Here is a 126,350-nt window from a genome sequence, read left to right as displayed (position 1 = left end):
TCAATCAATTCTAGGACTATCCTTCGGTAACTAATTCAATTTGGGTCTCTTGTTTCCCATTCGCCTTTGAGCTGATAAATTACCAATGCCGAATCCCTATATACCTCAAGTACCTTGATTTTGCGTTCCATAGCCGCGCGGATTCCCATGATACATGCTTCATATTCTGCCATGTTATTTGTGCAATCAAAATCTAGTTTACTGGTGAAAGGATAATGATCACGTTTGGATACCAGATGCCTCAATCTCGTTGCCCATGCATTTGAGGCTCCGTCAAATTTAATTTCCAAGTATTGCCTTCTTGTGTGCCCGCTTCAGTAGTTGCCACATACATCAGATCCTCATTTGGGAAGTCAAAGTTCAAAGGCTCATAATCGTCCAGGCTCTACTTGCTAGAAAATCTGCTATCGCGCTCCCTTTTACAGCCTTTTGATTCACATAGGTTATGTCGAATTCAGATAGTAGAATTTGCCATCGGCCATCCTTCCGTTTAGAGCAGTTGACTCCATCATGTATTTCAGAGGGTCTAACTTTGAGATTAACCAAGTCGTATGGTCAACATGTATTGTCTCAATCTCCTAGTAGTCCAAACCAATGCGCAACATAATTTTTCAATGGCGAATATCTCGTTTCCCATCAGTGAACTTCTTACTGAGATAATAGATCGCTCTTTCTTTTCGTCCTGACTCATCATGTTGGCCGAGCACGCACCCCATGGAATTCTCAAATACTGCCAAGTATAGTATCAGTGGTTTGTCAGGCTAGGTGGCATCAGTACTGGGGCATTGGACAAGTATGTTTAACTCTTTCGAAAGTTTCCTGGCACTCCTCATCCCATACACCTGGATTGTGTTTCCTAAGAAGGCAAATATGGGGTCATATTTCTCAGTTAATTTGAAATGAATCGAGCGATGTAATTCAGTCTTCCTAGAAACCCCGAATTCTTTTTGAGTACTTGGGAGGTAATTCTTGTATGCCTTAACTTTGTCTGGGTCAATTTCAATTCCCTTTTCGCTGACTAAGAATCCTAGCAGTTTTCCTGATCTAGCCCCGAAAGTACACTTGGCTGGGTTAAGTTTTAGCTGGAACTTCCTCAACCTCAGAAACAGTCTTCTCAGAACTTGCACGTGTTCTTTTTCAGTTCTGGATTTTGCGATCATGTCATCGACATAAACTTCTATCTCTTTATGCATCATATCATGGAATAATGCTACCATGGCTCTCTGAACGTTGTCCCGCATTTTTCAATCAAAAGGCATCACTTTATAACAAAACGTCCACATCGTTATGAATGTGGTCTTTTCCTGTTTCAGAAAGCATCTTAATTTGGTTGTACCGGAGAAACATCCATGAAAGAGAACAGTGAGTATCCGCGTGTTGTCTACCAAGTATCGATATGAGGCAGTGGGAAATTATCTTTTGGGCTGGCTTTGTTCAAGTCTCTATAGTCCACACACATTCGCACCTTCCCATCTTTCTTAGGAACAGGACTATATTGGCTACCCATTCTGAGTACTTGACACCTGTAAGAAACCAGCGTCGAATTGCTTCTTGACTTCTTCCTTTATTTTTAGCAAGACATCAGGCTCATCCTTCGAAGCTTTTGTTGGACTGGTTTGCATTCTTCCTTTATAGGCAATCGGTGCACCACGATGTCAGTACTTAAACCTGGCATATCTTGGTAGACCATGCGAAGACATCTTTAAACTCTTGAAGCAACTCAACAAGGTCTCGCCTTGTTTCCTTGCAATGCAAGCGCCAACTTTTACCTCTCTGCCCTCTTCTAAGATCACACTTCTACTGACTCCTTATAGGGTAGAATTTGTTTTTCTTCTTCTCCATCATTCTTAACAAATCCGGAGATAAACGCTGTCTTGGTCACCTTCAAAATCTTGAGGATTATCTATACTCATGTCTTGCTCAAATAGAGACTCTGAATTAGTAACAGAGTCGCTCATCTCGTTGATATCTGAAGACCTGTTATTGGAACAAATGGAGGCCCAAATAAAAGAATCTAAGAATACTTGTATGCATACTATGATTATAAAGGGAATGAAAAGAATGAAAGAATATTTGCTCAAGATGAAACTGAATGATAAGTTTTCACTGAAATTAGATTTTGGACATGTGCCTTTTACAAAAGATTCTTATCACCCCCAGGCTTAGGGCAACAAGTGTTCTGAATATTACTCTGAATTAGTTCTAAATGTTACAGGGATCTCTTCTGCAGTCCAGTTATTCAAAACACTTCCAGGTTCGTAAGGACGAATGCCCGATAAATTCCTTTCCACCCTTTCCTCCGCGGATATGGCATTGATGTCCAACCTCTCAATCCTTCCTTCTGTAACCTCCTCCTTCTCTTCAGGGTGGACAATTCCCTTGAAACAAAAGTCTTAGATATATGGGGAAAGGTCATCGGTCCCACTTGACTTCTATCCCGCCCAAATGTGCTCTTCTCTTTTCCTGCTTTTTCTCCATCTCTTTCCTCCTTTCCCTCGCATTAGGTTTATATCCCAAACCATAACGGTCCTGTTTGTTAATTAGGATCGGTACTCCGACCCTTCCCTGGAGGTATTTTCCCAATCCTCTTCCAGGCAATGCTCCCTTTCCCATCGTTAGCTGTAAGCTCATTGACGTAGCTTTGGATATCTTAGGCTCTGGATTTTGCTCATCTCGATGACAAATGTGGCATTTACGAATTCCAATGATCGGAATGAACATTCTATCGCTTCACTATCGGCCTCTATGTATGGCATATCATCGGTGACTGATGCAATGATGTCTTCTTCTGCATCTATAGTCACTAATCGACCCTCCATCACCAATTTTAACTTTTGGTGAAGTGACGATGGTACAGCTCCTGCAGAATGGATCCAAGGCCTCCCCAATAGGCAATTGTAAGATGGTTTAATATCCATTACCAAAAAATCCACCTCGTATGTATTTGGACCAATCAATAGAGGTATCTCGATTCTTCCCATCACTTTCCTCTGAGTGCCATCAAATGCTCTCACTATATTTGGCATGATTTCATGTGAGAACTATCCACAGGTAGCCTGTTTAATGTGGACAGGGGCAGAACATTTAGGGCCGATCCATTGTCAACAAGTACCGCCGGTAGTATACACCCTTTGCAACGGGCAGTGATGTGCAAGGCCTTAGTGGATCCCATACCGCCTGGCGGGATCTCATCATCGTTGAAGAAGATGAAGTTATCGGTATTTATATTGTTAACCAGGCGATCCAATTTGTTCACTGAGATATCTTTAGCGACATAAGTCTCATTTAGCACTTTTACCAACGCATTACGATGTATCTCTGAACTTAGAAGTAACTCGAGCACTGAGATGCGAGCGGGTTGCTTATGCAATTGTTCCACCACGCTATACTCGCTATGCTTCAAGAATTTTAGGAATTCTCTAGCCTCATTTTCAGTCACCGGTGTGTTAATTTGCGGTTCAATTCCGGTCGTCTTCGTTTTATTTTGTTCAACCGCCAAGGCTTTTCCTTTTATAAGTTCCCTTTTGTATTTCCCAGGTCGTAACGTTTTCCACTACGCGTATAGAAACCTGCGTCATTAGCCTCTTCTGAAGCATTTATCGGGTTCTCCTCTCCCGTGATCATCACATTGCAGTCGTAATTCCAAGGAACCTTTTTGCTATCCTTGTAAGGAAAGGCTACAGGTTTTTGGATTACGACCCTTGGCACCAGTTGTATTCCAAATCCTGTACTCGTTGGCCTTGAAATAATCACCACTGGGTGATTTGGGGCCTTTCCCATAAACCCCTCCTCCGAGGCATAAACTTCTCCATTTTCAAGTCCTTTGATCTCTTCATAAAATTCTAGCTCTTTGTTGTCCATCAGATTTTGCACCAAGGCCCTGAATTTAGTGCAGTTTCGAATGTCATGGTCTTCTTCAGCATGAAACTCGCAGTACGTCTTCGTTCCTTCGGGCCTTTCTTTTGAATCTTGTTTGATGAGACCTCCTTCTATCATTTGTCTCCAGACCCAACTCAATGGGGTTCTTATCTCTGCAATGTCGGTTTTGACTCTCTTTTTCTCACCTTCGATTATTGTGTTTACCCCTTTATCAGCATGGTTGGGTAACGGATTCGCTGCTACGTTGGGTCCTAATGGGTCGTCAAACTTCACAATCCCCATCTTAATGAACCTTTCCACCGCCTTTTAAACCCAGTACAGTTCTCAATTGAGTGTCCTGGTATCCCTGCATGGTATTCACATTGGGCGTTCGTGTCATACCATTTGGGATATGGAGGTTGCATGGGCTCGAGATAAAATGGAGATACTATGTGTGCATCAAATAACTTCTGATACAGTTCCCTGTATGTTATTGGAATGGCGTGAACTGAAGTCTCTCTGTGTTAGTCCTTGTATTGGGCCTTGTGTTGGGTTCCTGCCTCGAGGGGGCTTGGTGACTAGTGGTTATCATTTTTGGAGGGCCAACAGTAATCGGTTTTGAATGGCTCTTGCTATATGTGCTTACGTTGTTTACTTCACCCTCTTTTTTCCTTGGGGCTGGTCTTTTGAAGTTTTCCCCCGTGTCAATTTTACCGCTCCTTACCGCGTTCTCAATCATTTCACCGGACATTACCATGTCCGAGAAGCTCTTGGTAGCACTCCCCAACATGTGGTTGATGAACGGAGCTTTCAAAGTGTTGATAAACAACATGGTGACCTCTTTTTCCAAAAGGGGTGGCTGGACTTGTGTTGCCACTTCTCTCCATCGTTGGGCGTACTGCCTGAAATTCTCGCTAGGCTTTTTCTCCATGTTTTGTAACGTAATTCGATCGGGTGTTATATCCGTTACATGACTGTATTGCTTCATAAAAGCTTGCGCCAAGTCTCTCCATGAACTAACTTTAGCACGACTCAGTTGGTTGTACCATTTGGCTGCAGATCCGATCAAACTGTCCTGGAAGCAGTGGATTAAAAGCTGATCGTTGTTGACGTATCCTGTCATTCTTCGACAGAACATAGTTATATGAGCTTCAGGACAACTAGTCCCATTATATTTTTCGAATTCCGGCATTTTGAACTTAGGTGGGAGTACTAAATCAGGGACCAAACTCAGATCCTTGGCGTCAACCCCGCGATGATAGTCGATGTTCTCCATGACTCTAAATTTTTCCTCTAACCATCTACATCGGTCCTCCAGCTGTTTTGGCAGGTTCATTCTTGTTTTTTCTGTTTCTACCACGTCATCGAGGTCTGGGACCACAGGATTAGTGGGATTATCCCCGGGATTAGAACCCGAGCCCATTTGAAAATGCACTGGTACCGAGGCACTAGCCAGACATTGAGGTCTAATGGTAACCGGTATCCTCTGTGGGTACACCTCTGGTTGTGCTTGGATGTTAGTTGGGGTAAAACCTGGAGGATAAACAGGGTCATCGTGACCCTCCCCAGCATCAACTACGGGGTCTTTTCCTTTGTTATTCCCTCCAGCCAATAACTGCTTTAATTGGTTCATCACAGTGTTCTGGGATTCTAACATGTCCTGCTGGATTTTTTCCAGTCGTTCATGCATCTGATCTTGCATCTCTCGTTGCAACTGTTCCAATCTTTCCATCCTTTGATCCATTACTTTTGTTTGGCGACGAGTACCGTAGTGATATTTGATTAGATTTTTGTTGGTTTCCAGGGTAACTGTCATAATTTAATTTTATTAGGGTCATTTTATGAAACTTACTGCATATGATGTAATGCAAATGTATGAAATGAATGCAAAAAGAGGCATTGATTCGAATTCAATTTCATTAGAAAACTCAACTAGAAAGCAAATTTCTTTACATAAAATAAATTACATATACGACTTCGCCTTTATACCCAAGGCCTTAACCTTCCTAAGAAGCCAAGCTAAATCTCGACCTCGGCTTGATTCTGACTCATATTTTAAACTCAATACATCGGCCTGAACTGCTAATGTTTGCAGATGATCAGCCACTTCCCGCACTTGAGTCACAGCTTCGCCCATAACGTAATCTCTGTCTCTAATCTGCCTTTGAGAATGATGGAATTGCTCTTGCCATTGATCATTACTCCTCTCAAGAAGCTCCATTCGTAACTCAGAATTGTGTAATGCGTCCTCAAGCTCCTCTACCTTTTCCTTCAGTTCTTCGATCTTATTTAAGCTTGCTCTTAATTCGATCATGGAGTTGCGACTACGGTACGAGTGAAGTGACTTTTCTAGCTCTGTCACCTTGGCCTTTAATCCTGCCTTCTCATTTCGGCACTCTAACAAACTCCTTTCCAAAGCGTTTTCTCGAGCTCGAGCATCTTGAAATTTCTTTTCCCACTGATCGGCCCTATTCTTTTCCTCATTGATCTCTTGTCGCCACTGCTCTGACGTTTTGCCCAGACCGACAGTTCTCATCGACAATCGCAGCTTCTTGTAATCTGTTTTTAGACTATCCAAATCCTCTTCAGCTTTGTTCTTTCCCTTCCTTAATTTCTCGGCTTCTAGCTTGTGGATATCGATGTCTAATCCCAAATGCACTCTTTCTTCTTCTAACTGTTCTATCCTCTTTCCCAACTCAGAATTTCTTTTCTCAAAGTCTCGTTTGATGATCTCTAATTCTGACGGAACTACTTGTAGATGCTCTTCTATAGACTGAACGCAATCTTCCCTCGGCTTAGGGATGTTGTCATTGACTCTTTTACTCCACCACCCATAATATTCTGAAGTTGCCATCGCTCCTATGGTAAATCTTTTCATTCGGTGAACCTGTTTCCAAGCGTTAGATATTTCTCGAGTTTTTCTCTTGTAGTTTTCATCCTTATAAGAAAACTCACATTGAGCCAACCCTTGTGTTGCTGGTATGAACTGTCTCGATCTATATTGTCTTAATACGAGTAAAGGGGCATAACCGATAGCTCCCCAAATTTCGAGTAAAGGGACCCAGTCGAAATCACCACATCGATACAGGATCTCGTCGGGTACCATCCAAGGAGCTTTCCATTCAACGTCATCCTCCTGAAGATTTTGGAGAATCATCATCCATTTCTCTTCCGTGATGTCGTCTCGTCTTGGTGTAGCAACTTGTTCCTTCAACGGGGAATAACCTTCTGAGAAGACTCGATAAGAGACATTTTCCACCTTCCAAAAGTGACTATGGAACCACACCAATAGTAGCTGTGCGCATCCGATGAACCTTCCCTCCCCTGCTCTTCGACATGCGCTTAGAGATCTGAAAGTTTCTGCCAAGATTGCCGGGATGGGCGTGACTCCCTTACTAAGCCGATCGAACAAATCAGAGACGGCCTCATCTACGTGCCCTAAAGCTCTAGGGAAAATTACCAAACCATAGATACCTAGAGCGAAGACATCCACTCTTTTCTTCACATCAGGGTGTGCCAATACTAAATCTCGCAAGCTTTTCCAAGGAACGCATTTACTGTCTCCTTTCTGTTGGATCCGGGCAGCGACCCACTGTTCGCTCATCCCTGTAATGCTCATCAATTTTTTTAATAATGTCGGGACACTAGCAGCTCTAGAATAGGCTTTGTCAATTTGAATCTTTGGACACCGAAGCAAGGTCGTATATTCTTCCACGGTGGGCACCAAGTCCACTTTTCCAAAAGTGAAACAACTGTAAGCAGGATTCCAAAACTGGGCTAGGGCTCGGAATAAATGCTTGTCCACTTTGACACCAAGTAAGTAAGGCAAGTCCCCGTAGTCACGGTAAAACATCTGCTTGGTCCCGTCGTCCCATTGATCCCATATTTCCTTCATTTCTCGAAGATCATTTTGGATTACGCTGATACGGGTGAAGTCCCATAACTCTGATACGTACCCTTCTGCAAGACTATCGCCTTTCTCTCTCCACATCGTCTCAGCCCATAATCGTACAGCTGCATTGTCTTCTACTTTATCAAGAAACCTCTTTTCCATGATAAGCTTTCTATCTATACTGAACGTGAATCGGCACCTCTTTTGAAATGAAAATGCCATGCAACCACAAACAAAGCAAATTAGATCTAGGATTTAAAGTAAACAATAACAAATACAGCATCTATTCGGTAAGCACTAGGGTCTGGAATAGCTCTATCTCGGTGGGTTCTTATGGCTTGCTATGTATGGTTTGGTTCTAAAGTAAGGGCACCTGAACCAGCAGATTCCTCGATCCTCACCCATTATAGGCTCATATGGACCGAGTTCAGTTCAGGGGAATACATTTCCCTATGGCCATGCGGAGATGAAAATCTCACGAAGACATAGGTACGGATGTATCCCGGAAGCGATTCACTATCCCATGCGGAGGTGAAAACCTCACGAAGGCGTAGTTTCTCACTCCCACTTAAAAGGTGTGACCAACGGTCATGCAATGGAATGTGCGGAAGTATAAAATAAAATACAGAACACGATAAAAATGTAACTTAAAACAAAAGATGAGAGGATCGTAAATTTAAATCGAATTTTCAACTTTCGACAAAAAGTCAAGAAATAATCAACACGTGTCTTGACTCTCTTATCTCCCCAGTGGAGTCGCCAAGCTGTTGACACCATTTTTGGATGAAAACGGGGTCGACTTGGATTTAAAAAAACGAAAACGGGAGTCGCCACCAATCTTTTTTGATGAGGTGTGATCGGGTCACCTCAAAAAGTGGTTGTTTTTTTATAAATGATCTAATTTTATAAAAACAACCATTTTGGTCTACGAAATTCAGAAAAAAAATGAGTTCGGGAGCCGGTTACGAACGAGGAAGGATTAGCACCCTCGATACGCCCAAAATTGGTACCTAGTTGATTAATTAGTGTTTTAGTGTCGAAAATTGAAAATTTGAAGAGTTTTAAAAGATGCGATCCTTAAAAGAAAATCTGATATCGTGAATTGAAACATAAGATTCTCTTGCTCCGAAGGAATATCACATCCAGCACGTTAGGACACGATACTCTAAACCATCGAAACCAAGATCACCTTATAGTTTAATGAAACCATACTTTGAAGCTTTAAGAGGATATTTGGCTATTTAGTCAAACGAGAAATCGAAACCCAGCACGTTAGGGCACGTTTCCTCGAGTTTCCAAACGCTAAATATTGCCTCCATCGAAAATGTTTTCCCCCTTTTTTTGAAATATGGCATTTATATGCATAATAGAATTATAAATATGATATTGGGCACAAAATAATATGCGTAAAGAATGAAATAAATAAGTAAATAATCAATCATCGATATACAAGTAAATAAAAAAAACTAAAACATTTTAAAGAATAAACATATGAATAAATAAATAAATGAACATTGAAATTAACAAATAATAACGAAAAGATTGATCCAAACTATAAAATATATATAAAATATTCATACGCCTATAAGGAAAACATTTCTATATATGTATAATAAAAAAATATGAAAACATATATATGTATAAGTATGATTTAAAGCAATTAAATGTAAAAGCTTGTATAGGTATATACATATATGTATGCATGCGTGTATAAAAAGGATAAAAGAAGATATATTAGTATATATGTATTCGTAAGAGAAATATATACGGGTCTATATGTATATATATATAAATTATAAAGTATAAAACATACATATAAATGGGTACAAGTATATAAATTAAAAAAGTGTATATAATAAAAATAGTAATAAAAGATAACAAATATAATAATAATAGTTAGTTTAATAATAAGAGTCTTAAAAAAATTAAATTAACCAATAAACAAAATATAGGATGAAATCGAGAGCAAAATGAAATTACAGGGTAAAACTACAATAAAACAAACAAGAAAGACCAAAATGGAAATGCGCGCAAATATCAGGGACCGATAGAGTAATAAAACCCTTATAGGGACACGTGTATGTTGCTCGGTGCACCAAAGGGTTGGGGACAAAATCGAAAGACAGGCGAAAGTTCAGGGCCGAATTAAAAAGACAATAATATTGAACAAAAGGAATTAATTTAAAATCGAATAAATACAGAAGGACCAAAGTTGCAAATAGCCCCTCAGGTATGGAAACACGCGGACCTTCCTCGGGTCGGGTCGGGTCGACCTGATCCATGCCAAAACGACGTCGTTTTATTTGTTTAAACTGGGGGTCCAAAACGGTGCGTTTTGACCCCCTATAAAAGTCAAAAAAATTTCAAAAAAATCATTTGTAAAGCTGAGGGAGAAAAAAAAAAAAGGGAGAGAGGAGAGGGAAGCCCGGAGCGATTTCCGGCGAAGGGGGAGGGGTCACCGGACGGCCGCCGGAGGCTCGCCGGCGCCGGCGCCGGCCACCGCACGCGGTGGCCGGAAAGGTAAAATTTTTTATTTTTTTTGCTATTTCCTTTTTATAAACCTATGCTATGTAAAAAAAAATATCTAATAGATGAGTTTTTGGAATAAAAAAGGACCTTAGATCTCTGCCTTTCTGTTTTTGGTCTTTCTTACTTCGATCTGCTTTTATTACTTGTATTCTTAAGTAATACTACAATTGAAAAATGAAAGGAAAAACTCCCGAAGAGAGAAAAAAAGAGAAAAAAAGGTCCCTCTGTTGTTCTTGATTTTGGCTTTTTAAAGCCGATTCATTTCTCTTGTTTTTCGTTTCTGTTTTGTTTATTCTTTGCCCCCATTCCTCGCATGCTGCTTTTGCTGTTGTCTCTGTCTCTGTTGCAGGTCGTGGGCGCGGTGGACGAGGGGGGTAAGGGGCCACCATAGTGGAGCAGGGTATGGGCAACGGCGCCAGAAACCTTAGGGTTTCTGGCTTTCCAAAAAAATTTGGAGACTTGGGCTTATCGGGCTAGGCTATTTCGGGCTGGTGTTGGTTTGCTGGTATGGGCCCGGGCAAAATGGGCTTGTACAGTAATATTAGTACAGTTCCGACGAAAACCCCACAACCTACTTCACTGCTACGGTCAGTAATACTATATATATATATGCTACAATACATTATTAACCAACCCTATATTATTGCAATTGTATATATTGTGTTGTAGCTGTTGAAGGAGACCACCTTTTTTGCGGAAAAACATAGAACTCAACAAAGCCATTGAAAGCGTAAGAGGTGTCATTCAGGTTATAATCATATTTTGGAGTGTTCTACAACTGTTCGATGGATAGTTACCAAAACATGCATTATGTTTTCAGCAAACGCTGATCTTCTTGGATTGCACCATCTCTGAAACAATCAATTTCATATTCGGAGATGCAACGATAGCCTCCCAGAGCTGCACATTCCTTGTCCGAAAGCCATAAAATGGACTGCAAAGCGTTGTCGTTACGGCTAAAAAAAGAAATAATTCGGATCAGTCGGTAGTGATTGTGATCATGGACAGCGAAATCATTCCAGGTCTCAAGCTTGAGTCGGTGGAAGACCAATTCCCAGCATATCGCGGTCGTCCATAGGTTGGACAAGTTGGGATTCTAGTGCAGGGATGAGTACTTGCCAAAACGCTAAGTTTGAAAACCATGGCCTTGGTGCTTCCACTTCTGGCTGTGTTAAATGACCTGGAGTTATGATCCTTACGAAATATGATGCTATCAAATAAACTCCAGCCAAGTTCTACGACATTGGCGACCCTTGGATTAAGCATCTTGAATTTTGTATCTTTTCGACGGTAAAGACTAAGAGAAAAAAGAGGAGAAGAAAGAGGGAACGCATCGTTTTTTTATTTAATACCAGAGTTAACAGCGCTTCAGGATCCACCATTACGAACTTAATGGTAAATGATCAACAAGAACAAATTCCACAGTGATAAAAAAGAAATCCATAATTGAGAATTTCTAGTATAGTTTATTCAATGAATTATATTATTCTAGAGTGTCTATGTTTTCTTTTAAATCTAATAAAAATTTACTAATGGTGAATTTAAATTTGTACTATTTCCATAAATAAAATATTAATTTTATAATTAAACTAAATATTTATTTTAATATAATATTTATATTTTAATTTTATTATGCATATTTTATTTTTTCATCAATTGCATATATATATTAATAATGTTGTTCATTGAGTTTGTATCATGTCAATTCGAAACTATTCAAGATTGATATAAAACTATAATAATTATTGTAGTGTATTTAGTAATCTTAATATGGTACATTTATGTGTTTAAATTCATTTTGCTCACAATTTAATCTATTTTTTATTTTAATATCATATATATTTCATATATTATTAATTAGTTTCAAATGACCTGCTTCATTGTTTATTATATGTTTTTTAAAATTAACATATGTGTTCTAAGTACATAACTTCTACATACATATGCATGTGATGAAAAATAATCTGCTTCATCATTTATCATATGTTATTTTAAAATTAAAACGTGTCTTAAATACATAATTTCTACGTACATACACATGTGATAAAATTTATAATATTTATCATCTAATTTTTAATTTATGTAAATTTAAGTTTTAAATTATTAATAAGTTCAATAACTTAATTTAATAACTATTAATGATGTTATTATATAAAGAAAATATGAAAATTCTATAGCAATCAATGCAAGTCGATATGCATTAATATAGATCAAAATAAGCCAAAATACATCGATGGAAACGCACCAAAATTTTGACCAAATCGAAACATTAGGTCCAAAACCGTACGTATGTACCCGTACCGACTGCCATTGCAATGCTGCTACTAATTGTGCGTTAGAGGAAAAATGCCCTTCAACCAAATGGAGCATTCATCCCGAGTCCTCGTTAACCTTTTATAACCCATTCCTCCTTTGGGAATGAAACGTCATATTTAGCCCAAAAACAAAAGTTCACTTTTTGCTTCAATTATTTGAAGCTTTTATCATTTACTATGAAACTTTAACTACATTTTTCATGGACAATCAAAATTTCTAGACGCTTAATAACAAACGATTGAACTCTTGCTGTGATTCTTCATACTCAAAATTATTCGATCTTGTTTCAGCCCCACGAAAGAAGGATAACAATCTATATTTAAGACCCTATTTGACCAAACAAAGAAAACCACCATAGCCAACAACTAAGACAAAATTGGAATAGGCAAATAATATTCCCTTCTAAGCTTTAAGGGGAAAAGAGGAAGGTTGCCAGCTCTTGAACTTGAATTCAGCTCTCCACCTGACTTGGCAACTTGTGTACCAATGGCATATCATCAAGCCAATCCCCATAAATCCTGTTGATTTTCCTAGGTCCTTTCCACTTGAACAAGCATTTTTTAGCCTGGGCTTTTTCATCCAAAGAAGGGGCACTTGATGTCACTGGAGGTGGATCATTAGCAGGAAGGTTGTGAATTTTTGTTGAAACGGAACCAATCCTTGTCAAACCAGAACCCGTACTCCCGTAGTCGCCATCAACGCGTCCGTTCATGCCCTGCAACTCTGATTACAGAAACAGGCAAGCATTACATAAAGATTTGCCATCAAATATCTTGTTTAAAAGGTGTTCCTCCCGTTTCATACAAGCAGAACTTGTCACGACTAATAACACATCAATTTGGGCAAAGGCAAATATGCGTAAAAATAAAAGCAGCATTCTGGTCATTTATGTATCTGCATCAAAACTTTCCAGTAAAGTGAAATATGAAACACCACAAACAATGAAATATCCTGGTCTGTTTCAAAAACTAACACCTAAAGCAACTGTCAGCATCATCACATTTTGATATATAGAAACCTCTTCTAAAATCAAATTTAGAAAACCAATAAAGGAATACTAAACTAGTAAGTTCACTCCTTAAGTTATAGCCTAAATAAGAAATCACTTACCAAATGCTAAATATTATTTTATCTTAGTCAAAACTTAAAAGTTGCATGGCACAAATGACATGATATCAAGCTAGAGCAAAAATATTACGATGACATATATACCTGCTTGTCCATGAGCAAAGTGACATTTCTCACCAAAGGGGCAATGGTCTGTTGTCTCCCACTTTGTACATAACTTTGTTTTCCAATACACAGGATAAACAGGCTTCGTATTTCCTCGAAAAGGATCTGAACTGCTGCTGTTTAAGGGCCTATTACCTTCTGATTGCTCGGATGCAGTTCCATGCCCTGCGGGAGGAGCTGTTGTTCCAATGCTAATAGCTGAACTCTCCCTAAACCTCCCCATATCATCCCTGAACTTCGACGGATCTTCATGAAGAAAATTACATCTGTCCCCATACGGACATTCCTCTCCGTTATAATACTTCTTACACAACTTCATCCGATGTATTATCTTCTGATCATCATCCCAATTCCCCGATGGGCGATCTTCCTCGCGTCCGCCAACAAGTTCTTGCCAATTTGGAGGAGGCTGACGCAGATCCTCGATGCCATGAGCAAAGTTGCAACCTTCACCATTCCTACAAGTACCCAATCTAAACTTTGCACACATACGAGTTTTGAAGAAAATATTAGTTGTCCCCTTATTGGTTGGAGGATTTGAGGGCATCCTGGGATTTGTAGGAGTGCATTGCACAATATTCGATTGGTTGTCCTCAGAATGTCTAGGTCTTTTGAAGGGAGGTGATTGTTGTTGTTGTTGTTGTTGTTCAAATTCTGAATGTGGGTCAAATTGCCAATCATTCATAGGAAATTCAGGCCAAATCCCAATAGCATCACTGCCAGCATAAGTTGATTGGGGCGTTCTCATAAAGGAAGAGCGAGATTCAGGGTAATTCATATTGACAATAATCAGTAAAGGTTTACAATCGAATCCAACTCTATCCCAAGACTATTAACTTTTAATTAATCTACCAAAAATCAACTGCCAAAGCGTATTGGATCAATGCTATCAAATAAACCTAACAAAGATGCAAGACAACAAAATCTCAAATGGATAACAATCAAATTATTAAAGAAATCCAAAAATTGTATCAAAATCGAAAACTTATTTTTCTTGACAAAAATAATAAAACCAGATTGAATTCAATGAATATAACAATCCGATTAAAAAAAGAAAAAAAAATGAGATCGGTATGTGTAATAAAAATACTAAACAACAAAAACTTACCAGTATAAAAAAGAATCCAAAACGAAAAACTTGAGAATGGAGATAATGAATGCTCAATGCTCAGCGAATAGTAAAAAGTACCCAGAAGATAATTTGGATGTAAAACGAGTTTAAAGAGAAAAAAACTATGAGAATTCTTAAAGTTGAAGTATGGAATTTAATAAAAGAAGTGAGAAAAAAATGCAAGAAATTGTTGGGAAGTTTGCTAGAGGTAAAGGAAGAGCAGTATGAAAAAATGAAGATGAAGGAATGCAGTATATTATAATAGATGACAGATGAAGGTCAAATAAAAACCCTAGCCGCCTTACACAAAAATCCTAATTCAGGAACAAAAGAAAAGAGAATTTGAAAACCCTAAATCTTAAAAGAACAAACAAGGCGTTTTTCAACCCAAAAAGGAAGTCTAAACCTCCAAAACCCTGCCGTTACGGAGTTTTCTAGTAACCAATCCCGGCCCCTTTTTATATATAAATTAGAGTTAATGCCCCACTTGCGCAATGGAGTTAATATATTACTAAAAAATAAAAGTTAATTATAAAGTAAAATTTACCAGTAACTAGTTATTTAAAGTTATCTTTAAAAAATTATTAAAAAAAGAAAAGAAAAAAGCTATTTAAAAAAAAAGAGTAATTATACAGCTGAAGTTATGGTGTATAATCCAGGGGTAGCTGGCCGGCAATTTTTATTTATATTTTTTAAAATTTTAAATTAATAAAAATAAAATTATACTTTAACCTTCTAAAAATAATAAAAATTTAATTATAAAATAGTGAAATTTTACTTTTATTATTATAAAATTTATAATTTATTTCATCTCCTAACAAAATTTTCTTACTTCACCCTAATATAAACGTAATGATGCTTGATTTTGTTAATATGGGGTATAAACTAAAAGAGATCGGTTGATTATATTTTGTCCTGGTTCATGTTTTCTTTCTTTTAGAATGGAGTAGTGAATGACTTCTTTTTGGGTAAATAAATACAAGAATTATCCATTTTACTAAATATATGATATAAATAAGTGACACTGACTTACTCAGCAAGTCGGTCGTTGTAGTATAGTGGTAAGTATTCCCGCCTGTCACGCGGGCGACCCGGGTTCGATCCCCGGCAACGGCGAATATTTTTTTGGGTTGTCTAAATTTTAACGACCGACTGAACTTCGGAAAATCCTCCAACTCTTATCCCTCGAAAGTAGAAAAATGGCGTTACCGTCAACTTCAGTCCCCGTATCTACTTTCCTCTCCATCTCCTCCCTGCTTCAGACCCTCCTTACAAGCTCCTCCAAAGCCACCCATCTCTCTCCCTCCTCTCCAAATGCAAAACCATCCAAACCCTCAAACAAGTGCACTCCCACATCATCAAAACTGGCCTTCACCACACCCAGTTTGCTCTCAGCAAACTCATTGAGTTCTGCGCCGTTTCTCCTTTCGGTGACTTGCCTTATGCCCTTTTGCTCTTTCACTCCATTGATGAACCAAATCAAGTTATTTGGAATACTATGATTAGAGGGCTTTCATTGAGTTCAACCCCCGAACTCGCCTTGGAATTCTATGTTAAAATGATTTGGTCTGGTATTCTCCCGAATTCTTATACTTTTCCTTTCGTTTTGAAATCATGCGCCAAAATGGATGGTACCCAGGTAGGGAAACAGGTTCACGGACAAGTTTTGAAGCTTGGACTTGACTCTGATGCGTTTGTTCACACTTCCCTTATTAACATGTACGCCCAAACTAGCCAACTGGGTAATGCGCGCTTGGTGTTTGATAAAAGTCCCCTAAGAGATGCAGTCTCTTATACAGCGTTGATAACGGGGTACATTTCCATTGGTTATATGGAAAGTGCTCGTGAACTTTTCGACGAAATTCCCGTGCGAGATGTAGTGTCCTGGAATGCGATTATTGCAGGGTATGTTCAAGCTGGTCGGTACGAAGACGCATTGGCCTTTTTCAAAGAGATGATTGAAGCAAATGTTGTTCCTAATGAAAGCACATTGGTGACGGTCCTTTCAGGTTGTTCTCAGTCGGGTTCTCTCGAAATGGGGAAATGGGTTAGGTCTTGGATTGATGATAATGGAGTTGGTTTTAATATTCATATTGTCAATGCACTTATTGATATGTATTCTAAGTGTGGTGATTTGGACACAGCTTCGGATTTGTTCGAGGGTTTAGAGCAAAGGGATGTGATTTCATGGAATGTGATGATTGGTGGTTATACACGTATGAGCTGCCATAAAGAAGCCTTAGGGCTTTTTCAGCGAATGCTACAATCAAATATAGAGCCGAGCGATGTCACTTTCTTAAGCATTCTTCCTGCTTGTGCTAGCCTTGGTGCTCTTGATCTTGGCAAATGGATTCATGCTTATATAGACAAGAATTTTCAGTATTCAGATAATATCTCTATTTGGACGAGTCTTATCGATATGTATGCCAAGTGTGGAAGTATAGAAGCAGCACAACAAGTCTTTAATAGTATGAAACACAGAAGTTTGGCTTCTTGGAATGCAATGATATCTGGACTAGCTATGCATGGGCTGGCAGAGAAGGCCCTTGAGCTTTTCTCACGAATGACCAACGAAGGATACAAACCTGATAATATCACATTCGTCGGCGTGTTATCTGCTTGTAGTCATGCTGGTTTGCTTGATCTTGGACGTCAGTATTTTAGTTCAATGGTCCAAGATTATGCAATTTCACCCGACTTGCAACATTATGGATGCATGGTGAATCTTCTGGGACGAGCTGGCTTGTTTGATGAAGCAGAATCTTTGATCCAGAATATGGAAATGAAACCAGATGGTGCAATCTGGGGTTCTTTGCTTGGTGCTTGTAGAGTCCATAAACACGTTGAGTTAGGTGAATCCGTGGCCAAGCATCTTTTTGAGTTGGAGCCTGAAAATCCTGGGGTTTATGTTCTCTTGTCGAATATCTATGCAGGAGCTGGTAGATGGGATGATGTAGCTCGAATAAGAACCTTGCTAAATAACAAGGGAATGAAGAAAGTTCCTGGTTGCAGCTCTATTGAGGTTGACAGAGTTGTTCATGAGTTCCTCGTCAGTGACAAAGTGCATCCTCGCTGCAAAGAAATTTATGACATGTTGAATGAAGTCGACACGCTTTTGGAGAAGGCTGGATTTGTACCTGATACATCCGAGGTGCTTCAGGACATGGATGAAGAATGGAAGGAAGGGGCCTTGAGTCATCATAGTGAGAAGTTAGCAATTGCTTTTGGATTGATCAGTACAAAGCCTGGGACAACAATAAGAATTGTAAAAAATCTTAGGGTATGTGGAAATTGTCATTCGGCTACAAAGCTGATATCAAAGATCTTCAACAGAGAAATTATTGCTAGAGACAGAAACCGCTTCCACCATTTCAAAGATGGTTCCTGCTCATGCAACGACCACTGGTGAAACATTATCAACTTGCAGTATTTGGGAAGAATTTATTTGGCACATCCAAATCCAAGTGTATAAATTTGTTAATGCCACTTGTAGAACACATTACATACACTCCAGATTGACTCACTCGGTTTTCTTGGCGACTAAGTCTCTTCTCCTTGTAAATGAAAACCAACATTTATTTATAAATATAGACAACATATTACATAAGAACCGGAACAATGGCTTCTTAGAATACAAATTTCACTCTCTCCCACCCCTTCTTTGGATCCTTTTTTCTTAGCTGAGTGAACAATAGTACTGCTTAAGGAGTACAAGGCTACAAGCCAGATCAATTCAAATTCATGTCTCAATGTTAGGGGCATGCTTGAAGTTGCTCTTCCATACCCTAGCCAAAACAGTCCTGTCTGCAACTATAAAATAAGCTACTCCAGCAGCCGCTGCGACCGAACAGAAACTTCATTAACAAAAGAAAATTAGTACTAAATGATGTTTGAGATACTGGTAAACTTTATTTGGTATTTCTTTCACAAATCAATTCTGTCAAGTAGCTTGTAGTTCTTAAACATAAAAGGTTGGGATGTAAACGTTGTTCTTTATTGTTAAGGCACTTCATTTACCCCTAGTTGGTCTGATCCAACCAGTAGAGAATGGTGCTGGTAAACTGATACCGACTCTAGTCCTGCCTTCTCGGAGATTGCTGAAGCTTTGCGTACCATGTCATCCAGTAACTCGGAGCAACGGAGCAATAGTTCGAATTTTCTCCTTGGAGTAAACAGGTTACCATTACCAGGAATAAAGCAGAGAGATGTGATTAGTTTGCCATCAAAAGATTTCTTTGAAGGCATGTGAAATTTATTTTTGGCTGTCATCAGAGTCTTTAAAATAATAGTGATAATTATAATTATAGTTCTCAATTTTTGTTCATTTGTCAAATTAAATAAAATATTTCCAGCAAAATTTCTTTGGACCCCTTGCCAAATCAAAACTAGAGAAACTCTCACTCAAGTATACTTCATCCTGAATGTGTCTCACGTTGTTTCCAGTAAGATCAGTGTAACAGTTGTAAATTTTTACACTTAATTGATGGTAGAAATATCCCTTTCAAATCAAATAAAGTATTTTGACTGATTCAAAATAATTAAGAAAGAAAATGACATTAGTGTGATTAACATGATTAGCAGCCCCCACATGGCAGCCATTTGACAAAAGATGTACATGTATTTTCTTTATAATACCAAAAAAAAAAAGGTTTCTAAGAGCTCTTGCCCTCAAACTCAAGGACCACTGACTAAAACCACATTAATGGTCTCTACGATTCATGTATTCATACCATATTTATATATTATTTTGAGTTTTTAAAGATCTTTTATATTTATATAAAATTTGATATATCAATAAATTGTATTATATAAGATCATAGATTTTATGCAGTAGTGTGGTGTTCATGTTACATATGGTGTTTTAGGGGTTTCATCTCTACATGGGGGGGCCTTTTTGATTCTTTTATATCTCAGATCTTAGAGGAGTGGACCATGGAAGAAAAATCATGTCCAGAATCAAGTTTGTCTCAAGCTCCAGGGAACACAACGAAACCCACAGTATTTGCAAAACAACCAGAATCAGCATCTGTCCACTAAAGATCTCATGGTCCCCAGCCAGGTCAACCTTCTTTAATGCGAAAGTGATGAACACACGAACCACCCGCAACCACCACCACGTTTGGTTCATCTCCTTTTGCTCACCGACACTTCCAACATTATTGAATCACATTCTCACACATGCCAAATATGAACAAATAGCAAAGACACATTGGGGGAAAAGGAATTATTTGTTATATATTAGATAGAACACAATGTACAAATATTGGATGTTTTTTACATTATCTCATAGTAAATTTGGACTCTGAGAGCCACAAAGGACATCAAGCAAGCTTTCCAAGCTTTTACAAATACAATATGGCTTGAATCTTCATTGCCAAACCACACAATCAAGAATCAGGGTGAAACATGAACACTGAAGTACAAAATCTACCTATAAGTCTAACAACAATAATAACAAATGGTTCAATCCCTAAGAATACAATGACCACTATCCAATGTGAAATATATATATATAAAAGGATATTAGAAGTAGATAGAAACTGTGAATACAGAAAGTAGTGTTACTGACGAATAAAAACCTTCAATTCGGCATTCAATGCTGACGTAGAGAATGAAACTTTGGTTATTGAGCACCAGGATGGTACCGTTAAACCATTTCCTGAGGAGAAAAACTTCGACTGCACAGCCAGAAACCAGCTTTTGTCGGTGGAAATGGAGAGAGTCTTAGCACATTTTGATTTCTTTCAAGCTTCCATGCAGCATTAGCTCATCTGCTCTCCTATTAAATCTAGACCGACTAGGAGAAAAGTCACCCCCTGGAAGAGGAGGAAGTAGAAATGTACTCCCTGTGCCGATAACAGGCTCCTAACCGAAGCTGTAAGCAGGAGGAATGCCAGAGTGAGCTCTTTCCTGTATATCTTATTGACCCTCTTAACAGGTACGGGAGCCGCCTCTTTCTGTTCCTTCAATCGGTTTAATTCAGAAAGTTCACTTTCCGAAGCTCCTCTCTGAATTTGCAGTTGGTTCATTATCTTCGATTCCCTCTCAGCGGAAGCCAGTAAGTCAGATTCTGATGACCTGCCAGCCTTTTTGGTCACAACCCACTCATAGGAGCTACCCAACTGGAATAATCCAGATACCATTGCATTGAATTTGGTCACAGACATGGTGTTTTCAAATAGAAGATAAGGGACAATGAAAGGGAAAGATTTGGGGGATGGAAGAATATTGAGGAATGACATAAAAACAGGTACATAACAAATAACCCAAACAGGAAGCTCGGCCTCTGGTACGAACATGGTTAGAGGAAGAATTATGCAAAACAATGTGAACGAGTAGAAAGGAAGGATAAGCTTCCTCAATAGAAAGAATAGCAGTATTAAATTTGCCTTTTTCCATATAGCTATCTGCAGAATTACAGCATTAAAGGTGCTTCATTATACAATGTATAAATCATAATTGCCAAAGATTGAAAGTTGTTTAACAATGTACCTTGGAAGTTATGATGGCTGGAAGGCATAAGCGGAAGAGGTGCATAGGTCCTGAATGCCAGCGGTGTTGCTGCTTCCTGTATGCTTCATACGACTCGGGGACTTCACAAAGGACCTAAAATGTTTTACACAGTAATGGACAGCTGTCAGAACATTCCCTGAACCTTCTATCAGAAAAATCTTTTATTACATGCCTTCTTTTTTCATCTCATTTTTCACCAAGGGTTTATGTGCTTAAATTTGATAATTTGTAGCTATTATTCATGAAATGAAAATTTTTATTGAAAAACAGACTGATCCAAGTCAACTAAAATTTAGTTTAAATGATGCAAGTATGACATGCCAGGGTGAAAATGAGAAAACAGAAATAAATGAAAGTCGATACAAGCAAAAAGAAATCAAATTAGCATAAAATGCGGTTGTACCTTTACGTCATTAAGGAAGATGAATTTCCAACCATTGAGATGTGCACGAACAGCTATGTCCATGTCCTCTACAGTTGTCCTTTCAAGCCAACCTCCAGATTCCTCAAGAGCTTTAATTCTCCAAACTCCAGCAGTTCCATTAAAACCAAAGAAATTTAAAAATACACCATTAACTTGCTGCTCAACTTCAAAGTGGAAACATAAGTTAATGTTCTGGAGACGAGTTAACAAATTCTCATCCTTGTTGACAAATGTCCATCTAGCCTGAACTAACCCTAAATCAGGATTGTCCTGCAAGACAAGTGAGATATACAAGGTAAAAGCGTTATAAGCTGATAATAGATGAGAACTTAAACCAAAAAAGGACTCTGGTTTGTTTGTGTTAACCTTGAAATGTGGCACAGTTTGCTTTAGAAAATCAGGGTTAGGTTGAAAATCAGCATCAAATATCGCTACAAACTCATAGGCCTGTACATACTCGCAGCTCATTGCAGACTTGAGATTCCCAGCCTTGTAACCAGTTCTTACCAAGCGGTGCCGATAAATTATGTTAACACCCTTTTGGTTCCACTTAGCAACCTCGGCTTTAATCAAATACTGGATGCTTTCGTCATCAGAATCATCAAGAACCTGAACCAATAATCGATCCTTTGGCCAATCAAGTTGGCCGACAGCAGAGATAGACTGCTCATAAACCTGTATGAAGTCAGTGAAAAAAGTTATCAACGCCAAGAAAAATCAACACAATACACCTAATATTACCTTATTCCATTCTTGGATGTCCTTGGTCCTATCTAAGTCTTTTCTATCACAAGTCACAGGGACTTGTTTGCTATTCCCATTTACATGTAAAATTAGTTACAAGACTTAATTACTGTTTCCTTACAAGAATTCTTTTACTATTATAACAACTCAATGAAGATGCAAGTCCTAAATCTCTCAGGAGCTATATAAATCAAAGTAAAATTGTAAAGTATACCAGAAAAAAAAAAGAAAAAAAAAACCTGGAAGAGGTAATTGAGTTTTGATTACCTCTCTCTCGTTACACATTGGGATTTGAACAAGAACCATGGGATACTCATAGGCTGATCCCTCAACATCATCTGACTTGAAAGGATCCCCCTCAATTCTGGGTTTAATCTTCTTGTATTTAATCCAAAAGCAGCCTAAACTAAGTATCATACGATCTACAGATTGGATAAGGAATAAAGCTACACAAAATTTAGACAAAGCTTGAATGGGTGGTGCAATGTAATCGGCCCGGACCGACAACCAAGTGACATAAACCAAGTGAAGCAAGCCCTGGATATCAGTGCTCCTCGGAATGTGCAAACTTGGATTTCGAAAATAATGCCATCCATTGAGATAAGCCACAACTTCGAAGGCCAGAATTGTGAGGGAAGTCACTAGGAAGGCTTTAATGACTGTGAAGAGCAGCTTTCCTTTCCCCAGTTTTTCACTGGCCATTGCAACATCTTGCCTAAAGATCAGCCTTTTCTTTATGGTTCCAAGCAATGCCCAGAAGAATGAAGCAATCCAAGCGAGACAACCGACGGCACGATGAGCCTTGAGAAGCAAAACCCAAGTCACTTGCTTTGCATTTTTGCCTCTGCTTTTTTCCACAGGCCTGAATGCAGCATCTGGGCCGTCGATTTCCACCACTGAGTAGTTAGGGTTCTCCATTTTTACTACCACGGGTGTCCCTTTCCTAGCATCCTTTGGCCACCAATTCGAGAAATCTAAGCTCGGAGCCATTTTCAGTTCAATGGGTCTTGCTCACACTACAACCAGCAAACAACAAATGTTGAAAACTAGATCTCAAAGGTCAGGTAATGAAGAAGACCAAAAGGAACCCAGACTCAAATGGTGAAAGAAGGAAGGTTGAGGGTATCCATTGTAGACAAAATGTAGAACAGAAGAAGAAGAAGTGTGGAGTAAGTAAGTAGTGAGAAGGGAAAGGAAAGGGTGAGAGTAAGAGTGAGAAGGTAGATGCTAGAAGACAGAGGCAACATGGGAAAACAAATTTATTTTATGGGGGAAAGGTATCTGCAGTGCAGTGTGGTAAGAACCCAAACACCACCTCACCATGTGGGTTTTCTTTGTCTAACAATCAATTCAAAGCAAGCTCTCACCCCTTCCATTTTTAACTTCACATCCACAATTTACTCTCTGTTCTTCGCTGCGTATGGCGTTAGCTTATACATTATGTATACCATCTGCTATCAAAAAGTAAAAGGAAACATTACTCAAAATGGCTTCGACTTCACTCCAAGATCGTACTCCATTCAGTGTATTCCAATTTCCCTTCATAATAATATTCATATTAATTAAATTAAAATTCAATAATTCCTAATAAATTTATGATTAAAATATATCTATGTCTTTTATTACTTTTTAAATATATATTATAACGAAATCCAATTATTTTTTATTATTTATCTAATAAATCAAATCAATTCAATTTTTTAAATTTATGTTTGTGAAGATAACATTAATCAGATTTCAAAATATAGAATTAATCTCAATACCGCATCTTAGATAATATGATTTTCTTTTTACAATTTAACTTTTATTTTTAATAATTTTAATTCATTTTACATAAAAAAAAACTAATTGAAACTAATGAATCAGTCTTTCTATTTTTTTATTACATTAAAATCGAAATATCGCTTTTATAACAATTTAACATTTCTTTGGTCAAATTTGACCACCATAAATAACTATTATCTTACAAAAATGCATTTTCTTTTTTTCTTTTTTTTCATTTCACTTTCACTAATGGAAAAGTTTTAACTAATTACTGTTATAGGTGTTTATGTGTTAGATTGAGATTCGGTTCCGAAAAAAGATTCAAGTCTCGAACTATTCAAAAAGCCCGTTTCATAGTTCAAAAATTAATATAATATTAAAATTTTTATTTTTAATTGACATTTTATATATTTTTATAATTAAATTTAAATTTATTAATTTTTTATTATTTAAATTAAATTCGAATTAGGTTAGGTTAGCTCGAGGTATAAAAATTCTTGTCCAAGCTCAACTCAAATCGAGTTTGAGTCTATCAAGTTGAATAGGTAACCTAATCTTTAGGCAGGTCTACTTATTGCTCATCTCCAATTCCATTTTATTTATTTGAAAAATGAGATATAAAATCATTTCACTAGAGAAGTGCATTTATTTATAGTAAAATAAAAATACTATAAGCTTTAACCTTTGTTTGAACAATAAAAAAAATTAAGGAAATTTTAGTAAAATATGCTTTTAAATATTCTTAACTTTCTTTAATTAAATAACAATATTTTTTCATTCCAGTAAAATAAACCAAATAAGGTAATATAAAATATCAAATAATATACTAAATAATCTTAAATTACAATAATCCTAATCCCATAATTAATTTTAGATTCCATTAGACACCCTAAAGATTTTATCGCTTGATTGATTATTACTTCAATATATGTGTATTAGAAATTTTTGTGGGTGAAAGAAAATATCACACTAATATTATCAAAAAAATAAAAAATAATATACATGCAATTAGTGACCTTTAGTTTTTATGCACTTAGTGCAAAAATAACATTGACAATGAGATTAAATATTGTAGCCTGACATAAAAAAAAAAACTAAATCCATTATACTAAAAGTAAAACGTTCATCCAAAGTGACCTTTAGTTTCTTTTTTGAGTGAGTATTGTTTTTATGGCAAGGGCAGTTATTTTCATTTATAGTAATTTTTTAAAATAAATGGATAAGTTTTTTTAAAAGATTTTTTATTAGAATATTGAATATCACATTTAAAATAATATTTATTGTTTTAAAAGTAATTTTTTTAACATTTTTTTAAATGAATTGGTGCCAATAAACTCATGACATTAACTTAGTAAAAAATTATATTACTAGTATATAAATTGAGGAGGAGGGATCTGCTTAAATTATTAATATTTTATCAATCCAACTATTAAATTTATTTATATAATTGTACGTATTATGCATGTAATTTTTTGAATCGGTTTGATAAATTTATAATTGTTAGGCTTAATGGTGAATTTGTGTTTTAAAATATAATAAAATATGACAAACAAAAAAGACATAAGAATTTATAGTGGTTTGACCCAATTGTCAATCTCCACTATCTTATCTTACCGCAATTAAAATTTTCTTAAAATCATTTATTTGTAACTTTTCAATGACAAAATTTAACCTTTACAATTATTATATTTTCAATAAGCAAGATAGAGACACTTCCCTTAAAGTTTTCTACTTAAAATCTTAAGCAAACACTCACAAAAATGATAAAAATAAAAAATAAAGATCAAAGACACCTCTTAAAGGTTGATATTACAATGATTAAGCTCACTTAATTATTATACCACACTTGAAAGATTGAAAGAAATTGCTACACAAGTGTGTGTATGAAGAACAATAAGAATAACAAAGAAAATATTGGATTTTTGTATAATTGAGTTTGCAAACTTGTTTTTTGCCTCCAATGTGAAGCCCTTGAATTGTATTTATGTCCTCTAACTACTTTGGAGATGTTTGGAGACGTTGGACTTAGATTAGAGTTATTGAAGTATCGACACAAGTCTCAAGGTTTCAAGAGAAGAGGACTTATAGCAATACACCTTAGCATTTGTATCAATAGAAGGTGCAGGGGAATTCTTGAAGGCTCACTATTGACCTTATTTCAGTAGAAATCTCCCTGGGCATTGTTAGAAGTCCAATTGTATTAGTACATTGGCTCTTTTGTATCGATAGAAGTATGTTGAAGACTTTGGAGTACTTATTGACTTGCTTATATCGAACTTGTATAGGTAGAAGTCTCCCAATCTTTGTAAAAATGGTTTTGAGAGAATATTTTCATAGTATTTTGAAAAATCGAACTCATGAAATATATTTTAAGACATGTTGAACCATTTTATGAGTTTGAGAGTACTTGAAAATAATTTTGTAAGACTTTATCAAAACACTTAAAAAATCAGAACTAACAATAATATTGATACAAAATATTATCTTTATTAATATATATTCACTGTTGAAAGTTGTTTACATAGAATAAATAGTTAAATATTTAAAATTTACTCAAAACTTAATATGCATAGTTTATATGAATGCAAGATGAAGTATGATGTTTGGATCGTTGAAATATTAATGATACAAAAATTATGAATATTTAAAATTATGTTAGTTTTGCGCTAGTGTAAGTAGTTATCTCCATTATCCAACAGCCATATTGGACTTGACTAAATTCATAAACAAGCTAGGTTGGACTCTAAATGAGGAGCTAAGTTCTCCCAAAGTTGTTTTTTCAGTCCACGAGACTTGAATCTAAAATCTTGCTTTACGTGTATCAAATTTCTTACCATTCGATTCAACATAAACGAATTAAGACACAATTAGTTAAAAATATAAGGCTAATCTCATTATACATCCCCAAATTATCACCAAATTCTAAATTTGTCCTAAACTTCAAAAATATTTTAACTGAGTCCTTAAAATATCAATACTGTATAAATTAGGTCATTTCATTATCCTAGCTATCGATTTTGACATTAATTGTCACTTTAGACCTAGCGTGGAGTATTTTTAAAACATGTGAATTAAATTGTAAAAAAGTGTGTACTTAGTGTATAGTCAAATTAGATATGATGTGTTAAAAAAATGCAAACTGTCATTAAAATTTAGGGAGATTATTTTCCTTCTTAACATGTCAAATCCAAACAATTCATGTGATAAGTACATATTTGTTTGCATTTAAACCAGTGTATTTTAAATATGCTCAACTTTAAATTTTAGCTAACAACATTTAAGGTAACAGACTCAATTTGATTATTTTAAAATTTGAGAACTAATTTGAAATTTAAATCATAGTTTTAAGATCATTGGATGAAATTAACTCATAATCATAATAATTATACTTATTGTTAATAAATTTTAAAATTGCATTAATTTATCAATAATATGGTTTATGACAATTATGAATTCATTAATTTATAAGAAAATAACTCAAATAAAAATTTACAGAAAAAAAAAATCCTTTTGAGGGGTAACGTGGAATGTCGGTTGTATCACGTATGCAATGCAGGAAGATAAGAATATCCTTTTCTTTTGTTCCTTTACCTTGTCTACTTGCTTTTCTTCTCTTCCCATTATTAATTTAGTAAAAATGTTTAATTAAAATAATAAAAAGACAGTGATTAGGCCTTTGGAATTGGGCCCTCAGCCCTCTCCCTAAATGTCAATATTACCCTCCGTCTGTGCATTAGAACTTTGTAATGGATGGAAACTTGACCGTCAAACAATTTCTTTTTCCATCTTTAGCATTTGTGTCCCAGTTTTTATATTTTAGGTAAAAAAAATTATACCATAATGACACAACTGTTATTGGTACATTTTAGTAAAAATTAAAATATTTTTTTTCTAATTTAAGTGTGATTTTTTAAAAAATTTAAGATTTTAAAAAGAGGCTATTATAGAAGTAATCACGTAAAAATAAAATTTGAAATGAAAAATAAACTTATTTATTTCTATTAAAATTCATAAAAAAAGGCATCATTGGATTCATTATGGCAATGAAGTTAATGATGATGGGTTCACTTTTAGAAATTATTAAAATAAAAATATAAGGTTAGTGAAGAAATTAGGTAGGTGTGGCCTAATAAATACTCTTTATTCTGGGCGTTAAAATATAACAACTTAGCTGTTCCTCTTTTGATTTGGATGACATTTAGTTATTGCTTTTTAGGGGCATTGCTTTATTGATTTATTGTTTGTGCTTGAAAGGCATCACTATATATCAACAACTGTTTGATTTTGATGGTTAAAAATTTCAACTTTCTTTACAACATCCATTCCCTTTTGACCTTTACTAAGAAAATCAAATGTATTTTATGTGCTCAAAAGAATGAGTGATGTAAGTCACTGCCCATTTTCCTTTCCTTTATATATTTATTTCATAATTTTTTTTTATTTCTAGATCTGTCTTCACCATTTCATGTGATACGAGATTCAGCAGCACTGAGCTGGAGAATTTTGTATTTGCTTCACAGGATATTAATTGTTGGGTGGTACTATAAACATCTTAGGCAAAATATCACATCAATATTATATCTCCATCAATAAACTATGGGTTTTAGTTAAAATTATTTAGAGTTTGAGTTTCATGTTTGTATTTTTCGAAATTTAAGTATTTTTGAATTTGAATATTTTTAGATTAAAAAATATTAAAAGAAAGTGAAATGGGTTTTAATTTTTTTTTTAAATATGAGAAAGGATAAAAAAAATATACACAAATAAATTTATAGTAGTCTAACCCTAATTATCTATTTCCACTATAACCTCACTAACCAATGGCTTTCCCAACTCACTAACTTGAATTAATTCCTTTCAAGGATAATGTATAAATATTTACAATTTATATCTTTTCAAGGCTTAGATATAAAACCTCTTCCCTATATTTTTCAAGGCTAAGACTAAAAGCTCTCTAATTATTGTGACTCGACTAGTAACTTTCCTAATTTACATTTGGTAAAATGATGTAAACAAATGAAACCTTTAAAAGGTCGGTGTTTACGATATTGAAGCTCACTAAAAGATAGAAAATAATTTATACAATGATTTTGCAACCAAGCATTAGAAACTATGTACATGAGAAAAATAACGAAAATAAAGTTTTAAAAAATCTTTGTCTAATGTGATGTCTAGATATCAATCTCTTTGATATAAATAAGCTTGGAGACCTTATTTATACCTTCTCTTTGATTTTTAGTTATCCAAGATTGTTGAAGGGAAAAAATTAGCCGTTTTTGAACAATAAATTCGAGCATTTAAGATACCTTATAAATAGTGGTATGGATACCTTAAGCAAAAATAGCCGTTGGAATAAGCCAAGTATCAATATCATGAAAATAGGTATAAATGTCTTAAGGTTGGGTATCAATGCTTCAAGAACATGTATAGATAATTTGCCTCCTAATTTGTGTGGTGGCTACTGGCTTGCCAATGTATTGTTACATTGCTAAAGGTATCAATTGGGGTCAAGTATCGATACCTTAAGTTTAGGTATCAATACTTAGTCTTTCTAGAAAGTGTTGTTTGAAACATTTTGAGGGAAATATCGATATTTAGTCTTAAAATACCTTGAAAAACACTTTTAAAATATTTTTAATGGATCTTGAGTTAACTCAAAAACACCTGTAGTAATTCAAACCATTTAGGAAACTTGTTTTTAAGTTTTTGTGACACTTGAAAATATTTTAAAGACTGATTCCTACCAATTTGATTAGGGGATTAAAAATCTAAATTAATTTGTAATAATTTATTATATCTAAATACTTTAAAAATTAAAGCTAACAATCTCCATTTTTTAATATAATAAAACCTTAAAAAATTATTTTTAAGAATTATTATAATCAAGTAATACTCCCCTTATTTAAAACCCTCTTTGAAAAATGATTTAAATCACTTTGGGATAATTTGTTTGAATTTCAATTAAATAGTAAGAATTTAAAATGAAATTTAATTTTTAAAAAATACATCTCCCCTTTTTGGTATATCAAAATTAAAGAGAAAAGATTAAAAATCAACTAATAGAATGAGAAAGAAATTTGCTAAAGTAACAAAAATAGCATAAAGAGATATAAAGATAAATCCTAAAATCATGTCATACCATTTTTTATTTTAAAAGAGAAGTCCAGAAGCATCCAAACTCAAAGTAATGTAGAACCCCGAAATATAAAGGCTCAAGCCAACCAAACATAGAACCCTAAATATAAAGTCTTAAGCATGTCGCTCGGCTAATAGTAGCGATGGAAGCAAAATGTGTGTCGATAATCATGTCGTGAACTCTTCCAAGGTCACCATTGGAGGGAAAATGTCGTCTAAGAAGGCTCTAAACTTGTTATTAGAAAGCACATTAATATTCTTGGAAATCCTACAAACATCGCCAAACAAATTAAGTGGCAATGTCGTTAAGGTCGACGAGGTGCTGAAAGAGTATAGCAGTGCTAACTCCAGTTGCTCATCCTAATCATCACCTTCTTCCTCTCTTTTATTTTGTTTACGAAGAGCTCGAATCAAGTTTTAATCCACTACCTGACATCATTTTTAGAGTATTCAAGTTGATGAACGAAAATAACTTTGAGAAATTTTGACATGAGTATACCAATATCTAAGAAAGTGTTAACATAAAGTTGCCAAAAGATGTGACTAAGGTACATTCCAAAATGAAAAGTTTCTTTCTTAGTAAAGGGCCAAAAAACGACCTCAACTATATCATGAAAAAATGTATTAGCTAGGTTGGGTTGACTCTATGTAAGGGCAAAAGGATGACAATATCTTCTAAAATTTGTATATAAGAAGGATAGGCACCATTTTTATTAATTTCTCCCTTATTTGGAAGTTGGGTGTAATGAGCAAGAGAATTAATCTCTTGATCAATAATATAGGATCGAATAGAAATAATCGGTTCACTAGATTCATTAGATAAAAATCTAGTGTAATGCGGGATTAATATGGTAATGCAACACAATTTGAGGAAGGGAATCTATCCTTATTCCTCAAGTGTAGGGACATGAGAAAACTCGAACTCTTACGAGAAAATTGTAATCTACAGGATGAGTAAGCTAATGGGTTGGGTGGCAAAGTGCGTTAGGAGCATCCTCATTTCTAAAGCGAGAGTCCATGAGGTTCTAAGGGTTGTCCGCATTATATGCAGCACCCTCCGTACATTTACGTTTCAAAATAGACTTATGTGCAACAAACATGTGCCTTAAATTTCGGTGCCATGGCTAAAAGTTTGATTAAAGGATAAGACAGGTGATCACTAGGTGCCTAGGGGAAATTTAAAGAATCTTAAGAAAATTGAGAAGTAACTTACAAAGAAACACAATAGCATCATGATCATCAATTTTCATCAATGCATAATTTTACAAAAAATTAATTAATTATAAAATTCATTTTCAAAATTAAGAAAATGAAATTTTGAGGAAAAAGGTTGGGTTTTATGAGGTTAGATATACAAGAAAAACATTTTTTTTTGTGAAGAAAAATATCATAGTATAAAAAAAATAGAGATTTTTTAAATATATAAAAATTTGAGTTTCAAAATTGAAGAAAAAACTTAATAAAAAGGTGTTAAAAAGATATTGAAATGATGAAAATTAATTAAATAACAAGTAAATAACTAATTAAATATTAGTTTAATTAGTATAGATATTGTTATCAATGTAGAAAGATATGAGTTTAATTATACTAAAATACATTATTCTCCTATTTATAGGTTAAAAAGAGATTATAAATAATTTTAGTTATTACTTTTAAAAGAACAGATATAATACGTTACTAATAATATAATTTACATAGTCAAATTCAAACTTTTTTTCATTTTGCAATAAAACATAGAAAAAGGGTTAGAAAGCAGCAATAAAATAAAATTGGTAGATCCAAACAAATGATGCGCTATAGCGTATATGTACTTGTGCTTTGAATGATAAAGGCGAAGGTGAAAGGGACGTGAAATCGAATCGTTTTTGAGTACTGGCTGTGACTGAGCTGACTGTGGGTTCCTTCACCACTGCACAACAAATGCATGTGCATTTCTTCTCTTTTAATTTATGGTTACTGCTACAATTATTGGATCCCCTTGGACCCATTTTTAAAATTTATTTTTATTAATTTTAAAAAATTAATATATCTCTTTTATCACTAGATTTGATTATTAATTTACTTTGGTAGCTTTTTTTATTTTATTATTTAAACTTAATAATTAAGTCCATTTCAATCTTTAAACTTCAAAATGTAAAAATTTAATAACCTGACATTTTAAAATTATAACTTTAAAATATCACTTCATTAAAATGACATATGGAGTTATGTCTCGTATTTTTCAATTTTTTCTCTCAATTAAACTTTACTTTTATTTTTTTACTTAAACTTTAATTAATGTACGTTATTTTAATATTAATTTCTCACTTAAATTTTGATTAGTGTAAGTTATTTTAATATTATTTAATCAACAAATTTAACCTGTAAATACAAAAAAATTTGTGTTTACGTTTTGAAGGTTTTTATTTCGAGTCTCAGGGTTTAATTTTATCTCCATATTTTGTACTATTCGTTTTTTTATTATTTTAGTGAAATTATTTTTACCGGTGATTTTTTATTCTCATCGGAGTAATTTTTCACATAAAATATTTGCATTCGATCTTTTTAATTTTTTCATTTTTTGACTTGTTCGTTGCTTAAACCGGGCTTATCCCCAACATGACCAAAATGAATTTAGTTACATAATGGCATACAAAAAATATAAGTACTAAAATAGACCTAATTACCATATTTAGAGAACAAAAATTATATTAATCTTTTAAAAATATAAAGATATTTTCATATTTTATAATCAATTTTAGGTAATGTATTTTTATTATAAAATAAAAATATATTATTTTGACTACACAAAATAATAATAATTTTTATTGCACAAACTCACTCTATTCAAAATTTAAGTTGAATGCATAACGGATAGCTCTAAGCTTTGTACGAAGTATACCCTTCATTTATATTAAAATTTTATTCGCAAAGTATCATTTTATTCGTGACCCATCTCTCTCTCATCTCATACACTAGTTTTTTTTTTACACCGTTGATATATAAATTAAAATGTATTAAATTATTTTATATCTTTATTAAATTTTATAAATAAAATGAAGAAAATTTTATGATGGTATGGATTAACAATATTGTTAATTATTTAAAATATTATTATTATGTTTTTAAAAAATTTAATAGTATTTTTATTGGTTTAAAAATTCGTTGTGTGAATGAATATTTTAATTTTAATTTTAAGTCGGTTAAAATATGTGTTTTAAACATACGTTGTTTAAAACTATTTTTAAATTTTAAGTTGTTTTCTATTTTTCTTTTTCATTTTCGAAAGTATTTTATATTAGTTTAAAATTTAATATGCTTATAAATTATGTTAATTTATAGATTTTAATAATATTTTATAATTTCTTTATGCTTTTTAGAACATATTTAAATACATCTAATAATATTAAAAATTAATTTTTTAAATTGATAATATTAATATTTTAATAATTACATAAATATTTTTAATTTTGTTGTAAAAATTTCAATAATACTTTTTGGGATTAAAAATAGGGTTAACATGTAACTTTAAATTTTTAGTTTTTTGGATTTTATGCTATTTTAATTATTTTCTTTTATATAATATGAGGGTAGAGAGTAAGAGTAACACGATTCAAATATATATCAAACAAGTATTTGACAAGAGTTTTAACCATCGCTCCATTCAAGTCAAAATATTTTAATTTCTTTTTTAATACATTGTTTGATTTGTTTTTAAATATATTTTAGAAGTGTTTTCTCTTTTTTTTCATATTATTTTTATTAATTATAAAATATTATTTCATTTGATATTTAAATATGTCTATAAATTAAGACTATTGTACATCTTTTTAAGTAGCTTCAGTGTTAGAGATATATATTGTACAACTTTTGGGGGCTAACGGCTAATATGAATAACCTCAAGAGAAATGGGTCTCACACTATGAAATTATTGCATTTCCTACCTCATCACTTGCATATGTTCTTCAAATAAAGTTAACTATCTTTAGGGTCTTGTTCTTGTGGTTGATATGGAGGATCTACGAGATTCACTCTAAGTTGTTGATTGAGTTGTTTGATATGAATAGACTGAACTGTCTCTTCCTGTTAAACATCAAATGGAAGGTCTTGTTGTTGAGAGTCTTTTCCTAACCATAACTTTTCTATATATTTTTTCATTTCTTTGATTAACCTCTTTTTATATTTTTGTTGTTGTTGGTACAATGTTTGTTGTGGAGAAAGTTGTTTCTCTAACATTCTTATCCTTTCTTGCATCTTAATGAATTGTTGTGAGCTAAAATAAAGAAAATAAAGATTTTGGGAGGTTTGGTCACCTAAGAGACACTAGTTTTTCCTTAATACAATGAGAGTTACACCTACTCATACTGAGCATAATATCTAGGTGAGGGTATTGGGGATTACCTTCATGGTAAGGATGATGAAGATCATAAGAATTATATGGAGGTGAGAGATAGTTTATAGAGGTGGGCCTAGTGGGACACATGGTTGCCTCTAGTTAGTCAACTAGTCATTTCCAAGACCCTTGTTAAGTGAGAATGTGATATCATCTAAGTTTTAGGGTATGTAGGTAACAAGTGATGGTTGTCTTGTTAGAATGGTCCAATTGTAGAGATAATTGTCTTGCATATTTCCTAGGTCCTTGTGGAACAATGTCGATGGCCGAACTAGACGAGTGGAGCTAGGTGGGAGGTGAAACTGAAAGGTTGGCAAAGGTAACCTTGTGGTGGTAGCGATCACTATATGTATCACAATATTTCATTTAAAAAATTCAATTTTATTGAAAACAAATATAATCCGCATAAAATTACAAAAATTCAATGCCATATTAATTTACAAATAGAACTAAACCTATTAGGTTTTCAACTTAAATCAACCAATTCTAAAAAGTAGTACTAATTGTTTAGCAAGAAAGATGAAAAATTTGAAAGAAATTTTTTTTATTGCTTGGTAGTATTAAAAATAAGAAGAAAATTAAAATTTGAAAAAATACATTTTTTTAAAAATTATATCTCTTATTTTTTTTTTCATCTTATGTCTCCAACTTGATTTATTTTTATGTATTAAAATAAAAATAATTTCTCTTATTATCTTTTCTTTCAAATATTTTTTTATTGAAAATACCCTAAAAGGTTTACAAAATTAATAATACAAAGTTGATATGGATAATTGGACCATTTATAAATGGCTTCACTCAATATATTATTGAGTTAATATATTAGAAGTACTTAAACTTGATAATTTATATCTCCTGGTACTTATAATTTTTTTAACGTAATTAGCACCTAAACTTAAAAATCGTAAGTCAACTTAGTACTTTTTTTAGCTACCTAACTAATATAGTTGTTAAATATGCTGATGTGATACTAACAACCAATAGCATGATAACACATGACAAATTAAAAATATTTATAAAATTATAATTTTTATTTTTTGGGATTGAAAATTTTAACTTATATTGACTAATATTGGAGTGGATGCAGAGAAGACAAAAATTTCGATTCCATGGACATTGCCTTAAACATTTAGAAGAATATATATTTTCTTTAGGTAAAAAGTTAGAAAAGTGAAATATCTGATGATATCATCCCAGGCAATAATTATAAGTACATATAGCATCATTAAAAATGTTCACTCTATACCCTTCTCTTGGGGCCTTCTTTACTTGTCCATACTTTCATAACCATCACCGACACATTGGAGTAACACTTGAAAATGAAAACAAAAAGAAACCAACAAGGCAATATTAACCATGCAAAATTGAGTTCAATTTATCTTCGATGAGCCTCCAAATCCATCACCACTTTGTGTGCTTTAATCTTCTTTTGCTGATATTTGGCGTAAGAATACCACACCCCACCGGTCGTGTTAATAACCAATCCGGTTACGTTCAAACCATGAACTTGCACACCTCCCAGTAACACAAATCCAAGCGTCTAATAATGAAAAGAAAGTATATATCAGGCATCACTTATGTATGTTTTGTGAAAATATTTATCAGTAAGACAAAATCCACACTTCCATCCCTTAAAAAGCTTTCCAGGCAGGTTATGGGGCAAACAGACTTACCGTGGATCCAACACCTTTGAGTACTCCAACAATGGTTGTGGTTAGAGCTGAGTTAACTATGGTACACAAAAACATGGTGTAGTTAAGAGCGATCCCCATCACCAATGAAAGTAGTAGGATGAACAAAAACGAGAAAGAATTGCTCTGCACACATAGATATTAAATCAAGTTAGAAATCAAATCTATGAAATCCTAATAACATCCAAGAAACAATTTAACAACTTAAGGAAGATTAAATATTTCAAATAGCAGGGAATCAACTACAGCCGAGATTTTATTTTATCTGGTTATATGGTCCTGATTAAAGGAATTCGGTCCTACTTCCTTTGCTTTAGATGGAAAACATCCCTATGTTCCTAATGGAAGCCTGAAGTAGTTCTTAATATAAACAGAAGTGAAAATGAAATGAAATCCAAGGTGAGACATATTTGGGGGAAAAGGAGCTCTCAGGACCAACGTTGTATAACAATTTATGCGCAATCTAAAATCTCATGCACTTTCTTGATTGGTTAAGCGTCTTAACAAACTAATCTAATCTAAACTGCAGCTATCAACAAGGTTCTGAGGCCACATGTTATTGGAAAAAAACAGTTTCACTTAATCTTGTGACATTTGCTCAGGCCTACCACAATCACAAATAAATTACAATTGAAAGAAAATGTGCAAAGTCCTGACCTTTGCTAATAATAATGCCAAAGAATTTGGGAACTCTCCTGTCGCTATAATGAGAAAAAGCAAAAATGGAAGAGAAAGAAAACTGTTATAGAACATTATCTCTATTGAAGAAAGCCCTTCCTCTGCACCAGACTTTTCCACCAACACAAGGTACATGGTCTGCATTTTGGATTAAACTTCAACATGAGGAAGCGATGCAGGGCATTAATAATGAACCTCAACATGCAATGCAAGTTCATAACCAACTATATCTATATGTATATATGTGCAAAAGGAAACCTGGAAAAACACAGAAGTTAGGGCCATGGTGTATCCGGGCAAGTCGAAAGAAAAATCTCCAATGGCAGCTACAATAACTCCCACAGCAGTCAAAACTACCGAAAGGGTCACCTGAAAATTGACACAAAGCACACAATGGATGAGAATTTTCAAGACCAAGTGCAAAATATTTTAAGCTTGTTACAAATGACAAAAACAAGCCCATTGAATTCATTGACAAGGAAAAAGATGATCACAAGGACATGTGTCTTTGACACCTTTACTTAAGCTCTGTTTTTATTAAGGGAAAGAGGACAGTTTGATGGTCTTAGATGCATAACATACAATGCAAACAGTTTAACTTTAAAATGGCACCAACATGATAAAGAGGAAGCCATTGACATTGACGTGGACATAAACATCAATCAAACCCCTTAACAATCATTTCAAGCTACACAAGCTGTCAACAATCAAGTACCAGACATCAAAATTATACATAAAAAGACGTAGAGAAATGACAGTACAAACCTGAGTTGTAGGCTTTCCCTTTCCAGAAAAGAATCCAGCAATGAGAACAGCAAGTGGTGTGAGCCTCTTTATAGCAATATACATAGGAATATTAACGCCTTTCAAGCTTGCAAGAGCAAATGCCACATTTGCGTTGTAAAATAAAGAAATAGGGAGAAGCCTTCTAGCTGTGGTAATATCAACCCCTTTTGCTCTTGTATAACCCATTTGCCGACCAAAGTGAATGAGCAAGGTAGTTGCCAATTGCTAAGACAATCAAGTAACCAAGTAAGTTTGTTTACAATAAACTCAAAGATCCAATGCCCCATTTTGTTTCTTTAAAAGAGAAAACACAAAAAGAAATACCTGCAAAGTAAGAAGGGTCATGGAGTGCGCATATTGCATAATAATTGCTTTATTGATAAAAACCATAGCCATGGATGCAATCCCATATGATAAAGCTGCAAACAAACTACATGGCAAACAAATCTTCAGCTTTACTGATTTAATAACAATGCTTTTTATTTCTGTTCTTTTTTTTTTCCTCTTAAAAGAAAAGAACAGTGTACTTGGTGGGTAAAGTAAATGATGTCTGACATGCAAAATATCTAAGTGTCAGAACAATTACAAGACAAAATTATAACCTTAAAAAGGAACTGCCATCTGCAACAGTGCTGGTATCCATGATTGATAGAGATCGAAGATTGGATTGCCGCTTTTGCAAATCAAAGACAATTTGAATAGCAGTAAATCCAAATCCAATTACATCGTCGAGTTAACAGAATCCAGATTCCACCTATAAAAATATATAAGAACTACAAAGAGATTCCTGCAAATCGAACAACCAGAAAATGGGGTCTTCAGATCGGGAAAAAAGGAAAAATGAAAACCAACCATCATCGGAAAACAAATCACCTGATAGCAGAAATGGTTGAATTACATAGAGACCCAAGGTAGCCTTTTTATGGAATGAAAATCTAGAAAATAAGAGAACTGTTGGATCGAGTGAAAAGGGGAGTTTGAAGGGTCGATGGAGAGGGTTAAGATTAAGAAGTCCAGCGGGAAGGAACGTGAAGATGGAATATCCAATAATAATAATAAATAATAAATAATAAATAATAAATAATAATAAAGTAATACAAGTAAAAAAATAAATAGACCGTAAAGAAAGGGGAAAAGGAAGGGAGATTTGGTATATAGAGAAACAGCTGGCGGTGAGATACTGAGAAAGAGAATGGGATTGGGAATTGGAACAAAGACATCGCCATCAGTATCACTTGGGATGCTCCCTTCCTTGCTTGGTTTCATTGCAACACTAATGGAGCTTTGGCTGTTTCGTTGTTGCATCTACCATTTTCCAAGTAGTAGTAATAATTATGTTTCGATGGCTCCATCTGCATCTCATCTACAATTCAGCTTCTTATCACTTTTTTCTTTTCTTTTCTTTTTTTTTTTTTTTGTTATACGTCTCACGTTTTAACATTCTTGAGCTACGCTAGTCTACCACCACAACACCATTAAAGACAGTAGATACCTTAGGTGACGTGAGCTTGCTCCCATCATGTGTATCATCAACTAACATTCGTCTTCAAGTTCCAAGGAGGCCAAGTTTTCGTCGGGCAATTTTAGTATGCAACCGATTTCAATGAAGCCATTCATCATTGGGCCATTTTCAAGGGCTAAGGATCCAATTCAAGCCACAATGAGATTGTCTACAAGTGGGCCCATTTCAATTGGGTTGACTCCAAGTTGACCTATAATTGGGCCAAAATCAAGAGGGCCATTTTCAAGCTCAAAAGAACCTTTACAAACACTAAGTGGGCCACTCGCAAGTACTAAGGTTAAACGACTTAAAAAGGCAGTCACGGGATGCCCCAAGAAGATTGGGTCGAATGTGAAAAGCCCAAGTTCAAAATTTAGATCCAACAAGATCAAGGAGAATGCAATATTCTAGAAGCAGCCCATTCAGATCCTAACACCAGCCACTTGGTTTTCAAGATTCAATCTCTTTACTTAATGCATTCATGAGTGTTTTAATGTCTTTATGTTTGTTATGTTTTTTTATTTATGTTTTAACATTTTATGTTTTAATAGGCTTTTAATATGTCTTAGGTACATCCTCATGGTTGGTTGCACAAGGAACATACACCAAAGATCATTCAGCTTCCATTGATACATTGTATCATGAGAATCCATGCGCCATCAACTCTTCACCTACCTTGGGTTTAATGTACAAACAACATACATGAAAGGCCACATATCTTCCTTTAAGATTCAATGCATGTTTAGCCAAGCCAAGGAACATACATGCATGTGTTACGGGGCTAGATCTTTCGTCTCGCGATTTGTTCGTCCTAACTCGCCTAAATCAGCATTTACTCAAGTGAGGGCTACTTTAGAACTCCTCATGAGATGTGTTTGAGTAAATACTCTCAATATTCTTTTATTCACAAAGAATAATGAAACAATGAATAGAGTGAGTACAAATGAGGGGAAGACTCTCTATTTATAGTTGAGCTCCCCCAGTCAAGATTACATTACATTAACAGACGAGATTAGTTTATCCATTGATTTTAGGGATTTACAAGATTACATTAAATAAAATCAAATCTAATCTTTACAAGATATGATTATCTATCAATCTTTAAAGATTAGTTCCCATATTTATCAAGATTGCCTAAGTTGCCATATCTTTATTATCGGGCCAACCAGGCTTCAATCTGACAAGCTTATTTAATAGCTTACTGAATCAGGCCAGTTCTTGCGGATCAAATGATCCCCATCTAAACAATAGACATTCAATGAATGCATTTGGTGCGATGGTCATGGGCTTTAAACTTTGACCTATGACACATCACGTCTAAAGGGGGATAAATGTGACTCTTCGTCAATTCATTGAATGTTAAAGTTCATGTAACAGCTAGATTCATGTATTGGTTTGGTACATGTATCTTATTAATGGTCGAATTGCCCATTCCCATTCTTGTGGGATTTGATCCAAGTATAAACATTAGGCCTTAGGCTTATGTAAAAGGCTAATAAACATTAATTAATTAAGGGTTGTTTGGATAGGCAGTATGTCTACCTGCAGTTAGTGTAAAAACAACGGTGGCAGTGAGATTAGATACTGTAGCGATATTGTAGCATGAGACAAAAAGTAAGATAAATGCACCACATTGCACCACCCCACCCTAAGAGTTATCTCTTTGGTTCTTTTGAGAACTTTATCCGAACTTATCAAGAATTATTTCTTGTGGCGTTCACCCCCTCCCTAATCTTATCATTCACCCTTTACCTATCTTGAGTGTGGCGACTACCTTATAATTTCGGTTCTTATCTTCCTAGATAACGGGTCAAGGTCCTGCTTATACCATTGATTCGTAACTTGTTATAGAAATTGAGTTAAAGTCCTTATACCTTTGTTAGTTTCTTAATATAGTTATTGGGTTTAAGTCTTTTTTTTTAATATATTTTAGACGATCGGGCAATAAACTGTGCTCCAATAATTCGAGTTTGAACCTCGTTGTTCTTTTCGAGGTTTAATGTGATTAGAGGATCACATCATTCTGTTCAATTTCATTAATTCTTTCAACTTACCAAGTTCACTAACCTCGCCTTTTTATGCATCCAAGTCATAGCACCTTAATCTAGATCTAAATATTGAAGAGTCAGATCTACTCCAAGATTAAGTGGACACAATGACATACAAACAACAAAAGAGATCAACTTCACTTTGCTAAATCACCATCTTAAACCTCCATCCTCAATAACTCTTTTCACCACATACGGTATAAACCACCATCATAGTCTACTTAAAATATTTTCTGTAACTTAATTGTTATGCCAATCGGTGCCATTTATGGGAATCTAGAGAAAAAAGCTATGGCTCAATCAACCCAAAACATTTTAAAAGTGCAAGAAAATGAGATCACTTACGAGCAAAATAATCAGCATTACTAGAATCAATATTATAATTAGTATGGATACCAATATGGTTATGATCACGAGCAATATATTTAGCAACAACTAAAGAGCAAAATATCAAGGTTATGCTACTTACAACTATTAGGGACCATTTGGTCAAGGACAATACTACTAACAACCTTAATTAGAGCAAGCACTTGGATATCATCAAAACTATCTGAATCAACTTGATTTCATTAAAGGTAACCAATAGTCGGAGACTTAAAGGGGTTGAGAACCCTACCATAGAAAATAATACTCCCACTGCACAACAATACACTAAACTACAATAGCAAATTAAGCTTTTAGAAAAGTATAATTAACAACAAGAAACCATATAACAGAATACCCAGATCATTCTTAAATTAAGAATCGAACAAGGAAATCCAAAAATGTGAACATAGCATTGGGTCATGATTTAGTGACTATTGAATAGTTTGGTGTCTTAAATGAAAACTTTTGAATAATTCAACGAAAAAATTATAACCTTTTTAGTTAAATGACCAAAATGAAAACTTCAGCCTAATTTAATGATTAATGATGTAATTTATAAAAAAAATTATTGCCAATAATTATTATTTTATAATAAATAAGACATTCAATGTGGTTAAGTGCGTAGGTCTAAGATGTGCCGTTGAGCATCCCAAGTTTCAACACAATGCCTGAAATAAATGCAAGCTTCGTCAGTTTCCCCAAGGAACTAGAACATCTCAACTCACTTTCAACGCAGCTATGTCCATTGCTTTATTTTCTCCCACTATTCCTCACTTCTTCCAACCCCTCTTACCAGGCTTCCACCTTGTAAGTATCTCTCTCTTCTCTCTGCATTCTGCTGTGTTGCTAAGTAGAGCTAAAGTAATGCATGCATTATTTGCAGTCAATCCCTCTTTCATTTTTCAAGGACTACTTAAAGGGTCAAATTAACTGTGAAAGTGCCGTCCTGAGAAGCTATGGAAGAACATGGTCAGTGAAGATTAGAGACCGGAGATTTGAAGATGGGTGGCAAGATTTTGCACGAGACCATGATTTACATGTGGGCGATTTCTTGGTGTTCAGATATGGAGGAAATATGGTTTTTGATGTTGTGGTGTTTGATACTAGTGCCTGTCAAAGACAATATCCACTATTAGCTACCCAAACCCAACAAACCGCAAAAGAGATTGGGAGTAAGCTCTTTCATTCTTTTTCCTTATATATGTCCATGTGTATATACATTGATACTGAGAAAGTATTGCTTAATAGTATGATTTGATGGTTTAGAACAACATGAGAAACGGACAAGCACTTCGGTCACCCTTGAAAGCCCTCATTTTGTGTCAAATTTGACCCTTGAATCCATGAAAAGCTTCAGACTGGTAAGTTTATTTATTTGGTACAAAAAATACGCCTGTAAAATCAATTCAATAGGCATCACAGTTATGTTTCATATATCGTACAGAATATTCCAAGAAAATTTGCAAGGTCCAATGATCTGGACAGATCTTGTGAGACGGTTCTTGTTGATGAACAAGGTCGGTCATGGATGGCAAGTATACGGCTCAAAGATTCAGACGGTCAAGTCTACATTGGACGCGGTTGGAGAAACATTTGCATTGGAAATAGCCTCGGTTTAAAGGATTGTGTCAAACTTGAGCTCATTGGAAATGGAATTACGCCTATATTTAAACTTTATAGTATGTTAAAGAAATCTTGTTTATCAATTCGGGATTTGTTTTCTCCCAGTATTACTGATCAAACAACTCTTTTTGTTTTTCAGAGGTTGCAAGCAACTCAGATGCCAAAAAGTTGCCTAATTGTTTTGGTTCCAACGCTGGTTGTTCAGGAGGATCAACCATAATTTTAGAATGAATAGCAATTAAATGATAAACAGTGAATCCTAAGCAGACAGGCCAAGTAAAATGTTGTTTTGTCTTATATATTTTGCACTGTGCTATGAAAGTGAAAAGGTGTGGAATTCGAAATTAATATGTAATTCTGTGCTGATGTGTTAATAAATAGCTTAAATATGTTGCAAAACTGAAATAATTCAAGCCCTGAGCTTAGATTTATTGACAATGGAATTCCTGTTATAATTCTAACCACATTCTTCGACTGTGTAACCCTAAAATGGTTAAGGGTCAACTTTAAAAAAATAGAATCTATTTAGTATTTTCAATGATGGGATAATCCAAACAATAACTATATGAACAAAGTAATTACCCCATAAACTGCAGCCAATTACATCAAGGGAAACTACCTTGCCATCGACAATTCGCATTTCAAAGCGGGGTTTGAGCTCGAGATGTCTCATCTTTCACAAACCATCCCCTTCAGTAGATGGACTAGATTTGGAACTGGCCATATCTACGTCTTGTGAATCTTTCATCACATAACTAGTTGATACTTGCGAATCTAGCTCACAGCTATTTATTTCTCTTGGAACAAATGAAAATTGCTTTGCATCAATTGTCTTCGCACTTTTGGCTTTTATATATCTTCGGAGTTGGTTGCATCAAATAGATCTTTGTCAGACCTGCAAATCCCCTTCATATCAGTTGAACATGGCAGAGTACTAATCCTATCCATATTCTCTGGATTTCCTCTCACAGCTATAGAATTAACCTTATCCATATCATCACCATTTATTCGGATAACTTCTGAATCAATCTGTAAACATGAATTGTTTTCACAGAAGGAAACTTCCTCAGAAAGAGAGGAGTTGGACTTTAAACTAACCACATCACCATCCTGATGAGCATCAGTATTCATTCCTGTAGATGACTCAACTTTAAGTCCAGGAATTTCTGAATGCAAACTACCATTCAATGACAAGGACGGAGAAAGACTAGAAGTGATGGACTCATTTTCAGGTAGGCACTGAATTTGCTGCTTTGGACAATGTTCAACTAAAGCTTTAATTGATTTCTCTTCATCATTCCCCTGAGTTCCTGAAGTTCTAAGACATGAGGGGCGTACAGAAACCCTGCACAAATAGTATCCCCGTAAGGTCACTGATATAAAGCACTTGCAAAGATGATTACACATACAATAAAAGCAACCTTTTTGACAACCAAAATCCATGTATCCCTCCTTTACCAATTTAAAAGGGGCCAGTGATGCAGGAGTATCTAAATCTTAAAATCTCAATAGTTGCAATTTTATCTCAACAGGCTAATTCAGATCAAACATTCAAGAATTATGGGGTTCTAATTAATACATGCTGCAAAGTAAATCAAAGCTTTGAACAGAAGAATGGGAGAGAAAAAAATGGCTTTAAATGCCAGAATTTACCAAGGAAAAAGGTACCTGCTATATAAAAGCATATATGCAACCTGAGAAAGGACCTCTGCCAATTCAACCCTCATAACCTGGAGAAAGTGGCAGATCACATCAAGTTCACAACAGAAAACTCAAGTAAACCTTTTTTTTTTTTTGTCTACCACTTTGTAACTATGACTGAAGGCGAATGACACAGTGATCTTGGCACAAATAAAACTCCGCAGAGAGATTCTTTTAATAGGTACAACACTCACAATCAGAAAAGGGAAATGGTGGTAATACACGTGTGTGCGTGTCAGAGAGAGAGGGAGTACCTTACAGTCGTCAATTCTATACCAGTTTCCATTGAAATCTTGGGTATAGCAGATATAATGACCAAAAAAGGATGCATTTAACATATCCAAATGGACAACAACTGCATAAAGTTTGTACACATTGGTATCATCTCCATCCCCACTCATGTAAGAGGTAAGATCTAATGTCTCAGGAAAGCTAACTCTTTTGTTGAGTTTCCCAAACCGGCCACTCTGCAAAGATTTTCAATAGAAATTTCAGCCATAAAAAAGAGTAAACTACACCTAAAGTCACTAAACTATTAGTAAGTGTACGTTTTGGTCAACTTTAAAAAGTTACAAAATGATCTCTAAACAATTCAAAAATTTTCATTTAAGTTACTAGGTTGTTAAAGTCGATATTATATGGCCTTCTCTATTCGCATTGTCTGCACTAAACGAAAGCTCTCATCCCCTTCTCTTCTACAATTAAGTTTTTTTTTCATGAAATATCTTTAAACATCACGAATCTACGAACTAGAATTCAAACAGCTTTTTTATCTAATCTTTGACATTGACTGTTAGATATCTAAGGTGTGTTCTTCCACTTGTCGAAGATCTAATGTCTCAGGAAAGCTAACTCTTTTGTTGAGTTTCCCAAACCGGCCACTCTGCAAAGATTTTCAATAGAAATTTCAGCCATAAAAAAGAGTAAACTACACCTAAAGTCACTAAACTATTAGTAAGTGTACGTTTTGGTCAACTTTAAAAAGTTACAAAATGATCTCTAAACAATTCAAAAATTTTCATTTAAGTTACTAGGTTGTTAAAGTCGATATTATATGGCCTTCTCTATTCGCATTGTCTGCACTAAATGAAAGCTCTCATCCCCTTCTCTTCTACAATTAAGTTTTTTTTTCATGAAATATCTTTAAACATCACGAATCTACGAACTAGAATTCAAACAGCTTTTTTATCTAATCTTTGACATTGACTGTTAGATATCTAAGGTGTGTTCTTCCACTTGTCGATGAATACTGATCCATTGTATCGATCGTTGAATCATTACTTGGAGCTAGCTAGACTTTCTTAAAAAAAAAAAAAAAGACTTAACAGCCCATTGACTTAAATAAAAACTTTCGAATAATTTAGTAATCATTTTATAACTTTTTAACATTGTGTGACCAAAATATAAATTTCCTAATGGTTTAGTGACTTTAGGTATGATTTACCCAAAGAAATCAATGATTCTATTAACCAGCAAACAAAAAGAAGACAGTAAGCATCAACAAAACAAACAAATAACATATGCAAGATGTAGGTAAGACCTCAAATCTTTTTAAGGCAATTGTAAGAATGTTAGGAGCCCATCGTATAGTAAGCCGCTTCCATGCCTTGACATAGTCATTGCAACTGAAAATAATAAACACCATAAATAAACCAAATAGGTACAAATCAATGTACAATAAAAGCATATAAAATGTAGCTAAAATTCCAGTCTCAATAATTTAAAACCATGCAAACTAAATTATATAGATCTTGAGAGAAAGTGAAGGGGAATGAATGATACCCATCACATTTGTACATATTTTCCCCATGAAGCCACTCTTTAACAGTGAATTGATCAAGGCATTCCTCCAACGATGAAGCATCTCCATTAATTTCAACAGTTAAATCCATCATATTTTCACATTGATTTGAAATCTTATTGCAATTTGTACAAATCACCTGCAAGGTTTTAACATGATGATAAAGCATATAAATCAGGGTACAAACTAAGCATTGAATAATACCAAGCAAGGTGATTTATATGAAGGATTATGGCAAAATCAACTGAACTATCCTTTAGGGTGTGCTTTGTTGGGTGGAAAAGTGGAAAGATGGGAGGAGGGAATGGAAAAGTGAAAAGAAAATAAATTTTAAGTGTGCTTGGTAGGGAAGAAAAGTGAGAGGAAAGAAAATGGAAGGGATGATCATTTTCCATCCAAATGCAAAAAAACCAATATTTCTAAATTGAAATGATGTGAGGGGAGATGTGTATGTTACCTCAAAATTATGCATTTTTGAAATGTTTTATTTCTTTTCCTTTCCTTTTTCAACTCTACCAAGCAATGGAGGTAAAAAAAATTACTTTTTCTTTCAATTTTTCCATCTCTCCTACCAAGCAGACCTATGGAAAGAAAAAAATAATATTTTCCATCATTCTATTTTTCTACCCCTTCAAATTTCCATCTTTAGAAGAATGGAAAACATTATTTTTCTTTCCATAGGAGTGCTTCCAGGAGAGATGAAAAAATGGATTCCATCCATTGCTTGCTAGAGTTGAAAAATGAAAGGAAAGAAAATAAAACATTTAAAAAATGCATAATTTTGAACTAACATACGCATCTCTCATTTTCTCTCCTCTTATCTTTCCAATTTGAAAGAATTAGTTTTCATGCATTAGGATGGAAAATGGTCATCCATCCTATTTTCTTTCGTCCCATTTTTCTTCTCAACCAAGCATACTCCAATTTTATTTTCCTTTCACTTTTCCACTCCCACCTCCCATCCCTTCACTTTTCCTCCCAACCAAACACACCCTTAATGTTAAGATGTTCACTCTGAACAAATGCTGGCCTAGTTAAGGAGCAACACTCTTATTCACATTGAGTTTCCAATTCATATGGCTACTCTAGTTTTTCTTCAAGGGGGGGGGGGAGATGGAGGAAAAAGCCTAAATTAAGGAGCAAATGGAAAAAACACAATGTTGCATAACATTGTTTGCTAAATCCAAAGATACAGTATCTCTATCAATGCCAAATAACAAAAGTTCAATAGCAAAAAGGGCGAAAATCAATTATTCTAATCAATAGGATACATCACCTGCGACTGTAGATGACCACCAAATATGTGCTGAATAAGTGTTGTCTCTTGAGAGCTATGATCAACTGCTTTTTCTCCACCAAATTCATCAAGGCAGACTGATTGCATTGTATCAATAGCAAACCTGAAAAAAAGGCAATGATAATTACAAATAAATCTAGAAGCCAACAACTTCCTCTTAATTTCAAGATGTTAAAAGAGAATGCAATCAAATATGAGATGCTAACCTCATGAATTCATGAGCATCCTCCTGTCTTCCATAACCAAGATTACCTCCAATATTAGGCAACCGTGAGAGAATATTAGTTGGTGAAAATGGATGATGACTTTGGCTTGATCTTTCAATGTGAGTTTGAAGTTCGCATAGAAAGCACCAATCATTACGTCTGCCTGGAAAGAAGAAATTACAATGAAGGTCAGATGCTGTTCAAGAACCTTGAGAGTAGCAGTTTCAGTTTCTAAATTTACACTCTTTCCGATGCCCTTTCTCCAACAGGTAAGCAACAAGAGGCCGAGTAGAAGCAAGGCACTGCAGAACAACATTGGCAAAGCAACTGTAGGCAAAGGACAAACATGGAAAAATAAATAAAGATTAGAATAAGAAAAATAAACTTATCCCGTCTAATAAAAAGTTGTAACAAATAACAATAATTATAAACAAAAGCTTGAACAAAAAGAAATATAAGCATGGTAAATATGAACCTATTTCCACAATTTAATAGTCCACATGGACGGAATCCTGGTTTCTCCCAGTTGAAAAGTTCTACAAACTCATTATATGGGAAAAGAACCTGAAAAAAGGGAAAAAAAAAAAAGAAGAAAAAGAAGAAGAAGAAGAAGAAAGAATGCGTTTTAAATTTACTTCTATTGGTTTTAAAGAGGTTCAAAGGATTAACCTCTGTTGGCTTCTTGCTGATTGTAGAGGTTCCGCGGGCAGGAACCAAAGCAACTCCTGAAAATGATTTTGTGTTAGCAGTCTGTGCTGAATTTACTTTGCACTTTGTCTTATGCCCGTCTTTCCAGTGCACCTTCTGGCAAGTTAAGGAGCTGAAAAAGAAAGTAAAAGTAATGAGATCAAACCATTCAAATGATGAATACATAAATTAAGAAATTAGTAAATCATCGTTCACTAGCATGCTAATAGAGAATTCTTGTTTTATTATATCGGACAACAAATGCAAATTTTAAAGTCAAGGATCATTGAGATTAAGAGGCTTTTCGATAACTCATGCAAATAGGACTAGAAATATGGCATCTTTCCGTAGAATTGACTGATAGGTGATCAAAGTATCGACATTGAACTTTCAAGGCTTCTAATTTATACACACCATTAGTGTTGAATAAGTCCAGATTCTATAAGCAAAAAAATCCAGGAAACCCCAATATGGCAGCAAAAATAATTCTTTCTATATTCTGACCTATAAATAAGAAAATACCAAATGATTATTTTATTTTAAGAAAAAGTGAAGTAAATTAAAAAGCATAAAACTTGCAACTTAATAGAAAAAAAAACACCAAAAATTCAATCATAAGAATTAACTTACCTCAATTTGGAAAAAAAAAAACTTTCCTATTTTAATTTTCGTTATCTCGAAAAGCAAAAGAAACTTCAGCTATAACAATAACGAAAAACAGCAGTAATCATCGCAAAAAAAAAAAGCAAAAACAAAAAAAAAAAACACTAAAATAAAATAAATTATTTGGGGGGAGGGGATGGGGGGGGGAAGCGTTGTGTACCAATAACGAACAGATTTACACCGCGAGCACTTCTTGGAGGCGGGATTGGAACAAACGGCGCAAGTAGAGACGTCGTTGTCGATGGGGATGGAAGGCATTATTTGTTGACGATCGAAATTGGCGTCCAATCCGAAGTATTTCGAGGCCGTATTTTTTATCAGGTGAAGAGCCCCAAAGCCAATATAAAAAGCGTGAATAAATTGCAGGATATCCAAATTTAATTTAACACATGCATCTACACGGTTACTAATTTTTCTTCATCGAATTTTTCAATACCAACATTAACTTCATTACTAATTTGTAATTCTTATATATTCAATCCAAAAAAAACCTTCTAATTCTTATATTGAATTTACTCTTACTCAACCCCAAAAGGGTTTAAGATGAATTTGAATAAAAAAATTTCCAAAATACAAAATTAGCAAATCTAACTTTTATAAAAACAACAATATCAGCAGCTGGGTTAATTTCTATAGTGCCAGCTCTTTTTTTTTTTCTTGTTTAGTTAGCTAAGGAAGGTATCTTATGAAACAAATATAATAAATCAATGCCAAGACCCAGACGCTGAAACCCTCTTCGCTCTATTTAAATTATGCCTAGTTTAATGCCGTTTTTGTGGTCTAAGGCAGTTAGCGCTTCACTTTCATTGGTATAGTTTCGGATCAAGTAAGTTTAAATAGTAAAAATGATTATTTATTTAGTTAACTAAATATTAAAATAGTTATTAATATTTCATAATTAATAAATTTAAATAAATAATTTTATCAATTAATTAATTAACAAATTAAAATTATTCGAATTAAAAATTTAGATCTAACTGATGGCTCAAACCATTCATATAATAAATAAACATTGAAGGAAAAAAAAATGGCTTTGATTTATATGTTAGATCTGGCTCATGGCTCCAACTAGGGATTTCTTTGTGTGATTTTATATATTTAGGGAATAGAATATATAAACATGGTTGAATCTCTAAAAAAAAGTTTAACTTAGCATTGGTTAAAATGCAGATTAAAGAATAGTAACATGTTGGATATAAGTCGCAGTGTTTGGAGTTGATAAATGTCCTATAAGATATGGTAAAATATAATAAATTGCTACAGAATTTAAAAGTTAATTAAGAAGCAATTAGTAAAACCAGAGTTTTAGGGATATTAGAAAAAACGTGAGTTTTGAGGATCAATGAAATGGGGCATTTTGTTGGGAGTTAAAAGGGTTTAGTGATACAGTGCATTCCATTCGACTGAGTAACAACCTTTGGTAACAGCCTAACAATCCGTTGTAATTGCCTTTTTGATTGGCTCTAAAAACCAATTGAAAATTGTTGTGCTTCTTGAAGAAATAACCCAGTTAAAATTTGGTTTCTTTTACTCTTCTCCCTTTCCTCTCATTTCCCCTCCTTCTTCCTATACATTTTTTTTGTTTTGTATCTATTGTTATAGAATTTAAAAGTTAGTTAAGAATCAATTAGTAACAAGTTAGTAAAATGGAAAGCTTTAGGGAAATTAATGAAACAAGTATTTTGTTAAGAGTCCCGACTAAGTAACAAATTGACAGTCCATCGTAATTACCATTTTTGATTGGCTCTTAAAACCAATTGAAAAAGGTCACGATTCTTCAAGTAGCAAACAAGTCAGAATCCAATTTATTTTTCTCTCTTCTCTCCTTCCACTTGTTTGCCCTTCTTCCTCTTGTACATTTTTTGTTCTACGGCAAGTCCATTTTGATCCAACGATTATAAATTATCTCAATGGATGGTCTAGATCAAATTCTAGAACATTCCCACCTTACCCTGTTAAATGCTATACGGTGGTGGAATATTTTAAAGCTCCCAAAACATTCTATTTGGTTCCACAAGGATTCAGCCTTTGCTTCAGACTTCTAGAGTATGAGCCACTCTAACAACCTCGTGGCTTAATTATCTTTTGTTTGCTCGATTTCGGACCTAATGAGGCCTTGCTCACCCGCGTATTAGGACATAAGAAAGGTGTAAACCACAAGTCTAGTTTCCACGAGGGTTTGAAAAATGCTTAAAATGACATACTAAAGGGTCCAATGGATATGATAGGGCCAAACAAGATCCAAAAAAAATCCAAAAGGCTAAAATTAACCCTTTAATTGCTATAAGCTCTACTAGCCAAGAGCATTGGGGTTGGACTTAGTCCTAGGATAAAAAAGCCTAATAGTATCAACAAGGAAAAGCTAAGGGAGCTTCACAATAACTCCAACGTATGAGTGAAACCTAAGGGTACGTTTGGTTCACTGTAATGGAATAGGGCTGTAATTGAATAGAGCTGTAATGGAATAGAGCTGTAATCAGTAATTCAACTGTTTGGTTGAATGAAATGGAATAAAACTGTAATAGTATTCTTGTGTTTGGTTGAATGGAATGATGTTGTAATAGCATAAGGAAAAAAACTAAAATGACCAGAATACCCTTAGCAGAAAATTTTTTTAAGGTAGATGATTATTGTTATTGTTATTAAATTTTAATAAGATTATTATTGAAAATAATTTTAAAAAAATAATAAATAGTTTAACCATATTTTAACATAATTATTATTAAATATAATTTAATAACATTCTTAATATAATTATTATTATATGAATTAAAAAATCAAAATATATAATATACTTTATTATTTTTAAACTGCACTACATATTTAATATGCTAAAATAAACAAATAAATTAATTTTTCTACAATAAAAAAATATATTAGAAGTAATAAATAACTTGAGAATTATATTTCATATCCAAACATAATATTCATATATTAACAAAAAGTTACGTGATTTCATTAGTTTATATGTCATAATCCATATGTTATAAAATTTTACAACCTCAAAAAGTTTGAGATTCAATTAATTAAACTGAATTGGTTTATAAGCTCATTGTTTGATTGTTATATAATTGTTATTGCTTGTGCTTTTTTTGTTTATTTATAATATAAGTATTGATATTTTTGTTTGATTATTTTATAAGTAAAAAAATGTTTCATTTTTCAAAAACATGCCCCAACAAATTCATTTAATTTAAATGAATATATTTTAATTTTTAATTTTTTTAACGAATATATATTAATAACTTGATAAATAAACAAACAAGCATGATCAGAAATTTACCTATTCTGTTCAATAATAATCCTCCTCCAATTTGCAACCGTTAATTAGTGGGGGTTACGTACCATATATTTATCCAATTTGATTGGATTCAAGTTGTTATTTAACCATCAAAAATTAATTTTATTTAATAATATGTTCACAATTCAGAATTAGCTTGCATAGAAATGGAAGGGTTTTCTAAAGGATTCGTTTACACCGATTTCTAGACTTAGCCAATCCTTCAACTGCAGATTCAGCAACTGAGTAAATAGGATAAACAACGATTTCGTACAAAATAATAGCAAACTCCAATACAACCATGACAAAACAAAAAAAAAAGAATAAAAATGATTTGCAAACGATTAGTTTGTTCAACTTTCCAGTTTTATAATCGGACCACAAATTTTGGGTTCCACCAATTGACGCATGTGGTTAGGCATAAGAGATTGGGCAATACAATAAAAATATCATGCCAAATACACTAAGATAAGCAAAGAACCTAAACCTCACATGGAATAAACAAAGAAAATTTTAAAATCACATAATCTGATTCACAACACATACCATCAAACATGTGTTTTGGAACAGTGAAGTTTCAGCATCAGCTGCAGAATTTATATAATAAAAAGGAATGATACCTCGGATTTTATTATGGCAAGTGCCAAGCAAAGATTATACTTTTCTAGAATGTAACTCACAAGATGTAGAAAAAATACTTCAAATAACAATACTCGAATAAAGAAGACTATAATTTGAAACAAGATGAAGGGCATCATAACCGAAACAAGCACATGATTAACTTCATCCACAAAAATATCCAATAATTAAGTGTCAAGCAACAATAGCCTAAGCAGCTACATGAAAATAGAAACTACAAATATTTAAAAGCATCCAATGTAATAAATGACATTTCTCATGTAATGTTCCCATAAAACTTTTACTAAAATAGATGGATTCATCAAAACAACCTCATAGCCAACTTAAGCCAAAGCTGTTGCAACCTTCTTCCTCAGTACTGCTTCAGTACCTAGTATCATGATCCAACACAAATATTTAACAAAATGAAAGGGGGAAAAGCCCTTAAACTAGAACAGAATATGTTTATATAATGAATTAGCAATTTCGTACCTTCTTTGAAACCAGTCTTGAACCTACGAGGAACGTGGCAAAGATACCTCATCCTACTAGTTCAAGTGGTCTTTATTCGGATTGCCTTAGTAGCAGAACAAGTTGCAATGACAGTTCAATAAAGGATCAACCACAAAATGAAGCTTCCTCTTCTCCGAATATATCATCAAATAGCAGGCCTACAATATCTAACTGCATTAATAACGCTTTATTCCTTCTTTCTTTCTTGGTAGGCAATGCATAGGCAAGTTAAAACATCTGAGCAATTAGTGACAATCAGAGGCAAGCAGCAAGTAAAATTGTTTCCAACATCATTCAGTAGAACAAGAGAAATATTACTCAAATCAGAGTAGGAAATTACCCTCATCATCAGAAGAACCAGATTGCTCAACCATCTTAGTATGTTTTCCAGCCTTTTTAAGCCGCTTAAACATTTTAGTTTCCTGAGTAAATTTTCATCCAACAAAGCCATCAGGGAAAATCATGGATATTGTAACCTCGACAGCTCATATCAAATGTCAAACATAGGAATTTTTCTTAAGAATGCTAGAACTATCTTACAATGATTAGTAATACAAATGATAGCAACGAATAAAATTGAGTATATGCTAAGAAAGACTAAAATTCAGAAAGACTAAAAATAGATTAATACCTTGATAAATATGTTTACAGTACCACTCTTATGAAGACTAGGATCTAGCTAAGAATACATGATGCGAATAGGCTTGTTATACAGTGGAGTGAAATGAAATAGATCCAATGCCCAAGAACAAAAGTGCACTGGTAATTAATTGAATAATTCAAAAGAATGAAATTATAATTATCTAAAACACCAACTTGTTCTTTCAAAAAAAAAATAACATGAACTTGAAAGAAATGAATCATAAAAAGCTAATTTCTAACATACAAGTTCGATCCACTCTTGGGGAGTTGCAAACATGCATTCTATATCTAAAGACTACATACATTATGAGAAGTTCCAAAGCAAAACTAACAATTAACCATTTTTACATTTCCAAGAAACATTAGCAATTAACCATCAGCAAGAAATACCTAGATACTATAATACACTAAAACTTTGCAATTAAATTAGATTACAAAGTAATTACCAATAATGTTATACAATTATAGTAATTGCAATAATATCTTTCAATAACTACATTCCCATTCCAAAAGAACTCACAGTCGAGATGACTATCAAACATCTTTCAATTGTTGATTATTTAATAAAGAATAAGTTTTTTAAAGTTAAGTAGAAGTCTAACCACCATGAGGATTGTTATAGTTGACATAACCGTAGCTGATAGAACGACCGGTAGCCAAGTCCCGACAAACTCTTTCTAAGGCGACTTGAGCCACCTGGCTAAACATTTGGAAGAGTTGTTCATCAGTAACGGAAGTATCAGAATCCTCGACATAGAGTGAAGTCAGCATAAATTGCGGTCTCCCAGGTCCGGGAGCAACGCCATTTGGCCCGAAAACTGGCGCCTGATACTGAACATGAATTTGCGCCATTAAAAGAACCCTAATCCAACTCTTTTAGATCATTGTTTTTTATTTTTCAGTTTTTACAAAAGTTCAAAAAAAAAGAGGTAAAATAAAACCAGTAATACAAACATAATTGAAATTATAAAAGAAGAAGAGGAAGAAAAAAGGGGAACTTACAGATGTTCTCACAAGGGAAATGAGGCAACTTTATGGAGGCGAGGAACGAGTCGGATATGAATCGATGGTTCCCAATGACAGAATCGACGGAGGCACTACTTTTACAACAACGATGAATTGACGAACAATGTGTGAACAAATACAAGGTAAAATTGTCTGGGGAGAAATTTTGCTATTACGTCCATTGTTGAATAGGCTATTCTTAGCCCCCTTCACCGAATGATGATTCAGTAAATCAGATGAATAGAAGAGGAATAGCCATTCGCCGAATGAAGAAAATGGTAAAGCAAACTATGGCTTAATTGTTTATCTAAGAATAAGGAGGGAATGGTTATTCCATTCCCTCCAACCAAACACGGCCTAAATCTTGGTGGCACATGGTGAATGTCAACAAAATGGTTCGAGTGGTTGGGGAGGACTCACTAGCAAACTAAAAGCCAATGGTCATTGATAAGAGAGACAAATGAGAGCATTGGTAGTTCAATTAAAGGAAAATGATGAGAAAGTCAATAGTATGGATGAGCTATTAGCCATTTGGGGTTATAGAGTTCGGTCTTCAGACATGGTTGATTTGACTCAAAAGTTGGAAATGTTGATTATGGAAACTGCTAAAGAAGACAGGATTAAAAATGGTTTAAGGAATTTGGAGTTTCTAACTTGGTTAAGGATTTTGAGGGATTTTTTTAGTTTAAAGATTGACAATAACCATAAGTATTTAACAAATTCACCTCGACTTTAATTTTTCATTCACATAAGTGTTTGAAATGCCAAATTGCCAACTTAGCAACAAAAATCAATAGAAGGTACCATCTTTCTATTTTTATAATGTAAGGGGTCATTTCACAATTTTTTCAAATAAATGGACTAAAATGCAATATAAGTAAGATACTTTTTATCTTGATAGCCTTTCTTTGGATAAACAAATACTTGTCGAAATTTTATACTATTCTTACCAACCCCAAACCTTTTTGTTTTGTGTACTTAGTATAATACCCTAAAGCCTCTTCCAATGATTGAAATTTCATTCTTATAAATGGTTGAAGACACTCTTAACTCGTATCTTAACTTCATCATGATTTCTATCATTCAAATTTTGAGAAACATAGTCTTGATTAATCCATTAAAATCCAATTCATTATCCGGAAATGTAACAACACTTTTTATCAATTAATAAATAAAACCTAAATCACACATCAAAATTTCATACTAAAAAAAACAAGCACATGATTTCATCGATCTTATACCTGGTTTTACCTGCGGGATAATTGAGTTATTGCTCAAAGTAGCAGAGCAAAATTTGGGAGCTGCGACGGTGGCAATATATGAAAGTAATAACATCAAATCATTGTGCACGACCAATTTTTTAAGTTGTATATGGTTTGAGGCAAGACAACCGATTGAAAATAATTTTCTTATATTTTTATCTAGTTTTAAGTAAAATGAGTCGAATAAAATAGCATATCCAATATTTTTTCCATAATCTTATATTCATGTAATTTTATTACTAAAATAATTTTACATTCCTTAAACCATATGCTAGTATAATTATCATTTATGCTTGGTAGATATTTTTCGATAGATTCTTTTTTGTGACTAAAATATTTTTAATATCCATTTTACAATCCACAAAGATAAATTTTTTAGGTGGGATTGAGGCTTTCTCTCTAACAATATCATTTTTAAAAGGGTAAATTATCAAAATAGTCACTTTTATTTGTCTTATGTTACATTTTAGTCATTTATGTTTGAAATGTTATGTTTTAGTCACTCATGTTAACGTGTTGCAACATTTTAGTCACTGAGCGTTAATTGTCGTTAACGATATAACGGTAAGCTGACGTGACACATTAGATCAATATTTCAAATGAAATTTTTTAGATCAAATTATACAATTAGTCTCTATATTTTTTTCGTTTTGAGCAATTTAAGTTTTTCTTTTATGTTCTTTAAACATTTTTTCTTTTCTTTTTTTTTTCCATTTTCTTCTCCTTCTCCCTCTGTTTTCCTCTATTCTCCATTTTTTAACGTAGTTTTTATATAATTTTTATTTGTTAAAATTAGTCATTATACTTTTTTTTGAACAATTTAAATTTTTTTCTTTATTTTCCTTTTCTTCTTCCTTTTTATTTTTCTATCTTCTCATATTATTCATTGCAGAAATATAATTTTTGCCCACCAAATAAACCAAGTCCTTGTTTCTTTCACATGATTCCTAAATTGAATTTTACTCAAAACCGAATACCAATCATTCTTAATCAAATCTTGATTTGAACATAACCTAATTTTGAAACTAAAATTGGATCTAACTAATCAATATAAAAAAAATCATATCCTTAATCAAATCTAAACATAAATTGAATTCTTTATATTCAAAACAATTTTTTTCCGTTTCTAAACTTTTACAAAATCGTGTAGATTATTCCTTTCATTTTCTTTTATTTTTTGACTAATAAAATTGAGCAAACGATAAAATTGATCTAAACCTTCTTGGATATTCCCAAGCAAGTTTGATTGAAACCCAAGCATGGATGAACCGAAGAGATAAAAGAAGCATGGAACCAAACTGGTTTAGGTAAAATTAAGGGTAAGTTTTGTATGGTAGTAGTTTTAGTCATTGAGAGTGTAGAGCTCAATTGAAGAATCCATGAAATAACTTAGTTTCGAAAGGGCGAGAATGTTGTAGGTAAGATAGATAAGGTGGTTGTAGGGGTTAGGAGGTTAAGGGAACGAGCTCGGGAAACTTTGTTGAGGGTGGACTGTCATAAGTCACGACTGGCGAGGTTTTCGAGTGAGGCGAGCTTGTGTACTAGGTCATTGAGAGATCCAAATTGGTTCTTTAAAGCGAGGATGGACAACAATAGTTTATAATTGTGGGGTGAGAATATGCGAAACAAGTATTATTTTGGTTTCAGTTTTCGTCTTTTCTTTTTTCATAAACATAAAAAAGTTTTAACAAATGAAAAATATAGAAAAACTACGTTAAAAGATATGAATAGTAGAGGAAAACAGAAGGAGAAGCAGAAAAGAATGAAAAAAAAGAAAAAAAAAGAGTTAAAAGAACATAAAAGAAAAAAAATTAAATTGCTCAAAATAAAAAAAATTAAAGACCAATTATATAATTTAACATAAAATTTTTGTTTCAAATAATGATTTAACGTATCACATCAGTTTACCGTTACACCGTCAACGACAATTAACGGCTCAGTAACTAAATGTTACAACACGTTAATATAAGTAACTAAAACGTAACATTTCAAACATAAATAACTAAAATTTAACTTAAAATAAAAAAATAACTATTTTTATAGTTTACGTTTTTTTTAAATTAAAAAATATATGTTGTATCCCGATTTTATCATTACCCCGTACACTTATCGGTTCCAATAAATTCATTCGTGTGTGTCATAATTTTGTTGATTCCATCATTATTATTTTCTTGGGAAACCAATGTTCCCATCCTTTTTAGCAGCAAATCAAAGTCATCATCGCTTTTCACCAAGCTAAGCCGTACAAATCTGCTTTCAGCACCGAACAAGCTACCATGACGTCCAGTTATATTGACCGAGTGGAGCACCGCGTTGCAATCTTTATCTTCTTCTCTTTCACACTTAAGCCATGCATAAGCTGCCATCAGAACCAGCTACTCTTTAAGTTCACTAGTTCAGGAATTTGTATATGATTGTGTGATGGGAAGAGAGTTAATAATTACCTGGAGTAGCTCCTCTGACTCTTTCGGAGAAAGAGCAGAATTGAGTCTCAAGGTCCTGGATTGAAAACCACTTAGACAATGACATAGTTTTGCTCAACTTTCTCCAGCGGTTCCTCATTGTTTGGTATCCGAAGTTAAACATTTCCTTTCCTTCATTTTCAACGGCAACTTTTAGCAGCTTCAGAACTCGTAGCTGAGTCTCCCGAGCGACCCCATAGGTACTTAGATTCATGTATGTTAGCATCCTCTGATGTACAGCCTCGTCTTTTATTTTCGCCCATCTAAGAAAAAAGAAAAAGCATGTTAAATTATTGCATATTCTCCAAAGAAAAAGCATCTTTTAAGTCCTTCAATATTCTTTGTTTTATATAAGTTACGATGTGTTATTTATTATTGACTAATAGTGTACAAGATCTATGAATATCCTCAATATGTATATATGCTTACCCAAATCTGCTTCCGCCATGTCCAGTAAGCTTTGAGAGAGTGAATATCATTAAATTTTCATCTGCTAGAGCTGGGATTGGTGTATAATGTGGCCAATAGTAAGCAAAATCATGGATTGTCTTTGCCGGTGGGCCTTGAAGTACTGCCTTCTTTAATTGGCCATCTGGATTGTTCGGTGAAGTCACAAGCTCGATGAAATTCCCTTTACAGCCATTATTATTGTTGCACAATGAAGTATCTCCTTCGAACTTGTAATCCTCAGAATTGAAAAACTCAGTTTGTTCCTTGTAAATCTGTAGCATGAACATAGTTTGTCAATTTAAAAGCTAAAAAGTAGATTACAATCCAGACTAGAGTAGGGCTTGGAGCTAACTGGATAGTATGGTGTTGAGGCAACGACTCTTGAAGGGGAAGATGGATGATTAGTAGTTGAGAGGGCTTGCACTGCTGCATGAAGAAGTTGGGTAGCACCAACACCAAATATGATGAATCTTCCATCAGTCACTGCATTTCCGATCACTGCATGAAGTTTCCGAATTTGAGCGTCGAGTTCCTTTGAGATGAGGGAATCATCATTGAATTCATAGCTCATCCGATGCCATCCTGGAACTACAATGGTGCTACTTGCTGCATGCTTCAACCAAAAGGGCTCCAAGAACATAGGATCTCCGCTGTAACAGATGAGATATTCACATTATTGATACGACCCAAGATTCTTAAAATAAATACCGGTCACTTTAGTTATATCTCGGTCATCAATTACCTATCGGCGTCAGCGATACATTCAGGTAAAAACACAGAGCAGTGAGAGCCTCCATAACATGCGTTGCACTCACAAACAGGTTTTCCATCAACGATTGATCCATCCAAGAAAGCTCTTCCATGTCCTGAGCATGAGATGGATGCCACAAATTCAGCTTCTGCAGTGGCACTTTTGGTCCAACTTTGCTCCCATTCGCCATGGAAGTACCAGCTATGAAATAGTAACAGATTAAGTACGATGGAACAAGTTAGAAAAATCGTATTCCTAGACATGTTTTACCTGTGTGTGTGTGATGGGCGTAAAATATTAGCGGTTTATATAGGAGCATTCATGCTGCAGATGACTAAGATCAGGTTTAAGATGAAAACCTAATTAACCATTTGGTTTAGTATTAATATAATCTACGTAACCTTTGGCGTTCACTTGCGGTTAATTGTTCAAATGAGGCCAAAAACAAAACAATAATCAAAGACTTCATGAGTCAAACTGACTTTGTCGTATAAAAAAGTCAGACAGAGTCGCTTATTTCCGGTTGTTGATAAACAAGGCGGCTAAACAAATACCAAATTGCTTTTAAACGTGATGGAATGCTTTTCACAAAACTAAAATTTCAAGTTTTTTAAATTTTAGAACTTTTTATTAAGCTAATCATTTATTATTATCGAAGGTAAGTTACTTCAAACTTCTTCTTTTTTTTAAATTTTATTTAAAATATATATGTAATTATATATTTGGATTTATAAAGTTTGTGAATTGTGATTCTACATACATTCAAATTAAAATTTACAAATAATTTCATATTATTAATAAATTTAAATATTATTTAAATAGGTTTTTTGTTTTCATTTTTTAAAACTCATGCATGCGGTAGAAATAGGGCAAAACACATGGCCACGTACGTGCTCCATAGGATGGATTGATACATGAAATATATTATAAAGGTGATTACGTGGTGGTTAATGGTTAATTATCTCGAAGGTTGTAGCATTAATCAATGTTGGTTGCAGAGTTTCTCTTTTTGGCATCCAGTTGGTTGCAAGTTTAGGTTATTAGTTTAATAACAAATTGGAATTTAGTCCCAAAGAATCATCTACTTTCCTCTCTTTTTTTTCTTTAATCAAAAACATACAATTTCTTCCTATTTTCTCAAAACTAGTTACGCCAGAAATCCTCCTATACCTAAACTACGATTAATTAATGTTTTGTTTTGATACTATTTTAATACTTTCATATTATTATTGTTGTTGAGGAAGGCTGACTTTTGTGGAAAGAAATTTTCATAATGTCGTTCGCTCTGCAATTAAATTGAACTTTTCAACAATGTTAGAAAGTGTCATTTTTGAGGATTTTGTCTCTCGTACTCTGCTGAGCCATTTTATATAATTATGTATAAAAAAATTAAATCACCAACTAATTAAGGCTTAATACATATGGGTGAACTATATAATTATATATGTTATACTCAATATTGACACATCTCCCTTAAATCTTACCGGTCATATCTTCATTAATCAAGTGCTTCAAGTTCTGTAAACTAATTCTCTTAGAGTTAATTTTTAACGAAGTACGAGAAATAAATCTAATATTATTGAATCTAATAAGTTGCTTGGGTGATGACACTTTAAAAATTGCTTTAAAAAAAGGAGTAACTTTATTATTGATTTTTTTATAAATATACTTTAAAAAAAATTCACCAATATACCATAATCTAGTTATTGTTTATTAAAAAATTGTGTAATTTATTATTTAGAGGAGAGAAAACAGAAAGAAAGGTAGAGAAGTTAATAAATTAACAATGGGTTCATTTAACTCCAATGTATGTAAAATATAATAGTGTTTTCACACAACAAATTCAGCTTAAAATTTCTCAGGTTGACATCTGCTTACATATATAGAATACAAGTGGAGAAAATTTATTACTAAGACACAATATGTTGTTCTCAAATATTATTTGAATTTAGCAAGTGGAAAACCCAACAACTCGATCGGGAGAGCTGGTGGTTCAAAGCTTTATATTCCCATTTGAAGTTTTGGGTTCAAATATTAGTAATGTCATTTTCTTTTTTCTCTTAATAAGTCGTCGTAACTTTTTTTTTTACTTAACCCAATTATTAATATGTTTTTGATTTAATCTCACAAGTTTAAAATTTTCTATTTAGTTACTAACATTATCGAAATTCAATATTCTCATTATTCACCATTAAATCATTAACGAAGTACTAACATGACTGATTTTCATTGGCATAATAATAAAATTAGTCCTCTAATATTGATAGTTTTTTATCAATGTGGACCTAATTCTTAAAAATATAATAAATTTAACCCTCAACTTTACATATTATGTCAATTTAATCTAGTTTTAAAAATTCAAAAATAAAATTGAAAAAATCTTAAAAATAATAAAAAAACATTTAGAAGTTTTATTTTTCAATAAAAATATATACTAAATTATAAATAAATTAATACCCACTTTTATCTTTTTAAACATGAAATTTATTTATTAAAATAATTTTATAAATAAAATAAGTTTTTAAAAAACCCACAAACAATACTTAAATTAAACCAAATTCAAACTTTTTCTTATTTTTAGTTTTATTTTATAAATAATAATTTATTTGTTTATTATATGTTTTCTATTGTTCCTTAGTCATTGTGAAAATTATCGAGTGATGGTTATAACCTTTGCCCATAACCATTGGCATAAATAACCTTTACTTCCAACAGCTCGATTTCAACATCCTCCATCATTGTGCCATCGAACTAGGAATTAGTTGTAGAGCTGTCGGCATGGCCTTATAGCTATAAAGTCTCCTAGACCTCATCCTCACCTATAAACCCTCAGTCACGCTTGCCCTCAAGCACAACCTTAGAGGCAACAAATTTGTTCTAGGTAATAACCTAAAGATAATGATTCTTACCCTTTTTTAACTTTAAGTCAGTAGTTTTTGGCCCAACTTGAATATGATGGTCATCAATGTTGACAAAAGGAAAAAATCAAATCTACTTAAGTCTTCTTTATGATTTTTTTCCTTTATTTTTTATTTATGAAATTATCATTTTAATAAATATATAATGTCATGTTAAAAATAGAAAAATAGATATTCATTTATTTATAAATATTTTTCTAATTTTGTATGTGTCTTCATAAAATCTTATGTATTTTTTTATAAATATGAGCATTAAAATGATTTTTTTTAAAAATTTTTAAACTTTTTAAGAATCAACACTAAATTGACATAAAGTGAAAATTGAGGGTCAAATTTAAATTAAAATCAAATTGATAGAATTTATAAATATTGAAAGACTAAATTTATTATGATACTAATGATAAAACAACCACATCAACATTCTATTATTGATTTAACATATGAGTGACTAAATATTAAATTTCGATAACAACGACAATATAAATTCACTAATCATCATTTATTACCTTTTCCTTTTTTTTTAGTAAATTATAATGGGAAGATAAAGTCCTAATAGTAGCGTGACTTAAACTCAGACCATATCTGAAACAATTAACACCCTAAATATCAAACTAATTCACAAGTTGCTCATCTTGCTAACCTACTAACCTTATTGGAATGTTCGGTGCATTTTTCATTTGGTTTGTGTGTAAACGAGCTTCACTTTGTAATTGTTATATATATATATATAAAATCTCGTCTTCTTTACTTGTGAACTTGGGCTTCATTCTAACTACCGAATATATCCTTATATAAGTATAATTTTCTTCTTCGTTACTTGTGAACTTGAGTTTCATTCGAATAAACGAAATGACGTCGTTTTCCTTTCTTTCTTTTTTTTTTTGTTAATTTCTTGTTTAGCTTTACCTTTTATATATAAACTATAATTTACGTCTTAAATCTACATTTATACTATATATAAATTGGTTAATTGAGTTAATATCACGAATCAACTGGATTCAATTCAATTATAAAATTATTAAAACATATTTATTTTAAAAGGTAACTAATATTATTATAAGGTATTTTATATTTTTATATAATCGTCATATAAAATAATTAAAAAAATATTATTTGTGAATTGATACAATACCAATAAATTCATGTAAAAAAACTTTAGCTACTACACTAATAATAATATGTTAATATGCTTTTATAAATATATTTTATAATATAAAATATATATTTTCGTTCACTTACATCTTTAGTAATATATAATATGTTTGTTTGAATTGATGTCATGAATTAATAAGAGACCAACTCAATTAGAAAATTACTAAAAACTCACTTCTTTTAAGTTTTTTTGTCTTTTTATATTTTATATAAAATTTATAAAAATCAATTTAAATCAACACATGGTAAGATTCGAGCACAATCCATCATGGTTTCTAAAAGTATCTCAACTTTATCAATTCAATCAAACTCTCATTTATTTTTAAGATAAATCTCAAAACTATACATAAATTATGATTTAATGTATAATTTTATACATAAATTTTAATTTTATTTAATTTTATACACGAAATTTTGATTTAATTAAATTAAGGAGAAATGAAAAATGGAGGAAGAGAAATAAAAATTGAAGAAAGAGGAAGAAGTGATAAAACTTGTAGCGTAAAGAATTGATTCTTGGTTTGAACACCCTTAATCACTTGTTTAGACCTAAATATCCATTCTTTCATCATGACCTTGTTACGTGCTCCTAAATTCCATCTTCATCATGTGTGGATACATACATCGAAAAGTCTATCCCCATATCTCATTCCACTTTTTAGAATTCATACTTTCTTTTGGAAGAATTCTCAATCTCTAATGCATGGTTGAATAATAATAAAGGAAAGAATAAGCTCTAGGGTAAAAACCCAACAACGCAAAATAGAGTTAAGAAAAAGGCGCACAAGGTTGTCAAGATCATGGCAGCTCATGTATTCAAATTTCGTTTAAAATCGAATTAATCGATCGAATCGATCTAATTAGGTTAATCAATAGATTAGTTGATCTAATTCAGTCGGAAGCCGATTAATGATTTTTTGAAAGTTCAGTTATCAGTTAATTTAGTTCGAAATCGAGTAATTAATCGAACATAATAATTAGCATTATATATTATATGTATCAGTTAGTTCGGTTAATTCAGATAATTCAGTCAAATGAGCATTATCAAATTTTTTTATATGTTTATACTTGTTTTAACCAAAAAAACAAAAGCATATGAATTTCTACTAATTGGTTAACTGATAGAATTAACTGAAACATTTTAGTTTGATTAATTTTTTTTTTAAATTAATTCAGTTAACGGTTAAAGAATTAAAAAAATTTGATTAACTGTTTCAAACACCCCTAATCCATTTTGTAGACTACTAAAGTCATACAATTTTCCAAATTGACCTTTGCACCTCAAATTGTCACAATTAGTCCTGGCATATATCATTTTAGGGGAATGAAAGAGTAAAATTTCATGTGATATTCCATGAATTCTCATGTTTTTATAAAAATGTTTCGTTTGTGAGCTTAGAGCAACGAGCATGATTCCGTTGTTGTGAATTTTTTCTAGTTGGACTTGTATCTTGCTTAGAGCCTTTCATATTAGAAAAACAAAAATTTGACACTAGAATTTATGGAATAATGCAGCACTTTTTATCCATCCTCGCGTAGGGTACAAGTTGGAGTTGCTAACGAAACACTTTCAGATTTTAACCAAAATCTTTCTTTTAATAAAATACTTGTTTTGCAACATATTAATATTTTTTAAATTAAATTTAAAAAATTCAGAAATGTTAAATTAAAATTATAAATCATCTTGGGTGTTTAAAAATTTACTTGGATATGTTTAAATCATAAAATGAGGTTTTAAAGTTCTTCGGCTCGACATCAAGATTGTTCGAGTTGAGATGAATGAGAGTTTTTCCAAAACTTAAAACTTGAAAATATTTTTATAAAATTACTTATCCAATATTTGGACCATTAGAATATTTTAGAGATAATTTAAAATCGTTTAATTTGAAATTATTCGAAGGTCATCAAAGGTGTTTGGGGTACAAAACAGATCACAAAAAAGTCAAAATGACTCAAAATATTGCAGTGGCTTGGGTTTGGGGCACTTGTTCTGTAGTAATCTTTTTTTATCTGACTTGTTGCGATGTTTCTAAAGTTGAAATTCAATAAAAAAAAAACATTCAAAATCATACCTAAACATGTGCATATCAAAACATAAAAATATAATATAATTGATATATTTTTTATAATATATATAATGATACAATTATTATTAAACTAAATAAAAATCTAATGTAATTTTTATTTGATATAAAATATAATTTTTCATTATATATTTTACATTAAAAAAACATAATGTAATGCTAGCTGTTAATAATCATTTTACATTTTGTACCTCATTCTTATAATCTAGTTTAAATTTAAATACAATCCTATCACTTATTTTAATCTCATCACTAGATTAATTAATCTAATACTGTCATAGTTACTTTTAATCTCATCTAAATCAATCTTATCGAAGAGTAGCCTAAGTAATTACTTAAACTTGGATGCCAACTGTGCGAGAATATCTAAACCATCAAATCTTCTTATTGGCCATGACTGTAATCAGCAAACTCAATAGAAGATCTTTCTGCAGATGGGGGTATATCTGGAGAATCTGTAACTGAGCCTTGTTCTACCATGAAAACAAAGTCTGAAGGATCTACCTGGTTCGACCCAACTGATGGACTTGGCGGGCAGTTAGTATTTGTTGAGCTTCCATAAGCGCCTATACTATGAACACTACAATGGCAGCTTGCGTCTCTGGCTTCAGTTTTTTTGAAAGTATGGGAGCTCAGGTCTTTCTGATCAAAGATTCTCGACATGGTTCGAACTTTTCTCCACACTGAATTTTCGGGATAGAACTGAAACAAGACATGCTTTTGTTCATACAAGAACATTGCTGCAAAAATGATGAGCGCAGACATCGAGGCAACCCCAGCAATGAGGAAAAGGCCCCAAAAGCTCTCGAGGCCGAGACTGTTTGATGAAACAGTGGGGTCGAAATCAGGACAAGTAACGTTGTTGAACCATTTGTTGTGAACTTTTTGCATTTCATCACCTTGAGTAACATTCAAGATTGCCCTTGAAACATCTGCTGCAAGAGGAGATCCTTTTGGGAAAACCTACAAAACGATAACAAATAGTAATTGTAATAATAAGCTGTAAGCATATTATATCATATGGAATCGATGAAGGTCGAAAGAGAGAGAGAGAACTCACGAAGCCAAAGCCATCGGTTTTAGATGTTGGTTTGACGGTAGTATATTTGCCACAATACTTTGAAAGAAATAGCCTAATATAAGGGATTTCATCCAAAGCAGCAGAGATACCACCATTGGCACTGCCTTGGGTGAAAAGATCATGGAGTTCTTCAAGAGTTCTATATTTCTTGATGTGGGATTCATCGAATTTCATCCCCAATAACATATCCTTAACAAATGAGGCACTTAGAAAACCAACACTCTTCCTTCTCTTCAAGAGCTGATTTATATCTGTTACAGTGGGCTGGAGTTGCTCCACTGTTAAAAGTGACGTTAAACTAGCAGTGTAACTTTGGGTAAGAACGAGAACCACGAAGCACCATATGATTACCACAAATCTACCCAAATTGCTCACCACTTTCTCCCCTGCAAAAAATTATTCAATTCAAGAACAAATAAATTGCCTGCCGCTAACATATTTGTAAATTGAAAAGGTGAAAGAAGAGTTAAGTTATTACGATGAGCAAACACCATGGTTGAGAAGGAGAACCAGAAGCTGGTGCCGACTTGATGTGCAGGTGGTCCACGGAAATCTTCGTTGATTCTATGCTCCAGAACCCAAACGACAAAACCGATGAAGACAAAGAAGCACCCACTGGTTACCCAGAGATCCGATGTCAAGGGCTGTAAGAAAACCCATGCATTCTTCTTCTTGTTATCTCTGACGGGCACCAGCATTGACACTCCAGATTCTGTGTATGGCAATGTGAAGTCCACATACAACGATCTGTTGGCCACAATAGTTATATCTCCGACCACACCGTCATAAATCTGTGTTCATAGCCGATTGAAGGTATCCAGTGAAACCAAGCCAGCGAATATATAAAACAAAGAGAAGGGTTAAAGGAGGAGACTTACCCCATAGAACACTTGATCAACTAAGTCATTGTATGAACCAGCAGCATTTCCTTCGGGCGTTGCAAATGGAACATACTCGTAAGGAACGGGATAAGGCATTTTGCGCATTACAGCGTCGAAAACATCAATGCAGTACCCTCCAATTGATTTTGCTTTTTTAGAGTTAGAATCCCAGGTTACCTTAACAAATTCAGTAAAGCCATCTTTCACTGGAACCCCAATTTTCAATTTCTTCCCTTCTACTGGAATCTTCCAACCTTTGGGGACCGAGTTAGTATCCCCCGGCCATATAATGGGGCCAAGTTTTGGCTTGGAACTAGACTTTGCGCTTGTGTTTGTTGACTTCCAGTCTTTTACAAGTCCACTTTGGGGTGTCCAAAACCCCACCCTCCTTTCCCCATTTCCATTTGCGTTAACTATCTGAAACACAGATGACTCTAACTGCCCATTAACAAAATGAAAATCTCCTGAAAGCCCTGTGAAATTAATTTTCGATAATTCTTTGATTAGCCGAGGACCATTTTCTGAGACACCCAATGTCTCAAGGTCTGTGGCACCACTGCCGGAAATGTTTGTTCTGTTGAAGCGTAGGTTTGCAGTGCCAGCGTTCTCGACTGCCCTGGCCAGTGCAAAAGTTGCATCATAAGCCCATAATCCAAAAATGTTCATTTCAGCATTAGTAACATTTGGATTGTCACTCTGGAATGTCCTTTTCCATCGAACTGTAAAGTTTTCGAGCTCTTTCGATTTGGGAACATAAGACTTCACCCCTAAAATCCCTTGCAAGGCATTAATAGCCGAGGAATCAATCGATCTCCACAAAGTAGTCATGGAATCAGTCATGATCCAAACATACTCTTCACTCATCATTCCAATCTCTTCAGCTTTGACCAAAATCCTAGACCCAATAGTCATAGTCGCATGCACAATGAACACTCTAGTTTGATTGTTCATTAACTTATAAAGTTCTTTAGCAATTAGGTCATCATCAGCTGACTCTGGGATGGCACTCAGATATGGGACCCGAATGTTAATATCTTGTAAGGCAGCCGTTAAGTAAGGTATAAGGGTCTCCCCAAACAGGTTGTCTACGTAGATGGGCACTACTTCTCGCCACCCAAATTCCTTGACAATGTCGCTTATGGCATTCACTTGGAAAGACCCGCTTTGGGCAGCACGGAAAAAGTATGGACTCTTAAGCGAAGTAAGAGAAGGACTGGTTGCTGAAAAGGAAATGACGGGAACCTGAGATTTGTTTCCCAGAATGATAACAAAGTTGGCCTGCATTGAACTTCTTGGCCCTATGATTGCTTGCACTTCTACATTCCTTATCAACTCCACAGCTGTTCTTCCACCAAACAATTAAGTTTAGAAATTTCTTTCTTAAAATGTTAACCCTAATCTCAAATATTAATATCTCCTTAAAAAATATATTAAAGATTAACATGTGCAATGACTCAGTCAGACAATTTATAAATAAATATATACGTGTATAGTAGCTTTCATTGATTTCATCTTTCAGGTCAAACAATGCATGTGGAGAGAGGAAGATGTACTGTTTAAACAATCAAATGCTGGTGTGATACAAGTTGGAAGGCAAGTCTTGGGTCAGAATAATTATTAAAGTCAGTAACAGAACGGTAAAAGTATGTGGGGAAAATCAAGACTCTTTAAATCCTAACTTTGTACAGTGGTAAAATGTAATAAAATTAAAATATTTTTAAAAAATTAATTTATTCATTATTTTTAATTGGGTTCAATTTTTTTGCTTGAAATGGTATATTAGTTTTTCATCCAATCAATTTGATTGACTAATTTAAATATGACTGATCAGTTCAATTCAATTCCAACAATCAAGAGAAAAACATGTCCAAAAGAAAACATCTAATTTTATATCGGTTTTCTTACTCTCTTTTTTTCATTACACTCTTTAATTTTATTTTTTTTATAACTTAAATCTTCAAATTGGAACCCAATTTTTTAAGGATTGTTCACATGAAGATCAAATCTTTTAAAATGGGCCTAACCTTTATAAAAAAAATACTCAATCGAAGCTAAATCTTTTAAAATAAATAAAAATTTTCCAAAAATGCTCATATAAAGATTAGGCTGAAGTGTATAAAAAATTTTATTTGAGCACTTGTATAAAAATTAGGTTCTTATTTAATTATTTTAAAATTAGGTTCTTGTATAAAACCTCTAAAAAGTATACTCTTAATTTGAAAATTTACCCTTTTCTATATATTCTTGTTGGCCAAAAATAATAGAAGTCTACCTATAATGTGAATAGCCAGAGGTAACAACAACTGCCATTGTATTGGTTTACTAGCTACCTAAGCTATAAAATATGGAGTATTATAATATAAACTACAAATTAAATGAAACAAGTCATTCTTCTAACGTTTTAGATTTACATATTTTTACAGTAAATTCAAAATATAAAAATATTGACTATATTTTTATGTATTTGTCACACCTACTCTAAATATTTTAAGACACATTTAATATAATGATAATATATTTTTTATTTCACAAAATAATTTTAAAATGTTGTTATTTATCTCTTTTATAATATCTTATTAACTCGTATAATGTACTTACCAACCCTCTTCACTAATAATGTATCTAATATTTTCTCTTAAATAAATGACATGCATATATTATGAGTCATTTTTAATATTATCTAAAGAGAAATGACAACATTTTCTTGTATGTGGCCAAAAATGACGGGAGTCGAGATATATAGTACTATCAATGTTTAAATACAGCTAGCTGTCACTGTGTTGACTTACTAGTTAGCTAAGTTTTTCTATAAAACAAAAAAAAAAGTATGATATAATTGAAAAAAGAAATAAGTATAATATAAAAATTAAGTGAATTTAGTACATTCATTGAAGGTTCCAGATTTCACAAATGAATTTAATATAATAATACATTTCATATTGTAAATTGAAAATAAAATATTTTGATTTTATTTGTGAGATTATAGTACTTCAAAGAAATTCATAAAAAAAGGGACCTGGACACAATTAACAAAGATTAGTCTTCTTGTATTTAAATTTTAAAACTGATGCTCATTTTATATTTAAATAATTATTTTAATAAATATATTTTTTATTTCATTTAGCTTAGTTGGCGTGAATAATGTTGAAATGTATTTATGTTTTTATTTAAGTGTAAGGAAAATATTATGGGTAGTTTTAAAATTTAATATAAAATAATTAATTAATATTACTAGATGATGAAAATAATTATTTTTCTCAACTAATCTCTGGGAAAATATAAGTAGAATATATATATATATATATTAGAATCTTGCATGAGATTGTCATAAGCAACCTTGAACTTGGTTATCAGATATTGATATATAAATGTAAAACCGATAGTTTTAAAGGAGATGAGAGGACGAACCGGCAGAGGCGGCGGCAACGACGTCATCCATGGAGTCCTTGGTGTTGAAGACGAGCCTGGTTTTGTAGTGAGGATGAGTGGCGTAAAAGTCTAAAAGGGCCATGTTCATACAACTCATCCCTATCTTCCCAACCACTGAATCCATGTCAAGAACCACACCCACTTTAACAGGGATGGTGGCGTCGCCGGTGGTGTTTTGAGACTGAGCCGTCACTCCTTGTGACAAACAAACATTAAGGAAAAGACAGATAGTGATGAATGAATTGAAATTAATGCGAATGGTAGGGCTCCCCTTCATCTTGGAGCTCTTCTACCTCTTACTACCCCCAAATAACAACCTTTAAAACAACAGAAGTGACAAATACAAGGAAGTAAATTGTAGCCTATATATATATATAACATCTCCTACAGCTGAAAAAGTAAATTGTAGTTAATTAAAAAAATATAGCAATCACAAAGTTGAGTTGAGAAAGCAACAGTATGTAAAAACAAATTCATAATATCTTGTTTCTAGTGATGTCTAAAAGATATGAATTGCTATTATATCCCTTCTTCAAAAGCGTAGACTTATACGTAAAGTCATGAAAGTCAATAGCTTTAACTTTATTAAATTAACATAAAATAGTAGCCTTCAAAAGGTTTTCATTTTATTTCCCAAAAAAGGAACTTCAAATTTTTTTAAAAAAAATTAAGAACAAAAATAATTAAAAAGAAGGGAAGATTATTGAAAAATAATAATAATATTTTATTTTAATAATTAAAATATTTAGTAAAGGGGAATAAAAAGTAGCTTATGTAGAGGAAAAGGAAATTAGCTTGAGTGGGACATTATATAACAAATGGTACAAGAGTATGAAATGACTAGTATTAGTAACATTTTTTGTCTTATGTCAGAACAACGTTTACATTGACCAATTCAAAGCCAGAATATGGCTTCTTATGCTCTAAAAAAACAAATCAATTTAATATACAATCCCTATCATTCAGTTCAGATACATTTCAAAGTGAAAACCCTCAAATGAATGGAAAGAATTTTTCCCCTACTTAAATAAATTTACTTATATATATTTATATGCCATACGTTTAACTATATTGAACATCAATCATTTTCAAATTTAACATCATTCATAATAACATACTTTCCAGTAAAATTCGTTGGGAAGCTGAAATGTCATAAATTGGGCAAGGACTTTGAAATGGATATATGTTGATATAGGACTTAACCGGAGGAGGATGCGGAGGAGTGAAGAATGGTTATTGAGAACATTGATTTATTCGGTTGGGTTGGAGAGTTGAAGTTAATATAGAATGATAGTGGAAAGAATTTGAAGAGTGAGAACTCTGTAAAATTTTGAGAAAATATAAGTTTAGTATTCTTGAAGGGTTGATTCTTTTTTCATATTTTTTTATATTTATAGGTGAAGATCTGATGTAATATGGTATTACTGTATTGAATTTATCATCTAATCATCTTTACAAAATATGCAGGGATGTCTTAAATGAAATGAGGATGTTTGTAATAAGACTAATCTTGCCATCCTTTTTAACTCTAATAGGATAAAGCAATTGAGTGCACAGTGATCAAACTATTTCATATTCCTAATTAAAATCGAATCATCTGCTCTTCAAATAATTCTTCCGAGAAAATAAATTCAAAAAAGTGTTCTCTCAACTTAATGATGATGACCTCTCCTAAACTTACAATGTGTCTTATCCCAAATGGGGATATAAGATTATACTTTCACATATACAAGTAACCAAGTATCTTATCTTATCACTAATGTTAAGAGTCCAATTTTATTTTCTTTTAAAAGGAAAAACCATAAATCCCAATCATAAAACTTATGAGTTGACGTACCTTTTCTTATTAACATTGTACTTTTTCCTTTTTAACTCAACTTATTAAAAAAAAAGAATGGTATAAAATTGTGATCTCACGTTATTCTTATCTCTTTTTAATAGGAGAATGACAAATCAAATTTTTCTTCTTGATTTTTAGCGTTTTTAGCTGGATTTGAAATTTTTTCAAAGGAAAAAACTTAAAATCAAGAAAAAAAAATCTGATTTGTCATTCTCCTATTAAAAAAATGATAGGGATGATGTGAAATCACAATTTCATATAATCTCTTCTCATTAAAAAAATACTTCAAAGCCAATGATGTCGTATTGTCTTGATTTTTGGATTTTAAATATTAAAATTTAAGTTTTTATATTCTAAAAATTACGTGTGACTAATTAAATTAATTAATTAATTTAGTTATAAAATTAAGTATACCTTTATAAAGAATCTGAAAAAGGCAATGCCGATGATTTATATTTTAAATTTTAGCTCCCTTGTTTTGATGAATTTCCCTTTCTTTTCTTTTCTTTTCTTTTATTCCTTACTATATTGATTATTTATTGAAAATTTAAAAATTAAAATATACTCTAAATAAGGTTTTTAATATCAGATGGCCTAATTAATTGTGCCATTAGTTTGTACAATTTAAATTAAATAAATCAATAAAAAATTATAAAAAAATATTCAATTCAATTCATTTTTAACTTGGTTTAATCGGTTCATACTAATTTCCGGCTCAACTGATCTGATACTTCTTTCTAGACCAATAACCCATCAAATTGGTCCGGTTCAAATAACCATGACTCTCAGTCTCTGCACTTTGTATATTTGGAATTTAGTCATCCCACTTTTATTTTCAAGAATTTAATTCATCTACTTTTTTTATTTAAAAATTCGTTTTTAATTTATATATAACCATGTAATATTTTAATTGAAAAGTTAATTATATTAACTATTTGAATTAATCAATAACATTATAAAAATATAAAACCGAATTATGTTAAAAATTAAAGGTTGATTTGGATGGGTGATTGGGTGCAGTGCAGTGAAATGCGTTTAGCTTACTTTTTGTCTCACACTACAATATCGTTACAATATCTAATCTCGCTGACACCAATATTTTTACACTAATCATAGGTAAACACACTGTCTATCTAAATTCAACCTAAATCTCAATTTATTAAAATGATGAAAATTGAGATTAACCATTGTTATAAAAACATGATGTATATATACAAATTTTTAGCATATTTTAAAGACTAAAACTAAAATTATGTTTTAATATATTGTTATAGATTATCAATATTAATAAAACTTCTTCTTCTTCTTTTTCAAATAGTATGCGATATATATATATAATTGCTATTGCTTCTATTTTCATTGTTGATGGGACAACTAGACTTGTGGTATAGGTGGGAATTTTGAACCACGAATTGGAAATTAGAATCTGACGTAGAGTTTGAATTAAAGGAATTGGAGAAGTAAAAGGAAGGGTAAACCACCTAGTTAGTTATCTAATTTTTAAGGAGTTTTCATTTTGGTCACTCAAAATGAAATTCTCACAATTTGGTCACCCAACTTTTAGGGTGCTTTCATTTTAGTTACCCAATCATTAAATCCCTAACAGTGATTAACTGTACAAATCACATCATGCTTGTACTTTCATTTTGTCACCTAATTTTTAGGTCATTTTCATTTTGTTCACCAAAAATATCTTTTTTTAAGTATTTATTGGAATAAAAAAATCATGGATTAAAGTGAAAAAGTGATAGAAACTAAAAGAATCCAAAAAACATTTCAAACTCTACTTGTTTATTCCATTGCTGAAAATTTTAAATTCGGGTTTTGAAATATAAATTTTTAAATATTAAGATTCAAAATTATACTAGCAAACCAATTGACATTTCAATGGATAAAATATTTTTTAACAATTTATTTTGATGTTTTGAAATGATTTTAAAAATTTATCAATGATTCCCCATTTTTTTTATATGATCTCAAATCTTCCATGCTAAGCTAAAAGTAAATAAAAGTCTTTGTAATTAATTAATTTCATATTCCATTCCGAACAAAACTTATAATTTTTTCGTCACTTCTTTACCCAAATGAAAGAAAAAGCAATTAATTTAATTAATTACATATAAATTTTCATTTACTTTTCACTTAGCATGGAAGACTTCAAGATTATATAATCAAAAGAAGTTTAAGTTTCGTAGATATCGTTTTTTTGTTTTAATACTTGAATTTTTTTATCTCCAATCAATACTTTAAAAAAATATTTTTTGAGTGGTCAAAATAAAAACAATCAAAAAGTTAAGTGACTAAAATAAAAATAAAAATATGATATGACGTATATAGTTAACCGCATCGTGAAAATTAAATAATTAAATTACAAACATTTTATTTTAAATGAACAAAATAAAGAATCAACTATAGAGTTTACCAAAGAATAAAGTCATATAGTATTATAGCAAAACTTCAAAGAGCGGAGTACTGCAAGTAGTAAAACCAAATTCCAAGAAGGTGAGTTGGTACATTTTCGGCCACAACTTCCTTCCTTCACTTTTTAAGGCTTAGTTTGGATGGGCGGTGTGTTTAGCTCCGGTGAGGTTAAAAACAGCGGTGGCGGTGAGATTAGTTACTGTAGCGGTGAGATTGGATATTGTAGCGGTGAGATTAGAAACAGCGGTGGAGTGTGTGTTTGGATTCAAACGCAGCTGTAGCGGTGAGGTGAAAATAGAAAATGACTTTTAAGGACATTAGATTAAAAATGATATATAATAGAAGTTTTTAAAATTATTTAACAATTACAAAATTAATAAATGGTTAAAATTATTACAATTATATTTATTTTTAATAATAAATAATTAAAAATGAATTAAAACTAGAGACAAATTCAAAAATTTATTTTATTTAATATTTCAAAATTAATCATATATTTAATTATAGGGGCTCAATTAATTATTGAAAGATTATTGAAATTATTGAGCCTTTAGAAAAATAAAACATTATTGAAAGATAAAATAATAAAGCAACTCTAGAATAAGGGTCTTAATTCATGTTATTTCAAATGTTTGTCATCAGTAACTCAATGCAAGACATTGCTAGCACCAAATAACTTTAAAACTAAAGCCAACCGTTGGCTAGTAACTGAAATAGCCTATGGCCACCATGTAGAACGTGCAATGTCGAGCCTTGAGCTGGTCATCAATGCTAAAGGGAAGAGTTAAGAATCACATCTGTTGGGGTTTTGACAGCAGAGGAAGAAAACAGAAACAAGTAACCCGGATGATGTAAAGATTAACTTCATTACTTGAATAAGCAATATGCAAGAAAACAGAAGCATTTATGTTACAATGAAATATGGCAGTTAACTAATGTATAACTGCTCCCACTAATACATGACTAAAGCCTAGATAGAATTACAAACAAAATGTAGCTGACATACCAGCTATAACATCAAACATAAATCAATAACTACTCCTACTAACTTTAAGTATAAATTACACTGCAACTAAATCAAGTTACAAATGAACAAAATAAACAAAATGCTGCTGCTTATCTGGTTCAGCTTGGATGCTGGTCTGCATGCTGATTTGCTGCTGGTTTCCTGTTGCATTGCAGGCCAAAGTCAATACAACTATGAACTTACAATGAAAAATATAACACCATTTTTCAGAGTAAATTTATGCCAAATGCTAATTGTTTATTGAAAATATTGAACCCTGATGAACACAAAACAGACTTGAATTTAGTAAGATGGCATTAGCATCAGAAATTAATGCACCAATGGTTCTAGCAAAGCAACAAAAAGAAAGCAATGGACCTTTTATAAACTTAAAAGTGATAGAAAGACCATCCACCTGTAAACTAACAAATTAATAACGTGAAACCAAAAGTGTCCATAGGATACAACACAACGCATTCTGCTCATATCAGACAATGTCTACATGCAAACTGACTACATAAAGCTTGAGGATAAAAATATTGAGATGGATTAGAAATATAACAACCAATAAAGTAGGGTAGCTGGTATTAAAATTGCAGAAAGTTGACAACCTCTGCAGTGAGAGAAACAGGAGCATATCGACGAAGTTGCTTTTGTAGTATTAGACTGCGTGCTTCATTGTTCTCTTTGTACCTTTAAGCAAGTATTTGAACCATTAACCACAACATGAAATGTCAACATGAATATAACATTTAGATGAATTTGACAATTATTTTGTTCAACAACATGGTCGTAGTTACTCAGCTTACCTTTTTGTAATTATATCAAAGAGAAGACCATATTGTTTATTTACATCATAAGGAACATATTTAGGATCTTCTTCAGCTAGGTGACTTCTATATTCCCCAAAAGAAATGTATTTTACATCAGAGACTTCGGTATCCTATCATAAAAAAAAGCTAATAAAAAACATTCACATTTTCAGGTAGTTTTGTAGCGGGACAAATCACTTATCAGTATTCCCTGTTTACCATTCACCATTCACATTTTCAAAGCATGACTTTCATATATAATTGTAAAGAAAATGTATAATGAACTATTCATTAAGCAGCAGGCACCATCAACAGCCTTAAATTCTGAGACTAAAACCAACTTAAAAGGAGGACAATCATGGTAAAGATGGAAGTTTAGAAGGATGAATCTCATCCATAGAATGAAGACCTGAGAGCTATATTGATATACTTCAGAATAGGGATTCTGCAGCAAATCCATGCAAGCCTATTAGGTTCAAAAACAAACCATAAAAAATGGATTTTCTAAACAAATAAATGTGATCAAACATTATAGACTTTTAGGCTTCTCATTTGTCTTTGTGCAAGATGTTTCTCTTTCAAAAAAAACCCCTTAAAAGAGGCACCAAAAGTTGAATTGCACTTACTCTTTGGCAGTCCAATATTTTTTGGAAAATTTTAGAGAGAGAAAGAGACAGACTTGTTCAACTTGTTTCCATAAATTCATCACTGACAGTGGCATTTTTCTTTCAGTGCTCGATTTAGATCAAAAAGGGAACTTCCAATCAAATAAGAGTAAAAAGCTTACAACATGAAAACAGACTGAAATACAACCAATAGTGGAAGGGCTTAAGATCTAGAGTTGAATTCCACTTGTTCATTCAGTACAAGCAATGTTTAAACTTGAGATGATAAACCATACCTACACCAGATGTTTCACTGTAGTCAACTTTGTCACTACTGTAGACAGGTTTGGAATATCAAGAAAAGTAATCCATACTCCACCAGAAAACCAATAGAAAACAAAATCCATGAAATTTTGAATGATAATTCCGACTGTTATTGACTATTGTTCATCTCAACAATTTTTGGACAAAAAAAGTACTTTGATATGGAAAACAAATATAGAATTTTGCATATTTAAAAGGTTTCTTGGCCATCTAGAAACCACTAGGTTTACCATCAGTTAGGAAACTATCAATTAGATATTTAAAAGAAATGTATTAACCAAATCTAGCAAGTATATAAAATAACAAAAAGTAGCAATGATAAACAAGAACATGGGAAGAATATATGTGCACGGCACCCATAGAAAGATTAAAGACCGAACAGTTTTTCAAATGCCCTATGAAAGAAGCAGCACTGAAGACTTGTGAAATTGGATTCACTTACTGTGCTGTTATTAGCGATGAGTCACCAGCAGATATATGGCCAGCATTGGAGATATCCCACAACCCTGGCCACGAGTCCTTGCAGTCTGCACGTTTTTGGAGAAGTAATTCTTGTGTGCTCTCAGTAAAAATCCAGACATGGACTGCTTTATGGTAATCCCCATCTCGATGGACATCTCCCCTGCAAAGAGATCACAATGAGTTACATACCAAGAAACTACCATTATAGAGAAATGCCAGTACAGAAATCATAAGCAACCTCTAACACACAATAATACTCAAAATGAAATATTTTATATCAAATGTATGCCTCCCTAGCTCTAGCTTGCAAGTTTTCCATTCCCAGTTCCAATTTCAAGGACCATAAGTAGCCTCCCCCCAACTCACACACACACTTGAAAACTTTCAGTTCTATAATCCAGATTGAGTACCAAAAAAGTTAAGCAAAAAAATTAAGGGTTCATTGAAAGAAATTACAAACCAAATCAACAAATGAAGCTATTACTACCAATTTCAAGGAACCAGCTTAACTAATCTCAAAGGTTCTATCAAACCCAATTTACAGAAGCTGCAAATAACAAGTATAGCTTAAATTAAATTGTCCTATAATTTTCCAATTTGATAACTGCAAAAACATGTTTTCTGCTAAGAGTAAGCAACAGGCAGTATAGAAAATAAATAAAAGAGTCGGTTGTAAAGTAATCCTTTATGTTGAAAGATCAAAAACAGATAATCCAGAAATTGACAAGAATGAAGGGACGTGCCTGGGCTTGGAACCGCCGATTTTTTTACCGATTTTTTTACCAATTTTAGTGAGAACGTCGAGATACTCTACTTGTTCAATGTAAGGCTCTGCCATTGTTTCTTTCGGTGAATCAGACTTTGTCTTCGTTGACAAATTTGGTAAATTGTGTGCTTCTTTATTTATAGCTGAAGACAGAATATACTGAGAAGAGAAGATGAAGAATGGAAGAAGAAAAAGGAATGAAGAACGGATGAAGGAGAAGAAGCCTTACCTGGATGAAGGAGGAACCGGAAGAGGTCTTTGACCAAACTGATTTGCAACCCAAGGGGAAGGGGAAAGGGAAGGGGAAAGGGGAGAAGAAGGGTAACCAAACATCAGAAAAGCTTGAAGAATGCAACTGAAGAATGGGTAAAAGAGGAAAAGAAAAAGCAATTGAAGTTGAGAAATTTTTACTGGAACAAAAGGCTCCAGTCTGAAATTAAGGCTCCAGTGAGGTGAAATACATTTTCAACGCACTGAAGAGTGCTTTCCAAACAGCCTAGCGTTTGCTAGCATTTCAGTTGCAATTTTTTTTAGCCTAAAAAAGATAACGTACTGAGATCCAGTTGCATCCAAAGGGGCCCTAAGTCTACCTTCTAAGGTGACTTTCGTATGGTGATTTCTTCCTTAGAATCATTCAATACTTAGAAAGATAATATATATAAATTATAACAAAAGGCTTTTTTTATTATTAAAAAATACTTAAAATATTAATTTTACCTATTTTATTCAAAAATTATATGACATGTAATAAGAGTGAGCCACGTGTTATTTTTATTAATTAATAATATTTTTGAAATAAAATGAAACCAAATTAATAATTTAAATATGAATTTTGATAATAAAAAATAAGAAATAAAATATAGTTGAAGACCACTTTTATAAATAAAGCTTAATATAATTTATATTTTAAATTCAAAACCAAAGAAAACTAAAACAAACGAGCGTTGACTTAGAAAGACCTTGCTTGGCTTGCGTGAGCTAATCGACAAGATTAGACATGTCCATGTGGTAGCGGCTCACCCGACTCGGTCAGTCTAGTCGGACTTAGATCAGGGTTGGACACAAATTTTATGTTTAGGAATTATTTCATCCCACTCGATTTTAATTTTAATTATAAAATATTTAATTAATTTTTTTAACGAAGAAATGGTTATGAAATTGAAAAATTTTCAGAACTAGATCATGGTCCGGTTATGATAACTCTACTCAAGATTCGACCTCATGGCCAAGGCCTAGCCTCTTAGTCATCATGGCTATCATTAACATTTTTACTATTACTTTAGTCTAGTTCCATAGTATTTTAGAATATTATTTGATATACCGGTGAGAAAATAGTTTAATTAAAAAAATTAAATAAATAAATAATATTCTGGAAATAGAAATTTAATTATTTGGTTGTATAAATTATGAGTTGATTTAAAAGATTAATAGCATATATAATTGTACTTAATACATGAAAGATGCTTAATAAGTTATTACAATAAAGATAGGTGGCACACTGAATCTAAGAACCTAGTGTGCACCACACATTATACAGCCACCTAGTGGGTGTCAGTATTTTCTATTATAATATTATTATTGTTATAGAAAAGTTAATAAAACAATAAATAAAAGAGGATGAAAATACGAGAAAATTTCATTATTTTATTTTCACTTACAAGGTGCTATTTATAAGCTCCTTTACATTCAATTAATAAAGGTATTACATTTAATGAATTAAAGTTTCTTAATTACTCTATTTAATAATCTCCTGATTATAAATTAAGTAAAGAGTTTTATCTCATTACTTTAATATGCTTAAAGGGGGTTATGACATCCATTTAATTTACAACACTCCCCCTTGGATGTCTTTAAATAAGAATGTGCCTCATTAAAACCTTTATTAGGAAAAACTCTATAGGATAAAAACCTAATGAAGGAAAAAGAGTACACAATCTCCTATTACAAGTTGCCTCGTTAAAAACCTTTACTAGGAAAACTCAGTGGGACAAAACCTTGGTTAAAGGAAAAGAGTACAACATGTTTTAAACTCCCCCTAATGGCGACATCACATTATATATTTGAGTCGACGCATTCCAATCTTGTTTCGTAGTCTTTCAAATGTTGAAGTTGGCAATGCCTTGGTAAAAAGATCTGCTAAATTATCACTAGAACGAATTTGTTGAACTTCTATGTCACCTTTCTTCTCAAGATCATGAGTGAAGAATAATTTTGGTGAAATATGTTTCGTTCTGTCACCTTTGATATAACCACCTTTTAATTGAGCTATACATGCTGCATTATCTTCGTATAAGATAGTTGGCATATTTTCCTGTAAAGGCAAATTACATATCTTCTGGATATGTTGAGTTAATAACCTTAGCCAAACACACTCTCGGCTTGCCTTATGCATTACAATTATTTCAGCATGATTTGAAGAGGTAGCAGCTAATGTTTGCTTTGTCGAACGCCATGATATGGCAGTACCTCCACATGTAAATAAATATCCCGTTTAAGATCGACCTTTATGTGGATCCGATAAATATCCAGCATCAACATAACCAATTAATAGGGATTTTGAATCATTTGAATAAAATAACTCCATATCAATGGTCCCTCTAAGATATCTAAATACATGTTTAATTCCATTCTAATGTCTATGCGTTGGAGAAGAACTAAATCTTGCTAACAAGTTTATAGCAAAAGCTATATCAGGTCTTGTGTTATTTGCAAGATACATCAATGCTCCTCTGGCACTTAGATATGGTACTTTAGGACCAAAAAACTCTTCATCATTCTCACAAGGACGAAATTGATCTTTATTCACATCTAACGATCGTACAACCATCGGGGTACTCAACGGATGTGCTTTATCCATATAAAATTTATTTAAGATCTTTTTCGTATAAGTTGACTGATGGACATGAATTCCATCTTTTAAATGCTCGATCTGCAGGCCAAGACAAAATTTTGTTTTTTCGAGATCTTTCATCTCAAATTCTTTCTTTAAATAATTTACTGCATTTTGAAGCTCTTCAGGAGTTCCAATAATATTTAGATCATAAACATAAATAGCAATTATCACAAAGTTTGATTTAGACCTTTTTATAAAAACACATGGGCAGATTGGATCATTTTTATAACCTTCTTTTAACAAATATTCACTAAGACAATTGTACCACATACGCCCAGATTGTTTTAATCCATATAAACTTTTCTTTAATCTGATTGAGCAATTTTCCCGAGAAACTCTATATCCTTCAAGGATTTTAAATCCTTCTGGGATTTTCATATAAATTTCACTATCAAGTGTACCATACAAATAGGCTGTAACAACATCCATTAGACGCATGTCAAGTTTTTCACGTACTACCAAACTAATAAGGTATCTAAACGTGATTGCATCCACCACAGGAGAATATGTCTCTTCATAATCAATGCCGGGCCTTTGCGAAAATCCTTGTGCTACAAGTCGTGATTTATATGTTACGACTTCATTTTTCACATTTCGTTTTCGCACAAATATCCATTTATATCCTACCGGCTTTACATATTTAGGTGTTTGGACTATAGGTCCAAAAACCTCACGTTTAGAAAGTGAATTTAATTCTGCTTGAATTGCGTCTTTCCATTTTGGCCAATCTTTTCTATTTCTACATTCCTCAATAGATTTAGGCTCAGGATCCTCATTTTCTTTTGCTATTTCAATAGCAACATTATAAGCAAAATTGTTGTCGGCAACTATATTTTTTCGGTTCCATCTTTTTCCTGAAGTAACATAACTTATTGAGATTTCTTCGTTATCACCATTTTCAGGTACCTGAACCTCTTCTGGGGTTATTAGTTATATCTTTGGCCTCTTCTGGGGCACTTGCCTCCACAATATTATCATCTTGAATAATTGATCATTTCCTTTTACGAGGATTTTTATCTTTGGAACCGATTGGCCTTCCACGCTTCAGGCGTGGATTACTTTCTTTTGCACTAACAATTTGCCTTATTGGGATATCAATTTGTATTGGAGCATTTTCAGTTGGTATGTGAGATTTTGTAATCCTCTTTAGGTCAGTAAATGAATCTGGCAGTTGATTGGCAATGTTTTGCAAATGTATAATCCTTTGAACTTCTTTTTCACATTGACTTGTACGAGGATCTAATTGAGATAATGATGATCCATTCCATGTAATTTCTTTGACCAGTTGTATTTTCTTTCCCCCTAATGTTGGGAATGTTGTCTCATCAAAATGACAATCAATAAATCGTGCAGTAAATAAATTTCCAGTTAATGGTTCAACATATTTAATTATAGAAGGGGATTCATAGCCAACATGTATTCCCAACCTCCTTTGAGGACCCATCTTTGTGCGTTGTGGTGGAGCAATTGGAACATATACTGCACATCCAAAAATTCTAAGATAGGAAATATTTAGCTCTTGACCAAAAGCCAATTGTAATGGGGAGTACTTATTATAACTTGTTGGCCTTAAGCGCACAAGTGCTGCTGCATGCAAAATAGCATATCCCCAAGCTGTAACAGGGAGTTTTGTTCTCATAAGTAATGGTCGAGCTATTAGTTGGAGGCGTTTGATAAATGATTCAGCTAAACCATTTTGTGTATGAACATGAGCTACAGGATGTTCCACTTTTATCCCAATTGACATACAATAATCATTAAAAGCTTGGGATGTAAACTCACCAGCATTATCAAGACGAATAGTTTTGATTACATAATCTGGAAATTGTGCTCTTAATCGAATTATTTGAGCAAGTAGTCTCGCAAACGCCAGGTTGCGAGTCGATAATAAGCATACATGTGACCACCTACTAGATGCATCTATTAATACCATAAAATATCTGAATGGTCCACATGGTGGATGAATGGGCCCACATATATCACCTTGAATACATTCCAGAAATGTTGGAGCTTCAATCCCAACTTTAGCTGGTGATAGTCTAATAATCAATTTTTCTTGAGAACAAGCGACACAAGATAAATCCTTGAATTTAAGAATCTTTTGGTTCTTTAATGGGTGTCCAATTGAATTCTCGATGATTTTTCGCATCATAATAGATCCGGGATGGCCTAATATGTCATGCTAAATAGTAAAAGTATGTGATTCTACAAACTTTTGGTTTGTAGTAACATATGATTCAATTGCACTAATATGTGCATAATATAAACCTGATGAAAAAGCAGGTAGCCTTTCCAAAATATATTTCTTTCCACATTCAACATTTGTAATATATAGATATTCAACATTTTTCTCATTCATAGTCTCAATATGATATCCATTGAGACGAATATCTTGAAAACTCAATAAATTTCTTTCAGACTTGGTAGAATATAAAGCATCATCAATGATAAATTTTGTACCTTTAGGTAATAATATAATAGCTCTTCCAGAGCCTTCAATAAGTTTTGAACTACCCGATATTGTATTAACATGGGCATTACTCATTGTCAAATGAGAAAAATATATTTTATCTTTGAGAATCGTATGTGTTGTAGCACTATCTGCAAGACACATGTCTTCATTAATTTTGGGTCTATTGAAATTTTGTTGAATATTAATATTCTTCATAAAAACAAACAAAATATAATATGAGAAACATTACAAATATTTATTAAATATATAAATTATTTTTTATGCAAGAAAATAAAATATACTTAAAAAAATGTCAAAATAACATCAATTTTTCTAATGATTCTCAAAGAAATCTGCCACATGTAGGTGAGTTATATTATTAAGGTTATTAAATTTATCATCCTCGTAGGCATGGTCAGTTTTATTATTATAGTGAATAACTTCATCTTTTGCCTCTTTTTCATCATTTTGGGATATAAAATTTGTCTCAATATGCTTTCTGTAACACCCCTCGCCTGCATCCGACGCCGGGACGGGGTTCGAGGTGCTACATGACTTTTACTAACACTTTCATACTAAACAGGGCCATAAAATCTCAAATAATTAAAAACTTTTCTTTTCACATGCAATCGGTCCTTTATGCGAGCTTACGAGGCCCAATACATGCATTCGGGGCGGTTCGAGACCCAATCGAGAACTCATGAAAAACTTAGAAAAATCTCTTGCGTTAAGGCTTCAGACGCCCATGTGCTTAGGCCGTGTGGCCAGAAATAGGCTAATTATCAAGCCTTTTGTCACTCTCACACCACATGCATAGATACATACTTATCCAATAACATACAACGTGGCATAAATGAGCTCTTAAACATCTACAAACATGTTATGCTCAAGTTATTTTCTTATGCAATAAATATTATAGAATTTGCCCATATCATTACCACATACTAGACATAACTATCATTACATCACAAACCATTCATGAAGCATTATTAACTATTTACCCATCACTTAATCCTGCACTAGTTACTAGCTCATCAATGAATCTCAATTCAATCTCTAGGCATACATGTTGTAAGCCACATCACAAGAGATAATAACATACATGCATAAGAATAATCATATGGGCCCATAACGTCATTAGCCGACATAGGCCAATTTACATGACTAATACTACCTTAATAACAAGCCAATGCCTTTGGCTAAATCATAATATTACATACTCACATTAAAACCCTATACATGCCATAGACTCGAATCACTTGAGTTTACTTACTCCGATAATGTTAACTTGATAGGGTGATAATATCTCTGACAGCCTCCAATCCGAGCTAACCTAGAAACTCTAGAAAACATGGGAAAGAAGGGGGGTAAGCTTTCGCTTAGTAAGTTCATATGAAAACAATAAGCAACTCATTAACTTATTTTATCAATGTTTACAACATATTCTCAAGTTCACTACAAGTTGTCTTCCTGAGCAACAGTCACAAAATTATTTATATCTGGAGCTACGAAACTCCAAATTAAGTTCCGTTAATTTTACCTGAAAATAGACTCATTTATCTTTCTTTCATAAAATTTCTAGAATTTTTGACTTAGCCAATTAGTACAGTTTATTCCTCAAGTTTTCTCCTGATTCACTGTCTGACAGTTTCAACCCTTTTGCACTAAAGTTCAATTATCTCATAGTACAGGATTCGAATAATGTTCTTGTCTATTTCTCTTGAAACTAGACTCATATGTATACTTACTAATTTTTTTCTAGAATTTTTGGTCAAGCCATTTAGTACATTTTATTAGTTAAAGTTTCCTCAGTTTCAGGGTATGACTACTCTGACCCCTGTGCACTACGAATCAAATTTCTCCATGTACAGAATTCCAATGACCATGCCATTTGTTTCTCTTAAAAATAGACTCAATAAGGAATCTATGCAAGTAAGGTATGACTCTTAATAATTTTTGTACAGTTTACGGTGAATTTATAAAATCAGAACAGGGGATCTCAAATTCATTGAGACCCTGTTTCACAAGAATTTAAATATCACACAATATAGAATTCTTTTTCTTCCTCTATTTCTTTCATGTGAAAATAGACTCATTAAGCTTTAATCCCATATTTTATTTTGCCTCTAACTCATTTTCCACTATTTTTAGTGTACTTTCAAAGTTACACTATTGCAGTAACTCAAATCGTCAAGGCTAAGTTACTCATTCATGGTCATTGTTCATAATATTAATACAACACCATTTTATCCATCATGGTAAGAACACATATTATGCATCATAGATCATCACATATCAAGGCATTCTCATAGGATTAGTATACATACTTGCACAACTCGTAACATAACTCGAGTGCATACTCACCAATGACTTACCTTATTGGGACCATCATCAACTCTTTCCTTGGATTGCCCGTTGAACACTTGGAATACTAATTGGATACTCGGAAAAGCCTTTGCACATAAGTGCCTCAATTGTAGCTAAAGCTACCTCATATCTCATGACATTTCAATGCTCACTCTCGAGCTAGTCATCTAGACTCATAATTCCTAGTGACATGTCACTCGTATCCTATTCTATTCCTAAGGTTCAAACGGGATTTTTCCTCGTCTATTAAGGCTTTGTCTTATCATATTTCTATTAATCACATACACATTAATATCTGTACAATTCATGTACTGATAACATTTAAATACATGTATAGCATGGTATTGTTTACATATGAATTTACCTCGATACCACAAAGGTGAAAAGGACATACTCGTCCATAAATCGATTTCTTTCCGTTCTAGGTCCAAGTCTCAATTTTCATCATCTATAACATCACATTTAGCCTACCAATCAGTCACAATATTCATATGGGTCTAAAAATCATGTTTTTACAAAAAAAAAATTTGACCCCTAAACTTTTACATATTTTCACTTTTTCCCCAATGCTCGTAAATTAATTTTTATCACATTTCTTTACTCCTTGAGTCTAGATGAACCATTTTCATAACTATAGCAACTCATAATTTCAACTATTTTACACATTTACAACTCATTTTACAACTTAGCAATTTAGCCCTTTTTAAGGTATTTTCATGCAATTTCTTTCACAAAAGTTGTTTATTAGACAACTAGGACTCATAATCTTCCATAAAAACACAGCAAACAACACATTTACTCTCATGGTAAAACCCTAGACTCTTCATCATTTTTGCAAAATAATCCCCTCTTATGAAAGCTTATGCTTTAGGGGTTCCAAAAATACAAAAATCATCAAGCAAAGACATTAAAATCACTTACAAGCAAGGGAAATATGTTGCTGAAATTTTCCAGCTTCAAAACCCTTTCTTTGCTGCATATTTGGGTGAAGGGGAAGAGAAAAATGATAGCTTTTTCCTTTTCTTTTTTTTTATTTGTTAATAATAAAACTATTTTGTCTAATTTTGACTTTTCAACTATTTTGTCTCCCATGGCAGGCCATCACACTTTCAATGGCCTAATTTCACTTTAAAGACCCCCAATTTAAGATACAAGGCAATTTAACACCTTTAGGTATTAAAACACAACTTTTACTTTTTACGCGATTTAGTCCTTTTTTCGAAATTGGACTAGAAATCGCTAAAATTAATATACCAAAATTAACATGCAGTTATAAAATTATATTATAACACATAAAATAATACTAAAATAATTTCTCTGGCCTCGGAATAGTGGTCCCGAAACTACTGTTCTGACTAGGCCCAAAATCGGGCTGTTACATTTCTTCCCCCCTTTAAGGATTTTCGTCCCCGAAAATCTTACTAGAAAAAGTTGTTCTCTACTTTCACGAGTCACTTATATCTTTTTCTCACAACTCACAAAACAACTCCGCACAAGCTCATACTCAAGATTTCCTATAGCTTTTCCATAGTTGAGGTATAAACCTCGGAGCTCAATTTGAAACACTGGAGACTGACATTCTTGGAACTATAAACTCAGAAACATACAACTCAGTCACATCTGTCGAATAATATATCTGTACATACTAAAATAATCATATGGACTTCCATCATCAATCTATTACAATTCAACTTGCATCCCTTCTTTTTCCTGGGAATGAGAGACATCCCGATACAAAATTCATAACAGTCCTTTCTCATTTTCTTCCCACTGTCATCACTGACAATAATAATCTCGAATACATTTGATATTCGGCTTTACCCTATAGACAATTCGACATCCTTTGAACGAATAGACAAGATACTGCTGTGAACCCTGTACTCAATTCTCTGTATACCCAGAGTTTCTCAGTACTGAAATCTTACTCTGAATTAATAGCAATAGAAACCAGAAATCAAATCCTCCCTGCAATTCCAAATTAAAAGTCGAATCATGCTGTACTTGTTTAATTTACCACTTATAGCCACATTTCTATACTCTGATCATCAACTGTTTAGAAACTTTACTAGCATGAATCAAATGATTCCAACTTCATAGATGTGGTCTTTTTATTAATCAGGATAACTATACTTATAACATCTCTCGAACAAGAGAAATCCAACTAATATGTTTCCATAACATACTTTCAAGAATAAAACCCCATTATTTCTGACTGTATGACTACTTACCAAAGAACACGTAACGGTATTCTCGAACCAGAGAATAAACTTAAATGCACATAACTCAGATTTACTTTTACAGAATAGCCATTCTTTACCCCATGAATTTTAAAGAAATCTCGACACTGAAATCCCCACACTTCTATGGTCGAGCCAGAAGCTTAATCATAACAGATTCTAATATCGCAAGTCAAAGATTACTCGTAAAGATAAGCCAAGCTTGATAATTCTCGAAACAAGAACGAGAGAAAAGCCAATATAAGAAATTCCAAGATATAAAGACTATACCAGAAATCCGAGAATATAATCCAGAAGAAAATAATAAATATGATCCGAAAAATCCCTCAAAGAAAACCAGAAGGAAACTACTGTCTGTACGCTCTAGAATTTCTCGTAACAGAGATAATATAATTCTCCAATATATATAAACCATAATCAATAGAACATCAGAATAATCTCATATAGATTTTTACTATCAACTTCATTCTAGTATATTAGAATAGAAATCTGAAGAGATGGGGAAATGTCGATCATAACTAACTGGACCAATAGAACTTTTCATCTAATATCACAGTCACTAGCATCCTCATACGATAGAATTTCCATTCGAAACGGATAACCATACGTATTCCCCAGAATAGAGGAAAACATAGAATACTCAGAAGAGAAAGATAGCCATCACTTTATTTAATTGAATCCGTCATATTCAGACATCTGTGCAAGTCCGACATTATTCCTCTAACTAATTTTGTCTTCGCTAATCTCATACTATTCCATTATTTTACTCTTCAGTTTCACTTTTGCAAGCTTATCCAACATATCTCTCTAAAATCTCATCGTATAACTCTATTCTGGTAAGGGGGCGAAGATTGTAAAGCCTCTAAACTTTTGACTCTCAAGCAAATACATATTCAACAACAACATAGCTTTACGCATATTGATTCAAACATTTCAAATTTCTAACTTGTTATAAACACATTTTCTCATATCTCAGTAATACATGCAACTTTATTTCATGCGAATATTAGCTAAACATAAGTGAATTTATCATAACTCAAACTTTCATTTATTTTTTCTCAAATTACCCTTAATGTCTTATCAAGTTTCCATATTTAGTCTTAATCACTTGCCAATATTTATCAAATTGGAGAACGTCTTACGGTTTTGAGTACATCGTTTACTTGATGCCATAGTCCAACTATGGTCTTGTACTAGCTTTCGTCTATCTGTGTCGATGCTGTGTCCCAAACAGGTCTTACACTGACACATGTAACCGTGCCGATGCATGTCCCAGACATGTCTTACACTGGCTCTCATAATATGGCTGATGCATGTCCCAGACATGTCTTACACTAGCCCTCGTCTCAATACCGATACCATGTCCCAAACATGGTCTTACACTGGCACACAAATCTCATGTATTGCCATGGTCCAACCATGGTCTTTTCCGTTAATTCATTAGTGAACGATCGTACTCATTCCCTGCGTTCCACCCAATTTGATCTTTCATTACAACTTTCATGCTATTGTGACATTTATGATTCTGTAAGTAAGATTATAAGGCATAACATTTCAGCATCTTGACTTCATTAATCTAGACATAAATGTCAACCTCATGTATATACTGATTACTAATCATGCAATAAAAGTATTCATACATACATTCTGTCACTTCAAGTAAATTTCTTTCTTTTCATAAACACTTGGCCAAATCAAGTTGGACATTTAACATCGTATGAATACTAACATGAATAAAAATGTTTTTCATAACTTAACTGTGTTTTACTCTACTATTTCACATTCTTTAACTCAAGAGTATCACATAGTGAATACTAGTTCATATGAAAATCATGAATATCTTTTCATACCTTTCCCATTTTCAGCATGTCACAAGCATGATTCAATAATCTCAACTTTACTCTTATCTTTATCAAGATTTGCTCGGTTCGAACTCATTCCTGTCTTAACCAACAATTTTGTTAGGGCCGAGAGATATCACACTATCACGAATAATACTCTGGCATGTATAGCTAGACTCTCTTACGCTAGGTTAGTCTGAGAACCGACTAAACCATGCCCTGACACCACTAAATGTAACACTCCTCGCCCGCATCCGAGGCCGGGATGGGGTTCGAGGTGCTACCTGACTTTTACTAACACTTTCATACTAAACAGGGCCATAAAATCTCAAATAATTAAAAACTTTTCTTTTCACATGCAATCTGTCCCTTATGCGAGCTTACGAGGCCCAATATATGCATTCAGGGCGGTTTGGGACCCAATCGAGAACTCATGAAAAACTTAGAAAAATCTCTTGCGTTAAGGCTTCAGACGCCCATGTGCTTAGGCCGTGTGGCCAGAAATAGGCTAATTATCAAGCCTTTTGTCACTCTCACACCACGTGCATAGATACATACTTATCCAATAACATACAACGTGGCATAAATGAGCTCTTAAACATCTACAAACATGTTATGCTCAAGTTATTTTCTTATGCAATAAATATTATAGAATTTGCCCATATCATTACCACATACTAGACATAACTATCATTACATCACAAACCATTCATGAAGCATTATTAACTATTTACCTATCACTTAATCCTGCATTAGTTACTAGCTCATCAATGAATCTCAATTCAATCTCTAGGCATACATGTTGTAAGCTACATCACAAGAGATAATAACATACATGCATAAGAATAATCATATGGGTCCATAACGTCATTAGCCGACATAGGCCAATTTACATGACTAATACTACCTTAATAACAAGCCAATGCCATTGGCTAAATCATAATATTACATACTCACATTAAAACCCTATACATGCCATAGACTCGAATCACTTGAGTTTACTTACTCCGATAATGTTTACTCGATAGGGTGATAATATCTCTGACGGCCTCCAACCCGAGCTAACCTGGAAACTCTAGAAAACATGGGAAAGAAGGGGGGGTAAGCTTTCGCTTAGTAAGTTCATATGAAAACAATAAGCAACTCGTTAACTTGTTTTATCAATGTTTACAACATATTCTCAAGTTCACTACAACCTGTCTTCCTGAGCAACAGTCACTAAATTATTTATATCTGGAGCTACGAAACTCCAAATTAAGTTCCGTTAATTTTACCTGAAACTAGACTCATTTATATTTCTTTCATAAAATTTCCAGAATTTTTGACTTAGCCAATTAGTACAGTTTATTCCTCAAGTTTTCTCCTGATTCACTGTCTGACAGTTTCAACCCTTCTGTACTAAAGTTCAATTATCTCATGGTACAGGATTCGAATAATGTTCTCGTCTATTTCTCTTGAAACTAGACTCATATTTCTACTTAATAATGTTTTTCTAGAATTTTTAGTCAAGCCATTTAGTACATTTTATTAGTTAAAGTTTCCCCTGTTTCAGGGTATGACTACTCTGACCCTTGTGCACTACGAATCAAATTTCTCCATGTACAGAATTCCAATGACCATGCCGTTTGTTTCCCTTAAAAATAGACTCAATAAGGATCTATGCAGGTAAGTTATGACTCTTAATAATTTTTTTACAATTTACGGTGAATTTATAAAATTAGAACAGGGGATCTCAAATTCATTGAGACCCTGTTTCACAAGAATTTAAATATCACACAATATAGAATTCTTTTTCTTCCTCTATTTCTTTCATGTGAAAATAGACTCATTAAGCTTTAATCCCATATTTTATTCTGCCTCTAACTCATTTTCCACTATTTTTAGTGTACTTTCAAAGTTACACTATTGCAGTAACTCAAATCTGTCAAGGCTAAGTTACTCATTCATGGTCATTGTTCATAATATTAATACACCATCATTTTATCCATCATGGTAAGAACACATATTATGCATCACATATCATCACATATCAAGGCATTCTCATAGGATTAGTATACATACTTGCACAACTCGTAACATAACTCAAGTGCATACTCACCAATGACTTACCTCATTGGGACCATCATCAGCTCTTTCCTTGGATTGCCCGTTGAACACTTGGAATACTAATTGGATACTCGGAAAAGCCTTTGCACATAAGTGCCTAAATTGTATCTAAAGCTACCTCATATCTCATGACATTTCAATGCTCACTCTCGAGCTAGTCATCTAGACTCATAATTCCTAGTGACATATCACCCATATCCTATTCTATTCCTAAGGTTCAAACGGGATTTTTCCCCGTCTATTAAGGCTTTGTCTTATCATATTTCTATTAATCACATACACATTAATATATGTACAATTCATGTAATGATAACAATTAAATACTTGTATAGCATGGTATTGTTTACATACGAACTTACCTCGATACCACAAAGGTGAAAAGGACATACTCGTCCATAAATCGATTTCTTTCTGTTCTAGGTCCAAGTCTCAATTTTCATCTACCAATCAGTCACAATATTCATATGGGTCTAAAAATCATATTTTTACAAATTTTCATTTTGACCCCTAAACTTTTACATATTTGCACTTTTGCCCCAATGCTCGTAAATTAATTTTTATCACATTTCTTTACTCCTTGAGTCTAGATGAACCATTTTCATAACTATAGCAACTCATAATTTCAACTATTTTATACATTTACAACTCATTTTACAACTTAGCAATTTAGCCCTTTTTAAGGTATTTTCATGCAATTTCTTTCACAAAAGTTGTTTATTAGACAACTAGGACTCATAATCTTCCATAAAAACACAGCAAACAACACATTTACTCTCATGGTAAAACCCTAGACTCTTCATCATTTTGCAAAATAATCCCCTTTTATGAAAGCTTATGCTTTAGGGGTTCCAAAAATACAAAAATCATCAAGCAATGACATTAAAATCACTTACAAGCAAGGGAAATATGTTGCTGAACTTTTCCAGCTTCAAAACGCTTTCTTTGCTGCATATTTCGGTGAAAGGGAAGAGAAAAATGATAGCTTTTTCTTTTTTTTTAATTTGTTAATAATAAAACTATTTTGTCTAATTTTGACTTTTCAACTATTTTGTCTCCCATGGCAGGCCATCACACTTTCAATGGCCTAATTTCACTTTAAAGACCCCCAATTTAAGATACAAGGCAATTTAACACCTTCAGTATTAAAACACAACTTTTACTTTTTACGCGATTTAGTCCTTTTTCGAAATTGGACTAGAAATCGCTAAAATTAATATACCAAAATTAACATGTGTAGCGACGTAAAAAAAATTTTGTTTCGCTTGGTCACTAATTGGAGCGATTTATTAAACATTTGAAAACCAACTTTCGATTTTATTAACAAAGGGAGTCGCCACCGATCCTTTTTTATAGGTGTGATCGGACACCTAATAAAATTATTTTAAAACAAAAAGAAGGCCAAATTTAGGTCTACGTGAAAGTCTAGAGAAAAATTGGGGTTCGGGAGTCAGTTACGCGCGAGGAAGGTATTAGCACCCTCGCGACGCCCAAAATTGGTATCTTATAAACATGTGTTGACTTGATTTTCAAAAATACGAATTCAATTTGACATTTACTCGTGATCCAATTGAAAAATGAGAATTTTTAGTTTTCGATTTTTTTTATTAGAAAGTGTGTCCCATTTTTTAACACAAGCCGACAAATTTCACCCAACATAGCGATGAAATCGATGGCTTAATATTAAATCTGTACATTGCCTTATTTTTGAAATTAATTAAAACATGAGAAAAAATATTCTTAAAGTGAGAAATTAAAAATAGATAAAGGACGCAAAAAAATGATATTATTAATGAAAAATATTAACATGGAATACTAGAATATTAGAATAACAATAATAATGATATTTACAAAAAAATAAAATAAAAACAAATCATGTACTAATAATAAAATAGGAAAAATGATATATTTGGTAATAATAATATAAATAATAATATGTACAAAAAATACATATATATATATATGCATATAATAAAAGTATGTAATAATAATAATAATATCTACAATAAAAGAAAATATTAGGAAACGTACATAAAAAATATATACATAAAAAATTTACAACAATAATATAAAATAATGATATGTAGAAAAAATATATATATACATATGTACATAAAATATACACTAATATAATAATAGTTATAATAATACTAGCAATAGTAATAATTTGTAATAATAATATATACACAATATGGTATTTTTAAAATATATATATGTATATATAATAGTATTTAAGAATATATACATAAGAAGATATAAAATACATACATGGAATAGTATAAGAAATATATAACTAATGGCATTAAAAAAATATATACATAATATATATAAAATACATATAATATATATATACGTATTAGAAATGATAAAAAATTATTAACACACTACATAAGTAAATGAAATATGATAATAATACTAAAATAATTAATTTAAATAGTAAAGTAACTAAAAGAATTAAATTGAACTAAAACCAAAATATTTGGGGTAAAATTGAAATAAAAATAAAAGGAAAGGACTATATTGAACATGCGCGGAAATAGTGGGGGGCCAAAACAACAAATATTCCTTCCCATCAAAACTCAGCACATCAGCAGTGACTAAATTGAAAATCGCGACAAATTTCGGGGCCAAATTAAAAAAACGAATAATGACTTAATTGCAAAACAATAAAAAGCGGAAGGGCTAAAAGCGCAATTAGCCCTTCCTTTAAAAAAAGGGATCCTAGGCGGGTCGGGTCGGGTCGAACCGGTCCAAGTCAAAATGACGTCGTTTTGGGGCTTAAGTGTAGCCCCCAAAACGACGTCGTTTTGGAGGGCTATATAAGGCCTAAAATAACCAAAAAAAATTCATTTGGTGAGAGGGAAAGAAAAAAAAAAGAGAGAGGGAAGAGAGAAGGGAGAGAGAAGGGAAGGGGAAAGGGGAATCCGGCCAGGGGCCGGTCACCGGCCAACCGTCGGCCGCCGTCCGTCGCCGGCGTCGGCCACCGCGTAATTTTTTTTTAATATTTTTTTTTGTATATATATTTTTATTATATTTTTTTATTATGATGTATATATATAGATTCGAAAAAGGGAAAAAATAAAATAAAAATAAAAATAAGAGTAAAATAATAAAGAAGATAAAATCATCTTTAGGTATTTTTTTAGCTTTCGATTTTTGAGATTTTTGGTTTGTATTCGACGCTATCCACTTTCTTTCTTGGTTTTAATCTGCTAATATTGATGCAAAAATGTCATCAAAATTTCCCCCCCTTTACATGATTTTTGAATGGCTTTTTATAGCCATTTTTTACATGATTTTTCTATTATATTTTGTTTCTATTTTGTAAGTGATGGTGGCAGACAATGGATATAAAAATGGAAGGAAAAATGGGGCAAGTGGGAAAGTGGCTAGGTGGCTAAGGTTTCTTGGTTTTTTTAGGGGTTAGGTTTTTTTTTGGGTTAGGTTTTTTTGGGGGGCTTAATGGGCTTTGAATTGGGTTTAATATTTGGGTTTTGTAATGGGTTTGGGTAGATGTAAATGGGTCATGGGTTAAGGGTTTTAGTGGGTTTAGAGGTTTGGTTGGGTTTTGATGTAATCGAGCCCAGGCAATTTGGGCTTCTACAACATGCACTTATAAAATTATATTATAACACATAAAATAATCACCTTTAGGTATTTTTTTAGCTTTCGATTTTTGAGGTTTTTGGTTTGTATTCGACGCTATCCACTTTCTTTCTTAGTTTTAATCTGCTAATATTGATGCAAAAATGTCATCAAAATTTCCCCCCTTTACATGATTTTTGAATGGCTTTTTATAGCCATTTTTTACATGATTTTTCTATTATATTTTGTTTCTATTTTGTTTCTATTTTGTAAGTGAGATTTCCACTTTTAATCCTTCATGCAGATGATGACGGATGAAAATCATTACTTTTGCCTTGTCTTGATTAGATGCTTCTTTATCTGCTAAAATAGTATTTCCTAGATCTTTAGCATCTAGGTGAATTTCAGCATCTAACACCCATGACAAATAATTCTTGCCTGAGATGTCTAAGGCCGCAAAGTCAAGTTTGGCAAGATTTGACATTATAATCACTTGAATCAAAATAAAAAAAATATTAGTAAATTAATAAGTATTCACAATCGTAAAATAATTCAATTATATATATCAAATTTGCTAAATAATAATATGTATGTCAAATATTGGCATAAAGAGGAATAGTCATAATAATAACTTAACACAAATTAAATTAATTGAAATTTCTTTTAATAAAAAATATGTATATATAATTATCATTATTATATTTTAGTTGTAAAAATAAATGTGCAAATGTTACCCAAAGCAAATATTTCATCTAGAAAATAAAATAAAAGAATTATGAAAATACGTATACCATATATAGTTTAACGGGAGTTATACGGGTAAATTATATAAAGTCAAAATGACATGAACTTCACTATGAACTCGTAGAAGCTCGTGCAGATAACGTATTATAGAAAAATTAATAAAACAATAAATAAAAGAGGATGAAAATACGCGAGAATTTCATTATTTTATTTTCACTTACAAGGTGCTATTTATAAGCTCCTTTACATTCAATTAATAAAGGTATTACATTTAATGAATTAAAGTTTCTTAATTACTCTATTTAATAATCTCCTGATTATAAATTAAGTAAAGAGTTTTATCTCATTACTTTAATATGCTTAAAGGGGTTATGACATCCATTTAATTTACAACAATTATTTTATATTTTCTTGTTCTAGTAGAATTTTTGTGGTTCTTTTTTAAAATGACGAGTTAAGGCAAATACACACATCATTGAGCATAGTTATTCTGTTTGAAATTTAGTGAGATCTATTTTCCAAAATAAATTATATTTTTCGTGATAACTCGAGTTTGACAGTTAGTTTCTTTACCCATAGAGAATTAACTTTTTCATTGAAAATTTAAAGTTTTTATTATGTGATTAGGTTATGAATTAAAGCCCACTCTCTAAACAGTTGATGATTTGAGAATAGCGAAGAAGACCGTGTTAGTTGAAAGTCAAGAATAGACGAGTTCCGCTAAGCAAATAACACCAAGTACTAAATTTGGTAAATTTTATCGTCATAAATAGCAAAAAGACTCAATTTTTAGAAAAAAATTAAAATTTTGTTGTACAAACATACTTGTTTCTAAACTGCTTTTTCCAAAAATTATATCAAAATATAAGGTAACTATACTTTTAGACAGCTATGTTCGAATTCAATGTTCATTTCAATACTTATGTTTTTTAATCAAATTAGTATCTGTTGACTTCCACTACACAAAATGATATTTAGGACAATGGTGTTAACTTTTTCATGTCGTCCAACGAATAATTTATATATGACAAATTCAGTTCTGAGACTGCCCACGGTGATGTCATATTGATATTAATCAGCTAAAAATTATAAAAATTAAAAAATCATAAACTTAAAATTATAAAAAATAAAAATAAAATATAAAATATATTAAAATTTTAAAAATTATATACAATTGAAAATTTTTTATAATATGTCATAAAATAAAAATAAAAAACCAAATTTTCGTTTAGATTTCTAATATTTTTATTTGACCACATAAAAAAAATTAACATTTTTTGCCCCAAGTACCATTTTGTGTAACGAAAGCTAAATATAGATACCAACTTTGACCCAAAAAAAGTTAAATTTATGATTCTATTGTATAAAAAAGAATACCAAAAAATATAATTTATAAAAAAAATATAATTTATAAAATCATAACAACTTTATGTTTGGGATGATAAAACCTATTTAATCTAAACAATATAATTAGGGTTAATTAAACATAGAGATGTATTTTTGAAAAAGAAAATATTTTGAAAAGAGGAAAAATAAATATCAATAATAAATAGTGTTTGTTTTTTAAGTCGTTCAAGATTTTAATTATATATAAGTTGATCTTTCTAATAGTTTTAATTCAGTGAATGAAAAGTAATAATAATTTGCATTTTTTTCTTCTTTTTTGAAACTATAAATGCCCAATGCATTAATAGCCGGAAAAGGTTAAGGAAATTACAGTACCTAATCCCTGCGCCCCTTTACAACAGCCATAGATTTGGGCGATGCCTTATGGGTAAGTAAAAGCCTAAACCAAACCTAAATGTGCTTCATAATTAACAAGTACAAGAAAAATAAATGATCAAACAGACAACTCCTAAAACATCCACCTAAACCCTTAACCTTTCCCGGTGAAAACTCTTCCCCTTCGATAAACTGGTTGCCTTCAAAGTTTTCACTTACTTTGGTTCCTCCGGTCTCAGCAACACGATTACTTCTTACCTTCTTTCACATCTATTTCTATCTGCTGGTATAAGATACTCTATTTTTAGAGTGACTTCTTCTACCCAGTAAATCAGAGATTCAAATTGCCTTCTCCATATTCCTTAATTTTAGAGTGATTCGATTTCAAATAACCATGATTCTAAGTCAGTTTTCAGATTCTTTTGCATGGAAGAATTAATGGTAAATTTTAGCCAAGTTTTACAGTGTATTCATCTAAGTTTTACTTTGCTAATCTCATAAATAAAATTTCGAATAATATATATTGATTCGGGGCAATACACATAATAGTGCAATGATTTCTTAAATCTTAATAAAATATTATTACCTTATAATATAATGTATATATACAAAAAGCTCGTGCAGGTAAAAAAAATTAATTATACCATATTAGAGTTTAGGGTTTATGATTTTTAAGAATCTAAGAATATATTTTATTAAACTAACTTTTGTTATAGATAATAATTTTTTATGAAAAATATATTTATATTTATAATGTTATTAAAATTGCACAATAATAATGTTTTACCATTATACATTTTATACCATCATTTTTGGTATATTTTGATAGATTTATATTCATAATTAACACTTCTTTAATTCATTTTACTTCACAGTTTAACTTAAAAGGATTTGTTATTTATTACTTTCATAGCTAACAAGTTCTAATATAATTATATAATGTTTATAGGAATTGAGTTTAATATTCAAATTATTTGTCCAATCAAGTACATATAGTTGGACTCAAATTGTTAGTAGCCCAAACTTCCAGATCAGGACTCGTTTTGCCAGCTAATCATCTTTTAAAATTCAAGAGGGAGAAAAATATTATGTAAAGAAAAGTGAACAGCATGTTACGGTAGCCCTAGCATAACATCTCATAGATATGCAAAAAAATGTAGATCAACTAAATACAAACATGTAAATAACATGGCCCAACTATTCCTCTCTAGAAGCGGGATCGATACCGGTTGACGGGCTATCAGCAAAATACTCCTGGTGCTTCACATTCACCCCATACTGCTCATTCAAACACTAGTAAGCAATTACTTCCAGACACCAATGAAAATGCTAAGAAAAAAAACCAACTCTTATTCACTCGGGACATAAAAAAATGGGAAATCATATGACCATTCATCACAAGGCTTCTCAAGCAAAATACAAATTGACTCGACATACCGATATATTTCCCAAAGGAAATTTAACCCATTCAATTAGTAGAATATTTTGTGTATGCCTAAGCAGATATAACCCATGTCTCATCATAATTTTGACAACAAATAAAAGCCTGGCTTTTGCTAAAAGCCAAAACCTCTGTTCATAATGAACCCAAGCAATCAACTATAAAAGGTAAACGTAAATAGATGCTATTTGGCTATAGATACTAAAACATGTAATGAAATATAGAAAGAGTGGCAACGTAGATATTTCAATGCCTACCTCGCGCAATGACTTTGAAAGATCGTCCATCGTCAAGATTAGGCGCTTATCCTGTTCCAAAAGAGGGTCAGACAAGCCAAAAGAGATCAGGAAACTAAGCAAACATAAATAGATCACCTTTTGCTGCTTCTCCCTTTTGTCTTTGACAACTGCAGCTTGCCTTGCCTTGCAATGCCTACATAAATAGTAAAATGTTATAAGCAGGCATGAGCAAATCTACGTTGAAAGTACTCAAAAGGTTATTTATTTAATATTTCCCCAGCACCTAAAGAAATCATAGATAACTCCACATAAATTAGGAACGTAAAAACTTAGCCATATCCTCAAAGTCCTATTTCCAACTTATATAACATCAACAAATTTCAAACCTTATCTTATTCCTACTTTAAAGGGAAACAAAAAAGGACTTAAGTTATAAGCTTTTGGTGTCATACTGAAGTGCATCACTTGCAACTTCCGCAACGAACTTCTGAGTGGCAACAGCGACAAGCCTTATTCTGCAAAAGCCCAAAAAAATCAAACAGGATCAGACATAAAGGAAACAAAATACCAACAATATGAACACGTTTTCTACTCTAAAAGATTGTTAAAAAAAAGAGGGTAAAATTAAAGGAAATCTTCTGTCCAAGACCCCATCCCGCTTTTATTAACATAGAAAAGCATGTAAAATGACTCACACATAAACTAGCTAGCATATAAGAGGCAAAAGTCCTTTCTCGTTTTTTGGGTTCCATTTTTGTTGAATATAAGAAATAAATAGCCTTCATAAACGTCTCATTATTGTCACAATGTAAATAGTAATTAAATTTTGTTCAACACATATGCAGGAAAACATATATTAAGTTTAAAGATTCAAACTTTCCGGAACCCTGGAAATAACTAAAAGAAAGATACGTAACCCTAGGCACAGCTAGTTGTGTAAAGTAGAATGAAAGATTTCAAACATTATCATCTTAAACCGACAAAGGAATTTTTTTTGACAAATTTCCGCTTGGGCATCCAAACACAGGATAGAAGGATACTGAAAGGATTTTTTTTTTTTTAAAAAGGGGGAGAAATACCTACAATCGAACATCGGGACATTGAAATCCACTCTTGGCTAAGTAATGTTCCACCAATTCGTCAGGTATCTGCCACAAATCAACCGGAATATAGGTGGAGGCATCATTAGAAACATAGAAAAAAAAAAACAATTTACAGGAATTTGCTCCATAAAAGGATGATTGATTTGTTCTTGAAGAAAAAGAAAAGGGAAGAGGGTGTAAAAGGGAAAAGAGAGTACAGTGGGAGCATAATCCATAAGAGAGGCAAGGAAATCGGAGAGAGCAGAGTCATCATCGTGCTTCCCATCGCTGGATTGCGGGTTGTGGTTCATTCTCTCGTTCTTTCGTTTTCCCAACTGTGCGCTCTCTGCCTTCGCTATATGCTTCTTGCTTATGTTAATGATTAATGAACCGAACCTATTTTCTACGGCCGCCTCATGTGTATAACTGTACGCCTATTATGTATAGTAATAATAGTAATAATAATAATAATTAATAAACTGTACGCCTATTCATCCCACCCGGTAATATCCGATAAAATCGTTCACAAGTCGGGGTAATATTAACTTCAACCAATTTATTGTTGAATACTAAAATTGGTAAAAGTAGAATGTAATTTTTTTAAGTCTGGATGACGTAGAATTTGAATTAAATTGGTTAGTGGAATTGATTGGATTGGGGTTTAATCAGAATAAAGATGTTGAACCAATTGTATTGGAAACTACTTTAAATTAATAACAATTTAAAAACAATAAGAAAAAAATAATGATTGAATTGAGTGAACCAATTTTATTAAAAATATTAATATTTTATTATTTTTATGATTTTTTGAATTATTTATTTAATTATTATTGGACTAGCAATCAAACCGAGAGCCAATGATTTGACCAGTTTAATCTTATGTACATTTATTAAAACATTGAAAATAACTCATCAATAACATAATAATCATTAAAATCTTGACTCTCGGCCTATTGACATCGGATAGTCATCTCAAAAACACGTCATAGGTTCGAATAACAAGGGCAATCTTGTGTTACGATTCGCCCATGAGCAAAGCTACCTAAAACACAAAAACAAGTTTGGAATGGAGTGAACATAAGAAAACCAAGTCACGAGATTGTTAGAACGTCTTGGAAGATTTTAGATGTCCAAATAAGAGTCTGGATCATTGTAGAACCATGTAGAAGATTCTAAAAGCTCTAAAAACATTCACCCTTGTATAACGTTTAATGAGTTAGATGGAAATAGTCTAAAATGCAATCTAAGCCGTCCATTTAATTTTATTGTAACCGCTAAATCAAAAGGGTTTGCCTATAAAAAAAAACTCCCTTCTTAAACCCAAAGATTACATGGCTATTGAGCTAGCTTTTTAGAGTAATATACTTTCACATTCTCTTAACTTCTTAAAAACCATAGGATTATTATTATTTTATTCATGCAAACTATCTATAACATTCTCATAACTTCTTAAAAATCATACTTGTTACATTCCAAAAATTAGATTAGTGAATTTAGGTAAAATATTATAATACCCTGAAAATTTTTATAGTAAGATATTATCCTTGATATAGTAAAATAAGGAAATAAAGTGACAAACAGGGAAATTTTGAGTTAAGTCAATATTGAGAAGTATATTATGATATATTAATTCAAGAAAGAACTAAATTGTAAAAGTGAGAAAAGTTTTATTACACAAGAGTAAATACTCAAAATTTGAGAGGTTAAAGTGTAAATATGAAAAAGTTGAAGGACCAATAGTGTAAATATTTTAAGAGAGGAATGATCTAGAAACTAAGGAAAATGGATGAATTAGGACCAAATTGAATAGGTGAAGAACTATGAGGGACTAAATTATAATTTTACCAAATTAAATGATGACTCAATGATGGAATTTTAAAAGATAATAAATGGCAAAATGGTCAATTGGAAGAGAGAGAAATCTAGAAAGTAATGATGATGTTGATGATATTTTATGATTATTTAATTAGATATATATTATTTTAATGAGATATTTTATTATTTTATTATTATTTCATTATTATTTTATTATTAATTATTTAGTATAAAAGGAAGGAAAGATGAAGAATTTTCATCATCTTTCCATGCATGCAACCAACATTAGAAGAGAAGGAAAATAAAGAAATTTTCTTTTCTTTACAATTTGGTTCTTCTACTAAAAATTCACCATTTTCACCTAGAAATCAAAAGAATTTCCATAGCTACTAAGAGAGAAAAATGTTAAGGAGACCATGGGGAGTTAGAATATCAAGTTGGATTCAAGAAATAGAAGCTGGAGGAGAGAGAAAATCAAGTTAAAAATTAGTATCAATAGAACAAGGTAAGTATATCAAGATTTCAATATGTTTTTAAGTTTGTTATTATTGATAAAGCATGGAAATAATGTTATAGTAGAGTTTTCTTACGTAAGGTCCTATGTTCTTGATATGTTAGTGAAGAGAAAATAAGAGAAAGTGATGAGAAATGGTGTAGAAAAAGAAAATAAGGGTGTTATAACATGGTAATTAATATCTTGTACTAAAATAGTTTTGGACAGCAGCAGTAGTCTAACTTTGAAAAATCATCAAAAATTGTATAAATCTAATTATAGGATGAATAAAATATGAAATTAAATCTGATTAAGTCTAGTTTCTTATAGAAGAAATTATGTAAGCAATGGAATTGTAAATCATGAGATATGATGAATTTTGTGAGATAGGGTCAGAATGATTTCGGGTTCCCCTGTTCTGACTTTGTAAATTCATAAAAAATTGGATAAAAATAATTAGGAGCTTAAATTTATATGTTTATAATCCTGAAAGAGTCTATTCTCAATAGAAACAAACGATAACATCATTAGAATTCTGTACGAGGAGATAATTAATTTTTAGTGAAGAAGGGCAGAACTGTCAGACAGCAGAACAAGGGTAAATTTAAAGAATAAACTGTACCTATTGGCTAAACCAAAAATTCTGAAAATTTTATGGTAAGAATATATATTAGTCTAGTTTCAGGAAATATTATCGGATCTTAATTTGGAGTTTTATAGCTCCAGATATAAATAATTTAGTGACAATGACGCAGATAGACAGCTTGACTATTCATAAAAGTAAATAATAAAAAATTATGGATAATGTTACTTACAAGTGTGTTATCTACATTAAGGATGTGGAATGGAGAGGAGGAGGAGGAAATATATGTATGAATATTCATCTAGCATGGCTAATTTGTATATTTTAGGCTCACGGACTAAATTGAATAAAAGTAAAACTTTATGGGCAATTTTGTAAAAATGTCAAAAATGACCAAATTGCATGAAATGGATTATTTTATTATTTAAATTACAAATTTGAATGAAATTATTAATTTAGTTCAAGATCGGGGGAAAACATGTTTTAGGTATTAAATTGAAATGTGTTGAAATTATGAAAAATTCTGATATTTTATAGAATTCATGGACTGTTATCAATACATATGAGAATAATAGCTGGAAGTAAGGATTAAATTGTAAGAATTTTATTTTCCTGATCCTAAGGATGAAATCGTCATTAATTAAAAGTTTAGGGGCAAAATGGTAATTTTGCGTAGAACATTAATTAAATGTATTAGAATATGAAATGAATGAAAATGATGATCAAATTTATTTATAAAGATCCGGACGACTCAAATATGAGACTTGATCGTGGAAAAGAAAAGATATCGAATTAATGAAATTATAAACACAAACAAGCAATGAGGTAAGTTCGTGTAACTTGAATTATATTCTTAAATGCTTGAAATGCATGTTTTTTATATGAATATGATTTGAATGTTCATTATATGGATATTTATGAAACATTGATATATTTGATAAAAGGGGAAGAAATCCCGATTGAATGAAAGGAAAATTCGATGGATCTCTGAGAAGGAATTGACGGTAAAAAGGATCTAGCCCGGACGGGTAATCCTATCCTGATATAGCCCTCCTGAAGAATATGTGGAAAATGGATTTAGCTCGGACGGGTAATCCGAATTAGGGTCTGAATTTAGCCTTGACTAGTAATTCAGGTCTAAGCTCATTAGAGTAATTGTCGTTGCAGGGGATTTAGCCTGGACTGGTTATCCCGACAATACTCTATGAGTTTATATTATAGGGGATTTAGCCTGGACTGGTAATCCCGCTGTAAGGATGAGGTTCGCGGGAGTGTGCTCTCTGAAATGAAATGTGTAAGACCATGGTTGAAAGATACCATGGCAACATGATTAGAAATGTGTAAGACCATGGTTGAAAGATACCATGGCAACATGATATGAAATGTGTAAGACCATGGTTGAAAGATATCATGGCAACATGATATGAAATGTGTAAGACCATGGTTGAAAGATACCATGGCAACATGATATGAAATGTGTAAGACCATGGTTGAAAGATACCATGGCAACGTGACATGAAAGAATAAGACCATGGTTGAAAGATACCATGGCAACATGATATGAAATGTGCAAGACCATGGTTGAAAGATACCATGGCAACCTGATATGAAATGTGTAAGACCATGGTTGAAAGATACCATGGCAACCTGATATGAAATGAACAAGACCATGGTTGAAAGATACCATGGCAACATGACAGAAAATGAGTAAAACCATAGTTGAAAGACACTATGGCATCATGTCAAAGATAAATAAGACCGTGGATGGGAGACGCTATGATATCTGTTGAACAATTGATATTCAGGTAATATGTATCAAATGACGAATGATTATATAAAATGATTGTGTGAAATGTTTACAAGAACTGGACATATGGAAATATATGTACAAAATAGTTGTATGAAATAATTATGAAGATAGATAAACGAAATAAGTATAAGTACATGGAATATAATTTATGTTAAGATATAAGCTATTACCGGAATAAATATACATAAAATATATGGAAATGATGGAGCATGAAATATTGATATAATGAAATGAATGATTTATGCTTATGAAGAAACGGTAAGAGCATGATATGTTTCATGACATGTACATATATGATTATCTTTGATATGCTGATACAAGGAAATTATGTAAGATGAGACTATTATTAAACTCAAGTGCGATATGTCGAGAAAATAAATATATCAATGTTGAATTTATATGAGATATGTGCAAGTATACTAACAATGATGCTGTTTGCTGTTTGATGCTTATACAAGTGTCAAACTGTTGATTGAATGGTAATATATTTATTTATATGATGCATTGAATCGGTAAGTATTTAAATTTTTTTTAAGTGATCTGCATATGGTAGTAATGCTCCGAAACCCTGTTCTGGCAGCGGACACGGGTTAGGGGTGTTACAAATATAATATTAAAATAATTATCGGGTCTAAAAATCTAGGTTGAGAAATTAGAATTAAGTGTTCGATTATTAATTTTCTTAAAATGAATTTTAAAAACGAAACCATATTTGAAAATAATTAAGAAAATATTACTCAATTTAAAATAAATGACTGATTTGAAAAAGGGCGAAAATTAAAAGTTTTTAAAAGACAAATTTTCTAAATTTTAAAAATCTAATTTTCCTCCCGTTGCCTATTTAAGCATCAATTGTCTCTTCCCTCTCTTTTTCATCATCTATTTAAAACTTTTCTAAAAACTAAATCAAAGTTTTTCTCTCAATTTGACTAAACAAACCTGGTTTTCCTTGTAATATGTTATGGATAATAATTAGAGAGGTTAAAACAGTAGTTAAATTCTGTTTATTCTGTTTGTTGAGTTAATTATGTAGCCAGGAAATGGCACGTTTTGGGGAGGGGTCTTTTAATGAATACGTTGCCTTTTAGGGGAAAGCTTAGTTACTAAACAGGGAGTTTTGGGCACTCAGTTGTAACCGAATGGCAGCTGTAGAGGAGCGTCAATCTTTTCCTTTTAAGCATGCTCGTAGTACTAGGTTGTTATGAAAAAAGAATATTACGTTCTCAACTTCTACTTTTTCTCTCTGCTATTTCTCTCATTCTTCTTCCTCCTATTCTGTTATTTTCTTCCTCTCTTCTCCAGTAACTGCACCATAATACCCCGAAAATTTCTATAGTAAGATATTATCATTGATATAGAAAAATAAGGAAATAAGTGACAAAAAGGGAAGTTTTGAGTTATGACAACATTGGGAAATAAATTATGATATCTTGATTCAAGAAAAGACTAAATTGTAAAAATGTGAAAAATTTTGTTGCCTAATAGTAAATACTCAAAACTTGAGGGGTTAAAGTATAAATATAAAAAATTTGAAGGGTCAATAGTGTAAATATTTTAAGGGTGGAATGATCTAGAAACTAAGGAAAATGGATGAATTAGGACCAAATTGAATAGGTGAAGAGTTATGAGGGACTGAATTACAATTTTACCAAATTAAATGATGACTCAAAGACGGAATTTTAAAATATAATAAAGGGCAAAATGGTCAATTGGAAGAGAGAGAAATTTAGAAAGTAATGATGATGTTGATGATATTTTATAATTATTTAATTAAGATAAATATTATTTTAATATTTTAATGAGATATTTTACATTTTTCAAAGTCAGAACAGGGGAACCCGAAATCATTCTGACATTATCTCACAAAATTTATTATATCTCATAATTCACAATTTCATTTGTAACAGCCCGATTTTGGGCCTAGTCAGAACATTAGTTTCGGGACCACTATTTCGAGGCCAGAGAAAATTATTTTAGTATTATTTTGTGTTATAATATAATTTTGTAAGTGCATGTAAATTTTGGTAAGTTAATTTTAGCGATTTCTAGTCCAATTTCGAAAAAGGACTAAATCGCGTAAAAGGTAAAAGTTGTGTGTTAATGCCTAAATGTGTTAATAGACTAGAGAACTAAAATTGGAGGCATTTAAAGGTTAATTAGACCCTTTTTAAGTGTGTGGCCGGCCAAGGGGAGACCAATTGGTCAAAAGGCCAAAATTTGTGGCTTTTATGTGTTTTAATTGACTAATTAGTAATAAAATAAAGAAAAGAAAATATCATCTTTTCTTCATCTTCTCTCCACTGAAAAATGGCAGCAAAGAAAGGGTTTAGAAGCTGGAAACTTTCAGCAAAGAAACTCCCTTTATAGTAAGTGATTTTAATGTATTTGCTTGATGATTTTTACATTTTTGGAACCCCTAAAGCATGAGCTTTCATAAGAGGGGATTATTTTGCAAAATGATGAAGAGTCTAGGGTTTTACCATGAGAGTAAATATGTTGTTTTCTATGTTTTTATGGAAGATTATGAGTCCTAGTTGTCTAATAAACAACTTTTGTGAAAGAAATTGCATGAAAATACCTTAAAAAGGGCTAAATTGCTAAGTTGTAAAATGAGTTGTAAATGTGTAAAATAGTTGAAATTATGAGTTGCTATAGTTATGAAAATGGTTCATCTAGACTCAAGGAGTAAAGAAATGTGATAATAATTAATTTACGAGCATTGGGGCAAAAGTGCAAATATGTAAAAGTTTGGGGTCAAAATGAAAATTTGTAAAAATATGATTTTTAGACCCATATGAATATTGTGACTGATTGTTAGGCTAAATTGATGTTATAGATGATGAAAATTGAGATTTGGACCTAGAACGGAAAGAAATCGATTTATGGACGAGTATGTCTTTTCACCTTTGTGGTATCGAGGTGAGTTCGTATGTAAACAATACCATGCTATACATGTATTTAAATGTTATCATTACATGAATTGTACAGATATTAATGTGTATGTGATTAATAGAAATATGATAAGACAAAGCCTTAATAGGCAAGGAAAAATCCCGTTTGAACTTTAAGAATAAATTAGGATACGAGTGACATGTCACTAGGAATTATGAGTCTACCTGACTAGCTCGATAGTGAGCATTGAAATGTTATGAGATATGAGATAGCTTTAGCTACAATTGAGGCACTTATGTGCAAAGGCTTTTCCGAGTATCCAATTAGTATTCCAAGTGTTCAACGGGCAATCCAAGGAAAGAGTTGATGATGGTCCCAATGAGGTAAGTCATTGGTGAGTATGCACTCGAGTTATGTTACGAGTTGTGCAAGTATGTATACTAAGCCTATGAGAATGCCTTGATATGTGATGATCTATGATGCATAATATGTGTTCTTACCATGATGGATAAAATGGTGTTGTATTAATATTATGAACAATGACCATGAATGAGTAACTTAGCCTTGACAGATTTGAGTTACTGCAGTAGTGTAACTTTGAAAATACACTAAAAATAGTGGAAAATGAATTAGAGGCAGAATAAAATATGGGATTAAAGATTAATGAGCCTATTTTCACATGAAAGAAATAGAGGAAGAAAAATAATTCTATATTGTGTAATATTTAAATTCTCGTGAAACAGGGTCTGAATGAATTCGAGATCCCCTGTTCTAATTTTATAAATTCACCATAAATTGTACAAAAATTATTAAGAGTCATACCTTACATTAATGGATTCCTTATTGAGTCTATCTTTAAGGGAAACAAACGGCATGATCATTGGAATTATGTACAGGGAGAAATTCGGTTCGTAGTGCATAGGGGTCAGAGTAGTCATACCCTGAAACAGGGGAAACTTTAACTAATAAACTGTACTAAATGGCTTGACCAAAAATTCTAGAAAAAAAATTAGTAATTAGATATATGAGTCTAGTTTCAAGAGAAATAGACGAGAATATTATTCGAGTCCTGTACTATGAGATAATTGAACTTTAGTGCAGAAGGGTTGAAACTGTCAGATAGTGAATCAGGAGCAAACTTGAGGAATAAACTGTACTAATTGGCTAAGTCAAAAATTCTGGAAACTTTATGGAAGAAATATAAATGAGTCTAGTTTCAGAGAAAATTAACGGAACTTAATTTGGTAGGCCATGTAGCAAAACACAGCTGTGTGGTCGACAAATTAGGCCGTGCGCATAAGATACGGACGCACGACACGGCCGTGTGATGACCGGCGAGGTTGTGTGCGAGACACAGGCTGGACCAATTGGGCCGTGTGGGCCCATAGGGGGGAGCCACACGGGCATGTGTGAATTTGGGCCAGGCCGTGTGATCCTCCCGGCCAAGGCTGATTTGGGCCATGTGGGCCACACGGGCATGTCACATGGGCATGTGAGCCTATTTTTTCAAAATGTTTTGTAAGGTTGGACGGGTCGCCCAAGTCGACTGTGACCGGTTATAAGGTCAGTAAGCATTACTTAGACGTCTAATTTCTGTAGATTAATGCATGTGCTAGTTAGCATGTATATCTGATCTATTCTGTATACGGGTATATATATGTTAATTTATTTATTAGCATGCCATGTTTGTATGCTGCATTGTATTGTGGTGGGTTTGATGAAGTGAAGAAAGTATCTAAAAGGCTTCATAAGCCTGTTGTCTGGCAGCTAAGCTGCATATTTATGACGTGTGCTGCATTGCGATACCTTATGGTGTGTAGGGTTGGATGGGTCGATATTATCCCTATATTTGGTGTGCAAGGATGGGTGGGTCGATTTTATCCCCACATGGTGTGTTGGGTTGGACGGAGTTGGTGTGCAGGGTTGTTGGGCATTTTTTTATATATCTGATTTGTTACATGCTATATCTGACTTCGTGGGCTAAGGCCTAGCTTTATATATGCATCTGATTCCATTTCTGAGTGGGCTAAAGCTCACACCGATTCTATAAAGGGCTGAGGCCCGAAGTATGATTATTTTCTGATATCTGTCTGTATGCATGTTGAATTGTAGGGATGTACACACTAAGTTACGAAACTCACTCTTTTCTATTTTATCTATCTAGGTAATCCCCAACAGTAGTTGGATTGGTGCAGCGGAGGACTCGATGGTGACCCCAGCTTTCCACTTATGGGTTCTATAGTTTAAACATTTTATTTCGTTCATTCTTAATTATTTTGGGAATTTTGGATGTAATCTTGGACTTGGACTTTTGGTTTTGATTTGGGTTTTGAACTGTGAATTCAGATTTTAGAACTGCAACGCTAGAGAATGGTTTTCTAGAAATAACTAAGGTTTTTCGTAAATTAAATTGGTTTTGAAAGCTTTTGCGATTTGAAATATGACTCTAGACTAAATTAAAGATAATAACTGGAACGGTTTTCACGTAACGAAAAGGGCTTTCCAAAAACACTCTCATGTGACATCGCTAGACTCGGCCATAACGTTTAGGCCGGGCTGGGTGTTACACATATAACATAATATTCATCATCGACATGTATTATAAAACATTTATTCATACTTTTATAAGTTCTGATTCATCATAATCAACTTTTTACTCATATACTTAAGCACCGTTTTTAGCATTATCGAAATTAGCTCGATTGGAAAGCATGACATTTTATAAGTAAAACAAATCTCATCAGAGTCGGGAGATATCACGCTATCACAAGTTATATAATGACATGTATTTCTAGACTTCATATATACTACGTTCGGTCTGAGAATCGACTAAACTTTAGCTCTGATACCAATAAATGTAACACCCTATACCCGTACCTGAGACCGGGAAATGATACGAGGCATTACCAAAATTTTCAGAATAATTTCAATTAATTTATATCATTTAGTATTCATTTTCATGTTTCATGCAATATCCTTTTCATATTATAATTCTCGTATCATATCAAATATAAAATCTGTTTGAATATTGGGTTCCGGATGGATATAGGTGATTTCCCAAATGAAAGAGTTTCTGCATGTGTTGCAGAAATAGATAACCCAGACGATAAATCTGACAAAAGCTTTCTCGAGAATATAATTTGGATAGGATTCGTTCCTGATTCACTATAATACCTCAAAGTAGATAGGATTTGTTCCTGATTCATTATGGTAATTTAAAGTGAATAGGATTTATTCCTGATTCACTACAGTAACTTAAGGTGGATAGGATTTAACCTGAAAAGGTAATCCTGATTCGCTACGGTTACACAATATATGATTCCTTATGATAACTTAAGGTGGGTAGGATTTGACCTGAAAAGGTAATCCTAATTCACTACAATTACATGAGAGATGACTCGAGATAACGCTTGATGATTAAACGTCCTAAGGGTTATTTCTGAATATGAATTGATGGAATATGGAAATGTACGCTGTTGAAAAATCCATCGGAACTCTAATGATTCAATGGATAAAATATTTGATATGATACGAGAATTATAATATTAAAAGGATGTTACATGAAACATGAAAATGAATATTAAATGATATAAATTAATTGAAATTATTCTAAAAATTTTGGTAATGCCTAGTATCTTATCCCGGTCTCGGGTACGGGTATAGGGTGTTACATTCCTACCTTCCAAACACCAAATTATATTTCAATTTCAAAGAACATTCATGTTTTCTCCATCAATTTCTTTAAATCTCTTCAAACATTTTTTTTACCGAATTAGATATACAACTCGTCAATTTCCTTAAATTAAGGCAAGGTTCTGATTTCTAATGATCAAACTAAGCTTTTTGTTTTATAATTCGAGATTTAATCGATTATGTTGAGAATTACATAGATCTAAAACATTTAAACCGAAAATTGGCTTAAAAATGGTGAAACTCGAATTATTAAGTTAACTTGTTGTTTTAAATTGATTTCTATATCATTTTGAGCTAATTAGAAGGTTTATAAACTCAATTTTATAGATCGTTAAAGAATTTTAAGGAATTGAGAGTTTTCCCTCTTTGAATGTTCATGTAAGTTCAATTTTTCGGAAAAGTCAAATCCGAGAAACTAGTGGATTTTGATAGTTTATATCTATAATAATATGATACTTAATGATATTTAGGATATTTAGAAACATGGTTGAGGATTACAAAACGAAAATTGAGTGATAAAATCTTTTATTTCGGTAAAACGAGTTAGAATTCGGTATTAAGAAAGGAGATTTTAGATTAGTGATTTTGTTTTTATTTGAATGTAATGAAGGTTGTAAATGATGAGATTGCAATGTGTTTAATATGTATGCAAAGTGTCGAATCAATTGGGAGCCTTTACGAGGAAGGCAAAAGGAAAAAAAAAGCTTGTTTAAGCTTCGATGTTTGCTTGGAAACGACCAGGTAAGTGATCTGGTGTGCTGCTTTTATGCACAATTCAAAAAGTTAAATGGAAGCTTAGGTTAGTTTGATCACTTACCCTAAGTTCCAAGTGTAAGTGATTATACTCAAGCTTGTGATATTTTGCAATAAATGCTTTATGTTGTGATTGATGTATGTGATGAGTGTTGGGAAATGTGCCCATATTGTAATAAACGTATAACTGTTTTCTATGTATTTGAATGATAAATAAATAAAGTTCATTTCACAATACTTCATTATTATTCATTTCACAATACTTCATTATTATGTCTTTTGTGTTTCTGTCTTTTATACTTTGTATGCATAGCGAAATTATGACAAATAAATATTAGCCCATTGTTTGTCTAAGTTTAAATTGATGATAAGTGGCACTGTAAGAAGGTTAAATTGTGAGAAAGACAACTTACTTTAGTAGATAATCTAAACGAGTCTGTAATCTCGTAAAAAATCAAAGTAAGCATTTAATTCAAATATTTAGAAATATTATTATGTAGTTTACAATTCTAATTGGAGAGATGATTCGTCTTGGTTATTAGAGCAGTTCACTCCATGGGTAGAGACATAGATGTATTTATTGGAAAAATAATACATCGGACTGAACCCAATTTGAATTAATTCTGAATCCGTTTGTGAATTAATTCTCTTGTGAAGTTCATGTTGTGATTTACCTAAATCATGAGTTAGTCATTGACCGTGCGTATGTAATTCATGTGCTTCTGTATAAGTGGAGGCTTATGCTTTAAAGATGATTGAACCCATAGTCGGTATGTTGGGTACATGACTTGTGTATGGCTTGACTTTACTGGAAACAATGGAATTCATCACTCAATTCAAAAGTATGCAATAAGTAGTTTTTAATCATAGTACTTGTGAACTGACTCCATGATTAAGTAAATTGTGAGCTATCGGAATGATGTTTTTGGATATAATTGCAATTACTCGAGCCCAATTATATATTTCTAATTGGTCCCTCTACTAGATCAACAAAAATTCGATCGGATTACATTTGAATTAGAAGAAAATTCTACGATTTTGGAAATAATTTAATTAAGTCGATTTATTCGATATGGAATTAAATTAGGCGATTGTGAGAATTGTTCAACTAGAAAATTTGTTTAAGGAATTTTCTTTAAAAAAATAATTTGGAAAATCTAAGTGATTTTTAGGAAAATTAATTTTGATCAAGTAAAATTAAATTAATCAAATTAATTAAAATAAATATGATATTTTTGGAAAATAATTTTCAAGTCAAATAATTAGCCCAATGGGTAATTAAATCTGAAAATTAGGCCCAATAACCCAAAATCGAGACTCAAAAATAGGTCAAACTGGGTCTACTATGTGAAACCGGGCCAACAGCCCAACCAATGGCAGGACCAGACTGATTGAGCCATCACGAGGACCTTTTTATGTGTTTTGGTAGTTCAAGTAGCTCAATTGATTGCAAAAAATAAGTAGAGGCTTAATTGCTATATTTGAAAAACTTTAAGGCTTAATTGTTGAAGTACCCATTGAATGAAAAAATAAAATAGGAGTTTAATTGCTTTTTTATTCTTTTTGAAAAAAATTTAAAGTTAATGCATTTTAAAAGTTTAACTATCTAATCTAATTGAGTAAAAATAATAATTTAATTATTTTTTTGAAAAAATTTAAGTGTTATTGACCTCCTTAAATAAAAAAAAATATATAATTTGAAGCATTAAATGCCTTTATTCATAAAAAATAATAATGAATAAATAGGAATTAATATTACAAAAGTAATTAATGATCTTTCAAGAATCTCATCATCAAGGTCCTCTTAAATACAATCTCTTTCTTTGATTATCTCGATAGAAAATCTTCTCTTGTATATAAAAAGCTTCTTTTCTTTTCCTTTTTTCCAAAAATCTTAATGGTACTATTTTGCTCTTATTTGAAATGTATAGATTAATTTACTTGTTTTTTTATTAGAGACCAAAATACAACTTAGGGTATAGTATAGACTTTGCTACAATAATTTTACCTACTATAATTATTCTTATTTTTTAAAAAATATAATCAAAATTTTAAATTTAATAGGGATAAATTTCAAAATTATACATAAACTTTAAGTTAATGTGTAATTTGATATATGAACTTTAATTTGGTGCAATTATACACGTGAAACTTTTATTGTGATATTTTTATATTTTTGTACAATTATACACATGAAACTTTTATTGTGGTTCAAATACATATATAAAACTTAAATTTTGATAAATTATATACATTGAAAGAAATAAATACATCAGTTTATTTTTATATTAAATAAACATAATTATTTTTATAAAATATATATACATGAAATGATGCTATATCCATAATTTTGTTAATAATTGTGATCAAAATTCCATATATACAAATGCACAAAATCAAAGTTTATATATAAAATTACATGTTGAACTAAAATTTATAATTTTGAGATTTATCCTTTTATAACTTTAGTATATTAATATAACAAAATATTTAATTTCAACGATTTTAGAGTAGCAGGCAAAGTCTTTTTGTTCCTTTCAAATGGAAAAATTATCTTTTAATCTCTTATAAATGATAGAATTAAAAGTTAATATATAGTAAAATTATTTTTTGATCACTCAAAAAATAAAAATTTTTTATTTAATCCCTTCAAAAATTATGAAATTATAAATTAATACAAAATAAAATTAAACCTTTTTTTTCTCTTCCCCTAATTAATTCAGTCATCAGTATCATATATCAGTGTACTCTTTCATCCATCTTTCACTATTTGGTGGATTATTATTGTCATATTATTAGGAAGTATCCAATTATTCATTCTTAGTCAAAGATTACTAACATAGCAACCATTCGATATATTGAAAATTTATTTTTCCATAAGACTTTTACAATTCAATATGTGGGTGCATATAATTAAATAAATATAAAATAATTGTTTCTCTTCTATAAAAATTCCCGAGTCAATCACATTCTCTCCAATTTTATGCCTTTTAATTTGTTAAAGATAAGATAATGGAATAAAAAATCTATACTTTTCTCCATCCAAAATTTTCGATCATAGAAAGAATTCAAGTATTACTTAATTATAAAACACTTATTTCCTCTATTCCATCATCTTGATTTCGATTATGGATGGGTTTAAATATATAGTGTGTTTATCTGTGATTAGTGTAAAAATAACGGTGGTAGTAAAATTAGATATTATAACGACACTGTAACATAAGACAAAAAGTAAACTAAACACACTGCACCACCCGCTACAACTCATCCGAACTTTCCCTATAATAAACCACTTCTTTATTGTTAATGGTTTCATCATCGAAATCTCTTATGTTTTTATAATTTTTTTCTTTTAAGATATTCATTTTTTTTTTGAAATGGTTGGAGGACATTCATTTTTTAAAGTAACAAAACCATAAATATGTGAATTGCTACATGCTTTCAATTATTTCATTCTTTCTCTTATTTTCTGTATGTTTATTAAGGATAGATGTTGAATATGAATTTTAAAATTGTTCTATGCTCAGGGCAAGATTTAAACCCTCGACCATTAGTTAAGGTAGGAGAGACCATCGTCATCTCACTTAGCTCCCATGATTCTCTCTCTTATTTTTATCCTTATAGGGAAACATGTAATTTTTTTATCCCAATGCTTAAGATAATAAAAAAAAATTTCAATCCAAATTTTACATTTCAAATTATCTAAAATTTTGAATCATTTTAACTAAACTTTTGAAATTATTAGTTAATAAATTACATTTATAAATAATTAATTAAATTAGTTATATAGTAATTAAGGTCCAAACAATAATTATCATTTATAAACATTGAATTTGTGTTTCAACTTTCAATGCATTATGGTGATAAACCATTATATTCTTCCCTTGTTCACCATACAACTTTAAACTGAAATCTCATATTAAACCATTGAGATTATTAGAAAAAAAATAGGAAAAAGAAGAAACAAGGAAATAATAAAAACAAAATTAGTAAAATATGATGGCTCTGAAACGTGTACAACTTTTCTAAAATACAAAAAAGTCTCAACATTTTGGATAGATTAATGAAAATAATTAATAAAAAGATCGTTTATATATCCAATAATTGTATTATTTCATGAAATACCATTTCATAAGCTTGGGTATTGTTTCAAAAAATAATTCTATTTAAAAATTATGTATTTATAAAATAACTTTACATAACTAGAACTAAAACTTAAAAAAATCAGCTTTCAATTAAAACTACAACATATAAGAGTGAGCAATATCTGATTCGATTCTAAAAACTCGATAAAAAATTTAAATTTTGAATTAAATAGTTCAAGTTATTTGAGTTAATCGAGTTATTCAGATCAGTTCGAATAAAAAATCAAATTTTTTAGTTTAACTTGAATATAAACTACACAATTCAAGTTATTTAAAAATCCGAATAAGAAAAGACAAAATTATGTCGTTTTGATAAATGTTTATTTTTTCTGAAATTAAAAAGTAAAACCATTATATTGTTTATATAGGTAAACACAACATTAGGTATATATAATATGATTCGTCAACTCAACTCGATTTGACTCGGTTCGACTCGAAAAAAATTTAAATTGAATTCAATTGTTAAAATAAAATTTATCAACTCAACTAACTCAAAATCATTTTTTAACTTGATTAAACTCGATTTAATTGAATACTCAGCCTAACTAGGCATGAACTTGGGATTAAGAAAAGAAGAACAGTAGTAGTATGGAGTACTTAGTGCGGGGAAGCCTTGTTTTTTGTCTTATCATTTGATTACTTTATCCACTACTCAAAATTTGCCTGCTATTTCACAATCCCAATATTCTGCAGGCTATTCTCCATCTCTGACATCCAGAAAAAAACACAAAGCTGCCAATCACCTGTTATCAATAACTGCGTTCAACTATTCCAGATCCCTCTTCTATCCATGCATTCATCGCTAACACTGCTGCAGGCAGCTTTTGCCTTTTGGAATCAATATACAAAAACACGATCCACACCTCAAAATAGGGTATTCCTACTGTTTATATATATGCCCCAGATTGAATCACCATCATTGGTCGGGCCCTCTTAAGATGATAAAAAAGGGCATCTTATCTATTATCCACAGGTAGCAGAGCGTGCTCCAGGCTGATATAACCTTCACCAAGTGGGCATTTTGTTTTTTGATATGAAAGTATCTCTCTTGGCATGGTTTTATAAAACCTTGGATTGGGATGCTTAAACTATCTCAATATCATATTTCATACCTGAATTTGATTATTCACTAATATCAAATTTGTGTCTTTCCATCTCAAACCTTTGTATATATAAAAAAGCAACTGAAGAAAGCACTGGAATGCCCAGAGAGCTTGTTAGCTGAGTACTTCAGTATAAATGGATGATTGTGGTCACTCTCTCCATCGGCAATTTTAGCTTAGTGCGTTTTAAGTGTACCCAAAGAGCCCCCTCTGCCACACTTGCATATCCATTAACACAATTTCTTTTTTTAATTCTTAGTGTAAAAATAAATCATTAAAAAGATTTATTGGTAACCATTGATTTTTTATTTGATTAGTTGAATCGAATCAATCGTTGATCCAACATGTTTATTATTAAAAAATATATATATATCTTTAAATAACAAGTAGAAATTTTATTACACGCGTATGTTTATGGAAACTAAATACTTAAAACATAGAGGTGTGTTTAAAAATAATATGTAATAAATAATGAAACCAATAGTTTGAAACTAATTAATAATAACACGTGAAATATGTACGATATTAAAACGAAAAATATATATTCAATTGTGAGTAAAACAAAATTTAAACATGTAAATACATTAAATTAAGAATACTAAATGCATTATAATTGTTTATCCTAGTGTTGTCATCAATTTTTAGTTGGTGCCGAATTAAGTTATAAAACCAACTCAATCAATAATATTATTAATATATAAATAGTTGATGTAGATAATATCATGTGCATAATCAAAATAAATGTATAAAAAAATTAAAATAAAAGTTTGGTTGAATAGTAAATTTAAGGTTTTATTAATATAATTTGTGCAGATTCAAATCAAGATAGTCAATATCATACCAATAGATGTTCCGTTTTTATCTTAGTAATAGTACAGACCAATATATACCAACATGTTTCGATGTACTGTTTTAAATTTATCGATGTTTTAAAATATTTTGAAATATATATTTATAGTCTCAATTTTAGTTTCCTGATAAATTATATATGCATTAAATTTTTTTTATATATACACATTTTGATTTATTAGTTTCTTAATAAATTATATATTATTTTAACAAAAGTTAAATTATCATAGGTTATTTATTTATGTAAATATATCTCAATTACATCCATATAAATATATTTATATGTAAATATAAATTTTAAAAATTATCAAATAGGTTCAATAATTTAATTTAATAGCTTTTAATTTTAAATATAATAAAAAATAAATTTCTTTTAGAAAAAAACTTTTTAAGTTAGTTTAAAATATCAAAATTTTGCATCTACCAATACGAGTTGGTACGAACTGGTACAAGTCGATATTGATTGAAATAGGCCGAAACACATCAAAATTTTGATCATAATGGAACAATAGACTAGTTGGCACCAATTTAAGACCAAAATGGTATATACCGGCTGGTACGATACCGACTTCCATGATTCAAATCCTACCATATATATGTTTTTTATTTTTATTTTAAATTTAAATTTAAAAGACTAAAGTACCATCAAACATATACCTCATTTTAAATTTGAAAAGATATTTTAATAACTTTTCTAATTAAATTGGTGCCCTGTTGACTTAATCAAGAGTTTAATAATAATATAAATAATATATATATTTTTTTGGATTTGAGTTAAGTTTGGGCCGATTGATTAGTGGGTTTAAGGTTGGACTTTTATTTAGGTCGATATTTTCCACTTAAAACAACACGAGAAATGGGTCAAGTACTGCTAGCCATCTATGCGCGACCAGAACGCACCGTGGTCACTCCCCCAGCCAACAGCTGAGTGCACCCCGCCATCGTTATTAACTTAGGTTTAAATTGAATCCGTGGTTACCAAGTAACGAAAATATGGTAAAGAGGGACAAGTCGGTGACTCTGATCAAAAGGCAGAATCGCAGAAGTTGCATTTTTTTATTTTTAGAACTTTCCCTGCATATAAAATAACAGCCCTCACCTTCTGTTTTTGGCATATTATTTTATTTCACTACCCAAAGCAATCCCACTACCTTCTCTATTAGCAGCGTTAAAGCAATAAAAACAGGAACCAAATCGTCGTTGTCGCCACCAGCACCAGCAATGGCGCAACCACACTCTCCATGGTGGCACTCTCCCGTGCCGTATCTCTTTGGAGGGCTAGCAGCGATTCTCGGTCTCATCGCTTTTGCTCTGTTGATCTTAGGTTGCTCCTACTTCCGACTTTGTGGTCGTTTGGACACCACCACAGGTGAAGGAGCTGATGTTGAAAGTGGCCAAAAAGACGGTGATTCCAGCAAGCAGGTGAAGGTTTATGAGGAGAAAATTTTGGTGATAATGGCCGGTGAGGAGAGACCTACGTTCTTGGCCACCCCTATTTCCATTAAACCTTCCTGTTTTGATGATAAAAATGGTAAGCTTGAGGACAATGAAGGATCTGAGAAAGCTAAAAATGGTGAGAAAGTGAGAGAAGAAATGGGTAACGAACGCCATTAGAGGCAACAAACCCAATATCAAAATTTTACTGTTCTTTTCTTTGTTTTCTGGGTTTTGCCTTCTTGTCGTTCCTTTTTGGTAATCGGAAAATGTAAATTTTTTTTGCTGAGAATGTTCATTAGATGTGAAAGAGTTTCCTTCACAAATCCCTATTGATTTCATTACAACCAAATTCCATATACGAAACAGGTTATAGTTTCTTGTATTGTAAAATTTTCAATCTTGGTGAAAAGATCAACCTTTTGTTTTATGATTTATATAAATTCACACTGAAAGTCAAACCACATATTCCTCGAAAGGTTTGAAACTTTAGAATGGAAGCCCACAGTTTTTCTATGTCTCGTGCAGATCAGGGGACATGTGCTCATCTTTAATTGGTATCAAATCTTAAGCAGCTGAGCTGTCTGATTTACGCGGCGACTCGACGCCAGCATTTCTGCATTTGTAACTTAAATTAAACTTCTAGTCGGTTTCTTTTTGTCTGTTTTAACTTGTGCTTATAAATATTACTTCAATTTTATTTCTTTAGATATTATCAAATATATATTTTTTAAGGGTAAATTGCACTAGTAGTCACTCAATTATTAGTAAATCTTTTTTATCACCTAACTATGAAAAATTATAAAATGATCATCTAATTATATAATTTTGTTTTGTTTTTGTCACCACTCAGCTAATAGTGGCGGGTTTTAAAATTGACATAATAATAACTGTAACTCTCAACGTTTATAAATTATGTCAACTTAGTATTGATTAAAAATAAAGTTAACCCTCAACATTTATATATTGTGTAATTTTTTTTTTAGTTTTGCTTATTCTTTTTTGTGGCATTGAGGGTTAATTTAAAAGAATGAGAAAAAATAAAAATTTATTATCTTGAATTTTTTGGTGTTTTTATTTTTATTTTTTACATTTTCAATCAAATTTAGCTGAAAATGTATTTTTTTAGCTTTTTAGATAAAAGGGTTATAAAGAAAAGCAAAATTGCAAAATCTACACACGCCAAATTAAACAATGTGTAAATGTTGAGGGTTAGATTTTTAAAATTAAGACTAAATAAACACAATGTATAAATTAAGGGCTAAAGTTGCTATTATGTTAATTATAGAACTTGTCACTGTTAGCAAGTTGGTGATAAAAAATGACAAAATTGAATAGTTGGATGATTATTTTGTAACTATTCATACTTGGATGACTAAAAAAGAAATTTACTAATAGTTAAGTAACTACTAATATAGTTTACCCTTTTTATTTAAGACAAACTACATTCAATCTCACTAAACTATAAGTAAGTTTATGTTTTGATCACTTAACTTTAAAAAATTACAAAATAGTTATTGTATTATTCGAAAGTTTTTATTTAAGTAATTGAGTTGTCAAAATCGTTGTTGTATGGCCTAATCCGTTCACACTACTTGTACCAATCAAAATTTCTCCTCCCCCTTCTCTTCAAAATTTTGTTTTTCTTTCATGAAACTGATTTGAAAGTCACGAATCTATGAATCAAAATCCGAACAACTTTCTTCTTCGATCTCCAACAATAATTGGCAGAGCAAATCGAATCTAAGGTATGTTCTTCAACTCGTTTATGGGTACTGATCTACTATACCGGTTGTTAAATAATTACTTAGAGCTCGCTAATTGAACTTTAAAAAAAAAAACTTAACAACCTATTGACTTAAATAAAAAACCTTAGAATAGTTCAATGACTTAATTAAAAACTTTCAAATAATTTAATAATTATTTTGTAGCTTTTTTTATAATTATAAGACTAAAAGATAAACTTATTAAATAATTTAATAACTTTGAGTGTAATTTACCTTTTTATTTAATACATTATTTTTACCTTCTCATCTTTCTTTTAAAACGGTAAATTTTTAATTTAAGTGTTTTATAATTTATAAAATTTTAAATTAGTAATAGTAAAATTTTATTTTGTTCTTCGTAAAAATGATAAAATATGATTTAATATTTTAAAATTATAAATATATAAACTATTAAAATAATGAAATTACATTTTTACTATAGTAAAAATATACAATTTAATTCTCGCCCTCCAACAAAATTTTATGGCTCCTCCACTTGCTAGAAGTGATGAATATAAGATAAATTTTAGCTATTATGAATGAAGAGGTTAATATGAATTAAGGTAACTTACATAAATAGTCATCCAATTATAAAAAAAAATTTATTTTAGACACTTAAAATAAAAAGTTTACAATTTGAGCACTCATGTTAAATAGTTCAATAATTTTGACCACCTCTATTAAAATCGCAAAGGGAAAGTTAATGTGGCAGTTAAAAAATCAATATAATAATAAATTTACCTCTCAATTTTTACATATTATATCAATTTAATCATAATTTTAAAATAATAATTCTTAAAATTATAAATATTCTTAATTTGATATTAATTCTAACACAGTTAAAAAAATACATAAATATTTTCAAAAAATATAATAATAAATTTAAATTAATATTAATATTAATATTAAATAAAATAAAAACCCTCCCTCCCCTTCCCTCCACCCCGTCCCTCTCCCCCTCTTGGAATTTATTGTGGCTAATTCATGGCCTACCGCCATAATTAACGAACCCATGTACTATAATTGTCAGTGCAACTTTGATACCCTCGCCAAGCTTATTTTATTATGGAAGCTTTGTTTTTTTGGGTGTAAAACCCTTTTGCTTTTAGAGGGACTGAGTGAGTCATTGATCGATATAATTATATTGGCCATACATTTACATTTAACCCCTTAACTTTTCAATTTCTCATTTTCTCCCGAGTTAGTATTTGTGGATTTTTTTTAGTCTCAAATTGATATCGAATTTTCATTCTAGTTTTGATCTTTTATTGTAACGGAGTTAAATTTAGAACACGCGGTTCTTTAAAATGAAGTCACGTGACAATAATAATGTTTGAAAAATTTTGAAGTATTTTTAAAAATTCGAAACAAATTCAAAATGTATAAAACTAAAATATGAAAACAATCTAAATCCAAATGACTCATGTTCATTATGTGTATATGTATCATCATTCAATCTAAAATTGAAGTATGCCATCATTATGATGTCATTGTTACCACGTCTCGTAATCTAAAAATGACACGTGTCTAATTTTAATACCGTTACAATAAAGTATTAGAACTTTTGACGAATTGAAAATTCAAGTACTAACTTGGGGAAAAAAA

General features: G+C 32.2%; 10 protein-coding genes, 4 long non-coding RNA genes and 1 other non-coding gene across 20 annotated transcripts; 4 read left to right on the top strand and 11 right to left on the bottom strand.

Moving 5' to 3' along the window:
* Nucleotides 1-12,828: 12,828 nt before the first annotated feature.
* Nucleotides 12,829-15,419, bottom strand: LOC107939431 (zinc finger CCCH domain-containing protein 39). Of its 2 annotated transcripts, XM_016872763.2 has the most exons (3): nucleotides 14,937-15,376; nucleotides 13,808-14,727; nucleotides 12,829-13,318 (listed from the first exon to the last, which is right to left on the bottom strand). In XM_016872763.2, the coding sequence occupies exons 2-3, from the start codon at nucleotides 14,604-14,606 to the stop codon at nucleotides 13,047-13,049; spliced, it is 1,071 nt and encodes a 356-aa protein (XP_016728252.2). In that variant the 5' UTR covers nucleotides 14,607-14,727; nucleotides 14,937-15,376; the 3' UTR covers nucleotides 12,829-13,046. The 2 variants fall into 2 exon arrangements, with proteins under 2 accessions (XP_016728252.2, XP_016728251.2); XM_016872762.2 differs by having other exon boundaries at nucleotides 13,808-15,419.
* A 564-nt stretch (nucleotides 15,420-15,983) lies between these two features.
* Nucleotides 15,984-16,055, top strand: TRNAD-GUC (transfer RNA aspartic acid (anticodon GUC)). The gene has a single exon. It is a non-coding gene; the product is annotated as a tRNA-Asp (tRNA).
* A 15-nt stretch (nucleotides 16,056-16,070) lies between these two features.
* On the top strand, nucleotides 16,071-18,479 carry LOC107939418 (pentatricopeptide repeat-containing protein At1g08070, chloroplastic). The gene has a single exon (XM_016872749.2). The coding sequence runs from the start codon at nucleotides 16,438-16,440 to the stop codon at nucleotides 18,346-18,348; it is 1,911 nt and encodes a 636-aa protein (XP_016728238.2). The 5' UTR covers nucleotides 16,071-16,437; the 3' UTR covers nucleotides 18,349-18,479.
* Nucleotides 18,480-20,154: 1,675 nt separating this feature from the next.
* On the bottom strand, nucleotides 20,155-24,138 carry LOC107939427 (probable xyloglucan glycosyltransferase 5). Its single transcript, XM_016872758.2, has 5 exons — nucleotides 22,888-24,138; nucleotides 22,243-22,551; nucleotides 21,856-22,146; nucleotides 21,432-21,545; nucleotides 20,155-21,346 (listed from the first exon to the last, which is right to left on the bottom strand). Exons 1-5 carry the CDS (start codon nucleotides 23,608-23,610, stop codon nucleotides 20,702-20,704), a joined length of 2,082 nt encoding a protein of 693 aa, XP_016728247.1. The 5' UTR covers nucleotides 23,611-24,138; the 3' UTR covers nucleotides 20,155-20,701.
* An 11,831-nt stretch (nucleotides 24,139-35,969) lies between these two features.
* Nucleotides 35,970-39,560, bottom strand: LOC107939411 (UDP-galactose/UDP-glucose transporter 7). Its single transcript, XM_016872743.2, has 8 exons — nucleotides 38,920-39,560; nucleotides 38,649-38,833; nucleotides 38,371-38,476; nucleotides 38,026-38,271; nucleotides 37,519-37,629; nucleotides 37,240-37,398; nucleotides 36,565-36,708; nucleotides 35,970-36,431 (listed from the first exon to the last, which is right to left on the bottom strand). The coding sequence occupies exons 2-8, from the start codon at nucleotides 38,687-38,689 to the stop codon at nucleotides 36,267-36,269; spliced, it is 972 nt and encodes a 323-aa protein (XP_016728232.1). The 5' UTR covers nucleotides 38,690-38,833; nucleotides 38,920-39,560; the 3' UTR covers nucleotides 35,970-36,266.
* A 3,062-nt stretch (nucleotides 39,561-42,622) lies between these two features.
* On the top strand, nucleotides 42,623-43,978 carry LOC107939428 (B3 domain-containing protein REM5). The gene is made up of 5 exons (XM_016872759.2): nucleotides 42,623-42,768; nucleotides 42,845-43,133; nucleotides 43,228-43,322; nucleotides 43,406-43,640; nucleotides 43,724-43,978. The coding sequence occupies exons 1-5, from the start codon at nucleotides 42,700-42,702 to the stop codon at nucleotides 43,813-43,815; spliced, it is 780 nt and encodes a 259-aa protein (XP_016728248.1). The 5' UTR covers nucleotides 42,623-42,699; the 3' UTR covers nucleotides 43,816-43,978.
* An 11-nt stretch (nucleotides 43,979-43,989) lies between these two features.
* LOC107939429 (ubiquitin carboxyl-terminal hydrolase 19) lies at nucleotides 43,990-50,747 on the bottom strand. Of its 2 annotated transcripts, XM_041117261.1 has the most exons (11): nucleotides 50,100-50,747; nucleotides 49,259-49,409; nucleotides 49,065-49,153; nucleotides 48,831-48,916; nucleotides 48,590-48,752; nucleotides 48,363-48,486; nucleotides 47,068-47,225; nucleotides 46,826-46,910; nucleotides 45,540-45,752; nucleotides 45,253-45,314; nucleotides 43,990-44,929 (listed from the first exon to the last, which is right to left on the bottom strand). In XM_041117261.1, exons 1-11 carry the CDS (start codon nucleotides 50,195-50,197, stop codon nucleotides 44,434-44,436), a joined length of 1,725 nt encoding a protein of 574 aa, XP_040973195.1. In that variant the 5' UTR covers nucleotides 50,198-50,747; the 3' UTR covers nucleotides 43,990-44,433. The 2 variants fall into 2 exon arrangements, with proteins under 2 accessions (XP_040973195.1, XP_040973194.1); XM_041117260.1 differs by having other exon boundaries at nucleotides 49,065-49,409; nucleotides 50,100-50,744.
* A 3,185-nt stretch (nucleotides 50,748-53,932) lies between these two features.
* On the bottom strand, nucleotides 53,933-56,557 carry LOC107939416 (uncharacterized). Of its 2 annotated transcripts, none has more exons than XR_001695118.2 (5): nucleotides 55,995-56,557; nucleotides 55,595-55,823; nucleotides 54,691-54,772; nucleotides 54,330-54,587; nucleotides 53,933-54,228 (listed from the first exon to the last, which is right to left on the bottom strand). It is a non-coding gene; the product is annotated as an uncharacterized lncRNA (long non-coding RNA). The 2 variants fall into 2 exon arrangements; XR_001695119.2 differs by having other exon boundaries at nucleotides 54,330-54,508; nucleotides 55,995-56,538.
* Nucleotides 56,558-59,281: 2,724 nt separating this feature from the next.
* Nucleotides 59,282-61,196, bottom strand: LOC107939420 (tryptophan aminotransferase-related protein 4). Its single transcript, XM_016872751.2, has 5 exons — nucleotides 60,914-61,196; nucleotides 60,524-60,821; nucleotides 60,151-60,443; nucleotides 59,704-59,984; nucleotides 59,282-59,618 (listed from the first exon to the last, which is right to left on the bottom strand). The coding sequence occupies exons 1-5, from the start codon at nucleotides 61,183-61,185 to the stop codon at nucleotides 59,353-59,355; spliced, it is 1,410 nt and encodes a 469-aa protein (XP_016728240.2). The 5' UTR covers nucleotides 61,186-61,196; the 3' UTR covers nucleotides 59,282-59,352.
* A 5,961-nt stretch (nucleotides 61,197-67,157) lies between these two features.
* Nucleotides 67,158-72,948, bottom strand: LOC107939413 (glutamate receptor 2.7). The gene is made up of 5 exons (XM_016872745.2): nucleotides 72,447-72,948; nucleotides 69,036-70,378; nucleotides 68,636-68,948; nucleotides 68,137-68,543; nucleotides 67,158-68,039 (listed from the first exon to the last, which is right to left on the bottom strand). Exons 1-5 carry the CDS (start codon nucleotides 72,742-72,744, stop codon nucleotides 67,461-67,463), a joined length of 2,940 nt encoding a protein of 979 aa, XP_016728234.1. The 5' UTR covers nucleotides 72,745-72,948; the 3' UTR covers nucleotides 67,158-67,460.
* Nucleotides 72,949-77,909: 4,961 nt separating this feature from the next.
* Nucleotides 77,910-80,278, bottom strand: LOC107939417 (uncharacterized). Of its 2 annotated transcripts, none has more exons than XR_001695121.2 (3): nucleotides 79,918-80,278; nucleotides 78,544-78,677; nucleotides 77,910-78,427 (listed from the first exon to the last, which is right to left on the bottom strand). It is a non-coding gene; the product is annotated as an uncharacterized lncRNA (long non-coding RNA). The 2 variants fall into 2 exon arrangements; XR_005930231.1 differs by lacking the exon at nucleotides 79,918-80,278 and adding an exon at nucleotides 79,448-79,767 and having other exon boundaries at nucleotides 78,544-78,991.
* Nucleotides 80,279-87,042: 6,764 nt separating this feature from the next.
* Nucleotides 87,043-89,429, bottom strand: LOC121232008 (uncharacterized). 2 transcript variants are annotated; one of them, XR_005930230.1, is made up of 2 exons: nucleotides 89,337-89,429; nucleotides 87,043-87,390 (listed from the first exon to the last, which is right to left on the bottom strand). It is a non-coding gene; the product is annotated as an uncharacterized lncRNA (long non-coding RNA). The 2 variants fall into 2 exon arrangements; XR_005930229.1 differs by lacking the exon at nucleotides 89,337-89,429 and adding an exon at nucleotides 88,780-88,863.
* Nucleotides 89,430-93,315: 3,886 nt separating this feature from the next.
* LOC121232007 (uncharacterized) lies at nucleotides 93,316-95,612 on the bottom strand. The gene is made up of 2 exons (XR_005930228.1): nucleotides 95,493-95,612; nucleotides 93,316-93,568 (listed from the first exon to the last, which is right to left on the bottom strand). It is a non-coding gene; the product is annotated as an uncharacterized lncRNA (long non-coding RNA).
* Nucleotides 95,613-101,688: 6,076 nt separating this feature from the next.
* LOC107939415 (transcription initiation factor TFIID subunit 10) lies at nucleotides 101,689-103,852 on the bottom strand. The gene is made up of 6 exons (XM_016872747.2): nucleotides 103,628-103,852; nucleotides 103,411-103,475; nucleotides 102,780-102,842; nucleotides 102,463-102,520; nucleotides 102,346-102,396; nucleotides 101,689-101,925 (listed from the first exon to the last, which is right to left on the bottom strand). Exons 1-6 carry the CDS (start codon nucleotides 103,718-103,720, stop codon nucleotides 101,845-101,847), a joined length of 411 nt encoding a protein of 136 aa, XP_016728236.1. The 5' UTR covers nucleotides 103,721-103,852; the 3' UTR covers nucleotides 101,689-101,844.
* An 18,666-nt stretch (nucleotides 103,853-122,518) lies between these two features.
* Nucleotides 122,519-123,409, top strand: LOC107939419 (protein GLUTAMINE DUMPER 1). Its single transcript, XM_016872750.2, has one exon. It carries the CDS (start codon nucleotides 122,767-122,769, stop codon nucleotides 123,157-123,159), a length of 393 nt encoding a protein of 130 aa, XP_016728239.1. The 5' UTR covers nucleotides 122,519-122,766; the 3' UTR covers nucleotides 123,160-123,409.
* The last annotated feature ends 2,941 nt before the right edge of the window (nucleotides 123,410-126,350 follow it).

The sequence above is a fragment of the Gossypium hirsutum genome, chromosome A07 (assembly GCF_007990345.1).
Source record: "Gossypium hirsutum isolate 1008001.06 chromosome A07, Gossypium_hirsutum_v2.1, whole genome shotgun sequence".
NCBI classification, from domain to species: Eukaryota; Viridiplantae; Streptophyta; class Magnoliopsida; order Malvales; family Malvaceae; genus Gossypium; species Gossypium hirsutum.
Note: the sequence above shows the minus strand (reverse complement) of the source record. Positions and strands in the feature narration are given on the sequence as shown.

Excerpts from the sequence above, each read along its gene's own strand:
- LOC107939428 (XM_016872759.2), top strand. The coding sequence starts at position 42,700 with ATGTCCATTGCTTTATTTTCTCCCACTATTCCTCACTTCTTCCAACCC. Across the intron at positions 42,769-42,844 it reads TCTTACCAGGCTTCCACCTT|TCAATCCCTCTTTCATTTTT; the intron begins GTAAGTATCTCT and ends CATTATTTGCAG. Across the intron at positions 43,323-43,405 it reads CCATGAAAAGCTTCAGACTG|AATATTCCAAGAAAATTTGC; the intron begins GTAAGTTTATTT and ends TATATCGTACAG.
- LOC107939431 (XM_016872762.2), bottom strand. The coding sequence starts at position 14,606 with ATGAATTACCCTGAATCTCGCTCTTCCTTTATGAGAACGCCCCAATCA. Across the intron at positions 13,319-13,807 it reads CTTTGCTCATGGACAAGCAG|AGTTGCAGGGCATGAACGGA; the intron begins GTATATATGTCA and ends TTCTGTAATCAG.
- LOC107939420 (XM_016872751.2), bottom strand. The coding sequence starts at position 61,185 with ATGTCTAGGAATACGATTTTTCTAACTTGTTCCATCGTACTTAATCTG. Across the intron at positions 60,822-60,913 it reads TGTATCGCTGACGCCGATAG|CGGAGATCCTATGTTCTTGG; the intron begins GTAATTGATGAC and ends CATCTGTTACAG. Across the intron at positions 59,985-60,150 it reads CATGGCGGAAGCAGATTTGG|ATGGGCGAAAATAAAAGACG; the intron begins GTAAGCATATAT and ends CTTTTTTCTTAG.
- LOC107939418 (XM_016872749.2), top strand. The coding sequence starts at position 16,438 with ATGATTAGAGGGCTTTCATTGAGTTCAACCCCCGAACTCGCCTTGGAA.
- LOC107939411 (XM_016872743.2), bottom strand. The coding sequence starts at position 38,689 with ATGGATACCAGCACTGTTGCAGATGGCAGTTCCTTTTTAAG. Across the intron at positions 37,399-37,518 it reads TAACTTCTGTGTTTTTCCAG|ACCATGTACCTTGTGTTGGT; the intron begins GTTTCCTTTTGC and ends TCCAAAATGCAG. Across the intron at positions 36,709-37,239 it reads TGGCATTATTATTAGCAAAG|AGCAATTCTTTCTCGTTTTT; the intron begins GTCAGGACTTTG and ends CTATGTGTGCAG.
- LOC107939427 (XM_016872758.2), bottom strand. The coding sequence starts at position 23,610 with ATGGCTCCGAGCTTAGATTTCTCGAATTGGTGGCCAAAGGATGCTAGG. Across the intron at positions 22,552-22,887 it reads CAATGTGTAACGAGAGAGAG|GTTTATGAGCAGTCTATCTC; the intron begins GTAATCAAAACT and ends GACTTCATACAG. Across the intron at positions 22,147-22,242 it reads AAACTGTGCCACATTTCAAG|GACAATCCTGATTTAGGGTT; the intron begins GTTAACACAAAC and ends CTTGTCTTGCAG.
- LOC107939413 (XM_016872745.2), bottom strand. The coding sequence starts at position 72,744 with ATGAAGGGGAGCCCTACCATTCGCATTAATTTCAATTCATTCATCACT. Across the intron at positions 70,379-72,446 it reads CGTTGCCGCCGCCTCTGCCG|CTGTGGAGTTGATAAGGAAT; the intron begins GTTCGTCCTCTC and ends GTGGAAGAACAG. Across the intron at positions 68,949-69,035 it reads TTGATCAAGTGTTCTATGGG|ATTTATGACGGTGTGGTCGG; the intron begins GTAAGTCTCCTC and ends CTATGAACACAG.
- LOC107939419 (XM_016872750.2), top strand. The coding sequence starts at position 122,767 with ATGGCGCAACCACACTCTCCATGGTGGCACTCTCCCGTGCCGTATCTC.
- LOC107939429 (XM_041117260.1), bottom strand. The coding sequence starts at position 50,197 with ATGCCTTCCATCCCCATCGACAACGACGTCTCTACTTGCGCCGTTTGT. Across the intron at positions 49,410-50,099 it reads TGTAAATCTGTTCGTTATTG|CTCCTTAACTTGCCAGAAGG; the intron begins GTACACAACGCT and ends TTTCTTTTTCAG. Across the intron at positions 48,917-49,064 it reads CTATTAAATTGTGGAAATAG|TTGCTTTGCCAATGTTGTTC; the intron begins GTTCATATTTAC and ends CTTTGCCTACAG.
- LOC107939415 (XM_016872747.2), bottom strand. The coding sequence starts at position 103,720 with ATGAACCACAACCCGCAATCCAGCGATGGGAAGCACGATGATGACTCT. Across the intron at positions 103,476-103,627 it reads TTATGGATTATGCTCCCACT|ATACCTGACGAATTGGTGGA; the intron begins GTACTCTCTTTT and ends GATTTGTGGCAG. Across the intron at positions 101,926-102,345 it reads TTTCAAAGTCATTGCGCGAG|TATGGGGTGAATGTGAAGCA; the intron begins GTAGGCATTGAA and ends TTGAATGAGCAG.